A 121896-nucleotide genomic window follows, 5' to 3' on the forward strand; every position below is an offset into this window, starting at 1 on the left:
TCCAGGGCCAGCTGTGAGTCTGTAATGTCCCACTAACCCAATAACCAACACCTTCCCGATCAATAAGAGCACAACGTTTTGCATGTTTCCTGGGTTCTCCTCCAGCAGAAGCTTATAAATTTCTAATAGGGTTTAATATACCTTGACACCAAAGCCCATTAGACTTTGGTCAGTGAGAATGCGTCACATGGACTGTGAGCAGAGGGTATTTCCCGGACAATTAAAGAGGTTATATCTATGAGCTACAAATAATAAAGAGAGAAATTAGGCAGGACTAGTGGATAAATCTAGAGTTTTACCTTTGGAGTCACAACTTGATCCAGTCATGGTTATAAACTTAGCAAGGCTTCATAGTGGTCTCGCTGCCTATGACCATGGGTGTATATAACAAGCAAAACGTTCCCTTGTAAAAATTCCTCATCATAGGGCTTTTGGAACCATTGCAAAACACCTCGAGGCTTCTGGGTCAGGATATACCAAATGGTAGAGCTAGCAGGAGCTGCCAGGAAGGCTCACTTTTGACACAGAGTTAGCCATCAGCATATCAGATGTGGATTTGTGTAAACAAGGCAGGAGGCACTGCCTATGTCCTGGATTTCACTCTGTCATTGTTACAAATAAATCCTTAGAGTTGGCACATATTCCATCTCTCAAAGGGTAACATCTTAGAGACAGGGTGAAAGAAACAAACTTTTGAGTTAGACAGGACTCTTCTTCACCAACAGAAGTTGGACCAATAAAAGATATTAACTCACCCAACTTGTCTCTAATATCCTGGGATCAACATGATTACAACAACACTGCAAACAACATCTGAGACACTAATGGGGTCTTTCCAAGTCACTCTAGGGACTGAAATTATAACAATCCACTAGCATCATGTTCTGCTGTAATATAATGAAACCTCATCATAACTTTATATCTCCAGTAGCTGCAAAATGAGAATAGATCTGGAAGCAATGGGGTTGGCAAAGAGCTGTCTAAGGCTCTTTAGTGGAAGATATTCATTTTCAGTAACTTAATAGACAGTGCCAACAACATAGTTATACGGCACCACTGGCAAGATCTTCACCTGTGAGCCAGAATCCCATAATATACCCAATGCAGAGGTTGCAGTGCAAAATAAGGGAAAGCACTGCCTATTAGGGGTCCCTTTCTTCAGCAGCCTGGTAGATGCAGACTTTTGCAAGACTAGTTATGACTTATCCCCATTTTACTGATAGGAAAACAGAGGCACAGAGATTGAATGGGTCAAAGTCATACAATAAATCAGCAGTGGAAGCAGCACTGGAATCTGGGACCCTGGCATGCCTTCTGTGTTCTAACCAGGCTGCATAGAGTTGAGGTGGGTGAATAATGTGTAAGTAATACTTTATCTCATTTATTTCCCCTCTCTTTGCCTGGGAGCAAAGCATAATTTGCTCATATTTATTCTTCATTCAAAATTAATCACCAAATTCTGGGAATGATAGTCTGTAGCTAGCTTACAGCAAGTAATTGGCTGTCAAAATCTGAACTCTTTTAATTGAACACATACATCATCACACAATGGGTGAAATCCTGGCTCTATTGAAAGCAATGGTAAAACTCCCATTGGCTTCAGCAGAGTCAAGATTTCATCCAGTATGTTTCTGTCCCCTGACTGGATTAACACAATGTTTAGAATCAGGTTTTGGGAGTAAATACTCCTGCTCACAAATGCACTTTCCACAAACTCTCCCTAACATTTGCTTAAATTTCCTATTTCCCTAAATGTCCCTGCCAGTAAATGCATTTGTTAAGAGGGTCATGGTGAGTGAACACAACAGGGGCACAGACAGAACCCAGATGCATTTATTTAAATATCTGAACTAATATTTGCAGAATGGTTGTTACCAAGGAGACCAAACATACTGGACACAATGTGGGCTGTTAGTAAGAAGAGCAGCTCTCTTTTCACTTGGCTTATACGGTGCTGGCTGAGCAGAATTTTCTAATAAAATATATATATCAGGATTTTTCCCAAAGGAATATAGCATCCAGTTTCCCACCGGTACATCATCTCGGTGGTGTGTTGAAAACAGTTACAAAGATTCCTGAGCAAAAAATCAAACCCATGAAGATGCAATAACAAAGCAGCAAACAGGAAGATGATTAATGCCTACAGATTCTAGTTTTTTCAGCCTTCTATGCCCCAGGCTGAATTTGGTTGTGTAGCCAAGCATCCCTGTATTCACTCCTACATCCTATTGTAATACCGTTTTTGACTCTGGCTGGATTAGGAGGGCCCATGAGGTGTATTCAGGAGCTCTGATTACTTCCTTCTACACCAATCTCGCGTTGGGGGTGTCACGCTGGCTAGATTCGGGGAGGGCATTTATTATGTTATTTAACATCAGTACATCAGAATCATAATAATTCATGTGAGCTATGCCATGTCAGGTACTGTTAGAAAGGCTATAATGTGCTAAGTAAGATGATGATGTTTATGTTCATGTGTTATATGTGTAATGGAAGTTATGGATATGTTTGATATATCTGTATTTCAAATTGTGCTGTGTCTGGGCGAAACCCCAGACAGGATGACTGCAGCAATAGCCTGCTTAATGGGCCCATTAAGAAATTCACCAGGGGCCCAGGTGGAGAAGCCAGGGATATACCTGATGAGTCACCAGGACTTACTCATGAGACTCTGGACTCCATTTTATTCCTGTAAAATTCCACAAGCAGCATGGCAAAGTCCAAAGGACATAAAAGACAGCTGCACAACATCCATTTTGTCTTTAGTCTGTCTTTCAGTCATCACCTACCTCTGGATCAATTCATCTACTGAAGCTGTGAAACAAAGGACTGAGATCCATCCAGGTACTGGATGTATACCAGAGAGACTATACAAGCCTGCAAACTCCACAATTCTTCTAGAAACCTGCTATATATGGACTTTCAAATCATTTGTATGTATCTGATTGCTTTAATCATTTAACATTTATCTTATAGTTTGTTTCTCTCTTTTTATAATAAACCTTTAGTTTTAGTTACTAAAGAACTGGCTGGCAGCGTGGTATTTTGAGTAAGATGTAAACTTATATTGATCTGGTACTATGGCTGACCCTTTGGGGTCAGGAGAAACCTTTTTGGTAAAGAGCATAGAGTTTAAATAACTGGTCCCTTTACTGGACTTAATGGCTGACTGGGAGCCGGAGACTGAAATACAGTAAAGGGGGCTGTGTATATCTTTATTTTGGCTTCTTGATAACTAGTGTGGGGAATCAGAAGCACTGTTTGTGGCTGGTTCGGAAGTCTGACTTCAGTGTCACCCACCAGTGCTGGGAGAATCTGCTCTCCTTTTGCAGCCTGCCCTGACCTTGGTATTTTCAGGTGGCTACCCTAGGCACGGACGGGTCACACCGTTGTACAAAATATGCCTTGTGAGGTGTCATTTGAAAACTAATAATTCACTGATCATTAATATTCTTTAGTGATGTTATGTACATGGGGGATTTTAAGGGTTATGGATATATGCTAGAATTATGACTTAAGTGTGTTTAAATCAGGCATGTCAGGGGGTTGGTAAACAGGTCTGCACTAGACAAAAGGCTTGTCTACAATAAAACACTACAGCAGCACACTGGGTTCTCCCATCAGCATAGGTAATCCACCTCTCCAAGAGACAGTAGCTAGGTCGACGAAAGATTCCATTGGAGTTAACTGACATAGTTAAACCAACCTAATTTTTTTAGTGTAGCCTAGACCAAAGGAACATGTTTCCTCTACCTGGGAATTACTTGGCAAGACCATGAAAACATATTTACATATGGTGTAAACGGACCCATCAAGCTAACAAGGGGTGGAGGCAAACCTCACACTAATAAATAGGAGAGGAGACAGCACGGCAGCTACATCCACCAGGAGAGAGAAGCTTGGTCTGGGTTTTACTTTTCAAAGAATACATAGCAAATGTTTACTGGTCTACAAAGCCAGGGAGTTGAACATAAAGTGATAAGCAATTGAATCAACTGATTGTACACAATATTACTTCTTATAAGAATATATAGAGTGAGGTCTTTTCTGAAAACTAATGACATACTGGTGATTAATATCATTGTGAAATGTCTGTATTAACACTACATAAGGAATTATGGATACTCATTGATATTAAAACAGGCTGCCCAGACAGGAGGGAATGTCACAGCTGTCTATCTGTCTCCTATGTAAATTAAGCATGGTGCGACCAGAAACAATGGATGCTCCACTTACACAGAAATCATCAAAGGGATTGGAAACCCACAGGGTGGGAAAAGCACAATGAGGTCGTCTTGCCTCTTGAAACAAGTTCATTGAACTTTGGAAGATATAAGCAAAGACAGAAGCCATCTATTACTAAACAGACACAAGAGAACAGAGCTCTAGCAAATTAGAAAGATGGGTCCTTCAACCAACGTGGTGGTGGGGGTTGAAGTCTCTGGAACTGAATATAGGTGAGAAACCTGCTTAGGCAAAGATCTTTCACCTAAGACGACGAAGAAAGCCAGCACCTTGAACTGTTGTGGAAGGTCCTTCCTCAGGGAAAGTCAGCCATGGCTAGGAAGAAGAATGACTGGTGAAAGAAATCATCTTGAACAACCCCGGTATCTTACTAGATTACGTGTTAGGCTTTTAGATGAGTGTTTTCACTTTTCTTTGTTTGTAACTCTTTCTAATTTTATTCCTTTTACTCGGCATCACTTAATCTAAATTCTATTGTTAATACATATGTTTTATTTTTACTATAAACTACCTCTGTGCTGTATTTAAAGGGAAGGATGTATTTACCCCAGTTCAGTTAATAAGTTGTGATGGGGTTTTGTCTCTTTACAGGAGCAACAAACTTTATATTATTTATCTGAACCCTCCAGCTGGACACTTCCGGGCACATGGTTTGGGGGAAATTCAGGACTGGGGGTGTGTTGGGGACACCTTGCAGGTTGTCACCAAGGCTGGAAGCCAGAGTGGGGTTATAGACAGGTTGCTGGGATCAGAGATGCTGAACCAAGGCTGTCTAGTGCACAGACATGCAGGGTGTGACCGACATGTTTATAGGCTGGCTGTGAGCTGGCCAGGTTGGGAGGTACAGCAGCAAAGCATTGTGAGTCACCAAGGCTTACAGGACAAGTGGTGACATAACCTCTCACTGTTCTGGACTGCACACCCGAACCCTGCCCAGGCCATCACAATGGGACTGTGTTTTATTAAAGAAAACTGGTAACATTTGCCACATTTTGTACTTTCTGGCAAGTGCTGCATATAGAACCTTGTGCTTGAAATGGCCATATTACTAGATTCACCACCCTGTTTACTGAATTCTTCCAGCCAACTACCACACGGGAAGAATACAGGACAGCACAGTGTCTAGGGCTCATCCTCTTACTATGTTCAGTGTTCGGGTATTACAGTGACAAATAGATACACCAAGAGAGATGCACTTCCCACTTCATTCACCCCATCTGCTTCCTAAAGCAGACAATGTCTCTAAGACTCAGTCCACATTGCAGAGAGGTTCCTAACATCCCCATTACTAGTCAATCAGGAGGGAGGATAAAGTCCAGACAAGATTAAAGCCCCTGGGTTGATAAGTGCTTTATTGACTGTCTGTGCAGCTAATGGCTAAAAGGTAACCAACAATGAACCGCAAGAATGCAAGTGCACTAAGGAATAAGCCATATTTTAAATCACTTAATAAGGCTTCTTCATTTTTAATGAGTTGTAAAAACAGGGATGAGCCTGCTCTGATTTCATTGGCAGAGGCCTGCTGCTAGGCACTGCATTAAAAATGCTCTCTCATTCCTCTAGGAGAGCATCTCCAGGCTCTGTATTAGGGTGACCAGACGCCCCAATATTAGGGCTTTGTCTTAGATATGCAACTGTACTCCACTCTCCCCACCCCGAAAAAAGCGTCCCCATTTTTCACACTTGCTATCTGGTCACCCAACTCTATACTAGGGACCACACCGAGTCAAACTTCACCATCAGCAATTTGTCTCTGTAGCCTGACCTGAGCTTGATCCAGAGAGACATCTCTCCTTAGCCTTTCTGCCTGCTTCTAAATGGCACACTGAAAGGGACATTCTCCAGCTCAGATTTAATTTGCGAAGAGCCTCATTAGGCCTTTGCCAGTGACCCACGCATCAAAAACACTACTTTCCAATTGCACCAGGTCCCTGCAGAAGTGCACAGAGCTGGTGCTAAGGATACAGAGGGAGGAGGAGAAAGGCACCCGGGCATGGATCCTCCATACGTATACTGGGGGCATGCACGATCATTAATGAACTTCAGGGGTGCATACATATCAGAATTATTCTCATTCTTCAGATATCTTTTCCAGATAAACCTTGCCTCTTTGCACAGCTATTCCTAAATCACTCAACGTCACAGATTTGGGAGAAAGCTCCGTAGCCTATGAGCTTCCAAGAAAGTGAGTTTCTATGGCCAAGAAAAACAAGGTTACTTACCAGAAACAGATGTTCTTCGAGATGTGTTGCTCATGTCCATTCCACTATAGGTGAGTGCAAGCCTCCGTGCATGGTTACCCAGAACATTTTTCCCCTTAGTAGATCCTGTAGGGCCGGCTCCGGCACCCCCTGGAGCCCCGCGCACATGCCGGGGTATATGAGGCACTGCTGGCCCTACACCCCCTCACAGTCCCTTCTTTCTGCCAACTTCAGCAGTGGGGACGGGAGGTGGATTGTGGAATGGACATGAGCAACACATCTCAAAGAACATCAGTTACTGGTAAGTAACTTTGTTTTCTTCTTCGAGTGCTTGCTCATGTCCATTCCACTATAGGTGACGAACAAGCAATATCTTCGGAGGTGGGTCAAAGTTACTGGTGAGCTGCCCTCAGCACCGCTCTGCCGAATCCAGTGTCCTCTCTTGCCTGCTGGACAATGGTGTAGTGGGACATGAAGGTATGCACCAATGACCGGGTGGCGACTTTGCAGATGTCCTGCAGGGGCACTTTCTCCAGGAAGGCTGTAGATGAGGCTGAAGCTCTGATTGAGTGCGCTGTGATGGTTCCCGGAAGCAGTACCTTCGCCTGCTGGTAGCAGAACTTGATACATGATGTAATCCACGAGGAGATACGCTGGGTGGAGACAGGTGAGCCTTTCTTCCGGTCAGCCACTGCGACGAAGAGCTGTAGCGATTTCCGGAACAGCTTTGTATGGTTGATGTAGAAGGCCAGGGCTCCTCACGTCCAGCGAATGCCATCTCCTCTCCTCCTCCGTACCGTGCAGTTTGGGAAAAAACATGGGGAGAAAAATATCTTGATTACAATGAAATTGGGAAACCACTTTGGGCAGGAAGGCTGGATGCGGCCTGAACTGCACCTTATCCTTGTAGAATACTGTATAAGGTGGCTCCGAGGTCAAGGCCCTAATCTCGGAGACCCTCCTGGCTGAGGTAATGGCCACCAGGAAGGCTTCCTTCCATGAAAGCATGAGCAGAGGGCATGAAGCCATGGATTCAAAGGGGGGCCCCGTGAGTCTCGAGAGGACCAAGTTGAGATCCCAGGGAGGTACCGGGTCATTGACCTGTGGATAAAGCCTCTCCATCCTCTTGAGGAACCTGATCAACGTGGGATGGGAGAACAGCAATCTCCCCTCTAGCGGCTGATGGAAGGCCAAAATGGCTGCCAGGTGAACCTTCAACGAGGCCAGCGCCAGACCCCGGAGCTTTAGCTGGAGCAGGTACTCCAGGATCACCTGTATAGGCGAGAGGCTGGGCGGGATACCTGGGACTCCACCCAACAGGTAAACCATCTCCACTTAGCCCAATACACGACCTGTGTAGAAGGCTTCCTGCTGCCAAGCAGGACTTGCTGGACCTGCACCAAGCAGGCTCTCTCTCCCTCCATCACCCACAGAGCCTCCAGCCCATGAGGTGCAGGGAGTCCAGGTCCGGGTGCAACAGGCGACCATGGTCCTTGGATAGAAGATCATGCCACCTCGAGAGCTCCAGGGGTGGGGCGATCAAAAGGTCCAGCAGCATGTTGAACCAGTGCTGCCTCAGTGAGGCTGGAGCGATGAATATAATGTCCGCCCTGTCCCTCTTGATTTTCAGCAGGACCTTGGGCAGGAGCGGAATGGGCGGAAACGCGTATATGAGGGTCCCCGTCCAGTCCATGAGGAATGCGTTGGAAATGGACCCAGTCTCGTGACCCCGGAGCGAGCAGAACCTCAGACCCTTGGTGTTCCAGGCCAGCGGAAATAGGTCCAGTTGGGGAATTCCCCAGTTCTGGAAGATCAGGGCCACCACCTCGGGGTGTAACAACCAGTCGTGGCGGGGTAGAAACGACCCGCTGAGGCGATCCACCTTGTCGTTCCTCACTCCCGGGAAGCGAGAGGCCGTCAGGTGGAAATCGTGCCTCACGGCAAAGTCCCACAGATGGATAGCTTCCTCGCAAAGGGCTGAGGAGCACGCTCCCCCCTGCCTGTTTATGTAAAACATGGCTGCAGTGTTGTCTGTTAGCACCTGCACCACCCTGCCTGTCAGGAATCGGAGGAACACCTTGCACGCTAGTGAATGGCCCTCAGCTCCTTCACGTTGATGTGCAGGCGCGTCTCCTCCCCTGACCAGAGCCCCTGAGTGCCTAGGTTGGCGCAGATGTGGGCTCCCCAACCTACATCCAAAGCGTTGGAAATTAGGGTGACTGACAGGACCAGTTCCTTGAACGGAACGCCCTTCATCACTGCCCGGGGAGTCCACCACCAGTTTAGGGAGGCTAGGACGTGTGGGGGAACTGTGACCACCCAGTCCAGTAGGTGTCTGCTCGGTACATATACCGAGACCAACCATTCCTGAAGCGGTCTGAACCTCAGGCGAGCTAGTCTCACCACATACGTGCAGGTCGCCATGTTACCTAACAGCTGTAGGCAGCACCTGGCTGTTGTCGTGGGGCATCGGTGCAGCTGGGAGATGATAGAGACCATTGCCTCAAAACGTGGCTGAGGCAGGCAGGCTCTGGCCTGGGAAGTGTCCAGAGTGGCCCCAATTAATTCTATGCGTTGCACTGGGGTCAATGTGGACTTCTGTTCATTTACAAGTAGCCCCAACCTGTGGCACAGAGAGCAAGTGAGGGTCACACTGTCCTGCACTTGGGACCTGGACCTGTCTCTGATCAGCCAATCGTTCAGGTAAGGAAAAATTTGCACACCTTTTCGTCTCAGGTGGGCAGCCACTACCGCCATGCACTTCGTAAACACCCTGGGAGCTGAAGATAGACCAAAGGGCAGGGCTGTAAACTGGTAGTGAGAGCCAGCCACCGTGAAGCGAATAAAGCGCCTCTGGCTAAGGAGGATAGACATATGAAAGTATGCGTCCTTCAGGTCGAGGGTGGCATACCAGTCTCCTGGATCCAGGGAAGGAATTATGGAGGCTAAGGAGATCATGCGAAATCTGAGCCATTTGACATATTTGTTTAGATGACACAGGTCTAATATGGGTCTTCCTTGGGGATGAGGAAGTACCTCAAATAGAATCCCTTCCCCCTTCTGCCTTGAGGGACCATTTCCACCGCTCCCAGACTGAGGAGGGTGTCCACCTCCTGTAAGAGGAATTACTCGTGAGAGGGGTCCCTGAAGAGGGACGGAGAGGGAGGGTTGTTGGGGGGGGGGGGTAGATGTAAACTGCAGGGCATAGCCCCCCCAGACTATCCCAAGGACCCAACGGTCCGAAGTGATTTTTGCCCATTCGGGGTAAAAGGGCCTTAACTTGTTTAGGAAGGGGCAGGATGAATCCAGGAGAGTGGTTGGGGCGCCACCCTCGGGCGCACCATCAAAATTGTCTCCTTGGATTGCCTGACCTCCGGGGGGGCCCCTGCTGGGGAGCTGAGGATGAGCTAGGGGGCTAGCTTCTTTTCTGTGGGCTTCCTCCAGGCACTTAAGGCATGGTCGTGGGGGTCACTGAGCGGGAAGGCCTTCCCACAGGAGGAACATGGCCAGAAGCCCGGCAACCGGGGCATGGCCTGGCCACGCGAAGTCCCAGCAGGGACTTGCCTTATCTCTGACTACACTTAACTGCACTTAACAATTACTTAACTAACTAAAACTAAACTCAGAATACAAACGAGTCCAACAAGGGGAATAGTACTAGTTCCAACAACCGTCACGGGCAGAAAGAAGGGACTGAGGGGGCGTAGGGCCGACAGTGCCTCATATACCGCGGCATGTGCGCAGGGCTCCAGGGGGTGCCGGAGCCGGCCCTACGGGATCTGCTAAGGGGAAAAAAGTTCCGGGTAACCGTGCACGGAGGCGTGCACACACCTGTAGTGGAATGGAAATGAGCAAGCACTTGAAGGAGAAGTGGAGTTGCAGCACTGGAAAGCAGGGGGCTTAAGTTACTGAGCTCCCAAAGCAGTAGTAGATGCCTTAGAAATACCTGTGCCAGAGAGAGAGAGACAAGCACGCTAGGGTCTCCAGAGGGTGGGTTGTAAAAGATTCAGCAACTTGGAGCTCTCTGAGAAAAATACAGGCTTAGACCACTGTGTATTTACCAGCATTATGTGACCACACCCTCTACCTTCTTAGGTTCAAGTGTTAATGGGCATTTTGAATGGGAACTTGATTTAAAAGAAAACCTCTATATTCCTAGGCCCACAGAGGCACACTCTACATTTACGCAGGTTGGGTTCCCTCAGGCCACCCTCTGGAAAAGAAGTGACTGACCAATTGAACTACAGAAACCTACATGCTCATGCTCGTGCCCCCTAGAGGATGTTCTGGAGGCAGAGGACTCCCTTGGCCAGTTAGCAAGCATGGGACCCCTTTCCCTTATCAGATGAGTGAGTTTCATTCAAATGAGAAGCTACTTCTGCAGAGCTCAGCCTGGGGACTCAAACACCTTGGGAGATATGAAATACTTTGATCTGTAAACCACTGGTGAGTCGTATGTTAAAGCAGTATGGTGACCTACGTGAAAAGAGTCTCATAGTCTAGTCTTTAATTGCCATGGACATGGGTTATAAAACCGGCCTTGGTAGCAGAGGGTCTGGGAATTAAAGGAGCGTGGCGGCTGGGCTAATGTGAGCTCAAGGAACCTGGCAGCATGTTGGTATATAGGCTTGCACTGCCCCCTCCCCAGGCTGACTCTGTCCTGTAAATAAACAAAGGCTTTCAGAGCTCTCCATCGGCATCTTTCCCTAATGCTAAATTCGCTGGAAGAAATGTTGAAAAAGGAAAAGCTCAAGCCAACTGCAGTGTGATCAGCCAAATTGCTAATTCCAGCACCCCAGGCAGCCCATCAAAACTCAGGGTAAACTGGCACTTTTCATCAGAAGCAAGATGCAAGTAGAGAAGGCGACTCCAGCAAAGTGGCGGCGAGCTGGCAACAAAATTGGAATGAGAAGAACAGAGCAGTTTCTTGTTACTGCCGAGCACACCCTGCTCACTTTGAATTCGCTGCCCCAGTCCCCAGCCATGTCTGCTAATCTGCAGTCTTCTTATCAAAGGTGACTAATGCCTGCTACCATTTTCTCCCATTAAAGCAGAACCACATCTTCCAGGAAACTGAAATATTCAGGTGACGGTCTGCTGGAGCTGGCTCCCTGCCATGCAGCTCTTTCAGAGAAACAAGGCTAATAATAGGTGAGTGTGAGAGCGTTAAAAACCACAGAACGTCAGGAAAGCATGCGATACCCGACTGATTAATGGAGCAATTGTCCTGCAGGTTAATTGTCCTAATCTGGGCATTAGAGCCGCTGATTCTTTGTCTGAATGCTCTCAGCACCAGACTGTTCTTCAAGATTGTGCTTCTGTCACTGATCCAGTGATAGCTGAGTTAGGTTTATCCAGGCCCCCTCGCTTTAACAAGCACAGCCTGATTACAATAGCCCCTCTGTCAACATCGTACCACTGGAGCACAGCATATGTTCATGTGATCCTGCAGGGGTGCAAGAAGACCTCTTCCCACTTGCACCCTGCACAGTTACCAGGTGCCATCCCAGCGATTCCAGTGCCAGAGGTAGTGACAAGGGTGGGTGCACAGCCCCGAGCCCTGCTCTTCATCCGTACCGTGGGCACAGGTGATTTAACCTCCATTTCAGCTCCCCTTGCCCACATCCACTCATTCCCAGTGCGCACAACCAGAACAGAAATCCATGGGCGCTGCAGGAGCTCGGCCCGTCTGAAAATCAGGCTCTAGATATTTCAAAGTGGGCACCCAAAATCAGTGTCCACGGCGGACAGTGTGACCATCAGTGCCTGCCATTGGAGCTGGGCAGCGCCCAGCAGCTCATCTCTGCTCAGAGCCTCCCCTCAGTGCTTACCATTGGGGAGATCACAGAGCACTTACGGTGATTTTCCTCCCATCTACTGGATCCCTCGAGGCCAACAAGTTTGTTCCCCTCGCGTGCCCATGAGTACCTATGAGGGGCACATCTGACACCACAGCACGTCCAGGTAAGGTACTGCTGTGTGCTGGGCTAGAAGCATTGTTTCTTCTCTTCTCTGCATGGTGGAACAGTCTCTGCAGGAGGGGACACATTTAAGATTTCTCCACCTGCCTGCGTTAGCGCCCCTTTGCTTCCATGATGCCATTTGTCTGCTAATGTTTTTGTGGCGCCCATTTCCTTTTAAACAAGAGCTCCACTTGTGATTAGCTCAACGCTCCCTCTTGTGGTCATCTTGGGGTAGTGTTTAGACTAAATACAATCAAAGGGCCAGACTCTGCTCTCATCAATTTCCCCCACACCTCCAACTTTAGACTTCCCCAGTGCTCAGAGGGTGAAGAGGGTTCAGGAACATTTTTTATTGCTGGACAAATAAAAAATGAAACCCAGCAGGGGAAAAAAGAAATTCTTTCAGGATGTTTTCAAGTGCTCAGGAATCACATGACAACAATCCTGGAAAGTCAACAGAGCAAAAAGACAAATAGACACAACATTTGCACCTAGGTAATTCAGACGCTCGGCATCCAACATATATAGAACTTCTCCCCATTCAAACTCAGCATGCTTTCAGCCACACTGCCATGCCAGAGCGCACACTGAGCGCAGACAGGCCTGAGTCGTAAAGTCTGGATCGAGTTTCCATCTTTAATCTGTTCTGTGTCGGCATTCCAAGTTCAAATGTCGGGTTCTCGGGGTGAGACTGAGTCATGCTATTTGGATTCACAGCTGCTGTTGGGTCTGCGTTTTCCCAAAGTTATGGAGAGCCCCAATCTGGTGTTCTACGTCTAGCCCCTTTTAATAGGGAGTGAACTATTCTTTTTCTTGCAGTTAGAATATAGGTGGCACCTGCTTGTGTCCAAACGCAGCACCTGACATTGAGAGTACACTTCCTCTTTGGGTTGTTTTTTTCCCCCTGAAGGTGGAGAGATGAATATATGTTTTCCTCAACTTCCCACCATCACACCGTGTAAAAGTTACTAAAAGTGGATGGAAGGAAATGTATTCTGTTGGAAAATAAAGACTCTCAAAATAAGGGACACACTAATCATATGAGGCCTGATTCCCCACTGCCCTGCATTTTGTGTAGTCACTCACAGGCCTGCGAAGCATCAGAATGGCTGAGTTTTATACCCACCGTACACCTGGAATGGTATAAATGACAACCCAAAGCACAGGGCAATGGTGTATGGCCCTCCTGGGGTGAATTCTTCCCTCCCATCCTGATGTCAGTCAGGAAGACTCCACTAAGTCAGTCCAAGTAAGAGGATTATTTCAACAGGCTTCCCAGCGATTTATAGAGTTTAAAAAAATAAGCAGCAGATCTGTGTGTAATGCTGCACAGCCCTCAACTGAAAGGAAAGCGTGCATGGGCTGCTTTTACTAGGCTAAGCCACTGGAGCACGTGTTCAGTGAAGGCCACCTGAATGCAAAGCCATAGGCGGCGCTTAAGCTTCACGTTAAGGATCCTGTCCATTGGGATGATTATTCCATCAGCTGGCTGGTTTGAGACCCACACTGTGTGTCTTCCAAAAAGGAGGGTGGGGCGAGGGGTATGGAAACAGGAAGGGGCAATTGCTCTCCCTTGGAAATGACAGGGCATGACGAGGGAGAACCAGGGCCTCTTCCTGTTGTAGAATCTCTGTGCTCTTACGTGGTTTTCCAAAAGTCCAGGTCAAAGTCGCACCCATCACTTGTGGCATTTCCATAGGTACCCCCTTTTGGTCATGTCAGTGCTGTCTGGGTAGAGCCAGTCAAGTGCTCGCTTCAAGAGCCTTGTTCAGCTGAGTCGGAGAAATTGAAAGTTTTGTTATTCTGCAGCCTTTGTCCTCAGAGCACAAAAAAACCACTTGCCAGTCCACACTGTTTCTGTCCCCCTGTCCCATCTCAATTTCTTCTAAAGGAGCTGAACTGGGTGCAAGATTACTGAGATGGAATCATCTCAATAATTTGCATTTATGGAGTCTCCTTCATCCCCATGGATCCCATGAGAGCTACAAACTGTATACATACAGCACACAGAAACGCAGTGACTTCTGGGTTGAAGAGTGGCAACTGGCTGGCATGTAGTATGCTGCATAATAGTATTGAGGGCTGGAGCAAACGTACATCACTGGGAAAGGGATAAGAGAAGAATGCCTTTTAGCTGTTAAATTCCACATCGTGATCTACTGCACAGATGTGACCCAAGACTGAAATATCTATTTAAAAGAAAACCAGTCCTGGCCACAGGAAGGTAAATGTGAAAATAGACAGGAAACATGTAAATAAAATATTTAAATGAAATAAAAATAGTTTATGTAGGACCTACAGTATTTTGGTCAACGGTTGGCAGAAGGAGCAAAAAAGTGAACTCCAATTATGAGGGCTATGACAACAACATTGATGGTGAAAAAACAGGGCCCTAAGCAGAAATGGCATGTCTCTTTTAGAGACAAGGTGGGTGAGGTAATAAGTTTTATTAGACCAACTTCCCTTGGTGAGAGAGAGAAACTTTTGAGCAGCTCGTCAAGCCTAGGAAAGGTACCTCTCACCAACAGAAGTTGGCCCAATAAAACATATTATCTCACCCACCTGGTCTCTAATAGCCAGGGACCAGTACAGGTTATTACAAACCACCCTACAAAACAACATTGATAACAAGATAACATGCTGCCAAGTGCTATTTGAGTCCATGGTGGAAATACACTGGAAGTTTAACTGGAAAGGCACATGGAGTTCAAAGTCTCAAATGAATTTCCCATCACAGCTGATTAGCGGAAACCTATAGCAGGGCACACATGAGCAGCTCATTCAGTGTTCTCTGTTAGGAAAATGTCTCTCTCTCCTACAGTTTCCTCCAGAGAACTACCAACCAGTGAGAGGTTTAACCACTACGTGCCACAAGACCCGTGGAACTGAGCTCCTGCAGACACAACCACCTACACCAAGGCTTCTCGCTGAAAGGAAGTCTTCAAAAGCAATGACCCCAGCTGTTGAAGCCCCATGTACCTGCTATCAATAGCAGTTAAAAGCAACAGGTCCCTGGTTCAAATGATAGATAATGGTGCTGTACGAACATTAAATAATAACTACAAGGATAGAATACTAACCTAAACCACACCCAACTTCGTCCTCCTCCGTGCTTTAAAAGAAGCTTTCAAGATGAAAAGCAGGAACGGTCATTTTCTGCATGTTTGTACAGCTCTTAGCACAGTGAGAACTTAACCTGCTTTAGACACTACTGCAATATAAATAATTTAATAATAATATATTTTTAAATACCCTCTCTTTTAAAATGCCCTTACCTGGGTCATCAATAAAATTGTAGAAAACTGAAAGTAGTTTTGTTTTGTTTGTATTTTGAATCAATTCCGCTGGGTTTTTTATTACTATTATTTATGAAACTCACACTTTAGGAAAATTGACCCAGTCAAATTCCAGTGTCAAAGCTTTCTGGTTCTCATGCACTAGTGCAGTCCTTTTGTGATTGGATTTCCAATGCCTCTTGGAAGTGTTTCAATCCTAAAACTTTCCTCTATTTTGTTACTTAACAATTACTCATAATAATTTACCATTACTTCCCTTCCACCCTTGTCTCTCTGGTCTGTTTTTAAATTGTAAACTTTTTGGAGCAGCAACCATCTATGGTTAAAGACACCTAGCTTACGGAGGTCCCAGTGTTGGCCGGGACCTCTAAGCTTTACTAGAATGCAATACATACTAGGTTTTGTGAAAACCCTTTTTGCGATACCTAAATGTTGGCCCTAAACAGCATAAAATCTAGTATCCTGTCTCTGACAGGGCCAGCTCAAGATGCAGCCCTGACTTCCTTTGCATCCAGCAGCACAACATTGTCTTGTGAAAGGGTATTTCTTCCTGAGCCTAGCTAATGATCAGCCCTGAAGCATGAGGACTGAGCTGTAATGATGTGAGCCTAATTAGTTTAACTGCAGATGTTGCTAATGACTGTGCACATAAATATTGACAACTTTCCCACAATGCTAAATGCCAATATTAGAAGCATGAGCCCTAAAACACCAGCACCAGGAGATTAACTGTTTACTGGCATGTAAGGGTCTGCATAGTAGCACTGGCTTTAGTTGGTGGCTTCTTTTTTCTCCCTATAGGTTTGTCAGCCTGTTGTGAATCTCCCTGGAAATGCTTGTTGCAAGACACTTTCATTTAGCTATTGACGTGCTTCCTCCTTGTCAAAGACACCCTGTCAGATAGCCCCCATTCTGGCATTAGATCAATCCCAGGCAGCATGGTTATTTACACTTCTGAAATCGTTAATATCTATTGTTTGTTTACATTTTAAAAATAAATATTTATAAGCCCACGAACATAGCTAAGCTATGTAACAACATATTCCGGTCGCTGTCATCTTCCTCCATCTCCTGCCTTCCCCTCACTCTATTGGTTTATTAAAGACACTTTCTGGAGTCCTGGCATAAATTGGACCCCAATCCTTCAATCTGATCAGTGAGCGCAGACCCCTTTTCCTGCTGCAAAGCCGCACTGAATATATCAAGTACAGCCAAGCTAGAGCTGGTCAGAAAATGAAATGTTGATCAAAAGGAAAAAAATTCATAGAAAATTTCAACTGTGCAACAACAAAAATCAAAACCAGAAAACTTTGACTTGGAAATGCCACTGTGGTGCATCATGGGAGACGTAGTCCAGCTAGGGAGCCCAGCCCATAGAGGAGAATGGGGGCATGACGCACCTGAACTATGACTCCCATGAGGAACTGCAGCCGCACGTCTGAATTGAAATGTTCTGATTTTAGCCATAAGTTTCCAGTTCTCCAATTAGAAGTCAACATTTCCCCCACCAAAAATTGCTTAGTCAAAAACTCAATTTTCCATTAAAAATCAGTTTTGATGGGACATTTTTGACCAGCCCCATCACTGCACTGCTCTGCAAAGGAGTCTGTGCTAGTGGATCTGACTTACAGCATAACATCCTCAGCGTGTGGCAGCATTGCCTACAGAGCCTAACAGCATGGGCCTCGGCTCACGATTTGAGCCTCAGGCACAATACAAATAAATAACTGTCATCCCCATCCTCCTGGTTTGCAGTTGGTCCATGTGACCTAATGGAATCCATAGGTCCCTCAGAACAGCCACAGCTCAGGCAGCGCCTTCTGGTTTGTTCCCAGGCTCGTGTTTACATGCTCTTTTTGCCCGGTTTCTAGCTGTAAACATCCTGTGATTTTCACTCGATTGTTTGCACAGCTGAGAGGGTCCAGAAAGAGCAAACACACTCCCCTCCTCCCTGCGACCAAAGAGCAGCTGCAGCGGGACTGTGCCAAGGCTGGAGGCTTCTCTCCTGTACAATACCAGGAGCGCTTTGGATCGCAGGCACCCTCCGGTGTTTGCAATGCTCTGGACTCATAGACTTTAAGGTCAGAAGGGACCATCGTGATCATCTCGTCTGACCTCCTGCACATTGCAGGCCACAGAAAGCTAGAAATCATAGAAACCTCTGGTTGAGTTACTGAAGTCCTCAAATCATGACTTAAAGGCACAGAGAATCCACCATTTATGTTAGTTTAAACCTGAAAATGACCCGTGCCCCATCCTGCAGAGGAAGGCGAAAAACTCCCTGGTCAGCCTAGCTGCACCATTCTCAGCCTTTGCGTAAAATGCCTTGAGATCCTGGGGGGACGGGCACTGTAGAAAGCCAATGAATTAATATCACTGCAGCTTAATAGGCAGGCACATGGGCACATGCCAGCGGAGCACTCTGCCTGAGGTGCCCAAGACTATAGACCAGTATACTACACTTGCTGCTGCGTCCAGACCGTGGCTGCATTCAGAATCCCTCCTTCTCCCATGTAAGGAAGAACCCGGCCTCGTCAACCCTATCATCCAACAGCCTCCCTGTCTCCAGAGTCATTGCAAGATCCAGTTCATTGCAAGTCTCTGCGATCCCATCTTTCTCATGGACACTGATTCTCTTCTCCCATCAGTTAGTACTGTCTTCCTCTCTGCTATTCACACAATCTGGCCAGCACTGAGTCTGCATGGAGACTAATTTAAAAAAACATCATAACAGAGGCTCAAACTAAATGTATACCCCCAAATTTAAAAAAAAAAAGGAGGAGGACCAAATAAATGCCACCATGGCTAACCAGCAGAGTAAAAGAGGCAGTTAGAGGCAAAAACGCATCCTTTAACAGCTGGAAATCAAATCCTAGCATGGAAAATAGAAATTAGGATAAACTCTGGCAAGTCAAGTGTAAAAGTATAGACTATGGCTACACTACAGCTTAAATTAACTCTGATAAAGGACAGAATTATCAGACACGTAGATAAACCAGAGATCTTGGGGGAAAGTCAACATGCCTTTTGTAAAGGGAAATCATGCCTCACAAATCTGTTAGAATTTTTTGAGGGTGTCAACAAACATGTGGACAAGTGTACTTAGACTTTCAGAAAGCTTTTGACAAAGTCCCTCACCAACGACTCTTAAGCAAATTAAGCAGTCACGGGTTAAGAGGGAAGATCCTCTCATGCATTAGTAATTAATTAAAAGATAGGAAACAAAGGGTAGGAATAAAGGGGCAGTTTTCACAAAGGAGAGAGATAAATAGCAGAATCCCCCAGAGTTTTGTACTGGGACCTGTGCTATTCAACATATTCATAAATGATTTGGAATAGGGGATGAACAATGAGATGGCAAAATTTACAGATGATACAAAATTACTCAAGATAGTTAAGTTCAAAACTGACTGTGAGGAGTTCCATAGGGATCTCACAAAACTGGGTGACTGGGCAGCAAAATGTCAGATGAAATTCAATGTTGATAAATGCAAAGTAATTCATTTGGGGAAAAAAATAATCGCAATTATACATACAAACTACTGGGATCTAAATTAGCTGTTATCCCACAAGAACGAGATCTTGGAGTCACTGCAGATAATTCTCTGAAAACATCTGCTCAGTGCCTAGTGGCAATCAAAAAAGTTAACAGAAAGTTAGGAACCATTAGGAAAGGGACAGATCATAAAACAGAAAATATCATACTGCCATTATATGAATCATGGTACGCCCACACCTGGAATATCACATGCAGTTCAGGTCACCTCACCTCAATAAAGACGTATTAGAATTGGAAAAGGTATAGAGAGGGACAACAAAAATGATTAGGGGTATGGGGCATCGTCCACAGAGAGAGATTTAAAAGATAGTCTATTCATCTTAGAAAAGAGATGACTAAGGAGGGGATAGAGGTCTATAAAATCATGAATGGTGTGGAGAAAGTGAATAAAGAATTGTTATTTACTCGTTCACATAACACAAGAACTAAGTGTCACCCAATTGAATTGATAGGCGGCAGATTTAAGACAAACAAAAGGAAGTACTTCTTCACACAATACCCAGTCAACCCATGGAACTCATTGCCAGAAGATGTTGTGAAGGCCAGAAGTATAACTGGGTTCAAAAAAGAATCAGATAAGTTCATGGAGGACAGATTCATCAATAGCTATTAGCCAAGATGGTCAGGGACGCATCCCCATGCTCCGGATGTCCCTAAACCTCCAACTTCTGGAAGCTGGGACTGGACAACAGGGGATGGATCCCTTGAAATTGCCCTGTTCTGTTCATTTCCTCTGAAGCCTTTGCTACTGGTCGCTGTCAGAAGACAGGATACTAGGCTAGATGGACCATTGGTCTGATCAGAATGACCATTCTTATACTCATTGGTGAGAGAACATTCTCTTTTGTATCTCTTGCCAGCTACAGCTCCTTTCCCTCCTCATTTCCTCTCCACCTTATTCACATCTGAGCGGTAAACATCTCTTTTCTCTCTTCTCTCTGCCCCTTAGTTTCTCTCTCCCTCTGCTACTATTGGTTATTTAGTGATGTGAAGTGCAGCATTTATCTCTATCTTGGCTATTAGGTTTGCTTTGTATGAAGGATGTTACTCAATAATGCAATGAAACGCAATGCAATGTTATCAGAAAGTAGTAACCAGGGCATGCTTTTTTGAGGGTGTGCTTGTTCGTTTTTCAAAGACCAGGCTTTGCATGCAACCTCCTTCATTTTGTTTAGTTTTCAACAAAACAAGGCATCAGTTATCTACAGGACACTTGGAACACACCACTATCCTTTGCATGAAAAGGTCATGTGCTTGGCGCTGTGCCTTCAACCCAAGTGAAATAAAGTAATCCTCAGGCTCCAGAGAGCCATGTCCTTCTCTTCCCATGGAGGAGAGGAGACCTTCTGTGGCCAAACTGAAGAATTTTAATGTCATAATCCTACCAATTCTCATTCTGTAACTAGCAGCAGCACCTGTAGTGGTGATCGCATCAATTCTCCCAAGTCCAGCAAAGTCAGGCCTGCTTGGTACTTAGATGAGTGACTACCAAGGAAAGCCTCAGTACTGCAAGAAATTATTATATTGATTCAGAAATGGACACTCTTTCCTGTCGGTACTGAACCGATGCTATAACATGATGCTGAGATGCTGTCTTTTGGTGCAGGCATACACTAGAGTGCTGACCCATGCTATTTTTTACTAGTGAAGTATTTTTAGCGCTGCTGTCCAGGCCAAATCCCAATCTGGGTAATTACATTCCACCTCCTTAAAATTCTCCTCTGAAGTGGCAGTTAGGGATGGTCGTCTTCTTCCTGTCCTAGACTGCTGTGTAGTGCTGTAGGGTGCCATAGACAACTGTTGTGTCCCGCCCTATATCCATTGAAGACGTTATATTCAGTGCTTCCCCAGGCCAGGAAGCTGAAGGTGGCCAAGTTGCTCTTTGTAGGTAGTTTAGTGCACACTTAGGGATGTAAAGATGGGCAAACAAAGATCAGAGACAACGACAAAGGAGACGAGGGGTAATGTCTAACTAGGAGAAGAGGTTCTGGCACAAAACAAATATAATAAAAAGTGGTTAAAATTCAGATCTGCCCTGAACACTGCCGCTAAAATGACATAATGATGGTCCATATTAATTGTGTCTCAATGATTTCATATCACATTTACTCAGAAGATCAAATAAGGTTCTATCCCACTCAGGCATTTACCTGTAACAAAGATACTGCAGGTCAGCTTCTGCCTTCAGTTACTCCCATGCAAACCCATTATCTTTGGATTCTGCCCTCAGCTAACCCAGGCAACTCCACTGCCTTCACCTATTACAACTGTTGTCTTCAAAGAGATTGCACAGGTATAAACAAAGGCACTTTTGATCCTGTGATTGGAATTTAGTTACCAAGGCTGCTGGCAATGCACAATCCAGATTGAATCTGACTTTGTCTCCTTGTTTGCTCTGCAGGACTGATAAGAATAAAGAGAAGTGTTGAACTTATTTTTGTCACTGCAGTAAAGAGATGCAACTCTGAGCACACAAAGGGAGGACGACTGTGGAGCAAGGAGGTGCCGTTTTTATATAGCCTCCTTTCAGACTAGAATCACACTTTAAAACTCATTTTTCATAAAAATCAGGGAAGGATCTGAAATCCACATGTACAAAATGAACCAGGAACCCGATCTTCCCAAGAGAGATTCTATAGCCTCTCTGCTCTCACATATGGGTCTTCTATGCAGCTGGAGGAAGTTTAGAGGTTGGTGGCAAATGCACAAACCACTGGAGTCAAAGCTGATTCCTAAATATGAGGCACGTTTGCCAGGGAAATCTTAAATCCTGGTGGGGTTTGATTCTCCCTGCAGTTAGAGGCTTGAGAATTTTACAACGGTAACTTAAGCTCTCTGGCGAAGCCAGGAGGAAGGAAAACCCACCATCATAAAAAAAAAAAAAATTCTCACTGGCTCCCAGGATATATAGATAAATATCTCCTTTAATCCCCATCTACAAAAAGGGGGGGGGAGGGCAGGACTCCAATTAAGCTCTGTAAATTGGTCAAACACATTGTTTGAAGCTTGTTTACTTTAAACGCAGTTGGATAAATATGGTGACCTATTACACACTTACACACACACAATGAAAAAGTGCCAGTGAAATGTTTAAAGTTAACTGAGAACAAAACTTTCCTGGAATCCATCCCTGACCTCTGAAAACATATGGTTTCATTTTTCCCCCTTAAAAAAAAAAAGGCAGATCATGTGTTTCCAATAGATTCCTTTGATATATTCCCAGGCAATCAAAAACAAGATGACTGCCAGGAGGTAAATCTAGTGAGTTTACTATGGAAGAATTTATCATTTTACACACAATCAATGAGCCATTTACAGCACTGTGTGTCACTATGTCAGAGCTGTAGCGCCAACAAGGTCACCTGTCACAAGCTGCCTGTGAATCTATTAGTTGCAGCTCCACCACCAAGGTCAGATGCTTGTAGCTGCCAGTGGTACTGGTTTGGGGACACCTCTGCACAGATTTCAGCCACTAGGGATGCTCACCTCATGCTATATATGTCAGGCGAATTTCAGATTTCAGCTACACTGGTGGGAATCCAAAGTAACTTCACTGAAGTCAATGCACAGAAAGCAGAATCTGGCCCACTGTTTCTTCATCGTTTTGGCCCCTAGGATATGCAGTGCCTCCATCCCATCAACCGGCAGTCTCTGTCAGGGAAAGCAGTGCCTATGCCAAAGATACTTCTGCAAGTCGTCTGTCAGAATGAACTATCAGAGGTTCATCTTCTAATCTGTGCACTGCTGAATCTGGGCTTAACAAGACCTAAATTCACTTAGATCTTGCTTAACTCAGCTCTCACGGACACCAGTGGGAGTTTGATATTAAAAGCAAATGCAAATGGTTGAGACTATCCAGACTTTTTCAAGGATACTATACTCCCACACAGCTGCATAACTGCCAACTGGCTCAGGTGTGTCCCTACCTGTTACTCTTGGGAGAAAGTATGTGTGCAGGGGAAACCATACTATAGCATTTATAACTGAACTAATAGTAGCTGGCCTACATCTGGGAAGCCTCTGTACGTATGACCTCAATGGGAGTTCTGCACACAGACCCCCTGGAGGAATGGACCTCATGATCAGCATTTGGGAAGATATTCAGAGGGAGATGTAAATTAATAGCCTACAAGGAAAATGTCTTTTTTTTATACCCATAGGATTTTACTCTGACTGGGTTGACCATTTGCTTTACAGTTTCCATACCCATAGTTTTTATACCCACAGTATTTTACATACCCATTGTTTTTATACGCATAGGATTTCACTCTGACTGGGCTCACCATTTGCTTTACAGTTTCTCTCTGCAGGGCATTGTCAAGTTCTTTAAAATACTCGGCATTTCTCTTGTGGCACCTTTTGCCAAGGATCTTGAAACATTTTCCTAACACTAATTAAAGCTATGCAACTCTCCTGAGAGGTAGTGATGAATATATGTTTGGGACACAATCAGTCTAGAGTGACGGGCAGAAAACTGTGTGTGAAGATATAAATAAATCTAACACCAAGTGAATATCTTTCAGAATAATCTGTTTTCCCACAGGGCTTTGAATGAAACTGGCTGGTTTGAGGAGGGTCTCTGTTTGTCTGAATGCTCACTCAGTCTAACCTATTCCTCACACTGCCCTTCTCCCCAACTGTAACCATGTTGTTTGCCGTAAAGAGTATCATGATAATATATTCCATAGCTCAGTCACATATACTTCATGGCAGTTAGTGGGGACAGAACATCAGACCTTGCCCCTTGAGCTGACAGAGGATCTCTGTTTCCTGCAACTTATGTCTTCTGTGGGCCAGCCACAATCAGGCAACAGGGCCACCACACAGTGCAGCCTGACACTCACAGACAGTGGTCCTTTTCCTAACACTAATTAAGTGACGGGCACATGTCTATTATATTTGCCTCCTTCTGTGGAACGCCTCTTGTTTTGCATAGGGGGAGTTTCTATATTTATGGCACAATGTGCATGGTTCCCTGTTACTGAAATATTATATTAAAAGTGTAACCCTTTTCTTTTTTGACTTGCCTAAGAGAAAGAGAGTGACATTTCAGGGTAGATGGGAAACACATGGACTATCCAAGACATCTTCTCCATCAAGTCCTTGTCTCTCACAATTCCCTTTCCCCGACCAAATGAGATGATCTTCTCAGTCAAATCTTGGTCTTGGAGCAAAATCAGGATGGCTTCAGATCTGCACGGGGGTTGAAATGCTGGTTTCGCTTTTAAAGATAATACTTCTGTTATGTACCAGCTCATTTTCTTCCTTTAAAATGTCCATTTTAGTCCCAGGCTGTTAATAGACATCTGACCCTCAGTTCATCTTGCTAAGTATTTGCTTTTATTTCTGCCTTTTGATAACATTTTAAAATTCCTTAAAAGATAAACAAGAGGATTAACTAAGTGATAAAAAAAATGAAAACCTGTGATAAGGCATGAGAGGAGCAGTAACTCAAGTTAGGGAATGTAAACAGTTATATTGAATCTGGGCAATTGCTCAATGTTTGTAAAACCTGTTCTCAACTAGAGCGAGTAACAAGAAAGACTCAGCACGATGGAGAACACAGTGCTATCTACAGAAAACATGTAGCTGGGCTAGAGCTAGGGTGCCCACCATTCATGATAGCAAAGAGACAGGCATGAGGATAGTTCAAGCAAGTCCCTCAAAGCCATTTGACACTCCCCTGTCGTCCCCCGCCCTCCCCCAAACACACACAGAGGCCCAACATTTAATATATGCCTGAACAGAAAATGCAACTTCTCTTATATAAGGAGTTCCTCCTCTTCCTCACGGCTCCTATCGCTTTAAGGTTGTTTTCGGTGTATACAACTGCCACAATTAAACGCTGTGAAAAACCGCTTGACTGCTTCATGCTGGATGTCTGATAACACTGAGTATTTCGGAATAAATAGAACTGAAACTGGAATAGCTTCTTCAGTGAGCTTAAGCTTGATCTACATTTAAAAGTCTTGCTGGCATAGTTAACAGTGGTTGGGTGTGATTTTTTGCCAATGTAGCTATGCTGTTAAAAGCCCTAGTGTAGATGCAGTTATACCGTAGCTTCTTTCACCTGGGGAACTGGTGTAAGTTATAGTGGCAAAAGGACTTTTATCCCAGTATAATCTGTCTATATAGCTGGCAAGGTTTGCTGATAAAGATCTACCAGCAAACCTTTCAAGGGTAGATGAGGCCTTACTACTAAACCAGAACTTTTAACTTCTTGGGCAACTCCAAAACATGGGTTATGTGTCTTTGCTCCTTTCTTCATGGAGCAGGCACAGCACAGCATCTCCAGTCACATCATCTATGTAGTTATACTGGAGACCAATATAGTCTGAAATATTTTATTAAGAGGTTCTCATGCTTATTAGCAGGACACTAAAGCAGCATGGAGTCCACTGGAAAGCACCTTTCTGACCATGGGCAAGTCACTTAACCTCTCTATGCCTCAGTTTCCTCTGTAAATGGGAGACAAAAACTTACCCACCTTTGTAAAGTACTTTGAGTTCTATGAACGAAAGTTCTATTTATGTATGAAATATTAAGATGTCACTTCTCCTCCCTTTTCGGTCCTTTCTCACTGACATAGCTGAATTCCAGTGACCAAATCTTGCTCATTTTACTCAGGCAAGTAGTCCCACTGGATACAATGAGATTAGCCATGTAAAATGAACTATATTTGACTCACGTCTTTTCTCCTTATATGCTTTGTATGGGCAATCTTTGTTACCAACACATAAGTGAAAAGTCTAATCCCTTGGAGCCTGGCAGGGCAGATGTCTCAGTTTCTCCAACAATTCATTAACACGTGCCTGTTTTGAGCAGACAAGCTTTTTCCGAAGATACTATCCATCCACTCTCACACTTGTAGATAATGCCACAAGTCATCTCTGCTCAATCCTCATTTTTGGTTGAAGTTGCAAAATGTTTCTTACCCCACTCAAAGTCTGACATCTTTATAATTCCTTTCTGCATCCACTGGTCCAAAATAATTAGCTACCCATTCATCTTTACTGATGGTCCACCCACACACCCACACCCACGTCCATGAACTTTCTCCTATAGTGCAGTTTGGTTTTACAACGTACTTCATACATTTTTCACGTAGAGCTGATAACAGGATTAGAGTGTAAAGCTTTATATAATTTAAATAAACAATCTATGAAAGTGGATATCATTAGTAACGGTTTTTACAGTACATTTCCCCAGGGAATTAATGTTCTAGCTTTTAATTTTAAAGAATATATCTGTGTCATATTCAGAGTCTTTTGATGTACATTTTACATTTGTTGTTTCAAGCCTCATTTGTATAGTCATTATGTAATCCGGTCAGTTTTAATCTGGAATTTTTATTTGGTTTCTTTTTCAGACAATCTATTTGCAGCATTTGAGTACAGTAATTAAACTGTGATGCTGCTACAATCTTTATAATATTAACCCAGCACCATTAATTTAACATTTAGTGGGGTTCCTACCTATTTAATTCTTCAGTTTGTTTTTAAAGAGGTATCTTAGTCTCTAGTGGTCTTTGTCTTTTGTTATCATACTTTGTTTATTCTGATTCCAAACTATTTCATTTCTTTTCATACCCAGCAAAATGTCATTCTTTAATGTCTGACGGCAGACAAACAGTAAGTAGTGGTAGGACCTTCTAACTCAGTCCTGTTCACCTTATACTCTGATATATTCCTAAACTGCTATTACAGCTAGCGTTTTTGGTATCAAACAGCAGGATCTTGAATTAGGAACAAACTGTTATTCACATACAGTACTATATTTATATTCCTGCACTCCCAAGGGTTTTAAAAATCTCCTTATTCCTATTGATAGTGATTTTAAAGCTAAAGAAAACAGAATCAGAGCTAAAGTGCATGCCTGCTTAGTACCTTCCACAAAGAGCAGGATTTCAGATGTGAATTTCCTGGACGGGAGTTAAATTAGCCCCAGTACAGAGAAGCAAGAACAAGATTTTTGCATCATTTTAAGTGCCACTTAGGACCTTAAAATTAAAGCTGAAGTAAGATATAAGCGATGCACAAGCCTTGTGCAAACTCTCTGCCCAGGCGTTAATTTCAGCCAGAGGCTTAACTAATGTAATTTATTTATTAGGTAGCACTCTAGTTTTGTACACACTTAACAGTGGCAAACACCAACATTTCCCTATGATGAAAGCAAGAGCAACACTATGAGATTATTTAACATAGTCTTTTGCCATGGCGTTGCTGGGACCTAGGGAAGTGAGGAAAAGTGTTGGGGAGGGTGCCAGAGTAGTGAAAACACAGTATTTTTCACCGTTAGGATGTTGCTTTAAATTCAACTGAGGTAGGCAGTGACTAAGTGGTTCTAGGAGCTTTGGGTGAAGTTTTATGCCTTTCCTAGTGCCCACCATGCAATGTGTACTGCACTACAGCTCAGTTAAGAGGCTCCCTGTGACCCAATTCTTGGCTGCTCTTGTGACATACAGGGGCAAGGCTCCGAAAATGAGCTGATCCCCTAGCAGGAACTTCCCTATCCCACAGTCCCTGACACAGGAATTTGCCAAAAGTATAGCCAGAGTGCAGAGTGCCCTGGCCTATCTGGGCTGAAAACCACCCCACAAATGACTGTGGAAAGCTTAGGTTAGAGCAACTCTTAGAGCTATTGTTAACTTACCACCACCGGCCATGCCAGCCCCTACTCCAGAAAGCCACTTTTGCCTCCTGCTTCTCCTGGGCTTTTCCTCCTGATCCCTCATTTCATGATTTCACCAGATCAGGGCTAGGTAACATTGATAGGGTGGGCCGTGGAAGCAAGCACGGCCACTCTACTTCCTGTGAGGGTGAACCGAGATCTTCAGACTCCAGGAGAATCAAACTGGCCCCTTTGATCAACATTGAATTCACATAGAGAAAAAAATTAAAGAAAAAAAGTGATGTTAAGCTAACATCACGAGCTGGATGAAACCTTGTTGTAGGTTGAGTTAACACCTCATTATGAATGAGATGAATAGGTGAGGTCATCCTTCAGTTAAAGTAACTGTAATGATAAGCCCTTACCTAAGACCAAAAAAGAGCCTATGAACCCACCCAGCTTTGACTGGGCACTATTTTGGGGTAGGGGCTGTGCGTGGGAAGGCAGAACAGCGTAAAACTGGGAAAGACACGAAAGAGAGTGTGCCTGAAGCAGCAGCTGAAGGCATGCATGGTGGCTGACCCTAGAAGAGAGTGTGCCTGAAGCAGCAGCTGAAGGCATGCATGGTGGCTGACCCTAGAAGAAACCTGGGGAGAGGTTTTGGGTCAGGAGTGCAAGCTGAAAAAAGTGCACTTGGTGCTGGAAGCAAAAGAAGCTGTTTCCTGTATTTGATTCCTTCTACATTTAGAGACAAAAGACTTTCGATAGTCTTTGTAGATAAACAAAACAGCATCAAAGAAATATCTCACAGTCAACAATTTTTCCTTCCAACTGGAACAACCTACTAGTGACCCCAATATTTTGGCTAACTGCTTGGGACAAAGGGGTGACAAGGACAGTAATAGCCCACAGCACTGTAGGTGACTGAATGGTTCATATATTTATTTTACAGCACTGTGGTTTAAAAGAAATAAGTGATCACAAATAATTTAAAAATATGAAAAGCCAGCTAGGAAATCTGGCTGCAAATGTTGGAAAATAAATTTGGAGTGAAAATTACTCACTTGGTTTTGCTCTCATGAAGAGTTAGGACAGAGAAGGGTTAAAAGTATCCTGGGACTCAGGAATGCAGACCAGGCATTCCCATTTAACCTGAGACAAGCACTTGAGGGTTTACACACTGAACTAAAAATAGGAAAGATTTAAGATATCATTTGTCTTCAAGGAAGGGGAAACTTCTGAACACAAGAGGAAACAGGCCCCTGGCACACAGTTGGAGACCTGTTCTTTACAAGCAACAAATTAATTCTTGTTATGGATGAGAGGTCAGGAAGGATGTAAGAATTAGATCTTCCGTTTACAGCCTAGATGGTCTTCCCTGCACTGCTATGGCAACACACGATTAGACAGAAGTACACTGCCGCATCGTTAACCCTGCTCTGTGGCCTGATCCTGGGAGGTGCTGAACCTTCCCCATTCACAGAGACAGCAGTGAGAGTAGAGAATATTCGGGGCTAGGATTACAAATGTATCTGGGTGCCTAAAGATGAAGCCAGGTATTTAGTGGGACTTTTCAAAATGCCTAAGCAGTTCAGGCACCTAAATCCCATTGAAAAATCAAGCACTTGGTATCTCGCAGGATTAAATCCCTAATAATTAGACCATGCCAAGGAACTAGGCCCTGTCATATTTAGTAAGGGGTATTTAAGATAAAGAAAATTAAGATTTCATTTTGGACCAACTCATATTTCAGGGGTGCTGTTAGCTTATTTTCACAGCTTTCGACATTTGAAGCAAACTAGATGCCTTTAGTTTTGTGCTGTATATTAAAGAGCAGGCCAAATTTGGATCTCAATTAGACTGATGTAACTCAGAGTTACTCTGGATTTATGCCCGCATAAGTGAGATCAGAAACTAGCCCGATGTGTATATAAAAAAGCAAAAGATGTCTCCTTCTGTGAGATTTTTCCAAAGCTCTCTAAAACAATTTCTACTCTCTAGCCTTTTCTGGAGTTAGCTCTAATTTTTATTCCCTGTTTAGGTTCCATAGTTGTTGCATGTCTCTGTTTGCTCTTATTGCTTTAATTTATATAGTCAGCTTTATTCTCTGAATTTTCCACTGGTGTGTAATCTGCATTTGACAGTAATGCAATTTCCTTTCAATTATTTAAAAATATGTTTGGACCCAACCATTTTAATGAGTCCCAAATTTCCATGCATGCAGTTGCAAATGCTCTGGCATCTCTGTCAAGAACTCGACCCAAGGAGACAATCCAGACAAAGGCAGATGCTTCTGTAAATGCAGAGAAGTTCCACCCAGAACCTCTCCCTGAGAAATCCACAAGGAAACAGATAAACACAATTACATCACTCAGCACGTTTCCCCACGTTTGGCACAACAGGGAATAAACTGTGCTATTCTCAGTCACATCATATAGGCCAGGCCAACTTCTTTTCAACAACAGAAAGACTCCAGTTTACTTCAGTGCAAGTATGACCAGGTCCTAAAGACGTGTGATGGAGCAATCTGCCCCACCAAGAGTCCATCTGTTAAGGTGCTAATTCACAAATTGTCTCAACTCCCTTACTGACTTATATGCAAAGTATCAAGGCAATTAAAAAAGAAAACAACTGCACACTGCAAAGTTGCTTCTTACCTCATCCTATTGCTCTTATCTCAAGAAGTAGGAAGTTGGACATTCCTACCTTAAGACTATGATTTTGGCAGAACTTTCTCTAGAACCAGGAGACCAGCACTTGCTCATGGATTCCATTTTGGGTCAGGTGATAGTACGGAGGCTACCTGTGGTGTTTGTACCTTCATACAGCACCACCAGGTGTTAAGGATGCAGCATTGCAAAGAAGGAAGCAGTGCAGCTTCCTGCTGAAGGGTGGGATTAGTGCTAAGAGTTGGTTAATTTGCTCTAATTCTGGTTTGTTTGCATGTGACTTGTTAGTGACAGCCCCTTATTATCTCCTGGGCAGAGGAATTAGGGTGGGAAGATGTTTTAATGGGAGAAAAGGTCATTAATAAAAAGAGGAGGAGAGAGGGAATGAAACCTGCCTGGAGAGGTGGAAAGGGCTGATTGGCTAAAACTACTAAGGGGTGGAGCCAAAGGATTATAAAACTGATCTCTAGCTCCAGAAACTCAATCCAGGTCAGGAGGATTTGGAGTCAGAAATTGACTCAAAGGTTTCAACCGGATGCCTTTTTGCCCTGAAAAGCAGGTTTTATGAAGGGAAGACTATTTCATGTGACTGCGTCACTGGGCCATTGTCAGTCAAACTCAGATACCTTTATGGGATCTTAAATTTGAGTCCATTTTCTTTTGAGATCTACAATAGATTCCTGACTCCTTTCTGCCCTCTGTCTCTTCACTGTTTCAGTGAAGCTATAAACCCTCCCTCCACACAAAACAACTGCAGAGTGACAGCCCTCTAGGCTGCATTCACTTGTGCATGTTCTTTAACTTTAAGCATGCCACATTGCCAGGAGAGGGGGCCAGCTCTGGAATAGGCAGGATTTCTTCTCCACCTGGGATTCCTCCTTAGTCTTTCTCACTCTCATATGTTGGTCCCTGAATCAAAACCCCAACAAGCTTTCTGCTCACAAACAATCACTGGGCCTGGCCCTACCCAGGGTGCAGAAAGTTGAAATGAGCATCAGCTCAGTTGTATTAGCAAGAGATGGCAGGGCCAGTCCTATCCTGTCTCAAATATGCATATTTGATATCAATAGACAGTACATGTCACTGTGAAGCCCAGACAGACCCTCCTTCTTTAAATTCGTTGGATACCTGAACAGATCAAAGCTAAGTTTAAACAGACTTGCCAACATTCACCTATTCTTTTCCTTAATACGTGAGGGTGCCACAAATATATTTTTACTGTGCGTTCTTGCTCACTGAGCCGACTTTTTTCTTAAATATAAAGCTATGACAATGTAAATGAAGAGCAACAGTTATGGACCCAAATATTTGCCACAAACACATTGCAGTGTAAAAAAAGGGGATGATCATGTAAAAAAATAGAAATTTCACCTACTGGCTCAGTTTGGATAGGTCTGGCACAGAAGCCAAGGGAGGACACTAGAATGAGCTTGATGATACGTAATAGAAGGGGCTTGTCTAGAGGAAGAGTAGAATAAAAATCATGCACTTCTGAGTTCTAATCCCAGATCTGCTATTGATGCATCTTGGCCAATTCACTTCAACTCTGTCTCAGCTTCCTAGCTGCATAAAGATAATCAAATTTACCTAGAACACAGAGGTAGTGGGAGGCTTAATTTGCAAAATGCTAATACTGTTACAGGGCATGGCCCATTTACTCTGCTCCTTACTGATTTCCCCAAAGAGCTAAAACCCATAATAAATACAAACTAATTTTAGAAAGTTAACAGAGGGTTGTGTTTATTATGTAACTCCCAAACCTTCTGCTAGATTTTTCATCTGCTGGTGCTGCATGGCACTATATCTGTACTTGTGCTAGATTGTAAAAGTGAAGAGAAGCTGAAGAGAGAGAGACCACACGCGCACACAGGATGGGACACCTACTTTCCACTCAGCTACTTTTGCCAAGAAGTGACATTGCTGGAGCATCTAGCCAAAAATGACTGGGCTAACCGTAATCATGTGATCTTTAAATAACTCCTGACAGATTTTTTTTTTAAAATAAGAAATCTTCCACATCTAATTAAACTATACTGCAAAGGGGGACTCATAACCTTTCCAGTTTCTTGGCCTCAGTCAGGGCTGTGTTGCAGTTACCAAAACACTGCAGTGCAATTTGTACGCTAAAAGAAACATGTGTTTCAAACTCCAATTCCCTTTGCACTCACTCAGTCTCTTTCCATGGTTTCATGATTTCATCATGGAGCTCAATCAAACTGGTAAAGTAAATATTTCCATCTAAAAAAGCTCTTCGTGGAAACTGCAGAAGGTTCAGTTCTGTTCTCATTTGTACGTTGGCAAGGTAGAGGTAGAATTAATTGAATTGAAATTGAATATAAGTAATAAAGGCAGACACAGGAAGTACTGGTAACTTGTTCCAATCTACCCGGCACTGGCGAGGCCTCAGATGGAGTACTGTATTAGGTCCAGTTTTGGTCACCGCATTTTAAGAAAGGAAGATATGTTAGCATGTGGTGTGACAGAGAATAATGCATTGAACAGAGCACTTTGGCAGGAGCAGACACGCAGAGCAGACCCCATTTGATCAGATTAATGCAAGGAAGAAGAAAAATCTTAAGAAAGATGTGAACAAGCTGGAAAGAATGCAGAGGAGAGCAACAAAAGTGCGAAGAGGTTTAGAACACATGACATTTCAGGAAAGATTGAAGGAACTGAGCATATTTAGTTTAAAGAAGAGAAGGCTGGGGTGGGGGAAGGGGCACACGAAAACAGTCCTCAAACATGTTAAGGACTGTTATACAGAGCACAGTGATCAGCTGTCCTTCCCTTGGTAGACATGGAGAACAAGAAACAATTGGCTAAGTTTGCAGCAAGAAAGATTTAGGAAAGATCTTAGAAAAGCTTTCTGCCTCTAAGGATAGTTCAGCACTGGAATGGGTTACCAAGGGAGGTTGTGAACTCTCCATCATCAATGGGTTAAGAACAGCTTAGACAAACATCTGTCAGGAATGATCTAGGTACACTTAATCTTCCCTTTGTGTGTGGGGGTGAGGGGGGGAGGGGAGGGAAGGAGATGGACTAGATGACCTCTCAAGGTCCCTAACAGGCCTACCTTTCTGTAATACTAAGTAGTGTGTGTCATGCACCTGCCCATGCAGGAACAGCCCTAGGCATTTTGCCAGCCAGGATGGAAAACGTTTTTGGTGTCCTCCCGAAGCAGCCAAGCAAACAAAAAAGCCCAGAAATGGACAAGCAAGACAGCCACACGGCACCCCCTGGAAGCTGGCTCCCAGGGCACTAGACCCACTCACCCACACCTAGAACTGGTCCTGTGTGTGTGGTAACTATGGCCATTCAAAGATCTCACAGCATTTCAAACTAATCATTAGACTTCAGCACACCCCTGGTGCAATAGATTATCACCTACATTTTACTAATGGAGAAACTGAGGCACAAGGTGGTTAATTGACTCACCCAAGGTCAAAGAGTGAGTTAGTGTAAAACCCATGATGAGAACACAGGACTCCTGAGTCCCAGGCCTATGCACTAACCACTAGGTAACACTGCCTTAAGCTTGGCCAAGTTTGACATTTGCTTCAGAGGAAAACAAACTACAGCCTCGGGTTTCTTCTTCCTACTGCCAGTCCCAAGCCTGGATAAAGTGAGAGAAGTAGGCACTGACCCGGCAAGCCACCCCCATGAAACATCTTTAGCTTTGACGCACAAAAGAAAAAGGACATAAAACTTAGGCGGTTTCATTTGCTACTCACAACAGAACCAAGTTTCAGGATTCATCTGAATTTTCTACTACATGCAGAGGAGTTGGACCATGAGATGATGGTTCTCCAGAGTTGGGGGGAAAGTGCCTTATACAGAGACCACTTCTTCAGCAATGTCAGTATCTGAGGATGGGATCATTGAACATTCATTCATTACCAGTTGTTGGGAAAGACAGAGATTGCTGGAGAACAACTGGGACTAAGGAGAATGAAAAAGCATTTGGATTACCGATGATACTATCAAACTTTGGGAGAAAAAAAGAGGCATGATGCAGAACAGATGCACTGGAAGGATGCTCTGTGCACTGGATGCATAGAGTCAAGCCAGTTAAGACAAGAGGAAATGGGCAATAGAGGGAAAAAAGGCTTTAACAATCAGGCAAGAGAGCTTGTTGGAATGATCATAATCAACAGTTGAATTGTGTGGCACGGCGTATTGAGAATGCCTCTGAAAGACATGACCAGAAATCTGTACTTGAGACTTTGAAGTTCCTAACTGGATGTCCATTCTCACAGCTTCCACCAGCTAAGGACAGAAAATGGAAAATACTGCCAGGATACTGATGCACGACGACTTAAGTGCTGTCATGAGTGTTTTTGTGAATTAATGGTCCCCGCCAAAATGTAAACTACAACTTAATCCAAAAATGAACCCGGCAGAAAACAGGCAAGTGACATTAGCAGAACTGATGCTTGAGGTCAAACAGTGACAAAATGATAAAGCACTTGGTCTTGACATTTCTTTAGAACTGCCAAGGAGCAGCCCAGATTTAATTCGTGGATTTCACAGAGTTGTCTTAGAAGTTTGGGAAACAGGTCACATTGCAGAAAATTGGAAGAGGTGCTTTATCATCCCTTTTTTCAAAAAAAGGGAGACTGATCAGTTTCTCAAATTATAGGAGAATAACACAGCTGTCAGTCCCAGGGAAGGTGTTTATGATCATACTACTGAACTGAGTGCAATACTGTCTCAACCCAAAAATTAGAGACAACCAGTATGGTACAGGTTGATCTAAAAACCCAACTATAGATGCTGTGCAGAATGTTCCTGAAAAGCAACTAGAGCAACAGAAGGAAGTTAACATATTTATAGACTTTGCAGCTGAATTTGACTCCGCACACTGTAAATATTGCTACACCATCCATGCAAACTTCCTATAAAACAGAAATGAATGACCTGCCTATGCTACATGTAGATGACAAGGACACTGAATGTGTGAATAGTTTTCTCTCTCTAGGTAGTCGATTGACAGCAGGAGGTTCTATAACCAAGGAAATCACATGTATCAATCCTGTATCAATGGCATTTCAATGTCTTCAAAGGCCTCTGAACAGCAGGATGTCTGTGTGGCAACAAAGACACGAGTGTTCAACATGATACTAATAACAACCCTGTTAGATGAAGCAGAAACATGGCTATTAAAAGCAGCTGAGGAGAGGAAATAAAAAGTTTTCAGTGTCAAAAGTTACAGCAAATATTCTTATTCTTATCCTAACAAACATTTGTTGGTTTGATTCTGCCATGAACAAGGAAATACTTAGACAATCCCAGCAAGCTGCAGTCTTGCACCAGTTGAGGACAAGATTATTGTTATGGAGGGGTCATGTCCAACGTGCAGAAGGTAAGTACGCTTTTACAGAACATTTATAAGGCTGAGGTTGAAAGAAGCAGAGCCCAAGGTCGACCATAAATGAGGTTGGAAGATGCAATTTTGAGGGATTTAAGATGCCTAAATCCTCCCATACTGACTCTGGCTGAAGGAAGACTTGCAAAGGACTGTTCAAGATGGAAGTCCATTCTACGTGCCACCATGGCTACATCATTGCAATGTGACTTTGCTGCTGCTGTGCTAGAAAGGAACAAGCGTTATCCATGAAAGTCCAAAGCTTTGGGAAGTAGGTGGAGGGAGGGGTACTCATGTTGTAGTTAATTAATGCATTTGCAGAAGGTGCACTCTTGTTGGTATGAGCACCCTAGGGCTATCCGACCAGATGAAATGTCCAGCATTGTTAATTATCTTATTTCTAGCCAAACTGGCAGAAATGTCCAGTTCATCCACGGTTATGCGTTGAGTTTGAGTGCCAGGTGTGCAAACTGATTGAGCGAAACCAAGCTGAGCTTCACACAAATCTTCTTCCTCTTCATGGAAGCCAAGGAGGGAATTTTTGGTTTAGACTCCCAGCTATATAGGACTTGCAAACCTAGGAGAGGGCTTTATGTTGAGAGCATTACACAGTGTGTGTAGAGAGGGTTTTCTTTCCCTGAAGCAGATATAAGAGTGTAAGACTTTAGGCAGCTCAAAATGAAAAAAGGAACTGGTCCTCTACATAACATTTGAAGGGGAAGGAGGACATGCAGTCCATTCAAATTTGTCCCCTATCTGCCTATGGTTTGTCCTTGCATAATTCCAGTAGTTGTCTGCAGGATTCTGACTGAGCACAGGGTAATATCACATCCTCACTCTTTTCCAGTGGGCCTGTCTATTTCTTAAAAAATTAAGCTTTAATTTAATAAAAATCAAATGTCAGATTCCTAAGATTAAGAGCAAAAACTTCCAAGGTGAGAAGCCAACTGACATAGTGCTGCCCTACTAAGTCTGTGCTTAGATTCCCTGGTAATGGATACACAAGAACCTAAGAACAGGCCAACTAGCCAGAACAAAATCTCTCATAGGACAGGACTATTCCAATGGGATGTTAATACTGAAGCCTAATTATTAGAAGTGAAATGTCCAGCATTGTTAATTATCTTATTTCTAGCCAAACTGGCAGAAATATCCAGTTCATCCATGGTTATGCGTTGAGTTTGAAAAGGGAACCAGTACTACCCTTCCCCCACAAGCTTCTTTAACAGCAAATAATATTTCCTGCTTAGCCAAATCCCTGCCCCATATCCTTGTTGTGATCCTTCAGACATGCATAGGAGAAAGGAATAAAAATTCACCCTGAAGAATTAAAAGATACAATGGGGGAAAAAAATACTGCAGACTGTGTTTCATTTTGCAGCTCCCAAGCATGGCGACAGAAAGAGAGAATAGTGCAAAAATAATTCTTGTGTTATAAAACAACTCACTGTAAAAGTTACTGGGGAAAGAAAGAAGTTACTTTGCTTAAGATATGTTCCTTATACCATTCGGATCTCATAAACTATCACTGATGAACCCTTCAGCTTTTTACAAAAATAAATACATATATAAATAAATAAATGTAGCTTTACTTTTTTCTTTATATTTTTAAAAGGGGAACAAATTATTATAGATTGACAGAAACACTATTCCTCGCTCTAGATACAGGTGCTCGGTTTTTTCCAAAACTACAAAAGATTATGTCATTCACCCCTCCTCCCCCCCAAACACACACACACACAAACACACATGTCCCTTTTAAGGGGTCTTTAGCCCCTGTAGAGCAAATAGGGCCACTTGCTGCTATCCTGTTTTACATGAAGTCAATTTCATTGTTACAGGATATATTTTTACATGAAAGATGCTCAGATTCTGTTACATAGGGGATGGGAGGCATTCATGTGCCTATTTAAGTGATCCAAACTACACTGGCATTCTGCGTATTTTAACCATTGCTTTAAAGCATCTGTTCAAATACAATAAAACAGGTAGTATAATACAAGTATGCTTGAAGTTGCTATAATCCAGTTAAATCCAGGCCAGGTATGAAAAGCTCAGTGGAAAGCAATAACATCCCTTTAAGAGTACTGTCACGTGTACACCAGCCAAAGAATTGTATGGGGCCATATGCTTGCCTTCCATTGGTGTACTGTATTCAATTATAGCGGCTTTTACTGTTAATGGGAGTTACATACATGCCAAGGAAACAATAGAACCCTAAATTTTTCCAGTTTCATTCTGCAATGACATGAATCTATTTTTCCATTGAAGGATCCAGCCATTTAAAAATGGAGTAATAAATGAAATTATAATTTGTTTTTAATTTTAATCCAAACACTTGGCACACCAAGCATCAAAGAGCAAGGAGAGAGAAAATTCACACCAAACACTTGCCCCAAAAGCACTTCTTTAAGCAATAATTCTGACTACTATGGTTGTGCATCAGGAAGACCAGAATACATTGGGACAGCCATATTGTAAGGCTTGCCACATATGGATGTGCTAAAGCAGATGAAACACACCTCCTATGCGGATACAAACCAGTGCAAGGACAAGAGAGAACCAGACTCATCTCTGCAAATGCCCTGATCCAACACCCATTGTAGCCAGTAGGAGTCTTTCTACGCTGTCATCAGTGGGGGCTGGATAAGGCTTCTGGACTTTAATGAAACTTGGCCAAAAAATGGCATGAAGTGGGTTTTGCACCATGCTAAAATGTGTGTTTAAAAGGCAAGTTGAGGATGCACTACAGTTGCTCTGCAGAACAGCCAAATATGCAGAAAGCCTCTGCAATTGTCCATGGATTACACAGCTAAATAAGACAAATGAGTTTGCAAAGCAAGGGAGACAGACTCGCCCTCCCCCCATTAAAATTTTTATAGGGCTGTTGCCAATTGTTTTAATTTAACTCTGCCTCCCAGGTTTGCTAACCCAGTATTATTTCAGAAACTATTGGCAGCTCATGAAAATTAGAAATATCAAGTTCCTCTTTAAAGATTAACAATGAAAACATATCGACTCCCTGAGTCCTACTCCCCTCCAGGTGATCAGCATTCCTTCCCTTCAAATGCAAGACAAGAAAAAAAATAAATGAAGGACTGAACTCATACCAAAAGTAAATGAACAAACTTTACATAAGTAGATTAAAGACGAAGGACAAGCTTTTCAAAAGTCACTTGTGATTTTGGGTCCCTAACTTCAAGCACCCAAAAATGGCTAGATTTTCACACACCAGGTACCCAGCACTTTTTGAAAATCAGGCCCTTCTCAAATTGGGCAACCAAAAATTGAAGCCCCCTCAATTGTGAGTGCTTGTCAAAATGTTCCAAATTTAAAATTTTCAATTGGGGTGGGGGGAAAAGGATACATTTTTTACCAAACATTTTCTACAAAAATTGGATCCTTTTTTTTTTTTTTTTTTTGACTTGGTTGGAAAAATTTACATTTTTTTTTTTAAACCAAAAAAATTTTCAACTAAAAAAGGGACACATTTTCCCCAAAAATTGAGGGGGAAAAAAAGTTTTCCCATGTTTCAACTACATTTTTAAAAATCTGAGCCAGATAATTGGATTCTCTTCTCACACTGGTTTCACAGTGGTGCAAACTCCACTTATGTCAGCGAAGTGACTTCTGAGCTACACCTGTGTAAGATAGATCAGAATCAGGTCCCAAAGTGGCAGTGTGGTTTAGAAGGAGTGTTAATATCCTTTCTTGGCAGACAGAAAATGTTTGTGGTAATTAAAAAACAAAAAACAAAAAAGCAAACCTATGATAAAAATAAATTTCAAAACAAAGGATCTACATTTTAAAACACATTTAAGATATTTTTATGGCTAACTACAGACATGATAATACAGACATCTACAAAAAGGTGTAGTGCATATTTATACCTTTTTCTATTTTTTTAAAAAGAATGAAAGCTGCCACATTCTTCAAAGATTTAGGGCCATTTCAACTATTGAGTTACAAAACAGCTCATTCCCCAGTTATGAAATTATTGACATTTTAAATGAAAAGGAAAAAAAAATAATCCACACAATTTGTTTTTAATATTGATTTATATAGAAAAGACCATTCTCTTGATACATTTTCTAAGGTTGTTAAATAGCAAAACTTATCATATTTCCACTCATGGTTTGATATTTTGGACCCTAAAAGTAAGCAGCACATTGGTCACTTTCTTCTGGCTCTTCCCTGTAGGTCAAAACTCCAGGGAAGGGAAAACCAAGAGAGTATAAAATGGTAATCCACCTAACAATTACTATTCTATAAATGCAGCACTAGAGGACTGGACTCCTGGAGAATACCTCTCAGAACCACTGAAGTCAATGGGAGTTTTACCACTGACATCAATGGGAGCAGGAACAGGCCTCTATGGAGTGGCAAGCCTCTAATGGTTCTGATCAGCACCAAGTTGACGTGCGGATGTTGAGCTGAACCTCACAGGGCAAGTCGCCCCAGAACACTCTAGATTTATTTCAACACTTCTGCTTCTGGTCCCAGCCAGAAAGCAGATGTGACAGAAAACTTATTCAAACATTTTAGAACTAAAAAACCCCCAAAAGCTCTGCTTGAGTTAGGATAAGAAAGGGCCGGTTATTTTACACTGAACTCCTTAGCTCAGCACTTGTTTTACATTTACACAACAGTGCAAACACAACAGGTTTCAATGCTTTCCTGAAAGCCTACAAGACATTACTGGAAATCAAAAACTAAAACCATCCTAGAGTAAGATCTTTTTGAGGGGAAAAAACAGCATTTTCTTCATAAATACAGTAGTACAATTATATTTACTATGTCTTTTACTTTCTAGACATAAAATCGCTAGCTTTTTAAAAGTTCCTATATGAATATACGAAAAGAGAACCCCAGGTACAGAGCAAACACATTTGACATGGTGTGGAGAAGTACAGTAAATCCTGTGCTAGTATTCACCAGTCCTAATGGGTGTTAAAATCCAAAGGCCCAAAAAAGTCTGTCCACACTAAATGCGCTGTGTTACATTGTTGTTTATCTGGCCATTACAATGGTGGCAGTCTCTTTGGTGGCTGCTAGGAATAGGATTCACTGGACAGATGTCTAGAGAAAATACTGCAATGCATAATTTAAGCTCCTGGAGCATGCAGAGTTCTTGGTAACTTTTTGGCCAGTCCTGGAAACCAGCCACGTGGACAGCTCTTAGGAAAACCCACTAACTCATTTAATCAAAAAACAGCTGTCAGATGGGATCCATTTAAAGTCACTAGTGACATGGGGCCAGAATTGAACAAATCATCTAGCGATGAAAGGCTCCATCTCCGATTAATCAGTAACCTGGGCCGTGAAATCTCAAGGAATCCCCCATGGAAAGCACTTGTGGGATTGGACACTGTGAGCATTTAGAGGAGATAGAGACAGATGAAAACGTAGCATTGTTTTGCCCTACAAAGAGGAATATGTGGTTTTCCTTATAAAAGCTGCAACTCTGCATCTAATATCCGAGTTTAAGACAAACTCTTAGTCTAAAGTTTGGTTTGAGAATTAAGGTCACTGCAATTATTTTGAATTACAATCTTACTTCTAACAGAAAATAGTCTACAGAAGGAAAAGGACTGGGTGTGCAGTTTGACTTCTTTAAGTAGGTTCTGTTCAAAAAGAACACTGAAAAATCTGTACAGAGAAAGACTGAAAACTATATTACACATCTCCCCCAAAGACATCAGCTTGTTTAGATTCACAGCAGGATCACTCAGGGAAGGTTTAGGGGAAAGCATGTATCCCTGATGGCTCCTACTTTGTCAGCCGAGCAAGAGGACCCCAAACCCCTAGCTCACACAAGAATAATACACTTTTTGTTGTTGTTTTTGTTTCCAAATGGCTGACTGTAATAAAAACTTAACTCATGACATCAGTCCCAGAAAACAGGGAAGCAGAAAAATTCAACAAAGCAATATGAAATTTGTGGGAAATGTTTCCTTCCAAACACATTCACATTTGCACAGAACTGCCAAAGCCACCATGTAATACTGAAGTTTCGTATTACTGGAGACCTCTAGCCTGCATTTTCAGAAGGAGACCATTGCTGTGCAATTTCTTTGTTTCATTCATAAAGCTTAAGCCTCTATTTCTTTTCTTCATTAGATTAATTACAATGGAATTTTGTTATAAGGAATGAGTTGGGGGAGGACAAACAATTTATGTTGATGGTCCATCCTAATGATCAGCACACACGGACTGAAAAAAATTGGAGTTTACCCAATCAGACATGTGTGCCTAATTGATCCATGCATTTCAGTACCAATGCATGTCAATCGAGTTAGAATGGACTAATGGGCACAGGATGTAATATTCCTTACCTGCCTCTAACTAGCACTCAAGAAGGTATAGTTTTTTTTCCAGACTTTGAAAAACTAAGAAAAGACTTGCACTTCTCACACTGAATCTCTCTCACAACTATACTCTCAGTCTCCCTAGCTGTTCACGGTATTAAACCCACCCCACAAAATGTACAATAGGGAGCAATCCTGAAATGGCAGGAAGATGGACACGGTCACATAATGTTTCCAATGACTACAAAAGAGGGAGAGGAATCATTTAAAATCATCCAGGGTAGGCATTACTTGATGTAATGGGATGAAATTAAGGAACATTAGCTATTTTCAGCAGTGAAAGGTATGAGACTGTAACAAGTATCCTCATGGGAAGGGGTAGAACATTTGCCTGGACAAAATACAACAGAAGGAACAATCCTGCACTGGACTAGAGAAAAGACTATGACCTATACGGTAGAGATGGGCCAAGTTTTAAAGTACAGCTCTGAATTATCCCACACAATGTGGATGTCCAGTCTAGAGGGTTGATTCAAGCTGTTCGAGATCAAGGTCAGTGGCAAACTGAGGTTATTTGCACTGTGGCCATTTCTTACCAACGTATTTTGACATCTCTAACTTTTATGGTTCTATGACTTCTCAATGATTAAAATTAGCAAATGGCAAACCCACCTGAACCAAGAGGAGCTGCCTTTCAAGAGTACAGCATGATCCGTTCAGCTGAGTGATTGCTTCAAGTAAAATATAATCCCACTCTGATCTGACTTTCCAGTATTACAGTATTAATTTTGGAACAGGAGGAAAATCAAGAAAGGTATCTGACGCCTACTAATGGGGGACACCTTTCTGGGTTTTCTTTTCCCCTATAAAATCCAGGCTGCTTCCATTGATCTGTTAAGGTCATTTACTTTAGTCCTTTAAAAAGCCAATTAGCCAGAGGCTGGAAGACATAGTACCAAGAGGTGATAGCGCTGCCGCCTTCGTAGGCCCTAAATTACAGTGGGTGTAATGCACTAAAGTGCCAAGTACTCTCTACTCAGTGGGAGTTAAGGGTGCTCAGCCCATTGCAGGATAAGGTGCTTTAACATGAGGCTACTTCACTCGTTGACAAAATTGGGCTACTACAATGCTGTAGTGGAACTTTGGGATCAGCTGGGATGCTTTAACAGCACTGTCAGGGAAAGATATAAAATTTTAAGTAAACCAAGTGTTTTTAAAACAAACTAATATTAACAGAAGTGTTTTCATAAAATGTAAAACCTCAAAACAAAACCTTTTTTTAAATGTGGCTGAATATCCCCTCACAGTGTTTGCAACTCAAGCACTGCAGAATTTGTTCTAGTTCCTAAGAACCTGAAAGTGAAGCGGATTATGAACAAATGTGCAACTCACTCCCTTAAATACTTTAAAACACAGAAATGCTGCTCTCTCCAGTCAGAAGGGGGAAATATTTTGGAAGCACATGGAATTTGCCACTTGAAACTTTTGATGATAATGAACTGTACCCTTTGCCTTGTGTAAGGTACTAACTCTGACACTTTGCTATATGAAAGAGAATCCATTTTCTCATGGAATGAGGGACATACAAACTAGAAAGAGATTTGGAATAGAGAGAAACATGCCAAAAAATAATTCTCCATCAAGATCTAATGCAGCAGATTAAGTTGCTAATATTCAAATACTACAGGGCTCAACACCTACACTGGTGGAAATTCAGAGAAATTCCACAGAAGACAGTGGAGTTACAATGGTGAAAAACCGATGTTATCGAGATCAGGATTAGGCCCACAGATTCTTCATATTTTATTAACTTAAAACCTGAATGCAATATATTATTTATTATTTACTGTATAAATTACTCAAAATTATATATGTATAAAAGTACTGGGGATTCTCTGACATGGTAGAAAATGACAAACATGACATTAATCTCTGGAGCTATTTAAAACAATGTGATCGGGAGAATAAAAAAAAAAAAAAAAAAGAAATCCCAAAAAAGTGTGTGAGAATATTGTGAAAATTGAAATCCTTCCAGGCCTGAAATACGCGATATCCATGTTGACTTCTTACTACTGAGGGCAATAGAGAAAAAAGCTCTCTTGATCATCTCTAAGTTTTACAAAGCTACTCAGAATACCTGTACTCTGGAGCCTTAAGTGACGCTCACAACAAAGTGTCAGAATCTAGTTCTGATATTACGTGGTCATTGTGTAACCTGGTGCTAAATAAATTTGCACAGTCATTACACCCATCTTGGCAGTGTTCACACTAAATTAACCAACCGCTGTGAAAGTAAGTACTATTTTTTTTAAATACAAGGTTTTAAAAATACTGAAATTAAAAATAGAATTTAGTGCATTTAAGACCTTTGTTTTATCCAGACATTGCCAGATCCAGTATTTAAAAAGAAGATTGGGGAGGAAGTGGGGGAGGGAACGATTTTCAAAGAACAAGTATTTTATAATTTAGAACAAATTATAACTTAACCTGTTCACATTTTTGAGACATAATATACAAGAGCAAAGAGCTGAGTGTTCCTTTATTACTCAGGTACTACATTTTCCCCCCCGATAAAAATGTCTTTTTTTTTTTTTTTTTTTTTAAATCTTGCTATTGTGTCCCAGCTTTGATACACGTTCACCCTTTCAGATGAGGTATTCCACCATTTCTGCATCAGTGAGGTCCTGCCCCAAGCTGTGAATAGGGGGTTTTCTTTCAAGAGTGCTGGAGTGGAAAACTGGCCCATCTATAAAAGAGGAAACAAAACAGAAAGAAACAAGCTATAACTCCAATTGCTGACTACAGCGAAAGTGGGGATATGACTGGGACAAGGGAGTTTCCTGCTTATTCATAAAGGCAGTTTGGCCAAAAGACAGATAGCAGCTCTTTACATTTAAGAACTCCGATTTTCTCTCTCTTTCCTCACTTTCTCTGTCTCTCCCTCACAGTTGTGCAATGGTGTATAAATCTGGAGTGACTGCATTAAAACTAGCATAGTCACTCTGGCTTTACACCAAGGTGATGGAGATCAGAATCTGTCCCTTTGGCATTAACCTTTCACCAAAGGGTCCTCCAAAACCCAGCCTTTATTGTGATTATCATCTAACCTCATATCACCCTACCAACAACTAAACCCATAGACTTGGCAACCCCAATAGGCTCTGCATGACAAGCACCCTGGAAGAGAAATTACACTGACTTTATACCAATGCCCCACTGGAGACCAGTTGGGTCTTGTTACCTGTTTTGTCTGAATTGTAGGGCACACTGGTAGTGGGGAGTCGCCCTGGTACAAGGGCCACAGCAGAGGAAGCAGCTTTATTTTGTTCACTTCCCCTGTCTGTCTGAGTGCTGCAGTCTCGGCTGCCTGTTTTCGAGTGTGCAGAGAGCAGCGGGGTGGAGGGAAGGACCGGCGAGGGAGTTGAAGGAATGGATTCCGAGCGATACTCTGGTCCCAGAAGAACACCTTTGCGGAAAGAAAGGGAAGCAGATTTAAAGCACCTATGTATAAGGAGCATGGCAGCAGTAGTTCTGCCCAGTTCACAAAAAGGATACTGTTGTTTTGCACCTTTCAACCGCCAAATCTCAAAGCACTTTACGAAGAACTGCATTATCCCCATTGTACAGCCAGGGAAAATGAGGCACAGAGGTTGGGCCATTCAAGGTAATGTTGGAACATGTTTCATCTCCCAGCCCCTATCTCTAATCACTAGATGACAACGCAAAGTACTATCTACTTTTGTGTGGTCCTGCTCACCCTGAAGTCAATTGCAAAAAATTCCCATTTGCAGCAATGGGAGTAGGTTGGGCCCAAAGTCATCTACAGAAAAAATTATAACTTGGACTAATTACAAGTAACCCATTTCTCCCCAAAAAGCGCTCTGAGCCCTTCAGGCCAGTGGCCATATCTCTGTGTCTGTTTGCAGTGCACCTAGCAAGTTGAGTCAGTACATCATCCTTCCATTGCTTGTACTCCTCCAAGTGCTTTGCACATATGCCATTTTAGAGCGCACTCCCTTTACATAGCTAGCAGTGCTTTTGCAATGATTACAATGTTACCTAAACTGCCTTTCCAGCTTTTGTCCTCCCTCTTCTCTTCCAATATGGGAGTGCTGCTCAGTGTTGAAGAGTGGGACAGCAAGCCTGATCCAGCATTAGAAATTGACATCAGGGACTTAGCTGGTCTCATTGAAGATAGCTGATCTGTCTTACTGGTCTCTTTCCGGGAGCGCTGCTGGAGGACTTTAATCATAGCATCCTTTTCAATGATCTGAGCATGGAGAGTCTTTATCCTGAAAGGATAACAAAAAGTACAGGATCTTCAGACTGACACTTCAAAGTCCACTGTGCTCTTAGAATTATTCCTTACTTTCTAGGCATTCAGGGAATTAGTGCAGATCTTAATTAAAGAGAATGCAACTGAGCTAACTGACTTGAGTAATGGATGCTCACTGCCTCATTGGGACATAGGGCCAGATCATGCATAAGACTTTCTACACTTGAAAGATCTTCACTGAGATGCCCATCTCAGCTACTGGACACAGCACCTGCAGAGGCAGTTTAAGAGGGGATAAGGAAAAGGAGGGATTAATGCTCTTTTGCGAATTTGCACACGAACACGAAGAAAAATACCCGCCTGGAACAGCACTGGTGAGACGCGATTTATCTGAGCTCGGTGTTAGAGGAACGCGTTCCTCTGTGAAGATGGTGAAGAGGAACAAGAAGAGCAGACAAATATGGACAGAAAATTTAAAAAATAAATAGATTCAAGCGTTTGAGGGGAGCATTTTACTGATGAATCCAAACCATATCAATAGTGAAAGAAAATGCAATTGTTTTGTTCAACCGAGTGAGCACAACCTGGTATCAATCATATTTCATTGCTATAACTGAGGATACCAATACCCCAATGGGATGATTCCCAGTTGCCTGCCCCAGCTACCAACTTAAAATTACAATTCCAAAGAAGCTGTCTGAGAACGAACTGCATTTTACCTGCCCTCCATGTCAAGACACCTCCTATTGGCCAGCAGGATCTCCTCTTCTTCCTTCTGAATGCGAGCTTCCAAGGAAGTGTCATAGCTAGCATTAGGCGAGTGGCTGATCACAGTTGTGTCCCTGAGAATGAGCAGAATAGCAGATAAAGGATCATACGAATTCACTGTCCTCATCCTGCCAGCACATAATGATCTCTGAAAACCATTTAACAAAGATACCCACTTCTTTGAGTAAAGGCTGCTACAAGGTCTCCATTTCTGCTATGGGCCTCAAACTAGGAAAATCCATCTCCAAGCAGTAAAGAAATAATAAGGGCTAAGGAGAGGCGTTAAGTCACTAAAAACAAGGGCCTACTCTACACAAAATCCTGCACCAGTTCATCTAATGGTGTGTTTTTAAACGGATTTCGTTAAATCCAGGCAAGTTTGTGCATAGTCAAGGACGAGGATGTAGGGAAAATGGCACCCCAGGCTAGACACATATGTTGCCTTTTAAGATAGAATATAGTAATTTGCCTCTAATGATTTTAGATATATGGTCCTCTCTCCTAAAGGCTGATATTCAAATGTACTGGGCACTGCTAGTTATGGAGCATAAAATGCACTCTTTCACGTTAATTTCTATGCAGCATACTTAGAGTTCCCTGTGGCAATCTTTACATAGTCTTCTAAACACACACCAACCATTTAATGCTGCTCTACAATTACATTTCAGAGAGATTTTTTTTAACACGTCCTAGGAAGACCATCCTGGCATTTTAGTTAAAGAACATCACACAACACTCAGGCTGAGATTTTCAAAATCATCTAGGAGACAGGGACACCAAATAGGAACTGGGCATCCAAACCCCTTAGGATTTGAACGGCTCAGTCCAAGTGTTAAAGTAGAATGAGAAGAGAGTTTACGTTGGCAGTATATAGCATCCCATATTTTAAACAACGCAATACAGGCTAATAAAAGCAATACGGTAATACTGCATCCATTTTTCACTTAGATACCAGTCATCATGCTATGCTATTATACTACAATGTGGGTTCCAACAATTAAAAAGCCCTCTGCAAGATAAATGCACATTCAAATAATGTTAAGAATGCAACAGCCTGAGACTGCATGAGAGCTACCGAATCATTATAACTTGCCCATTTTACTTCCCACCTTGGGCAGGGCTAAGAGTGGAGTGGCCAGCATACCTCTGACTCTGCCAAGACACAAACAGGGGATGCAGTGAATGGCAAAGCCCCAAAATAAGGAACACAAAGGGACTATTCAGACAGGAAACTTAAAAATGGTGTCCCTGGAAACGAGGGACACTTGGGAGGAAAGGTGGCCAATCTTAACTTGGAATTAACTCTCTGACCCTAGTGCAGTAATAGATCTGTCTCTTTAAGGACCAGCAGTTGGAAGGAAACAGGAAACTTGAATCTGGGAGATGGGAGCTTTCCTGGCTCTGGAAACCTTTCTTGCTTGTTCACTTAAATAACTAGCTTAATGTGTCCTTTCCCCATATGTGACAACCAACAGACCACACTCCTGCTTATCAGCGTGTGCTGAAAATACAACACGTCCCCTTGGGACACATGTTAAAGAAGCCATTTAGAGAATCTCAGGGAAGCTGGAAAACAGTGCACAAGAAGCATCAATACCTTGAAGTAACAGGCTGCTTCAGGTGTGAGATAAGATAACCATTTAAAGGGTTAACACACCAGATGCTGCAACTCTCCTCCCTGACTTTTACTACGATCCTGTAATGAGTTACAAACCTAGGCAAAAGTACCAAAGTACCAACAACATCTCCACTTGAATCTGGCTTATGAAATGGATTAAAATAAAGCCTTCTGGCAGATGCCAAGCACTGGGAAGCAATAAAATAACATGTAAGCATTACCCAATTACACTCCACTAGCAGCTCTTGCTCACCAACTAACTGGAGCCTATTTACAGCAAGTATTTCTAGACAGTTGTCTTGGAATCTGAGCTGGATACCACATTTCAGACACCGTTCCCTCCCCGCCCCCACAAACAATGCCATCTCTACGCAGCCGAATGCTTTAAGCGGAATTTCTGTGTACATGTCTCTGGTTAGCAGCCATGTTGTGGACAATACCACAAAGTAATTTGCAAAAACAGTCTGGAGAACAAGTGTGCCATTCAGGCCGAACTAAGTGAATCATCAAACTTACCCAATCTCACATGACTACAGCAAGGACAGATTCTTGTAAATCTTTTTTTCTGCTCTACCATCTATTTTTGAGTCAGCAGCTTCCAGGAGCCGCTCAGACGAATACTTGTAAGAAAACACAGTTCTTTCGTTTGGGGGAACAGTCACTTCAAAGTTTCTAAATGTTGGCAACTAAGCAGGAACGCCAGCAAAAGCAGCCAAGCTCCACTTCCATTCCAGTTTTAGCTGATGATGTGTGGAAGTCAAGGGGAGGAGTCATGGAAAAGCGAGACTCAGGGTAACGTTCACTGGGAGGAAATATGACATTCTAATGGAAAAATACCCAACTATGAATAGTCTCATTTACCTCTGAGCAGCCACAGTAGCTGCCGCATCCAAAGCAAACTGTCTCATCACGCTCTCCTCTAGGTACTTCTGTTCCCATTTAGTCATGTCAGCTTCCAGGGCAAGAATTCTCTCCTCCTTCTCCCGCAGGAGTTCCATAAGTGCTGTGGCGTTATACTCTGGGGTGCTGGCAGTCTGAGATGTACCTTGACGCTGATTTTCAAAAGAAAAAAAATGCATCAGAATAGATTTAGAAGAGCCTGTTTTCACATGAGGGATGAGGAGGAAAGAGTAGGCCAGATTAGTTATCGACTTGATGGAGTACTGCCTGGGTAGAATTCTATGGCCTGTGTTATGCAGGAGGTTAAACTAGATAATCAGAATGGTCCCTTCAAGCTTTAAAATCTATAAATCATTAGCTGGTGCAAATCAGCTTAGCTCTACTGAAGCCATAGAAGATATGCTGATTTACCCCAGTTGAGAATCTGGTCCGTGAATAATTCTATTTCATGAACACTGTGGCCCAATTAAAATATTGTATAAAACACACCCACACCCCTATATTAAATATATATTTTCTGTATCGTGTTACTCAGATGTGATGCCTAAAGCCCACCTACACAGCCAAAATAAAACGGGTCCCAATTCCAATATCACTCCAGATTTACACTAATGTAAGAAATGCCACAACCTTGAATGGAGTTACACAAGAGTAAGCAAGATCTGAAGCAGGCTACAGAGTTTAACAATGATTGTTAACATTGTTGTGCTCAAACTGGGTCTTCAACAAACAATGTACATAAGGCCAACATCACAACCAGGTTAAACAAAATGCTTTTGCCTGTATTGAGCAGAATTCCAGCACAGCTCCAATCACAAAATGCAGCATGTGATCATTTACTTATTAAGAGAAGAATATAATAGTTAGAAAAAGCAAGCGCGGTTTATAATGCAAGGATGGAAATTGTCTGGCTCAATGGCAAAAGCCACTAGAGGTAAGAGAACTAGAACTAGCAGGAGACCTGTTGTAATTTTTGCAAAATTAATCCAGGATATTAGAAAAGGGGCTGAGATTAGACACTGTCACATATAAAGTGGGATCACATGTGGTACTCTGGAACTGAGGGGAAGTAGTAATTAAATTCTAAGAGGAGGTTTGGAACATAGATACATTTATTCCATTTGGAGCCAATAAACCAAACAGAAGCATACTGAAAAATACAAAAAGCTGCTTGAGATTTTCTATGCTAAAAGCTCAAAGAATAATATTAACAGGAAAGTATTATATGAAGATTTTTTCTGGGAGTGCAAGACCTCGTGCCCAGAGCTAGCTATGAAAAGCTCATTTATAAGACAAGGAATCCAGCAGACAATCTAATATGTGTGGCTCAGGATTCAGATTATTATATATAAACAGTTTTTACATTTTCTTTTTTCGTAAGAGGATCAATGGTTTAAAGCAGAAATCTTGTTACATCCACTTAGAAGTTATTGGTTTTCAATAACCTTGTAATTTATATATTTCAAATAATTCTCAAATTATGTCAATTCAATATATCTTCTGTGTTAGGCAGAAAGAATTTTTAAACAACATTTACATCTAGACTATACAGAATGGGTTAAATCTGGTCTTTTTTCAGGACAGTTTCATTAATATAACATTTCTTCCTTTTGTTTTTGTTTAAACTTTTTTTAAATTAATCCTATCAATAAAGAAGAATCAGTATATACCATTTCAATTCTAATAAAAAATGGAAGTAGTTTACCATTTAATTTACTGTCTACTGTATAGTAGCATGTGTTTCAGTCAACTGGATTTTAACTATAATCTAAGACAGCCAGCTCCCCCCCCAAAAAAGTTAACTGCAAACTAGCATATTATAGTAATTCTTCTCCCTCACTTATGGCATGTCTGCATTTGCATTGTTAGTCCCGTTTTATCTTGTGTTAATTAAAACAATTGTAAATTCTAGATCTGATAGTGCCCAAATGTTTGTTCTAGAGCTTAAACATTTGTCCTTAGCCACATTTAACCCTATGTTGCAGCTTTGGGCTAAACACAACTAGGAACAAATGTCTGCATCCTACACCAGAATTTATCATTACACTGGTTAACGTGTGTTAACACAGGTTCAAACAGGACTAAAAATTCAAATTCAATTCATACTACCCCCCAAAAAGAATGTTTTCCCTTCTTCCCATTGTAAAAATGTGTGAGATACAAATTGTTAAAGCATATTCTACATGACTGGTTACAAGTTTCCATCAACAGCATTTATGTTATAAGGCTTCAAACATTCCAAAGGGCTTTCTGTCTTCAGGCCAATGTTTGAGGCTGTGTGCACAGATGTGATCGTCCACCAAATCTGGGAGATGTGGGGGATGGGGGGGGTGTGTCTTAAAAACTTAGATGCAAAGCAGGAGTCACTAAGAGCCGAGAGAACAATTTCTAAACATACGCCTGCAGCCTCTCATATGGGTAATCAGCTATTTTTCATTTTAAAACTTTGGGATACAATTTAAAGGTTTGCTCAATTGAATGAAACCAAAACCAACCCAGCAAGATAATGGCAACATTTTGCAAAATAATTTTTTTGCTATAGTTATATACGAAAGAGGGAAAAGATCATGCTCTGCTGCGTATGTTCTGCATGGTTAGATGGGAAAACCTTACAAGAAATAAGAAAACATGCTCAGCGCACAAATAATCCTAGTTACCTGCTGCATCCGCAGAGACTCCAGTTCTCTCTCCAGGCGGGTTCGGAGTCGGTGCTCCAACTGTTCTCGCTTCTCGCAGGCTGCCTGCAGCTGAACCAATGCCTGCTGCATCTTCTCCACCTTCTCAACATAAACCTGCTTTTTTTTCAGCTGAAACAAGAGAGGACAATGATCACAACTTTAGTTATGCACTGGAAAAGGGTGAACCACTTGCAGAGCACAAGGGCAGCCAGCAAGAGCATTACAGATTGCTCCTTCAGCTGTGACCATTAAAAATCCAGCCTAAATTACTGATGAGTTCAAAATACAATTGCAAATTTTTCCTACCTGCTGGAGGCACAGAGAGGTTAAGTGACTTGCCCAAAGTCATATAGGCAGCATGTGTTAAAGCCAGGAATTACAGAAATTTTACAAAAAATGCAGAAAACGTTTCACTGAAATTATGAAAACGTGAATGCTTTTGACCGGCTCTAAAAGGAATTACACCCTGAACTCCCACATCCCCATCTGACGTCATAAGTCCATGAACAGAACCAAATCACAATCTAACCATGTTAAGGACTTATGTTCTCTCCATACTGCAGCCAGAACAGTGGTAGCAGCAATAATGTATGGTTCCAGGCATTGTTCCTGAGGCCAGAGTGACCTAGGAAGTTCCACTCTATCCTTTTTTCTAGCCGCCCCCAAAGAAATATGCTAGCCAAACCACAGTAACCTGATCTATCAAAACTACCCGCACTGGCCGATCCAGTTACGACACATCAGGGCTTAAAATACAGTTCAGACTGGTATGATTTGATAACATTTGTTATAAACTCAATTTGGTGCCATCTACACAGGCAAGTCCAATCTGTTTTATATGGATCACAGCATAACCAGATCATAGCAGATTCCCCCAGCATGATAGTGTTCACAGTAATGAGATGTTAAAGACTGCTTTGGGAAATCACACTATAGACCCATCCACAGTCTGAAATCTACCACATATAAATACCATACTAGAATACACCCAAGAGCCATGCAATAATATGCTTTGGTCTTACTCATATGAAGAGGCCCAAACCATGTGTTATCCATGTTAAGGAACCATAGCCCAATCTTGTTTGAAGTGTTTAAACACAGTGGATACTGCCGTCCAAATAAAGCCTACAAGACAGCTATAGAGATGGTTGCCAGAAGGAAAAAATACAAACACAACTATTGTTACCTGGATTTGGGCTACAAGTACCGGGCAATGTTAAACCCACACACACAATCATGGTTGAAAAAAGCAGTACTCCCCAGGAGAGTCAGAGCCCAATTTGCAGGCAACAGTGTGTTGCAAAATTTAGATTCTCCTGAATTCCCCAGATCATCCCTCAAAAAATGCTCATCATACGCTCCTCAGTCCCTAGTCTGCATCAAGCCACTACAGAGAACCCAGTGTGAGTAATACAGTAAGTAGGTAAGCTCCAGACAGCAACATCTTATTTTCCATTAGTCCCAAATCTGGTATTCCTTATTCTCAAACTCAGCAGATGCCTAATCTGCATAATGCAGTGTTGCTGCCCTAGAGTGTTTTCCAGAGACAGGTATTTTATTATAAAGGCATAATAACGGTGAGTAATCCAACCAAAGATTTCCCAAACAGGGCAGGTAGGTATTTTTAACTCTCGATTGCTCAATTATTTGGATCAGGAGATGCAAGAACACTTTAATGCAATTTTACATTAAACTGTTGCTACCCAAGACATTGATAAAAAAAAACGATGATAGGAAGATACAGTTGTTCATCCAAGGATCTCAGACAAACATTAAACTAACCCTTTTAATTCCCCAGTAAGGTGGATATTACTGTGTCTCTTTTACAGCTGAGTTAATGGAGGCTCACAGCAGTTAAGTGACTGCCAGAGCTCATATGAAGTAAGTCAGCAAAACAGCAAAAAATAGAACCTAGGAGTTTCTGGTTCGTAGTTTCTTGTTTTTGCACAGGGGTCACATTTCCCGTACAAATGCATACTTCCTATACAAAAATTTTTAAAAAGACAGTAATTCAGGCATCAAGCTCCCAGTAAAATTAGTAATGATCAAGACCTCTCTAACTCTCTTATGTGGGGAATGAACCAAGGATCTTGGGGTTCTCAGTGCTATCCAATGAGTTATTATATTTCCAAAGTTTTGAAAAGCACAATTAAAAACAAAGCAAAACAACCAATCACCTGCTAAAAAGAAAAAGTTTACTAGTTTCATAATTAATAAATGCGAAAATGTGTGTGGATTAAGTTTCTGGCCTACTGTCAACAAATACCAAGAGCTCAGCAAAAAAAAAAAAAAAAAAAAAGAATTAGGGCGCAGGAATTCAACTGAAGTGTTCACTTTGAAAACGCTCCCAACAGCTGAACCTGCAGGTGAAATGTTGCAACACAGGTGATTGCCCAACATAGTAGCACTGCCCACACATGTTTAACTGATGTACCAAACCTAAAGTACAAGCATGGCTTGTTCAGCGGCTTTTCATAAAGTCAGCTTTCTTTTCCTTTTAAAAAAACCGAGTTACCTTTCCACGTCAAGCAGCATTAAGTATATAAAAAATAAGCTTTAAAAGAGCTTTAGTACAGACTGAAGCCAGAAAAACCTTAAATCATCTTTGTTCAGCTAATTTAAAGATGTTGGGTAAATTTTAACATCACTTTGGGTACAGCTGCACTGTAAGTGAAGGTGTAATTGCAGCATGGGCAGGCAGACCCATCTCAGCTGTCACCTAATATAACACAGGTAACAATCATACAAAACTGTGGCAGCAGCGGCTAACTGACTACAGAATCATCCAAATATAGGGCTGGAAGGGACCTCAAGAAGTCCTCAGGTCCAGTCCCCAGCGCTGAAGCAGGACTAAGTAAACCTAGGCCATCTCCGACAGGTGTTGTCCAACCTGTTTTTAAGAACCTCCAACAACAGGGATTCACCCACTTTCCAGGGAAGCCTATTCCAGAGCTTAAATAACCTTATGGTTAGAAACTCTTTCATAATATCTAACCTAACTGTCCCTTGCTGCAGATTAAGCCCATTACTTCTTGTCCTACCTTCAGTGAACATGGAGAATAACTGATCACTGTCCTCTTTATAAAAGTCCTTAACATTTTTGAAAACTATTATTACCCCTCTCCCCCATCACCAGTTTTTTTTAAGCCTTTCCTCACAAGTCAGGTTCTCTAAAACTTTTGTCGTTTTTCTGGCTCTCCTCTGGATTCTCTACAATTTTTCCACATACTTCCTGAAGAATGGCACTCAAAATTGGACACAAAATACACTAGCTGGGTCCTCAGGGCAATTACCTCCCGTGTCTTACACACACCACTCCTATTAATGCACCCCAGAACGTTATTAGTCTTTTTCGCAACTACATCAGTCTTGACACTCATTCAATTTATGATCCACTATAACCCCCAGATCCTTTTCAGCAGTACTACTACCTATCCACTTATTCCCTATTCTGTAGCTGGGCATTTGATTTTTCCTTCCTCAGTGAATTACTATGCACTTGTCTTAATTCAACAAGATGAAATTCAATACAGACCAATTCTCCAATTGGCCGAGGTTGTTCTGAATTCTAATTCTGTTTTCCAAAGGGCTTGTACCCAGGATTCCTGGAGGGCTTGTACTCTGGTTGCTAGCCCATGCCACTATGTCGCTAGCTAGATTAAAGCTAGCATGGCTATCCCTACCTGTACTACAATCACACCTTCATTTGCAGGATAGACATACCGATATGTGCTTTTGAAAATTTGATTTCCCTAAAATATTTGCATATCTTATGCACAAGATACCATGCCACCTCTTACAATTATTGTACTCAGTCAACACACAGTATATGTTATATGGCAAAGATATACAATGAAGAGGCATTTTTCCATCTCTGACTTCTTCACTACTATGATGATCAGCTTGGAGCAATAAACTGTGAACCTAGATTCCTCAGCAGAAGTCTTATTGCTGAAGTTTAGTTCTATTTTATCTTTTGGAAGGATTTGTCTTCAGTATAAAAAGGCCCAGGAATACTGCAGTCAAGCACAGAGGGATTTTATTAACATAAATCAAGAATACGAGTATGATTTCCTAAGACTGGAATGGGAAACAGCGTTTCTTGAACGCTGCCAACATGCTGCAGGTGAAAGAGAAGAGAAAAAAAGAAAGCAGCAAGCTGAGGCTTGTTCTTTGTTAAGTGTCATGGTTCCCCCCAACAAGAAAACAAAATGGGCTGCTGCATGCCGATGGCCATAACAACATTTGCCAACTGGAGAGTTGGCAGCAGTGGATGCTGGAGTCCTTCTGTAACTGGCCTCTCAGTCAACAGGTGCTCCACTTAACAGCTCTCTTTTATGAAGATGTAGAGAGCAATATCTGCCTCTCGTTCCCTCCCTTTCAGCAAGATCTGGAAACTCCTGCAACTAAACAGCCGTAACTTTGGATCAGTAACACCTACAAGTCAAGAACAGCCTGCAGGTAAGCACTGTACATTCAATATGCCCTTTTCCACCCTCAACAGCCTGAGGGTTCGATTTCTGTTCCACAAACTCCAGGCTTCTATCCCACTTCTTAAAATTTTCCCCACAACCACTGAACGATTTAACTCATAGAGGCCAACCAATTTGGATGCTTTGGTTGCTTGCTTCACTCCATATCTTTGCATTATACTAGGAATTTACCCAACATAAACCCTTTTGTTAATCTTTTCACTTAGCATGTGATCACTGTGATTTATTTGTAAAAATAGATTGACAACTTTTTTTTTTTTAAAACACAAACGACAAAATGGCAGATTTTTAAATGATACTGAATTTAACTGGGTAATAAACTAATGTTCACATTAGTTATAGTAACTCATCTTTGGGGTGCTTTAAAGTTGCAAAGTACTCTATTATACTAATATTCTTATATTAATATAGCACCTTTTAAAAATCAAAAGATCCCAGAACACTTCAACTATGCCTACCCCAGAACAACCATGTTGGGGAGACAACATTTTCTACACTACCTGGTACAATTCTAGCAGCACAGGGCTACTACATACATACAAATCCTTTTGATTTCACTGTCTGGCTACTTGACAAAATTCATCTCCAGATAGCTAGGGTCTCGTTTTAATTCCGTCAGCTGTACCGGCGATGTCGAATTTAAACATTTAAATTTTTCCAGGAAGAATTCCAAAACAACCCTCTCCATGCTAAAATATTCCTACTGAAGTCCTGCCACACAATTTTACACAGATGTGTAAGTGCAACATACTGGTTAATGGGAATACACTGCACAAAATTAAAATCAGTCAATGAAGTGCCCCTAACAGATTCCTTGGTCTCTTGATCAAGTAGTTTGTTCATTCTTCTTTTACTGTGAAGACTGTTTCTGCAGTCAAGAGATTTCTGGTAGGTTTCAAGGCAATAAAGAGCAGCAAGACATGCTAGGACTACATTGTTCATGAGAATTCTGGCTGACCTGAGCAGCTCTTTGTTTCCAAGTTAGTCAGAAAGATTTTATTGCTTAAAAACGATTGCACATTGAAATCCATGAACTAGAAACCAGCAAAGGGAAATGAATCCCTCTCTCTAAATACACAGGAATGAAATAATTAAACAAATACATTCACTGAACTGTGGAAAGCAGGAACTAGCCTTCGAAGCTCTTCACAGGGGAACATACTTAAAACACCCACTTCCCAGAACAATGCAGAAAAACCTTAACAATTTCTACCATCAGGCTACCTGAGGTATTTTTTGCCATAGAGAGCATTTGATCAGATGTGCAAAACTACTGGTCCAAAAATCAGTTAGAGCAAAGAACAATGTGTTCCCATCTAGGTACAGGCAGTTGAATATTATTAGAATTGCTCTCCGAAAGAGACTGATTGGTAAAACTCCAAGAGCCAAACAAATACAGTTCATCCATTTTATTAAGCTCTTTAGAGACAAACCCTGCAATATCCTCCAGGGCTCCCGAGTCCTTATAGTTAAACCAGTGGTTCTCAAACTTTTTCAATGGAGCCCCCTCTCTGAAAGGAGCGGGCCCTTTAAGAAAAAAAAACAGGGGGCGCTTCCCACGCTGTAGGCCCTAACAATTGCGCCCCTCCTTCCCCTGAAGCCCCCCCTTTCAGGAAAAAACAGGGTCTACAGCGCGAGAAGCGGGGAGTGCAGCAGCAGCAACACGGGGAGCAGCGGCAGCGGGGCGCACCGGCAGCAGTGCAGGAAGCAGGGACAACAGCTGCAGCAGCAGTGCGGGGAGCATGCCTGGCTGCAGCAGGGGGCGGGCAGCGGCAGCTGTTTCTGTCTCTGGGGAGTGTGGAGCTGGACCGGTTCTGTCCCCTGCTCCGGGCCCCCTCCACGATCCATCTGGCGCCCCGAGTTAAACTAGTGCCATTCTGAGGGCAAGGAAGTGGGATGGGGAAAGACAGGATTTGAAGAGGTCACAGAGGTCACACGCATCCAGTGAGGTGCCCAGCTCTGCCGGGGGGGTTCAGGTGCAGGGAACAAAGACAGTCAGGGCACAAGACCCTTCCCTATGCAGGTCCTTAGCTGCAAGGGGAACGCTATGGACACAGAGGCTGCTGCATCCTTTAGGCCGGAATAGCCTCCACAGAGCAAATTCAGCCCAGAAAGCAATGGCAGGAGAAAGGGGGGGAAGAGTCCTCCCCTGCAAAAGAGATGCATTGCTCCAGATGAGTTACTCGGTGAGGATTTTGGGAGAGGACATCCTGCGTAACCATCATGATTCAGAAACCCTCCCAGCCATCTGACACTCCAGCCATTACCCTCTTTGTTTTGGATAGCATTATTGCTGCAAATTGGTAACACTCCTTCCTCAGCATCTGCTTGCCTCCCACCCACCATTTTTGAGATCATCAGCGTATTTTTTTAAATATATCCAGTGTGTTTTGATTCTATAATGGGTTTATCCTAAAGCTGAATCAGTTCGGATGCAGCTGAAAAACGTGTTTCCCCACAGGAATTTGCTCACTATTGCCGAAACATAGTAAGAAAAAGAGAGCAAGCGTGTTTAACTCACCCTTCTCTCTCTCTCTGCACTTGGAATATATTCCTGTCGGATTCAGTCTGATTGAATTCAGTTCCAGTAAGACTCCACTGGCCTCAGCAATGCTCATGCTGAAGCAATTTAGTAATGCTATCCTCTTACTAGGGAGCAGGGTTTACTGCATGGGAATGTCATAATATTGTCTCTCCATTTGTTTGTGTGAAAGCCTCAAAGCCACCTCTGGAAAATTACTAATAGGCAGAAACTGAGAGTTAGAAATGCAGCAGTAAAAACGCTATTTCTGCATCATTACAGAAGGACAGGTCACTAATGACATGCACACACTACTCAGGGAAAAAAATGTAAAAGCACCTTTCTCTCCTTCCCATTGCCATACACACATGCATGAACAATATTTGCAAATAAAGTATTTCCTTTAAAAGTGATTGTTATGAAAGACCTCTCGGATACAGCATATAAAATACAGCAGATACCATTAAGAAGTCAACATTTCAACATTTGCCCACAATGTAATCAGAAATAGCACATTATTCCCCTACTCTGTAGATAAACCGGGAAAAACTGTGCTACCTTAGCTGTGGTACTTGATTTATGTTCACATTTGATGGCTGTAACATCCTATGTCTTCTTCTAGAAGCTTTTCCTTTGCCAAGAACATTTCCTTCAAATTTTGTTTCCATGGTTCTTCCCAAAGTACTTTATAAATTTGGGAGGAGGTGGTTTTCCTTTATACTGTAAATTGAGCGTGTTATCTAATCATCTGTACTTTTAATGGCAATTGCTTTACTTTGGGACTGTTTTCTCGAGACATTTGTAATGCTATGGGTCTGTTCAGTGGTGGAGCCAAGGGGATGAAAGTTATACTCAAATAAAGTTACATTTTGGGGGAAAATGTGGCAGACTGCTTGAAGTGTGGCCCTTCATCAAGAGAATGTTACGAGTCGACTGGCTTACAGAGAAACTGAAAACCACAAGTTTAAAATCGTCTTTTTAAAATAAGACTTATAAAAGCAGTGCTGATGACCCCTTCCCTCTATTATCACCAGCTGTGGCTGGGCACAGCACTAGCCAGCTAAGACCAATTCCTCTTGCAATATTGCCAGCCTGGTACGCAGAGATACTCTGGACAGTATGGCCAGTCCTGCAGCCTCTGCAACTCTGTTAATTTTAACTCAGCCAGATTAGTATGTCCTACAAGCACAGTGTCTTGCCCAGAGTAGACTCTTAAAGCCTGATAAATTAGTATGTTGCCCAACACATGCTAATACCGCAACTTGAAATCTTAGTCCAGAAAAGACCTATATTGGAACAAATTCTAGACCACCTCGCACCTTCCTGCATACTGTGCACCAAGACCACTCAAACCTCCACAATGAAATTGAGGGCAGGATGGGAATCTATGCTCCCAAACAACCGACTCCTACAATGGGAGCTGATGAAAAGTCTTCTTTAGTTGCTAGTCGTATTAAGCCCGTAGTACAAAATTAACCAGCTGGGATTGCAAGATATTTTACAGCCAGCCTGTATTTTAGTTCAGGTACATAGAATTCATGTAAAAGATGTTTTAGTTTTATGAACCATCTGAACAGTGCCCTAGAAATGGATTTGGTATGACACTGTAATCACTCAACCCTTACTGTGAACCTCTGGCACTTAGCAATGAGGCCTAAAAAAAGAAGGAAGAGGGAAACTGACTGGAAATATATCACCTACTGTATATAAAAATGTTGCCACTACACTTGCAACGTACACACGAAGCCAACTCAGGCTCAATGCTATAATACTCACACTTCAATAGCACGTTTTCACTCAAAGAGCTTTAAACCCCTCAGTCCCACAACACTCCTAGGAGAGAGGCAAGTACTGCACCCTGATATGCTCAGATGAGAAATAGATGCAGTAAAGGAAATGCAAGTGCTTTGCTCATGATCACACAGAATGTCAGTGGCAAAAGCCAGCAGCAGAACCCAGGAGTCCAGGTGCCTGCTCCAACTGCTAGAGCAAACTGTCTCCCAGTCTGACCTCCACTGTTCATTCCTGACATGCCGGAAAAAAATAATGATAACCCTATACAGCATAGCAAGGGTTAACAGTTCGCTCAGCCATCTCGCAGACATTCATTCAAGCAAAGGAAAGAACTAGGCTAACTGGCATATGCCAGCTGTTCCACAGCCAGCCCATTCTTCTTTAAATTCAACATCTCAAAAAAGCCAGCAATTCTTTCCCATGATCCCCGTGGCAGCCACCAAAATAACTGTGCTCTTGATCATCCTGAGACAACAGTGAGGAAGAAGGTTCATTCACTAGTGCCAGCCATTTCCTTAACTACACTACGTAAATTTTCTCCTTAATGAGACTGCCAGAGCCACAGGAAAACACAGAGGTTCTTTGATCAGGAGTTTAACAAGGTTTTACTAATTTGCACCTAAAGCCTAAACAAGACACATTTTGCATGAAATACTGCTGCAAACTATAAGCCAGGTTTCCAAAGAGCTCAGCACCTGCTTAGGCACCGCAATGAACAGGACAGAATTTCAAGCGTTCAGCACCCAGCAGCTCCCACCCCAAGAACCCAGTGGGAACTGAACTCCTTTCAAAACCTGTCCTGGTGAGTCAATTGGTCTTCTCAGACCACTGATTACTAAGCAGGAGTCCCCACTGAAATCAGTGTGACAGAAGGTACCAACGGCATGATGCAGTCCTAATACAACAAGAAGATTTCTCCCAGATACGTTGAGTAGTAACATTTTATTTTAAATGCACATTATATAAATAAAAGCACAATCCTTAACTATCAAAGAGATGAGGGCCTTATAAACACCTAAGATAAACACACAGGTTCATAGCACAGAAAGATGGGGTTCTCTTTTTTCTCCATGGGTTACCTATCTTGTTATATATATGCCCCTGGCCTACCGCATACTGAGGAACCTAAGTGCCGGGCTGAGTCAGGCCTGCGTCTCATACACAGCAGTGCAGAGCTACCACGGGCTCCGCTGTAGGTGGACATCAGGAGGAGGGAAAGCCACAGTTGACATTACAAGCTGCTACTCAGGTCCTCCCTGGAGATCTTACTGAGGCCCTCTTGCAAAGGGAGGACAATGAAAACCCGATTATTTCTGACGTGAAAAAAATATGGATGATAAACACCACCTAAAATAATTTTTAAATCACAGAGAAGCAGTGAAGGGCAAACAGCACATGATACACGCAGACATACACTGGGTACTTGTAGACATATTTGCTTGGAGTTCCCTTTAAATATCCGATAATACCTCTACTATGTCACAGAAATAAACCCACACCATCTAAATTTTAATTTCAATTGCAGCATATTTTAAACTTTTATTTAAAGAAACACAAGCTACAATTAACAGTGCAGGAAAATACTCTGTGAGCGTCCCCTTCTGCTGCTCTAGCAGCCTCCACAATGTGTTTGGAGAACTCCAAGGGGGCTGCTTTCTCAGTATTAACAGTACTTAGCATTTATATAACCCCTTCTCCCTGATCTTAGAACAATATAGAAATATCAATTAAGATTCACAGCATTCCCATGTGGTAGGCAAGTAGTTTTATTCCCATGTTATAGATGAGGAATATATAGGCACAGAAAGTTAGGTGACTTGCCCATGTCACTGAGTCAGTAACAGAGCTTAGAAAAGAATCCCTTAGTTTTGATTGCAAGTCAAAAATTAAGTTCAGTGGCACAGAGTTTCTAGTGCCGACCTAAACTAGAATGAATTCTATTTTTTTAAAAGGATCTGATAGATATTAGGCAGGATGAGAATCTGCTGAGTAGGAAGCCAAAAAGGAAGAGCCCCCCCCCCCCCCCCCCACACTACAGGATGCAACAACTGAAATACACACATATACACACAACATCCCTCAGGCTTTGAACCAGGGCCACTGCCAAGCGTTAGCATAACTAACTCCACCCTTTTTTGCAGCACTAATTTGGAAATTCCTGACAGTTATGGGGGCTGCCTATTCAGATAAAGCACACAGGAATAAAATAAATCATTGACAAATTGTTCAGATATCCTGGTCACTGGATGCCACATAGCCTGACATTTAGAGTCCTTTTCAAATGGTTACTCTGAGCACAGAATGGTTTCCTGTGCCTTCTTTCAGAAAGTTACTGAAAGAGCAGATCAAGGATCTGAGGAGCCCTCACAGTTTAGTGCCCATGAGGCAACAAATGCTTCATGATCCTAAAGTATTTTAATGAAAAGTGATTTGGGAGACTTACAAAGAGTGGTCATTTTTTCTCCATTCCCCCCACACCTCTATTAAAGAAAGCAATTCTCACAGTTAATTCCTGCTCACTCGCTGAGAAGCTTCCATATTTATCTACAACAGGAAAGGTGGCATTTCCTGTAGACCCTAGATTGAAGCAACAGCTGGATAAAAACCATCACAAACCTTCATACAGACTACTAGACAATAGTGCATTTTACCTAAAAACAGGAATCATTAAATATATCCCATGTATTATTTTTTTTAAAAATCAATTGGCAGAATATTTATAAAACAGCAGCATATCACAAATCTCTTACTAAGACAGGATGGCTTTTTAGAAATACAACACGTGGACGTTTATATATTACTCATCTGCAGGCACTAAGATGCCACAATGACGGAAGCAGTGTCAGAATCTAAATAGGGGTTCAAACCTGCAAGAATTATTCATGTGCTTAAAGTTAAGCATGTGCTGAAGTGCTTTGCTGGATCAGAGCCAGAGTACTCAGCACCTGAGGCTATGTACACGCTGACAGCAGCAAATTCGCCACCAACAGATGGATTTTTCCAGATCGATTGAGTGACAGTGAAGACCCGCTCAATTGATCCAGAAATCAATCTACTAAAACCACCTCCAAAAAACATGTAGCATTTCCCGTCAGCGCAGCACAGTGGAGATGGCACGCTAAAGGGAAGTAATGAAGTCTACAGGAGTTACGCAAGCTACTCTGAATAGCTTGCATAACTCCCGTCGACTGCCGCCGAATTTTGCCGGCAGCGTAGCACTGCCCTTATAGGATCAAGTCCTAGATTAATCTGCATCTCTCATTTTAAATTAGCCTACACTGGACAACTCTTTACTCTCCTGAGCATACACAAGGCCTAATTCAGCGTTGGTGTGAAGTTAGTGCTGGTGAAAGAAGCTAGATCAACAGCCCCTAAGTCTGAATTCCTCTGCTTATCTACAGAACAGACAGCAGCACCAGCTTTCCCCACACTGTCCCACGCGAGTACTTCAATCCCAGAGTGCAAGAAGCCTCTTTTGTGTTCATAGGGGAGTTCATAATCCACATCCATTCAATCCTTAATCTCTCTAATTCTGTGTAAAATTGAAGCTCCTTTTCTCCAAGTGACTCCTCGCCCACCTATCTCTCTGCTCTCCTCTCCTCCCACAACCCCTAGAGTTTGTTAAAGCCTTTCCCTAAACATCCCCCTTTGATTCCTTCAACTCCCTGCATCTTCATACCTTCTGTCTCAGAAATGTCAATCCCCTCCTTTAAGAAGAATTTAAAAACCCTCCTATTCCACGAAGCATGCCAGCTGCAGTGACCACACAGCACTTGCATGGCTCCTGTTTATATAGTGCTGTTCTTGTAGGTACCTGTACTCTGTAATTCCTCAGCACAGAGGTTCTTTCGGCTGGCACACTCAAAACAACAAGATAGTGCACACCGACCAAACAGCGCTGTATAAATGGAATCGTAACAGTCTGCAAAGATTGCCATTTGCCAACCATAATGAGGGTTTTTTATGACACAGGCATGTTTCCACTGGGAAACAGAATGTCGAGGTTTGTTTATTAAAAAAAAATCGTTAAAATAAATTATGTCTTTAAAATTGTTTTCTTTTATTAACCCCACCCAGTTCACTATGAATAAGGAATACACAGTGATTAGTATAGCTCTGTACCAGAACACCACCACAGCATTAGTGGAACGCTCAACAACGGATTTATTCTCTATTAGTTAAAAGCCCATCCTGACCTCAGTTCCCCCCTAATTTTGGGGGTGTTCGGATTTCAGTTCAATCCCATCTTTATCATCAATTAAAACAAGAGGAAAATAAAACATTGCTGCTCAAAGGTTGAAAGCCCTTAAGGAAATCCAGGCTTATGGTTTATATACACTCAGTTTTTGAACCAAGTTAACTAACCAACACAAGTTGAATTGATACAGCTTTAAAGATAGCAGATTTCCTACCCAGTTTGTAAAAGTCAAATCACTGCCATGCTCACTTTCATTAACATGTACCTTGAGCTACCCCAATTTCTCTGTACCAGTGACCTTACCTCTTCCTCCAGTTTCACCACCTTGGCTTGAGCATTGTTTAAGGCCTGATCACGGATCTCAATGTGCCTGCGCTGATCCTCATTGGTGGAGCGTGCAGCAGTTAGTTCTATCTCCAGTTTCTCCTTCTCCCTCTGTGTTTCTTTATCTATAGAAATAAAGTGGGAAATGTAACATGGATGGAGCTTTCCTTCACAGACTACTAGGCGTGGGGCATTCCCCTAAATTCTACCAGTGATTAAGGAGGATGGGGTCTTTGCTGACAGCTGCTTGACCTCCAAAGACGGGAAATGGCAGACCCCTCTCTACATACGGAGGGACAGAAAGATGGATTGCTGGTAATCTATCCTATCTTGATTAGATAGATGGCTAAGGGGATGCAACACCTTTTGATCTCTAGCTCACTGGTTTAAAATCAGAAAACAAGCTAGCCAGGTAACATCACTGCTTGGTGGCTGGCTGATAGCAGGGGTGCAAAGGGAGCTGTTGTGACTCCCTATTCTGTGAGAAGAACACTTTTAAATTAATCCATAAATACAGAAATATAAATAAATACTGTGAGTGCTCACTGATTTCAGTTCAGTTCCTCAGGGGCAAGCGTTTTCATTACTGAAGCACCACCCCCACTGGCCCCCTTTTGCTGGCATTTTCAGATGGATCAGGAAACGATTGAGCAATGAAGCTCATCTCTCCTCTGTCGCCCTTAAAAGGGAAGCCCCAGGTCAGGACCGAGGCACCTTGGCCTGCACTGTCACTGGTCCAGTTGTGCCCATGCTTTGGTTACATAAGGAATTCACCTTCTGAGGCTTCACCTAGCACCATTCATCAGCACTGAATGGACTTGCCAGTTATTTACATTTGATACAAAACTGATGCTTGATGCAGAAATTACTGGGTGAGGTTCTAAAGCCTGTGTTGCACAGGTGGTCAGACTACAACAGTAGTTCTTAACCAGGGGTACATGTACCTCTGGGGATACACAGAGGTCTTCCGGGGGTACATCAACTCATCTAGATATCTGCCTAGTTTTACAACAGGCTACATGAAAAGCACTAGCAAAGTCAGCACAAACTAAAATCTCATACAGCCAATGACTTGTTTATATACTATACACGGAAATGTAAGTACAATATTTATATTCCAGTAGATTTATTTTATAAGTATATGGTGAAAAGTAAGCAATTTTTCAGTAATAGTGTGCTGTGACATTTTTGTATGTCTGATTTTGTAAGCAAGTACTGTAGTTTTAAGTGAGATGAAACTTGGGGTATGCAAGACAAATCAGACTCCTGAAAGGGGTACAGCAGTCTGGAAAGGTTGAGAGCTACTGGATTAGACCAGTGTTTCTCAACCTTTTAAGTAGCAAGTACCCCCTAACTTCTGAAAATTTTAATAAGTACCCCAACACTCAATTTTCCACTCTGAGAAAAACAATCTTTTCCCCCTTTACTGCTGGACGACTGTATTTCTCGTAAAGCAGGAGAGTTCTGCGTTCTGCAGTGTTGTGTGGCTGTGGCAGATCACAAAACTCCCTGCTGTTTCTCCCCTGTTTCCTCCTCCCCTTCCTCCATATAGGAGCAAAGATCAATGCCAGCCAATCACTATGGCCTGATGGCGGGGTCACCTGGTGTTCTCCTCACACAGATGGGAACTTGTGAGGTATGAGTAGGCACTAGCGGCCCACCAGAGTGGATAGCAGCACTCCACATGGCCATCCCTAGGGGGATGTGGGCCTGGGGCAAATCACACTGTGTGGGCCCCTCTTAACATTTTTATACTGGTAAAATCTGGGGCTATCATAGTTGTCAATTTCACTGCTCAACTAGAGCGGTGAAATTGACAAGTAAGCCTGCCGGTAAAGCCGGGCTCCAGGCCTGGGCAAACTGTTGGGCTCTCCACCTGGCTTTCTGGGCACCGGGCTTTGAGCTGAGGAGGGGAGCTGCCACCTGGGTAAGTTGCAGTCAGCTGCCATCTGGCTGCCAGCCCGGGAGGTGGGTGACTGCCACCTGTTCAAAGCTGGGGTGAGGAGGCTTCCATGCAGGCTGGGATCCGGGGATGTGGGCAAGCAGCAGGCAGCTGCTGCCCGTCTTCAAACTGGGGCACAAGAGGCTGTCTCTCGGCTTAAAGGCGGGGTGCAGGTGGCAGCCACCTCACAAGCTCGCAAGGTGCAGGAGGCTGCCACTGCGCTCCCACCTGGGAGCTGGGACTGGGCAGGACCGGGCGGCTGCCACCCAGCTTCTCAAAAAGCCAACGGCTGCTGCTCAGCTTCCCAGGACTGGGGCAGCTGCCGTCTACCTCTCAGCTGGGAGCTGGGACTAGGCGGGAAGTAGGCAGGTGCAACCTGGCTTTCCCAGAAGTCGGCGGCTGCCACTCACCTCCCTTCACCGGATTTTTCACCACGTACCCCCTGCCTATGGACTAGATGATCATAATGGTCCTTTCTGGCCTTAAAAATCTATTAAATTGTTTGGGTTTATTTATATTATTTATATATTTAACATTGCTATTTGATGGTTTCTCATCTCTTGATGCAGGGATTAGTTGGCTCAGTTCATGCTGCTAGCAATGAGGCACATGGACTGCAAGTTTGGCCGTCAGGTTTTTAAATCTTTTTCAGAAACACTTGGGCTATTGGTTCAATTTTGCACCTCTGCATCCTCTGTCGTCTAAAGTATTTATTTCAGTATTAAATTCAGTTCTGACTGTATCTCCCTTTGCCGTCAATTGTAGTCTTAGCAGGTCCAATTCATACTCTGAGAATCTAAGCCATGCTACTGGTGTCCGAGCAGGGCAACGGGTGATGTCCAGATTTACACACCACCACAAATGCCAGAAGCAAATGCACACGCTGTCACCCCACCATGGGAACAACCAAATCAAAAGAAGATGGACTGGAATCGACTCCATGCTCATTGGATGCTCCAATTCGTTTGCCATCCATCAAGAGCTGGACTTTGCGAATGCCTTAGAATCTGTGCAGTTACACTGCATGTTCATTCACAGGGCAATTGCCTTCAGAAGAAGTAAACAGGATAAAATCAGGGCTGGGGAAATATGCAAATATTTATGTAAAGCAAACCCATACATGAGCAAAGCAAGAGTGCTGAGCTGACGCGTTTTCTGCAGAGTCACTGCTGTCCTCAGCAGAAGCCAATCACCTGCACTAGTAACATTAACTCAGTTTCAGAATACATAGATACAGAATGCACCCCGGGAGCAATCCACATCCGGCACCGACGACACCAGAGAAACTGCATTCCAAAAACTAACATCCCAGGCAAAGGAATGAGGACAAGCAGCGGAAGTCTTTGAAAAACAGATACCAGACTTCAGCTGTTAGTGTAGACTGTGTATGGTGTGTACCAGTGTATAAATAGATCGACTGGCTCAGAGTGGTTCCCATTCTTCCAAGTGCGGAGTCCTAGTTGCATAGAGCAGCTACAAATTCCCTTCTGTGAGGGGATCAGAGCAGTCCAAAACACAGGGAGGGAGCATGGCCAGGGCAGCCCAGAAGACGCGTGCCAATGCAGCACATTCCCAGGGCAGCCTCTGCCAGTACAGCTGTTATGGAGCCCTGACTGCAACCTCGAGCTGACCTGCTGACAGAAACACCATGGGACAATAGGGAGCAGCAACACCACCTGCCCTTCCCTAGGTGATTCTTTCCTATCCCCCAAGGATATCATCAGCTCCTACTGCAGGTTTAAATCACAGCCTGGAGGATCGTAACCTACAGATTCACACATACAAGGCCCAATTCTGCTCCCAAAAATCAATGGCAGTTTTGCTACGGACTTCAGTGAGAACAGGGTCCAGTCTATATAATTTATGCAGACAGACATCTCACATGAGCGGTGGTACACCTCTAGTTATCAAGCAATAAAACACAGCATTTCTCCCTCTTTTACTTTTATCTCAACGTCTATTAACCCAGTTTAAAAACCAAACTAAACTAATCTCACAACTAAGCAGACCTCCAAATGCCACCTTCAGGGATTTACACGGACAGTTTAACCTGTGACTTCAAAGCCACATACTCACAACATGAACAAGCTAAGTGAACGGGGGTAGGCTGGGGACAGCACAAGGGTGTGATTTCAACACTGCAAAGGAGAAGTGCAGTGTATTACACCACAGCAATTCCTCTCTATTTTGCAATTTTTTTCCCTTCAGATTATATAACACAACTGGAGAGAAGCAAGCATTGCAGAAGGGTGGAGTGCATCACGGAATAAGGAGGAAGGCTGACTCACTGCCATAAACCTCAAGATATTTCAGTACAGGGGAAAGGCAAAATTTCACACCTGTAATTTTGGTTTGCCCTATGATGCAGCCACTGCTCTGGACATAAGTCATGACCCTTGGGTATCTCTGCCCAGGCTAGCAGAATAGCAGAATTTTCAAATGGAAAGTTCTCCCTGCCAGCATGTTTGCTAAATTGACTATGTCAACTGGCAACTGTGAGGGAAATAAATGGGGGATCCATAATCATGATTCCAACTCAGCTCCTCCTCGTGTGCCCTGGCTCCCGTCCAAGCCCTTGCTCATGTAAGGGATCAGGCCCAAACACATCTTCAGGGCACAAAATGCATCCAGAACGTCATCCTTCCTATGGAAGCGCTCTGATGTTAAGGACCCTCACCATCCAGTGATAGAATTTATCCTGTAAGCAGATTGTTTTGGGTTTGTTCCAGCATCCCTGGAGATATTATCTCACCACTTCATATACATCAGCAGATGAATTTTATGTGCTGACAGAAGGAGAAACCTGAATTCAACTTCTTCTTCCCCTGGTAGTTTCAGAGACTCTCTAATGTGCCCTACATCACAGAAATATTCTCAGTGCATGACAAGACAGGCTGATATGGAGTACATAACACCACTTGACTGGCACATGCTTCCCAGTCTAAGTGGCACGTTTTTCCTAGACCACAACGAACTTCTGACTCACTTTGTGCAAAGAGCTGAGAGATGGTTTTCCGATTGTCCTCCGATCCCTCAAATTCTCTCTCAGCAAGCTGCTTGTTGGCCGTCTCCATACGCTCTGCAGGATTTTTTTTAAGAGGAGAAACAACAAGAGAATGAAAAACTTTCAGAAATGCTCTTAGAACTCACTAAGTAAGTTGCATGTACTCTGAACATGTATAAAAACAAGTTCTATAAAAGGACTCATGGTTTTAAACAATCTGAAACAAAGAGTTGGATCAGAAACTGAAGGGGCAGTTACTTTCGCTACACTTACAGATGCTATTTAACTATTTCTGGAAACTATTTATCTATTGTGAAAATATTTGAGAGAATTCAAAGAAGGATGAAGCTAATAGAATTCTACAGAAATTTCTCTAAAAATCTATATATGTAGTGTTGTTGTAGCTGTGTTGGTACTGGATATTAGAGAGACTAGGTGAGTGAGATAATATATTTTACTGGACCAACTTCTGTTGGAGAGAGAGACTAGTTTTGAGCTTACACTGAGTTCTTCTTCAGGTCTCACTCACCAACAGAAGTAGGTCCAATAAAAGAGATTACCTCACCCACCTTGTCTCTACAAAGTTCTATAACATGTAAGAGTTTAGAAAACTTTTTTTTTTTTAAATCACAAGAGTGTTGAACCATCCTATGGAATTTTATACTAGGGATATAATTTTCTTTTAAATAATATAGGATGGCTCCAAAAACCTACAGAAAGGATACTATTTTTTTAAATCAACTTCCACAAGGATATGTAATTCTCTCACATCCCTCCAATAAATCTTCAGGGCAGAAGTTGGAAAACTAAAAGCATCTCTGATCTCTGATTACCTGACTTTTCAGAAAAATGAATAGCCCTAATGCAGTGGTCCCCAAACGTTTTAGGTCACCCCCCATCACTGTTCTCCCCCCTTCCGCCCATCCATATCCCCCACACACCCCCAGAGGGGGCGGGGAGCAGGGCCACGGTTGCGGCCAGGGGGCTGTGGTTGGGAGTAGGGCAGCGGCGGCTGAGTCTGGGCTGCGGTGGGTAGGAGCTGAGTCGGGAACAGCGGCTGGGAGCCAGGCGCCAAGGCCATGGGCTGAGGCCATGGCCCCAGCCAGGCCAGGGACCAAGGCTGGGAGTGGGGCCGCAGTGGCCAAGTTGGGAACAGCAGCTAAGAACCTGGGGCCAAGGTGGCAGCAGCCCGGGGGCCAAGACTGGGAGCGGGGCTGCGGCCAGGAGCAGGGCCCCGGTGGCCGAGGCTGGGAGTGGGGCCAGAGGCTGAGCTGGAAACTGTGGCTGGCAGCTGGGGCTAGCAGGCAAGGCCGGAGCCATGGCTGGGAGGCGGGGCCAAAGCAGAGCTCGGGGCAGAGTGGCACTACCTCCCCGCCCAGGCCCTGCCGCGCAACCCCAACGTTTCTCCTTGGCCCCCCAGTTTGGGGACTTCTGCCCTAATAGTAAGTACATCAACATTTGGGTCTTGAAACAGCAGAGCTCACAAAGGCTAGCTCAGTCTTTGGACATGTATATTAACTGCATAGGATATATTTGATTTGCTAGGAAAAGAGTTTATTTCTTACAAGCTTCTGTATGGCACCCCCTCCCCCCCACGGTAATGCTGCGCTCTATGGGGTAAGTCTATGCTGCGTTGTAAAACACACGCCGGTGAGTCTCACAGCGTAGGCTGTCAGACGCAGGCTCACACTACAGTGCTAAAAACAGCTGTGCAGAGGTTTGGTCTCTGGCTGGGGCTCAGGTTCAGAAGCCTAGGGATGGGGGAAGATTTCAGAACCCAAGCTCCAGCTGGAGATGCAGTCCAGGCTGTGAGAATGGCTGCTAGTGTGATTTTAAAACACAGTGTAGACATAACACATATGGCTTTAGACTGAGGCATAAAATATTTCCCCAAGTCACGTAGCTTTCAACAGTTAGAGACTATGAGGACAGTGACAGCAGATAACACATGGGGGGACCAGAAGGCATTTATAGAAAAGACTGAACAACTAGTTTAAATTATTCTGAGTTTATGTTTCTAAAACTACAGCCCGTGTTCTCCCTTTGAAAATTAAATGCTTAACCATTGCCAATCTAGGCATGAACACCATTCACTAACAGTCTCAACTCCCAGCCGCTGTACTGCTGTGACTTCTTACTAAGAGCCAGACACTACTAAGAAAATACAGACAGCGTCTTGCCCTGGAAGAGAAAGGGGAGTCTGAAGGAAGAGCTGCCTGGATTGATAAGGAATGTTGAGAACCTTCAGGAAAAGCAGATAGTTTGCCGTGTGTCCATCAGTGCAAGAGGCTCACTGGACAGGACATGAGTGTCAACATTTATAGGTTCACGTTGGCACTTGAATAAAATGTTTTTAGAATACAGCATGACAAATAGGCCCAGGATTATACCCTGGGATAAAGTTTTGGCTTTTTGGCTTTCTGTTTCCTTAATGATTAACAGGCTGGAAGTTAGATACTGCAGTAATCAACTGAATCTCACTTTTCTACACTCCCAGCACTTTGCTGACAACACCAGACAGTTGAGAATACCTGGAGTATCATGTCATGCTCTGTAAGCGCATCAGCCATAACAAGTGAATCACAAAAGAAAACACTCACCAGTAAGTACAAAAGCATTTTTTTTAATAGAAATTTTTAATTTTTTACCTCTCAAATCCCTGTTGAAATCATGAAGCCTGCGAATTTCTCCTTCCAGCTTGTTCCTCATAGCCTTTTCCAGGGCATCCCGCTTAGAGGAGGACTTCTCCAGGTTTTTATATGCTTCCGAAACTTGCTGAATTTCTGTTTCCAGCTGCAGAGTAAATTAAAGCATCCATTTTCTTTAGCATTAACAATACTTGGCACTTAAGTTGCAACTTTCTTCTGAGGTTCGCAAAGCGCTTTATTGAACAAAGATTTATTAAGCCTCAAGTGAGGTAAAGCATTATTATTACAGCCATAGTACAGGTGGGTAAAACTACAACACAAAGTGGTTGGTATGTAGCACAGGTCACACAAGGAATCAGTAGCACAGCTAGAAATAAAGAGCTGGAGTCCTGTCTCCCAGGTCCTTGCTCTTCATTAGAACAGTCAGTGCGTGGAAACTGTTACTTGAAAGGACAAAGGCCTTTTTGCAGGTGTTGATACTGGGGCCTGGGAGCAGGGGTACAACTAAACAGCAAAACTACCAAGAGCTTGGTCAAAAAGGAATTTAATGGAAGGACTTTGATGGACAGATGTAAAAAAAATAAAACCAAAGAACAAGCAAAGCAGAAAAATCAAATTATATTTAAAAACTTTAATACCAAACTGTAAATTACTGATGTGCTTTGCAGATTTGTATTTATTTATGGGATAACAATCCACCGCAGGCACTAAGCTCTTCTATTTTATATGTTGTACTTACAAATCTTCAATCTAATTAATGCATAACAATAATACCCAACTCATAGATGGAGATCTATTGATGAAAACACTAAGAGCTTTACAATGAAGGTCAGTATCATTATCCACATTTTACAGATGGGGAAACTGACACACAGAGAAGTGATGTGACTTGCTCAAGATCCACCAGCAAGCCAGTGGCAGAGCAGAAAATACAGCCCACGTCTCCTGAATCCCAGTTCAGTGTCCTATCCACTAAGCCACACAGCTGTGAAAAGAAACCAGTCTATTTGGTCAGTCGGTCATTTAACTTCAATTTAGAGAATCTTCAAGCTACAGTTGTTTAAACAGTAAAATGCAGCTTTCTCTATCTCCTCTCCCTCTCATTGCACAGCCTCTTGGTTTGATTTCTAAGCAGGGAATTGATCAACAGAGACAGCAGCCAATTCACTTCCAGTTCTCCAAAGCAAATGGGATCTCATGTCACTTTGGCATTAACAATCCACCAAGCAGCAGACCTCACCAGACCTCTTTTGGAAAGTAGTTGATTAGACAGGTGCGGGAAGGGAAGGGAGTTCCTTTATCCTTGTTATCAGGAAGCTGTCAAACCCTTTACTAAAACACTTCCCTCACTGGAACCTCCCTAAAAAGCGAACAAATCAATCTGGGCAGAAGTCAAGTTGGGAATAATCGGATGTGGAAAGAAATAGCGAACACAGGAACTCAGACACGGAATGAGAAACAAGAACAACTAGGTGAAAGTTGTAACAGCGAGGCACTTCAATGGTCTTGCAGGCTGTTCAGGGGTCAAAGTGCAGTTCAAAGCCCAAAAAGAGGTCTGCAGAGTCCTGAACTGCAGCCAGGCCTCCCCTTCTCTCTAAATCTGCAGGGTAAAGGGAAAGCTGACCAGCTGCAGGTTCAAACTGCTGGTGAATTCAGTAACCAACAAGCAATGTATAGGTGTTTGTTTATGAGAGGAGCACAACTGCAAACGCCTATTACTGACCATTCTTTTAAGAATGATAAACATACATGCCAGTTGGATGGCAAGGGCTGTCTCTCTTGCTTCGTACAGCAGGGACTGTCAAAGTAAGCAACCGTGAGGCTACTAGAATCACACAGAACTTGTGTTACGCTGGGGATTTAAGTGAATTTACAGCACCAGAGAGAAGTGCTGGTTTGACGGCCCTGTAAGGTCCAAACATCTATTTATCCAAAGAATGGAGCATACACAGCATGGGCAGCAGCTCTGCAAGCTTCTCTCACAACGCCCTGCCAGTCAGTTTTGGAGCGACCATTTGTGGGGCAAAAAGGTAGGTCAGTCCCCATGACCAACATAGTCTCTGGCCTATCTAATCTCAGGTATTTCTAGAAAACCCACAATCATCATATCTAAGCCTCCTCCAGACCTAATGGGAAGATCAAGCCTGCAGCAGCCTCAGCATTATTAGCACGGGCTTTAAGTAACTGAGCTAACCAGTCCAACAACCTGCCTCTCTGAGGCTGCCAAAACAAGGGTGCCAACTGGAAGTGGAACAGGCACAAATCGTCTATTAAGAAGAGAAGCGAGGCCCAGCTCATCACACACAGATCAACAAACGGCCAGCAGACGATAAAAGCTTAAGCACTACCAATGTGGGCAGGTTCTGAACTGGGCATGGAGAGGAAAGGCTCCAGAACAGAGAACCAATCCCTTGAACCATCCAGCCCACATTTGTTTTGTCGTCATTTTAACTACAGAGAATATTATACAAAGGACATGCTCAGTTCCATTCAAACACCCACCTTCTGTAACCTTGCCACTTTTTCATAGCACCCATCCAGCTCCTGCCGTAAGGATCGGTTCTCCTCGGACAGGATCTCGACCATCTGCTGGGCCCTGGAAACAATGGCAAAAGGATCTACTTGCATCTGCTGATAAGGAGAAGGTATCTGCTGAGCCCTTGGCATTAATGTGTAGGAATCTCCTTGCTGCTGCTGCTGCTGACCGATAATGGGCTGGCATAGTCGGTAGAGATCTCCCTGATGAACCTGGTTTGACAGGAACAACTGCTGGGTCCGTGGTAGAAAGCATGGATCTCCCTGATTTGGAGTTAGGGGTTGCTGATGCTGGGAAGGAGACAGTCTGGATGGTGGTGGAGACTGCAGTAAGGTCAAAGATCCCAGGGATGTTAAGGAGGAAGTTGGGCTGTGATGGTGAGGGGGTCTCTGCTGTAACTGCAGGTGTAGATCAGGGTTTTGCCTGCAAAACAGTAAGAGCAGGTTCAGCTGAAGCTCTGCAGAGCATCACACATCAACCAAACCATATGGCAAGGCACCGAACGCAAGTACATGGACAGCTGCTAATGTCAGGGCACAAGAGTTTAAATGCATTTTTCATACTTAACATATTTGCATTAAAGAAGCACTTCAAAACCAGCTGTGGGGAAAAAAATCCCAAACATAATGACTGTCCTAAGCTCGTGAGTACATTTTGTACAGAGATGGCATAAGAATTTACCTTGAGATCCACTCCGTCAACCACTCCATAATGACATTATTGTAATTCAGAATACATTGGCAATATATTTATTGTTATTAAAAACCAAATTTGCACTGTTGGAAAAAGAGGAATATTTTTATACGTGTTTACTTTTCTTCACTTTACATGGATAAAATATTAAACAGAGGGCAGTTGAACCAGTCCGGTACTGAACTATATAGACTCCATTACAAAGGTCCTGCCAACAAAGAATAGCCTTCTGCAATTCAAGATACAGATTTAAAAGGAGCAGGCTCTAGCCTCGTTTCTGACTGTGCCAGCTGCTCTTGGCTCAAGTACACTGAAATACCCACTGATGATCCACAGCACTGTCAGTGGAGAGATTCAGAAGGAGGTGAAAGGCAGCCTGACAGCTGGGATCAGAATTTGGGTCCAGAAGCTTCCTCAGTCCCTGCACAGCAAGTATTTTACAGCCCACCTCTGTGCCTCTATGACACGCTGTACCCCAGGTACACCCTTATGGTATGATTTGTAAATCATTCATGTTCGCCCTTACAGTGTAACTGGGTAGAGTCTGATGCAAAGCATGCCATGTAAGGTGGTTTTGGAATGCTCGTGCCATATTGAACATTATTGTTATGGTAGCATGTTCCCTGCAACGTCATACATATGTACAGATATGAAACTCTGCTGTGTCATATCCCCACGTGTGTCTCACATGGTTTGAACAGATGCAGACAGAACACAAGGCTGTGTTCCTCCCCCCACCCCGCCCCAGAGGCATGCATACAGGAACAATAGACTGGCCTAAGCACCTGACAGAACTTTGGCTCCAGGGGGAGATATCATGCCCAGGGCCGGATAGGGCCGATCACCTGACCACTGGGGAAACTTGTTAAAAGCTGAGGCCTCTTTGTCTCTTGGCTTTCCCCTGGAATCCATCTTGTAAGCAACACCAAAGACTGAGAATCTACCCACAGGGAGGAGGAGCCTGGTTGCGAGAGGCATTGCAACCAGCCTGTGTGGTAAACTGAATACAGACTAGCATATTAATCTTAGGTTAAGATGCGAGTTATCTTTTAGTTAATTGTGATTAACTCCTTGACTTATTAATAATCTGACTTAGAGTCACTTAAAATCTTACTGTAATCAATAAACTTATTTGTCTGTTTTATCTAAACCAGTGCATGTGGGTTGAGTGTGTGCAGGACCTCACTTAGAGTGACAGAGCTGGTGCATTATCAATTTCTTTGATAAACTGGCAAACAAGTGTAAATGAGCTTGCAGGGTGCAGTGTACAGCACTGGGGATCTATCCCATGAGAGGCTGGCTAAAGCACTCCTTCACTAGGCGAGGGACCAATTACATGCAGGAGGCTGGGCGTGGGCCGACCCACTCCTGGGTGGTTGACACAGCAAAGCAGGGTAAGTCGGGGCCCAGGAGTGAAGAATTGGGGTGACATGGCTACACACCAGCCCAGACTGCAGGGGGGAAGTCACAGCCTGATAAGCAGATGATGAGAGTCTGTTCCAGACCCATCTAAACAACTTTACCTCAAGCTGTAGCAGCTCATGCATTCAGCTCTGGAGGTCACCAGCTCACATCCTGGTGTGTTGGTCAAGATGGCTGTGGTCACCTAAGCACTTCACATGTCTAATAGGCTGCTCAGCCTTAGGGGAAGGCATTCCAGATCGCTTCCCTCCAGAGACTCCTGCTGGTTGCTGTATGGAAACAGCACTGCCAGCTTGCACCGACAGCCACGCCCAGCTCCGCAGGAAATACCCTCCTACTGTTGTGGGAAGGAACAAAGAACGAGGAAACTGGAGGATCCCTCTCTCCTCGCCACACCAGAAAAATGTCCCACATGCACACCTACCTCCTTTAAAAAGAAATTCAATTTGCGTTAGTTCTGAGGACACTTTTTATGTAGGAGTTTGGTTCTCTAAACAGTGTCCAATCACTTACTAAGAGTGATCCTCGTGTGGGTCCAGTTCGGCAATTTCCCATTCTGTTAAACTTTCCTGTTCTTCTACTGTAACTTCTTAACCCTTTGGCTGCTGCTCAAACTTACAAGTGGAATGCACTCGCAACCCTACAACAGGTGTGGCCAGGAAGAACATACCTGTTGTGCTGTTCTGCATTGCTGAATGTACCAAATATATCCAGTGGAATGCACCTAGTGGGCTGCTCTACTGAACGCGGCTGGGACGTTAGGCACTGCAGAGTTCCCCACGTACATCCTCACATTCCATCCAGCAAAATATGAATGGTTGCAAGAACTTAGGTGGATTAGAAGCTAAAGGGTTACATGAAATATTTGTCAGAGGATGCTAGAGCACTTAGAATGGGCCTTCCTGTACCGTACAAAGCTAATGCATCAACTTTTCATCCACATCCCAAAGAGGAAACATCTGCATTAATCACAATTAAGTGGCAAGATATTTTAGAGGTCATATATTCTGAACCTTTGCATGGGATATACCACCTCGGGATACATGTCCTGTGCCTTATTTAACATAAATACATGCCACTGTATCCAGCATGTGGCCCTTACTTTTTACTGGCCATCTTCTGGTCAAATCCACCCATTTACACGGGACAGGTTACATCTGTTTTTTCTCATTACTAGGACCATAGGTTAGAAATCCCTAATCTGGCTCTCGAATTCCCTAGCAGGCCAGCAAACTCAGCCAGAAAGGCAACTCACTGTCACTTCAGAAATACTAAGTACTGGTCTGGTTATTGTCCATTTCATTACTACCTTCTAATGAGGGTGGTATTTACTGCTTGGATAACAACATTATTTCAATGAATGCATTTCCCCAGAATTTCCCCAGGATACAGCATGTGGTTGTCAGGGGTAAGGGAAAGAAAGAGAAGATGTGCAATTAATTTCCTCAGGAATGTTCAGCTCAGATGCAGCATCTGGTTGTTTCTCTCCTGGGAGGTCACTATTTTCTACTTTTTTTTTTTTTTTTTTTAAACCCAGTAGTGGAGACAGGGGCAAAAAGGTCAAGTGACTTGCTCAAGGTCATTGCTTCAGTCAGGAGAGGAATCCTGAGTCTTCCTGACACCCAACCCTTTCCTCTAACCATAAAACCAAAAAGACGACATGGCCCCTAGCATTCCACCTTAAATGGCCACAAATGCCTCACAGAAACCTCTGAAAAAATATTCCAATTAGAGAAAATTCTGCAGATGAAGCTAATCTTGATTATTTTAATATATCACCAAGGAGAGTTACATGAAAAGCTAGAACTGTGCTTCTTCAGAATTCACTGGCTCCTGGAGTTTATACCCATGTGACATCATAATCCACTGTGATGTCATGATCACTGCCATAATAACCTTACTGTGATGCCAAACACAGCACTGTGTTAACCAACAGTGGTCCCATCAGTTTCTGCATGAATTTTCATTTAAAACCTTCCAGATGTGAACTGACAGAGTACTCATCTGTCCAAGTATGCAGTCAGACTGCCTGAAGCAATAACCAACACACACACACACAGGGTCAGCTATCTCCATTAATCTCAATGGTTTGTTAAATGTCACCATTATTTACTATTTCAATGCAGATCATTTTAGTGGAAGTATCTTGTTACTCTGCAATGGTGAGTAAAGTTTGGGAAGAGCATTATTCTCTCCACCGCTCATCGCCTGAAGCCTGAGGGCAGGTGAAGAAAAAGCAGCAGGAGATGTCAGTTCTGAAGGGACAAACCATTTTTGTGCATGTGTTCCTGAAAACAGCAATAATAAATATATTTCCAAGATTGCCAGTAGGCTGAGGGTCTCAGAGCTCACCAATGCTGCATCTCGCCTTTTAAAATTAGTCTGTTCTTGTGGTTCCAGCACTGACATAGGAGTCAGGATTCCTTAGTTCTCCTATCAGTTCTGACACTGGCTAGATGTATGATCTTGGGCAAGCCACGAATTCTAAATGGCTTTAGTGTCCCCGTTTGTAACATGGGAATAATACTAAAATGTTTGGAAATATATTGAACTTTCCACTTGAGGATAAGTTCAAACGGTTATTCAGTGCGGTCAACTCCTGCAATTTTCTCTTGTACGATTTGGTGTTTTTCACAAAGCCCCAGCTCCTGGATTCCTCTGATTATGTGAGAATTACAACTTTCACCTTATTTTAATATATGTTTCTAACCTCACAGTTATGGGGAAAAGCTTGAGAATATGACCTGAGTGGACCCTAGAGGCTAAGAAACAAGAAGAAAAATAAAATGAACTCAAAACATTTTGTGATTTCTTTTTGTGTTTGTTTTTAATTTCAGGATTTTTAAGCCAATCTCATTATGCTTGAGGTCCAACTCATTTTTTAAGCAGATGGGGCTGACAAGTTATTAATCAACTTAACAGGTATGTCACTCTGTGAAAGACTATGGCTATCTAGGTAACTTGCAGTTTTAAGAATAGCTTAAAATATAAATTTTTATTTACAGTTCTGCTCACTGCATGCTAGACATTATCAATACACAAGAAAAAGCTCACAATCTATGTACAATAATATATATATATATATTACACAGACATACACACACACATATACATATTAAATTTGCCCCAGTGTACAACTGAAAGACAAACTGTACTGGATGGAAACATCAGAAACACCAAGTGCAGAAGAAATCAGAGCAATAATTTTATCAAGTGTTTCCCAAATTGGGAAGACCAACTCCTAAGGTGCCTCTTCACTTTCAAGAATGAGAATTCCTGCTTCCTTTCCACTCCCTGGTGAATCTGTGCAGCCTACGACATGGATTGGTGCAGATTACATACTTGCATTTGTGGTTTTGCCACTAAAACGGTAAAGTAGGTATTTTAGCTGTGGGGGCTGAGAGGTCTGAAAATACAACATGGTAATAAGAACACCAAGCAAAACAATCTAGATTTCTGCATCAGAAGCCCTGAATGTTGCACGCACTGTACCACCAAAAATCATGCACAAGATCGCAAGGAGGAAATAAAGAGACCAGAAAAGGTGCCTGGCTCATTAAAAACTCTCCTTCTTCCCTTCCTCTCCCACATGTGTCATGCTCAAGCAGTTACACTTCCCCTTTCTCCCACAGCTCTCCCATCCCAAACTGGGAAACTCTAACCAGAAAGGAGCAGCCTTCACATGAAGTATTTTTGTTCTGCTTCCTATTCATACCTGAGTATCATCTTCTTTGATGCTGCTCAGGCAGCAGAGGGTAAAACAGCATGCCGAAATAATACTAATTATGGGCCTAATTCTGCAGTACTCGTTCATAAGTGCAGCCCCATTGAGGGCAACAGAAGTAGTCCTCCAAGCAAGAGCTCATGGATCAGGCCCTAAATGGAGCTGAAACTTGAATTATTCATCATAATGAACACTGAAGTGCAACAGGCAGATACTAGGGAGAGAATCAGGCCTGTGGAGCGTCACATTCATCTTACTTGTACTAAATTACTTTTAAAATTTCCAAAGGTGGCAAGTAATAACGTGGATATGTCAGCCCTAATCCCTGGCTAGCCCAATAGTGCCATGAAACCAACATCATTATGAACATATGCATGTTCCCAAACTACCACCACCCAGAAGCAGGTGAGGCAAACAGTTTGCCAACTGGGCTAAAATTACCACACCACCAACCATTCTTTTCCCAGACTCAAAAGGGTGAATCATGAGAATGCGCTGAATTCCCTAGAGTTTATCTTGCTCAACCAGTTTTAATTTAACTGGGTTGTTAGGTCACCCTCAAATTCCACTGAAAAATGAGGGGAAAACCCTCAGAACTGGGTGTGGTTTCAACAACAGAAAGAAAAGGTCTTTGTTTCCTTTATGTACAGTTTAAAAAAAATTTTTTTTTTTTAATCCCAACTGATCCTGACAAATAAATAGCCCCAGTTTATGGACAAGAGAGAATTTAGAAGATTTGCATCATTCCACCCTAAGCTGCAAAGCCATTCATTGCCTTCCTTAGCTCTCAGAACGTGTACCCCTTTTAAAGGTTATGTGCTTTTAAAATGCCCAATCCATTACACAGCTGCACCTTTAGAAGCACAGAACGTTTATTGTTTTAATGACAGTATGTTTGGGGGTGGGGGGAGGATTCTGCTATGCTGCTCTGTAATTTATGGATTAGGAGCTAAAAGTTTAGTCTTCTAATTGTTTCACCATTTCAGCAGTTGCTTCCAAAGGAAACCTCTGCCCTGTACAGCTATTCAGGTTAAAATGTAACCTCATTGGGTTCACAGTGCTTTGAAGACAAATTTAAGTTGCTTCCCTGCACTGGAAAACTTGCCAACTGAATAGCCTTCCCTCTGCATCCATCCTATTGGCCAGGATCCATCCAATACAGACAAACAGGCTGTTGATGTGGTTTCAAATACCTCTTTGTACCCAGAAAATAGGCTAAATCTCAGATACATATGATATTCACAGTGAGGGATCATCACTAAGGGTCTCTTGCCCGTTTCATCTTGCACAGAAATTTGTGGTCTTGCCTATGGATTTTGTGAGCCATTTGCAACCAACTTCTGCAGTTATTAGCCATATTTAAAAACAAAAAAAAACCCTCCTCCTTTCCTGGCCTTTTTATTATTTATTTAGACAGATCAAAGGGCTTTCTCACCAGGCCTGTATGCTGTAGAAAAGCATTTCAGATCACGAACAATGGTGAACGAAGCCTGAAAATAGCTTCCGATAGGGCTGGAAAGGTGCCAGACAGATTCAGAGTGTCCAAAGCTCTGAATCTATTCCAGAAATATTGGCTCTTCTCTTCCTCCCACCCCACTCTTTATACAGAAATACATACAGCCTCCCCCGCCTACTTTTGTAATACTTCACTGTCCTCATGTTGCTGCTTTAGAGCATTTTCCAGCCACAGAACAAGGCAAAAATCATTACACTGATGTCCACTAGCTTGAAACATTTTCAGAGGGTTTCTACTTGGTCTAAGAGAGAAATTTGATCCGCCATTGGCTGGGTCTTAAAGTTGGGCAGAACAAAAGAAAAGGTTGGATGGAGCCAGGTTGTATTCCAGTGTAATAAACTTGATCTGCTCCACCCACCAGGACATCAGTATTTGGCACAGATAGGATCCAGCTCCTGAACTAAAACAAACTAGAGCAGGTCAAGATCTCAATTAATCCAGGGAAAAATAATGGCTACTAAACAAACACGTCTGGGGTGATGCGCTTTCCCCTTTCCTAAGTGAACTGATATAAAAACATTAAGGTGTGGTCTATACCCTAAAAATCTGTTGTCCTAGCAGATCCAGTTAAAGCATGGCTTAGTCTTGCATGTTCATGCTACAGCTTTGCCTTTTTAGCAGAGCTGTTGCATGGCTCAGGAACCTGGTTAAAACTCCATGTGGACCCATCTATGCTGCAAGATCAAACTGTATTTTAAACAGCGTTTGGCCACTAGAGCAAGGCAACTAGGCCTCTAACACCATGGCCTATGGTCCTACCATGTCATATTTATAGCCTAATACAACAGAGATGGGATCTTCATTTGAACACAACCTGCATTGAGGGACTGAGTTTGGCCCAAACTTTGTGTCTGACAAAGTTAAAAACCACAAAGTTGGGCAGGTGACCAAGCAGTTAAGGGCTGCTTACCTGACTGATCCATATTCAGGAGGATGCTGATATCTCATCATAGGCCCATCAGATCTATTCTGCTGACTCATACGATGATCATTATAGAAATGTCCAGAGTCCTGTGGTTTGCAGTTCATGGGTGGTGCAGACATGTTTCTGTAAGGGTACTCTGGCGGTGGGCCTCTGTGCTCTATTGCTTTCATATTCGGCTGGGGAGGCGTGGGCCCTGAGTTTTTATAGAACTCATTGGAACCAGAGTTTTTGTACAGGTCGTTTGGCTGCTGGGGGGAAAGTGGAGCACTCGTGACAGGCGCATGGGCCTTGACACCGCTGGTGGCCAATGACAGCTGCATCAGCCTCTCACTAAGAGAACGAACGTGTCCTTGCTTGAGGTCCTTAAGTCCTTCGTCCTGATGGACTTTCCCAGGGTTCACGCGCTGAACCGTAGGCCGCCCTTCAGTCCTCATCTTTTGATTGGTTACCCCCGTTACATAAAACGCTGCCCCAACGCTAGCGTGCGGCTGGCCCCTGAAATACTGCGACTGGACTTTGGCTTCTTCGTACGTTGGGAGGTCTTCACTGTTCTGAAGTCTTGGAGAGAGCTGCTTCTCCATGATGCTATTGTCCACTTGAATCTCCTGGCCCTGGGGCTCTTGGCGGGCAGCATGAGTCACAAGCTGATGGTCCTGGGGGCTCAGCCCTTCGTTCTGAGACCCTGGGCTCCCACTGCTGTTGAAAGGGGGTGCATTTCCTGTGGCTTGGTGATGCAAGGCAAGGAGGTTGCGGTTGTCATTTGGGTTTCCGTATCTGAGCTGCTCCTGCAGCAGACGCTGTAAAACTGTCGTAGCTGTTTGCTCTTCTGAATTCCTCATCTCAAATTGTGGTGCCTTTGGGGGGGAATGCAAAAGCTGCCTTTGCCCTAAGGAGAGGAGACATGGTTAGCAGCTCTTGATTAGATCAAGGAAGGGATTATTTAGGAGCAATGGCTTGAAACTGAGGGAAAATATAAGTTAGATTAAAAGGGTTTTCATAACAATGAAGGTCATTAAGACCATTAGATACTGGAAGGGCCAGCCTGAGAAGGTGGCAAAGCCTCCACTGAGTGCAGGTGGCAGGGCTATGGACTAAATGCCCCCAACAGTCAGGCTGCTCACTGGCAAGAAGGAGACCTATAATTCACAATATGGTGGTAAAAATGCCGGAGCCCTGTCTACACTATACCCATTCCTGTCAATGGTGAATTACAGTTCCCATTTTTGCCATGTATACAAGGACCAAGAAGAGAAGCGGGAACTCAACATGTAACCTGCTCAATTTAAGAAGTAAACAAGAGGGACATCAAATACGTTATATGTTTAGAGGGAAGTAGGAGAATACTTTAAATGACCCAAGAGATGGGCAAACTAATGAACATCTGACTAGATATACAATATATATAGAAAGATGTATAATTTTTAGAGTAGCTGTAGGTTCGGGGGCAGATTTTAAAAGACAAGTCTCCCTTTTGCACCCACTACTATATACTGGTTTAAGTGATGTCATTTAGACATCTAACTTCCTGAAATGCAGCCACAGTAAAGTAGTTAGATATCTAAATCAGTGATTCCCAACCTGGCGTCCGCAACCTCCTTCGGGGCGGGAGAGGGGGTCTGTGAGGCTCCTGTAATACTGAGGTCCAGTCGAGCCGCTCTGAGCTCTGTGCCGGCCTGGGGCAGCAGTTCACACGAGCCCCATGCCTGCCGGGCACCAGCTGCAGCAGAGAAGCAGCCCCCCCTCCAGGCAGCCACAGCTCTGAGCTCCACACCGCTGGAGCAGAGGCGCAGCCCTGTCCCCCTCCCTCCCCCACGAGGGAGCAGCAGCCCAAGCCCTGCTGCCAGAGCGCCCCCGAAACCCCACACCTCCTGAATGTGGCAGTTCCTCCGAACCCTGCATCCGCGGGAGAGAAGCAGCCCCCCGAGCTGCAAGCCTGCTGGGCACAGCAGCCCCCTCCCCCCCACAAAACTCCACGCCAGCTGGAGCTGAGGCGCAGCCCCCCAGAGAGCAGCAGCCACAAGATTCGTGCCGGCCAGATTGGAGTAATTTAGTGTTTGAGCAAAAGCAACTTGCCCCAAGTGACACAGTGTGTGGCAGAGCCAGGGACAGAATCCAGGTTTCCTGACTCCTATGAAGTCTTCATTGTGTGTCTTAACTTTTGCCTATCCAGCCTTGTCTACTCTGTCATGACACTTTACAGTGTAGATATATCAGCCGCAAACTGCTGCCAACGATGTACTCTCAAGAGAAGGCTCTTCTCCAGCGTCTACTAGAGAGAAAATTAGAACACACCCTATTGTAGTGGTTCCCAACCTTTATGGCTTGAGGGCCACAGATATCATTTTTACAATCCTGAAGGGCCATTAGTCTCCGCCAGCAGGCACTGCCACTGCAGCCAGATGGAAGGAGTTGAGCAAGGAAGCAGCCTCCTCACTGATCTCCCGTCCACCTGGCTGCAGCAGGGAATCCACATGCATCCTGTAGCCCCGTGTGCTCCACCTGGGTCCCTAGGCAGTGGTTCCCTTCTGCAGCCAGGAAGACAGGAGATCAGTGCTTCCCTCCCTCTGGCTTCAGCAGGAACCCCAGCACCTATGGACCCAGGCGGAGCGCTTTGCCGTGTTTCCTGCTACAGCCAGGGGGAAGGGAGAGCTGATCTCCCATCCCCTTGTCTGCAGCAAGGAGCCTGCACCGGTCTTTTAGCCCCGCGGAAACGCGCTCCACCTGGGTTCTTAGGCAGTAGCTCCCTTCTGCAGCCAGCAGGAGGGGAGCAGTTGGCCACTTTGAAAGACCCACAGGCCACTTTTGGCCCCCAAGCCACAGGCTGGGAACCACTGCTCTATTGCATAAAAACTTCTCATCAATCTGGGAATTCAGATACTGACACATGCACCGTTTTACTCCTCTGAAATCATTTCTACTGTGGCACATACCTTATTTCCGTCACTTTGACGTCCTCAGTCAGGAGAAGCAGTTCTGATACATGAGGGGACACCTGGCCTTCCTCCTGCAGTCCAAAATCTCCACTCAGAAATGGTTTCAGTCACTTCAGTAATTGGGATCACTTGATACTCTCTTCATGCCCCAAAAAATTCTGAAAAAGAGAGACCATTTTAACCAGCAGTTAGGACACCAGGAGTTACAAAACTTGGTCAATATTTCATGCTCCCCAACCCTTCACCCACTCCCCATTTTTCCTGAACCTAAGAATTTTGATTTCTTTGAGATGAACAAATCCTACTACCCAACATCCACTAACTCCAGGCCATTCTTAATCATTACAATTTTCTGCCTTGAGAATAACTCTCATCAAATCATGCTTTGTCCTAATTGCGCCTCCAAGAGAACAGTGATAAAAACTACCTAATTCTTTAAATCCATTGGGTTCCTTTTTGGTAGGAATGAAAGCTGCACTGCTGAAGACGACACCATGCCCTGATGGCTGCCATTCAAGGCACTGTGTATACATGTCAGTAATAAGTATAGCACCTTTCATCAGAAGATCTCAAAGCACTTTACAAACATTAATGAAGTAGGCCTCATAACATCCCTGTGCAGCAAGTAGGTAAGAATTATCCCAATTTTTAGATGGGAGAAATGAGGAACAGCTGCCAGAGGTCTCCCGGAAGTATGTGGCAGAGCCCAGATCTACCTCCCAAACCCTTCTCTTTAGCATCATCCTTTTCTCTTTAGGATGAAAAGCACTACAGCAATTTAAAAAATATTGTAATGTCTTTGACAAAAATCATATCAAACATCTACCTCTAGATCTATATAACCCACCTCCCATATATGACTCTGAACACAAATTCCTAGGTGTGTTCTTGACTCTCTCAAATACAGATGTTAAATCTACTACTAAACGAGGTTCTCTGAATAGGGGATCAATGTAAAGGAAGTGGAACATACTTGTATATAAGCACATATGTATTTTGAGAACAGATAATTCTAACAAAACAAATTAAAGCAAGCAAAAAAAAAATTATTCACTGAGGTGTGTAATTTAACATGATTTCCTGGAATGTTGCAAAAATAAAGTCAACAGATGCAGTGAAGGAATGCAGACGTGAATGCTTCTGTCTCAATCTTATTATGGCGCACATCCACACCCAAAGAAATGATCTCAGATCTGCAAGTTAACTACTTAGGGTGTCAGCAGCAATTTCAATACACATGAACAATATCTAACTATGCAACAAGCCTGTGTTGTGTGGTGTGCTACATGCAAGATAGTGGCTAAGAACTAACACCTAATGTCAAATTCTTAACTAGTGACTTAACTTGAGAGGGATATATTGAAAACAGCTGCCAAAAAATATGCAAGAGATCCTTTAAACCCAGGCATTAAGATAGCAGATAACCAGTCATTTCTAGCCTCTTTTCCCAGTATTGCACAACTTAAGTTCAAGGATCCTTAGTCCCTCTCATACCAATATCATCATTTAATCACTTTTTACAAAAGTTGCCCTAAGAAACCTTTTTTATGAGAGCACAAAAAGGCTTTTTATCATGTAATATGATACGGTCTTTCCACCAAGCTACTTCTTTGGTGTCAAGAGGGCAAATATACTTTGTTTGTTTTTTAACAGGAAGATACAATCCAGTTTGAGGGAGAATTCCACAAATCCTGCTTCTCAGTTTGAAAGATTTCTCAACAGAGCAATTAAATATTTGTGTCTAACGCCCTCTAATATTCATAAAGCAGTAAAGAAGCGCTAAGTATCATCACAGTTGTTTCACATACACCCTTTTACATCAACACAGCTCTAACTTCTTGCATTGATCCAACAGAACAAGCAAGACCACATCCCATTTCAAAAAACCACCAGCTGTAATTAAGGAACACTAAATAATCCACCTGTACTTTGAGTCCAAATTAGGAGCCATCTCTGGAAAACCAGGGCAAGAGGCGAATCCAGTTATACTATGGGAATGCTCTAGCCAATGAATCCTGCTTTCTTTAAACTCAGTTGTTAGCAATGTTATTGCTAACCCAACTTGATTAGCTCCACCTTATTTAATTAGCACTCACAAAGAGGACCTTGTGCAACTTACTTCTGTGGCAAGCAAGATTCCCTGGATTCTGCGGTTCTCTTGGGCAGCAGGTTGGAAATTCTATGGCAGATCCATTTAAATGAAGGTTTTTATGTAATTAAACATGAAAATGATTGGTACAATCAGTACTGCAGCCGACATGTTATTTATTTCGAGACTAAATTCTATTTATGCTCTCCCAATACTTTAGGTTTTCAACATGCCCAAGATCTCTGCATTGAAAACACAGAAGTGCACTGCAAGTTGTCAAGGGGACGCTGGAGGTTCTGGCACTTGAGAAGGCATGGGACGCTGGAGCTTGGGCATAATCACATTGTATGGTGGTTATGCCAAAATGATCGGCAGGGAAATAGTTCATGTTGCCATTTAAACGGTCACCTTTAGGTTTCAGGCTTAACCATTAAGATAAATGGGGCAGTCCACACCACTTAGCGCTATTGTTTCAGACAGCCTGCAAAGTCATTTTCTTCCCAACCATAAAGGTTAGAAACACTTTTTAGAAAGAAAGATTCAGTTCTAGAGTACAATTCTGCTGCAAGGGGCCAAGGAGAGGTGAACTCCACAGGCTGCATGTAGGCTGACAATTTTTAGTATTTCTCGCACCAGAGTCCAGCACCAGTGAAAGTTCTAGTGTAAGAATTTAAACACTATGGTGGCATCTAACCGTGCTCAGACATGCACTCGTGATAAAGCAACAATGGGAGAAATATTAAAAATTCTCAAAGAAGACAAGGTCCATGTGTGCCTGGCACTTAGACACACAAAAACAAAGATCCATGCCTCAAAGACCAGAACAATTATACCCTTATCAATCACTCATTTAACCTGGAGATGTAATGAAGAATTTAAAATGATCACATGGCTTGGCTGTCAGGAAACAAAGCAGTACATTTCTGTGCATCACACACATTTGCATGCGTTATGAAAATAAACTGACAAGTGAAATACTCACCACTCTCGAGCAGTGGCTACAATGGGATAGCGACTTATTACTCTGCGTGGAGAGACTGCAGCAGCAAGAACACAGGTGAATGGAAGCATCTCTCTTCTGCTCGCAAAAGTAAATGGAATGTAAGATTCCCTGTGAATGCAGCCTGTACACACTTGCCCTGAATCACTGCTTAGCCAAGAAGCTAATTAGCTAACACATCAGGTGGGATCAGAACAGGTTCACCTCCTCCTCAGAAGGGCTGAAGTACAGTTAAGCACATTCAGTTTTAACAGTCAATCCTGTACCATCCATACACATAAAATATAATCCAATGGCTTTATGGACTCTCACGCTCCGTATTTCCAGCCACTTCAAAGTGGAGAATAACAGCATTCCCAAGTGGCCTAATGGCTTTGCTGGCTGGTGCCATGGTCTGTTTCTTTAGAGATGTAGATATGATCCAGACGTTCCCCCAGGCTGGCTGCAGCAGATACAGTTTAGCTCTCTGTCAATACACTTGAATAGGCAGCTGAAAAGTTCCCTGGCATCAGAGGTCTCTGCCTGCCCTTGTTGGCGCCAGGAGAATGGTAAGGAGATGCTTAGTGTGACAGTGAAGGTCTTGGATGGTGTCAGAAATTAAAAGGCACCTCTAGAAGGGCTTAGATAAAGCCATGAAGCACAATAAATACCTTAGACAGGACTGGGTAAAAGCACAGAGACCAGCTTACATTCTGAGTCATCTGTAGGGAAGAAAGCAAGCTTCCCCTTATCACACAGCCTAGACATGCCCCGATCCTGCCATCTCTTATTCACGAGTGGCCCTTACAACCATCAGATCACCTGGAAGTGAAGTTATTGCACACACATGCGCGCGCGCGCGCGCCCACACACACACACACACACACACACACACTTTGAAGTGGCTGGAAATGTTGGGTTCATGAGGATGAGGACATACAGCCATTTAATGAATGGTGCAGGTTATATAACTAAACATTCTTACCCGTACTCTGACCCTTTTCAAGGAGGTGAGAGGAGGACTGCTCTTGTGAATAAAGGTTTATAGGTGGGCATGCCCTCTGGTTCCAACACCCCAAACCCCAGGGGCATGCACACACAAATCCACAGAGTTCTGATAATATTTCAGCCTCTGCCTCTGAAGCACAACTGCTCCCAGTTAAATTTCAAAAGTACAGAGCCCAGAGGTAAACTCCATCAAAGCAAACTTATTGCCTAACGTGCTTCCCTAGCTTAGAGTCAATTATCCCTTTCTCAGTTGCTTGTGTTTGCTGACTGTGTCTCAGGTGATTTTGCAGGTGTGGCACCCAGCAGGTGCATGTATCAGTGCCAGCATTACACATCTTCATACCAAAGGGGCAGAGTCACCACACAAAAGAGGAAAACTTCCTCCTTTTAGCTAAAACAAGAAGTAATGTCACCCTGGAATCATGCAAATTGCACACAAGCTTGTAGCATTAGATCATCAGGCATTCTAATACCACAGGCAGGGGTTCTGGGGAACCTAGGTAGCTCTATCACAGTTCTAATGACTGATATACAACGCTCAAATCCAATCTTGGCCAGGATCGTATCACCGAGATGAAAATGGCTAGACACCCTCACCCTCTCCTGCTCACCACATTGGGAGCGGGTCAGAGGGAAATAAAAGAACACTTGACAAGCCTGAACAGAAAGCATCCAGTGAAAACCCTACTTGCACTGACCTAATAAAGCTGAGTCATATCATCAATAAGGGTAAGAGGCTCCTCAGGGGTGGTGAAAAGACCTCACCCATAGTCTCAATTCCTGTTCTTCCATCACAAAGAAAGCATCCGTTTCCTTACAAGGATCCTATCAAGTAATTTTAACCCAATATAATTTAGGTTTTTTTAGTTGAAAAAAGAAGCAGGAAATGCTTTACAAAACCCAGTACATCTGGAAATGTTTCATGGGCTTGTTTATAAATATTTCAGTAAAAAGAAGGTGTTAAGGGATTTAAAGGTTCTCCAGCACTACTGGAAACCCAAACTCAACAGTATTGCTCAAAAGGGGACAGGACATTATTCTGGATATCTTGGTCAAATTGCAAGACCTATGGACTTAAGATTTATCCAGCTGTTTCTGGTGGATGTAATAGTCTTCACTTCTTGTCCTAAACTGTTACGCAGTGTTGGTGTGAGCTCTTAAACACTGTACTCCAGAGGAGACTTCTGTTTAGCAAAAGACATAGTAATTCCTGCATATGTAGGGTGAAATCTTGACTCCACTGAAGTCAATGGGAGTTCTACTTGCACAGGGCCAGGATTTCACCATAGATGTTTGCATGGTATAACTAGATCAATTTTGAATGGGTTTAATTACACCAGTGCAAGTTTTCTAATGCAGATCAGGCCTTACACCACATTAAGGTCATTGGTGAATGTTGCCAGTATATACTGGGCCAGATTCATCCTTGTTGAACTTCACTGATTTCAACAACTCTTCAGAGCAGGCTTGTGAACAAACAAACATCCTTTTGAATTCAACATTTAGTTTTGTTTTTTAGAGACACTTGACCCCTCACTGCTGCTAGTACTCAGGCAGCACTGATCTTCTGTCGTCAGCAGCCCCATCCCACAAATATCCCAAGTATGCATCAGCGTCATTTTCATTTCATTGTGTGGTTTCTCCATTCCTTTGCTGATTTAGTCCAGGCCTCTCTTTTGGGTTCTCAGATAATGAAAACCATGTGAGGTTAAAATATAATCTTCAAACATATAAATCAGTTTCCTCTACATTATCAAGACTGAGCAAAACGTTTACGGTGGTTCATTTGTCTCTATAAATAGGATCAAAATGTTAAGTTGTGCATTAGATAAAAAGGTTAGAATCAACTTCTACATTTTAAAAAGCAGAATTCATTCCTACAACATAAGACACGGTGACCATGGAAATGCATTACCTAATCAGACGCTTATGTTACGTTATTCTAAGGTAGTTTTTCCTGATATGTCAGTTATGACGTGTCAAAAAATTCAGTTACTGTAAATCTCTAATATTAATAAAAACTGGCAGGGAATAAGAGGAAAAACATTACTATGGCCTGATTTTAGCATAGAATGCCCTGAATTTTGCCCATATATCAAAGATTTAACCTTGTTTACGGCCAGATTCTAAAAGCCCTAGTTCATGCTGAGAAGCACTTTATTCCACAGTCATACTGAAGCGAAACGACAACTGGCAGAGTGAGGGCATCAGAATCCGGCCCTTATTTTTTTCAGGTTTCTATCTGTAGAAAGAAGCCAAGTAAATATATATTTTGCTATCCACTGTATAAATACTGACAACTTTTAAAGTCCTAACAGACTATAAATACCTCCTGAGCAACTCTGACCCGGTCCTCCTCCTGAGGGACTATAACCACGCTCTACTGTGGTAGTACTGAGACAACCCTAGGTCACAGACAGGCCTGTTATGCGATACCAATGGGTATGAGGTGAACTGCAAAGATTTTTTTTTTTAAATGAAAGTTTGCTCAAGGTCCTGCTTAGTTTATGTTCAAAAAGTTAGAGCACTATAAAACTGTTAAGAATTGTTCTTTCATCAATACTATGAGTGATTTGCATTTTTAAGTACTTTATGAACATTAATTAAGTCTCAATACCACCTGAGGAGGGGAATATTATTGCACCCATCTTACAGAGGGGTAAACTGCAGTACTGAGTGGTTACGGCCTGGTCTACACTTAAATGTTTTGCCAGCATAGCTATGCTAGTTCGCAGAGTGATTTTTTGACAATATAGCTATGCTGGTAAAAGCCCTAGAGCGGATGCAGTTATATCAGCAAAAAAACTTGCTTTTGCTTGTGTACTTATTTTGCTCTGGGAACTGGTATAAGCTATGTTGACAAAAGGATTTTTTTGCCAGTATACGTTGCATCTACACTAGGAGGTTTTGCCAGTATAGCTATACCAGCAAACCTTTTCAACAGAGATCTGGTCTAAGTGACTTTGCTCAAGGACACAGGAAATCAGAAACCTTGTTTACACACAAAACTTGCACCAGTTTAACTAGAATTGGTTGCTGAAGTCAATTCGGTTTAACCAGTGCAAATGCTGATGTAGAGACTGTTACATCATTTTACACCTGGCTTATATCTATTTACTTTAGGTCCGTAATTTACCAACACAACTTAAACGAGTCTTCAGGGTTTTTAAGACTTGCAACAGTTTGATTAGATAGATTACGTTCTAGCCATTACAGATATAAGCATTCACAGTAGTTATAGGGAGAACAACCAAAAAATAAACTAAGCTCCCCATGATTTTCACATATTTTGTTTTAAAATATAATGGTAAATTAAGCTTATATGCACATGTCGTTAATGATTCAGAATCTCAAACCATATTAAACAGCTTCTTTCATTTTTTAACCAGAAGCTTGCTATTCAGAGGTAACTTGGACAAGGGTCATCCTGGGAACTAAAAGTTTAAAAAAAAAAAAAAAGAAAAAGAAAAAAAAAGCTATAGAGGTCTGAATGGTAGTATTATAAACAGGGAGAGGGCACATTTTCATCACCAAACTAGCAATACATGACTTGTTCACCACAACAACATGACATGTTAGATTTTATTACGGGTGACTGAAATAAAACTAGCCATCCCATTAGCACTGACGTCCTCAACTAGATCACTGTGCAAGACTCCAGCACACAGGCCTCATTCACTTAATGTCACCACACCAAACACCACTTTTAATACATGATTTTAAAAACAAACTTCAGGCAGTCTATATTTCTCCACTGTTTAGGTAAGGGATTGGTTGTTTATTTATTTATTTATATTTAAATAAATCATTCATTAACTCTACCAGATCAGAGCCACCCATTCATTCCTCATTCATTGATCTCTCACATAAGTCAACCATTTGGTTCACACTTAATGGCCATCAATATACACAACACATTTATAATGGCAAGATTTGAATAAGTTATTATTTAGAAAATATGTCCGGGTGACGAAGTAAAGAAAAATTACAACAGAACTCCACTCACTTGGAGGAGTTTAACAAGCAAGAAATGTAAATATTATATTGTAGATTTAAACATTAGTTGGTTTTAGGATTATTTTGCTTTATTGTTTCCTGTCATTCAACTCGGGGGGAGGGAGGGAAAGAGTTGGGGAGATCTTTGCCTGAGCTGCTAAAGTTTCATAACAGTTTTGCAAGGCTGAGTTATATGCAAAATTACAGAAATATTACGGTTTTATGGTGTCATCTAATACACTTAACTGCAACATTTTCATAAGGACAAATTGTCAATCTAAGCAGTAAATCGAGACTAGAGATACTTGAAGCACAAACCAAATATTTTTACAAAAACTGAAGCTATCTCCATGGCACTGGGCCTGCAGTAGATTCACTTTACGTGGCTGGCACTGCATTCCAAAGCAGTGCTGAGACTCTTTTTTTTTTCTGAACTAAAAGAACTTAACAAGCTAGTGGATCATGCCACCAATATGGACTGATAAGAAAGCCATATTCTCAAAGCAAAATGTCTGACCAAGTATTATTAACTTATCAACTACAATTAGTTAATAACATAGTAAATGCATCTTGTTTGGTTAATAATTAAATCACAGTGTTTTAATGTCATGTGCTGAAAAGAGCCGCAGGAGACACATTGAAGAGTCCCTTGCAGCTCCCAAGCCCCAGCCTGAGTATCACTGATCTAAAGACATTTTTCAGCTGATTAAATGAATGTGGGGGGAGGGGATTTCAGTAACTTATGGAGAAGTTAAATAGATAATGCCCTATGTGGGGAGAGCAAGTAAGAGAGATGAAAGTCCACCAAGAAAACCACCACAAGTTGGACCAAATAAGACAAACGAAAAATTCTTGGTAACAGGAAACTTGCCAGTTTACAGAAAACATCATGGCTCAGATTCAACACAACGAATTGAATAGTTTTGGCAAATCCTCTACTGCTCAATGGCACCTCATACCTACAGCAATATGCAGTTTGGAACAATTAACTGAACAGCCAACAGAGCCAGTATTTCAACTGGCTATAAGAAGAGAAAGAGCTTTCTACCTTATTGCCAGTCACCGAGCATGGCTGTTCTCATAATATTGCAAACACTTGGTCTCCATGGAAGGGGCATACCTAGCAGCAAACACTAGCAACAGAGAACATTCCACTACCCCCACATCATCCACAACCAGAGAAAAAAAATGTGTAAGGTTATTACCCTTAGAAAATCTTCCAAGGTACTTCCCCAACCAATGAACATCTATCTACCTTTAGCACCAAAACCCCATGAAAACAGGGATGTGCCATTAACATTTGGGATTGGTGGGGGAGTCGAAAGAGGGTCTCCTGCTTATTTTAAAATTATCATTTAAAAAAGGAACATAATCAAAGAGTGGGAATGTCTAACAAACCTAGAACCTTAGCCAAGAACAAGGATATGCTTCTCCTTTATAAATTTAAGCATGGCCCAAAGCCATACAGCATTCCACTCCAGATCCAAAATCCCTACTTTTATGGGTGTTCAGACTCAGGTTTTTTGAGTTAGACCAAATTCTAATGCAAAATCTTACCATTTAGGAACTGTTGTACTTTTACTGGGGTAAAATCAACAGCCCCTTTAAAAGCCATTAACATAACTGAAGGAAGAAATGAGAGCCAGCAGTGTGCCCTAAAAGGTATCCACAAGTAGGTTCACCGTCTCATAGCTAAACAATATTTTTACATTAGTGGAGAAAAGGTAATTTCCCATTTGGACAGTCAACTTCAGTTGATTACTGGGAGTAAAACCGCATCTTTTTTCTTTTTTTTTTAAAAAGGCATCAGCGTCCTGAATCAATGTCAAATATTTTCTGATGTTAAAAAAAATTGAAGCCTCATTGAAGAATGGAAGTTTTACATATTTATGGTTATTATTTTGTGAAAGCTGTGAAATGCAAATGTCTACTTTATTATTTATTTTGCGCTAGGCACTGTACAAATACAGAGCACATTGACCCATCAAGACACCTCCATTAAGAAACTCATTTCCAGACCTGCTTAGCAGGGGGAAAAAACGGGATGTGAAAATTTGCAATCCAAAATAGCATCCAAAAATCAACAATTTCACTAGCATTGTAAGGAATGTTTGGCAGTGAAACACTACAGCCCTACCATTAAATGCCAAATGAAAACCGTTAGTCAGCTTATATGGAAGGTGGGGATGGGGAAGAGGAAAAAAACATTTAATTCTCTGTACTCCCACTCTGAGAGTCTTAATATTCTTTTACAATGCAAATGGCTTGTGTTAGTCAGGGTACATCTTAAAGTACATAACTCAAGCCTTCATTTACAATCATAAATCTTTATCCTGGAAAGCTCCCTACCAGGTGGCAATGAGTGCATAAACTGTTAAACCCAACTTTAAGTGCCTGTGCATTGTAAGTCATTTTGCATTTGAAAACATTAGCGCCCTGGATTATTAATGTGATGGCATATACACCGCCATGAGAAAGCCACAGAAATTCACCAATAATGTACCATAGAAGTGTTGCCACATAACCCACTTCAGCATAAAGAAGCTGTACAAAGACAATTCTCCAAAGGCACTTCCACTACATAGTAGCTTTGGGAGGTTGATGCAGCTGAGAAAAAAGTCCTTACCAACTCTTTCCATATGGATCAAATATTTATGCTATAGCCTCTTCAGGCACTCCAGTCTAGTAACCTATGGAATGTGATCCTCTGACCTTAACCCTTAAGTACCTCCATCAGCTTCCCTTTCACATTATATACTTGTGAGATACTATACATTCAAATTAAAAGTAAGAGGATGGCCTGGTGGCCCAGATTCTACACTACATGCGGACCACAGGTTCAATTCACAGTCACTAGATTGCCAGGGTGGCAGAGGGCAATATTCTTTGCTCCATTTCCACGACAATGTCACTTCCCACTTTGGAAATGCAAAAGCAGCACCACCTCTGTAGCATGCTTCCTGTGCTCTGGAACCTGACTCATGGCTCTTGGAGGGAGGGGAGGGGGGAAGAGCCTTGGTCTCCAGATAAATATGAGAGTGGTAGAGGTGGAGCAAAGCAGCAGTCACATTCTGCACTGTGATCTGCTCTGCACCCCACAGCTCTGCAACTGAATTTCCAGTCAGGCGTGGATGCAGCTTCCTGGAAAAGCCAGGTCTGCCAGCATGAAGGGACAGCAAGGTCGCTAAGCAGGGACACAAGGCCGTCTCTGCAGATGCCAGGAGATCCACTGATTTAGAGGACACTGACAATAGTCCATTCTATGGGGGTGGAATAGGAGGCCTTTTCACTCCCCTTCCACGCCCCATCCCTCCAGAAAGAAAGGGACATTGAGAAGGAAATGTTGCAAGCCAAAACTTGGAATTTCCTGCATTATCCTCAGGGAAAACCCACAGAGTGGGGAAGAATGCCACAGAGACAGCCAGAGCTGTCCTAGAGAGAGGCTTCACATTTCAACATGGAACAAGAGCCCTCCATGGATAGGAGCAATCCTGGCATAGTCCAGATGGAATCCCACAGACCCTTCTGTGGCCATGACACAGTTTTGGGGGAAGCGAAGGTGGGTGCAGAAGAGAGCGAGAAGAAAAATTAGAAGCATGTGACCCAGTTCTCATACCTGAACCATAGTGCACGTACACTGTGGGTTAACACTACCCTAAATAAAGAAAACAGCATGCCACAAAAAGTATGTTGCCCTGCTATGAGACTGGGCCTAGCCAGTCATTCTCTGTACGTGCCCATACAAAACAGTTAGTTTTACTTAGAACAAAATCTCCAAGAGGCACAGCTCACAGGGTCAGTACAGCGCCAAGCTCATCAACCATGCTCAATAAATAACACATTGTTACACACACACACACACACACACACACACACACACACACACACACACAGCTTTGGGCACTGGTGAACAACATTTGTATATTTGATAAGCACAAAAGAGAATAAAACAAACACTTAATATATAACAAGCTTCAAGTCAGCAACAAGAAATCTTAATCAAGTATGGAAGCAAAGATTGCACACACCCACCCCGCCGGGTCTGCACACGCCGAGCCCTGTGTATTTCTCTGTAAAACTGGAAAAGCAGAAAATCCTGAAAACGTAGATTCAGATTTAAAATTTTTCTTTTTTGCAGAAGTATAAGAAATCGAGAAACACCACTGCCGTTAACCAGAGCACTCTGCAAACTCACTCAAGCCAGTCTTGCAGAATTCTACTTGTCTGGTCACACAGGGCATGCAAAATATCATTGGTGCACTTTCAGGTCAATTTTGCAAGGCTAAGCTTAAATATTTGCAGGAAGGTGAAGGTTCATAATGACGCAAGGTTCCCAGACCCCACGGTGATGGGCCAAGAACCTAAACAGAAGAGGAGAGCAAATCTAACTCCTAGGTTTATGGTAAAGTAATGCAGGCTCCCCTGTGCCACAAACACTTCTCTTACCTACTGATGAGCTGGAGACAAATGGATTTTCTTCTCTCTTTCAAACTGACTGGACACCTGTAGCTCTTTTGGTCAGCTACACAAAGGAGGTCTTGCGGCCAACAGTATATTTCTCTTTGTGCTCTTTTTACCCCCGGGAGTAAACGGCAGAAGACAGGATTCAGAAGGGATAGTGGCTGCAATACACGACTCAACAGGCTGACCTCACAGGGTCTCCCAAAGATGTAGCACTTCAGGGAGCTTTCATTTAGGTTGCAAATCCTTCCTTCATCCTCTGTGGCGAGAAAGCAGGCGGGAGTGGGGTAGACTTTTTTAAATGGCAAAAATAAGAGTTTGATTTTTTTGGGGGGGAAGGGGGGGGTGTTAATGTGGATTGAATTTTGTAGCTCGACTTTTTTTTTTTTTTTTTTTTTTTTTAAATACAAACAAGATCGATGTATAAAAATCCAACTGCAAATGGATCAGCCGTGCTTGGTTTCCCCGGAGGAAAGGACGTGGCTGATTTAAGAATGGCAACCCACAAACAGAAGCAGGAGAAAAGGAATGTAAAAGTTTCGGTCCCAGTGCAATTTGCTAAGTACAAACTCGGCTTGTCAGCCGCAGAACTGCACAGCCAACTCCAGTCCCCCTCTGGCCAGAGAGGGTCAAGCGGCAATCCAACCCCTGCATCCCGGCCTCGGAGGAAAGTTACTGATCTCAATGATCTGTTCTCACGCACCAAGAGTTTCTTTTTAAAAAGTTACCTTGTGCAGAGGAAGGCGAGACGTGCCACCAGAATCCGAAGGTTCCGCAGCTCCCGAGATCTCGGGCTGATTTCCCATTAACGGGAAAACATGGCTGGGGAGGAGAATATCCCGCAAAAAGAGAGATCAAGTCCAACAAGCAAAGCAGCTTCTCTCTTCTCTTTTCCTTCTTCCGACTCCCTCTGCCCGCCGCCTGGATTCCAGCTGGGATTGTGAGAGTGTGTTATGAGAAGAATGCAGGAAGCACACCTCCCCCTAGCAAGAGCCTTCCAAAGCCACACTGCAGCCCTGCTGCTGGAGCCTCACCATCACTGACACCCAGAACGAAAACCCCTCCGAAAGTTCGGCTGAACGGAGTTCACTCTCGAAGGAGAAGCTTCAGCATGTTGTAGAACCAAAGAGAGGAGCCAGCCAGGAACAGGAGGGAAGGAAAGCCTTCCCCCAGCCACTCTTTTTATGTCTATTGGACGGCTCCATCTTCGGTGTACTTTTCTGTTGGCTGACTGGCTTGTCATTCATGCCCCACACATTTAAAAAAAACAGAAACCCAAGACAAGCTCCTATTGTGTTCTTGCTGGAACAGCAGGGAGACTTAACTCTGAACCTCTAGTCCCAGGCGAGGTGTAACCAGGACCCAGTGCCCCTGAAGGAAATACTGTAAGGAAAATGACATCTAGTGAAGTATTGCAGCCCCCCGCAGAAGCTAAAACCCCTTTCTTTGTTTTAATCTTGAGCAGGAAGGAAAAAAAATAGAACCAAGCATCTCTCTTGAATTCCTTTAAATACCTTTCAACACCCAGTGTGGTGAGCAGTAGCTTGGGAGTTGTAGCACCCGAGATGAGACACACAGGATAAGTGCTTGCAATGCTACTCAAGAAAATACAGTTAAATCTGTGCACAAACTTTATAGTGTAATACTTGGCACTTTGTCTGTATTGGCTAGTGGGTTCAGGTCTATAAAGGGCTTTGAAGGTGAAAAGCATTGTGAGCACCTTAACTGTGTATCATTGTGCATGAGGTGTGCACAATCTGGCCCTACAATTTCTATATAAATAGGAGTATATATACAAACATATTTAGATGCTAGGATATACATTTTAAGATGTAAAATATTTTGACAACTCAATATTTGTAAAAGCACTTTGAGACCATTGGATGAAAAACACTTATTATTATAAAGCATTTTTCAGCTTGAAGCATATATAAACGATTTTTATATAAATATGACTATACTCATAAAAGTTAATATATTTTATTAGATATACTTGTTTACATACTTATAAAAAACATGGCATGTAAAATTATATAATAAATAAAATCTTTAATTGCGATTTTCATCCAATGATCTCAAAGTGGTTTTAGACATATTACTTTAAGCTTCAACAACATTCATGTGTGGTAGGGAAGTAATTGTGATGTTGTAAAAACAAGGGATGTTCTTGCATATGTATATTTGTGCAGTTTTTACTCACTGATATTTAATGAATAATGAAATAATAATAATAATAAATATATATGTATAATGATCTGGGTTCATTAGGCCTAATCTATCCCTACGTCAGTGCAGAAGGAAAAACATCATGAATTCACTGGGACAAGTCACTTAAGTGAAGTCAGTCATATGCTTCAGTGTTTGCAGGATTAGGCCCCACAGTTTTAAAACACCACGCCAATTCAGCATAGCTAAATGGGATAACTCCAATTTACACCAAATGCAGAAAATAATTGAAAGTGTGGCAAAAATAGACAACTAAATACACGAAAATCAGGTACATGCATTTAAGCAGGACACTAACGGAGGAGTCCCCTGTATTAAACGTTTTACTCAAAAATAAAAATTGTTAAATATATTCTTCCAAAGCCCAAACCTGCAAGTGCTGGGCGGCTACAATCCTCATTGCCCTCACAGAATTGCCCCGAATGATAGATTTGAGATGAAAGTATACCTCATGCCTTCTCTAGACTTGAATATTATTTATGCCAAATACAATCACAATGTTGTCAAGTCTCTCAATTTTATAACGTCTCACAATATTTGTTTTTTTCTTAAAATCTCAGATCCTAGAATCATGCAATTAACTTAGAATTTCAGCTTTCCCATTTTTTATTTATTTATTTATTTTTTAATAAAGGAAGCTTAATCTAGCCCACCTGGTTGCAGAGAAAAGCTTGAAAACATGACCCTGAATGTGCCTTCCAAAAACAGAAGACAAAGAAAAAGAACCCAAAATGTAATATTTCCAGATCTCATGATTTTAAATCCAATCTTATTATTTTGAGGAACCTGCCTCATGGTTTTTGAACACTTGGGATTGGCAACACCACAACCATCGGTGTAGCTGTAATTGTGCAAACCTCTAGCATAGACAAAGCTGCTATTGGCAACAGGGCTGGAGCTTAAAATGGGTCTGTCTACACTAGAGGTACACTGCACCCCTGCCCTTAATCAGGGCAAATCCCCAATCTAAATAAGGTCTGAGATAATAATATGGCCCCTCCTCACAAAGGGACCGTAGCAGAATATTTATATACAAATTATTTCCTTGCCTCTCTCTCAAGTCACCTCCTCCTTTCTTTACCTACAATAAACTAATCCTTTGTTTGCCAAATCACCTCTCTGTGAGGTCATTTCATTGTCTGGAAAAACAGGATGGAGATTACTGGAGTGACAGAGTTTATTTGTTTTGTGACTCTCTCTTTCAGTAACTTGTAATTTCAAGAAAGACTAAGATGGAAAATAAAGCAGGGAAGAGGTCTATCTACAATGGCAATTCATGTCCCTGATTTTATACGTTAAGGCCAGCAAATATTTGCACCATTGAGTAGCTCCATTTACTTTGTGGGATTAGGCCCTAAAGTAACACCAATTTCCAGAAGTGTTCAGCAAACAGCAGTTTCCACCGGCTACAGGTCAAACCCTGCAGCTTGCATTATGAGACTTGTCCAATGAAAGCTATTACCTCACCCACCTTGTCTTGTCCTACTCAAGTCAGTTCAGTGGGACTATTGGTGTGAGGAAGGACAGCCTGATGTGGCCATTCACTTTTTAATTGCTTTACCCACAAGACTATAAATCTACTATAAAAATAATCTAGAAACAATTTCAGGAAAACAAAGCAACCCCCAGAAATTCCAAAAGCCTACACATATAAATACAGTCTATTTTGTCTGCAGCTGATCCTCATTCATTAGAAAATTTTAGCAAAATCAAATATGCAAACACGTAAACAATTCATTAACATTCCCACAACATTACAGCTAGAGCAGGTAAACAGAACCCAGTATATGCCAGAAGCTGTGATGAGGTGTGCATTGGAAATATATAGCTATAGCTGGATTAAAGATTTATAAATAACCCTGAAATATAGGATCCCACCACATAAACTGCCTCCCTCCTGCATCCCAAAAGAAAACTTGTGGCGTAGAAAATGAAGGTTCATCAGCAAAACAAAATATTTTTCATTCACAGTGAAAAATGGCTTGCATTGCCCAAGGTATATTAACCTCAAGTGGTCTTCCTCTGTTTCTTCTAAAGCATAGTTTCTCAACCTGTGGTACGGGTACGAGAGACATAGGCAGGGGGTACACAGCAAAAAAAAACCAGTGAAGGGAGGCAGGCGGCAGCCGCCGACTTCTGGGGAAGCCGTTCCCAGCTGGGAGGCAGGCAGCAGCCACCGGCTTCCCACCCGGTCCCACCTCCTAGCTGGGAGGTAGATGGTAGCCGCCTGTCATGGGATGCGGGGCAGCAGCTGCCGGCTTTCTGGGAAGCTGGGTGGCAGCTGCCCGTGTCCCACCCAGTCCCAGCTCGGAGCCCGGCGGCAGCCCCCTGTGCCCTGCAAGGCGGGCTCGCATCTGGGTGGCTGCCACTCATCCCCCAGCTCGGAGCCAAGAGACAGCCTCCCACGTCCTGGTTTGAAGACGGGCAGCAACTGCCTGCCACCTGCCCACATCCCCGGGTCCCAGCCTTCGCGGAAGCCTCCTCCGCCCCAGGTTGGAGCAGGTGGCAATCGCCCACCTCCTGGACTGGCAGCCAGGTGGCAGGCACCTGCAACTTGCCCTGGTGGCAGCTCCCCTCCCCAGCTCAAAGCCCGGTGCCCAGAAAGCCAGATGGAGAGCCCAGCGGCTTGCCCAGGCCTAGAACACAGCTTTACCTGCAGGCTTACTTGTCAATTTCCCCGCTCTAGCTGAGCAGTGAAATTGACAACTATGACAGCCCCAGATTTTAACAGTATAAAAATCTTAAGGGGGGCCCACACAGTGTGATTTGCTCCAGGCCCGCATCCTCTAGGGATGGCCATGGGGAGCGCTGCTATCCATTCTGGTGGGCCACTAGAACCTGCTCATACCTCTCAAGTTCCCATCTGTGTGAGGAGAACACCACGTGACCCCGCCATCAGGCCATAGTGATTGGCTGGCGTTGACCTTTGCTCCTATATGGAGGAAGGGGAGGAGGAAACGGGAGAAACAGCAGGGAGTTTTGTGATCTGCCACAGCCAATACAACTGCAGAACGCAGAACTCTCCTGCTTTACAAGAAATACAGTCGTCCAGCGGTAAAGGGGAAAAAGATTGTATTTCTCAGAGTGGAAAACTGAGTGTTGGGGTACTTTCTAAAATTTTCCAAAGTTACGGGGTACTTGCTACATAAAAGGTTGAGAAACACTGTCCTAAAGAACATTAGGTTCAGGGCGATTTTAAACCAATCGGAGATAACAGCTTTATCTGAAAAGGAAAAGAGCAGAGAGAGATGCATGAAATCCAAATTCTCCTCAGAAAATGTTCTTCCTTTGCATCCTCACTCCCCAATGCCTCCACCCAGCGCAGTAGTCATCAGCTATGGCACACACTGACTCCAGCACTGCCAGATGAAGGAAGCTAGCAGTTTTCCACACAGAGATCACACTATAATGTGGGAATTCAGGAAACAGCACAAGAAAGGGGTTCCTAATAACCACATCAGCATTCCAGGCCAAGTTATGCAATCATGCAAAGGTTACATTAGGGGCATTCAAAAGCAGAGAAGATAAATATCACTGTAGAAACAATTTGGAAGTAAAAAATAAATCTTGAGTCCATCCTACTCCTAGAACAGTGTTTGCTCCCCTGTGATCTCCCAACCTTTGCGTTTTAAGGGATACTGCCCTTTGCATTCTTTAAAATGACTCCATTTAAAACGTCTTGCTTCAGTAACCACGGCAGCTTTGTTATCTTTTCTCCTCAGGAGCTGGAGTTTAGGAAGCTGCTCATATCACCCTCACTAAATGAGACAGATTCCCAGTTAAGCCTAACGTCCACTAAATACAGCTGAGGTGGTGTAAATGAACTGCTTGCAGACCCCTGATGCTGGGGCCGGTTCAATATCAGCTCCGCCCCTAGCCCTGGCATAGAACTTGTACTGCTGGTTATAGGTCCTGGGGCCATTATGCCAGCTGAGAATACACAGATCACAGCAGCACTCTCGCCATTTCCCTTATTGCCCCAGCCTATCCCCTCCACTGAAAGCTCCAGGAGTGGCCGTTATGCTACTGCCCTTCCCCTCCCCCCCCCCCCCCCCCATGCCTGTACAAAGTTGCCAGAGAGAACAGGAGAATATGGCCCTACATATTCATTTCACTCGGAGATTTATGAAATTTCAAGAAACAGATTAAAGCTGAAGACTGAGTTAAATGATGGCGTAATAGTAAAAGATCATGCCATCAATAGAGAATTATAGTATGGAGCAAGAAAGAGAGATGTGGCTCGGAAGTTTACTGAATGTAGAGGAGCCAGGGAACAGGTAAAAACGAGAGTTCTGTAGCACTTTAAAGACTAACAAATTTAATTTCTGTAGGCATAAGCTTTCGTGGGCTGTAACCCACTTCACCAGAACAGGTAGTTATGAGAGAGGATATTTCCTTATCTTGCTCTCCCCATATAAATAAGATCATTAACATGAGGAGCTTTATTCTGGGTGAGTGCAATGGTTAAAAAGGAATTATAATAATATTCTGTTTCGATTTTCATCTGGAGATCCCAAAGATACCAGGTTAGATAAGGATAATTATTGCTACTTTATAGCAAAGGAATTTGAGGTGCAGAGGGGATAAGTGATTTGCCCAAGGTCAATCAGTGAATCACTGGGTGAGCCAGGAATAGAATCCAGGAGACTCGTGATGCCTGGGACCCATATTGTATCCAATGGATAACACTACCTGCAAGAAAAGACCCCTTAAATCTTCCCTTCAAGTGATAATGGGGTAAACTGCACCTTGTGAAAAGAGAAAGATCAATCCACCTGTCCCAGCAGAAGTGGCATAAATTCAACGTGAAACATGTCGTCATTCACCATGAGGTGGTAATGATGGTTATTTGCATACCATTGATATTAAAAATTACTACTGTAAAAGCTAGCATGTTTGGGGTTATTAGGAAAATTTGGCCTTCCAGAATACAGACATTTGAACAGTGATGGGCCACGTCTGATGAAGAGCTCCGTGTAGCTCGAAAGCTTGTCTCTCTCACCAACAGAAGTTGGTTCAATAAAAGATATTACCTCACCCACCTTGTCTCTCTAATGGGCCACAGGGTCTAGTTTCCCCCTCCCAATGCTCACAATGTCTTTTACAGCAGTTTATTAACCTGCTAATTCTACACAATAAAATTTTAATGACCATGTAATTTAGCAAACTGCTGTGGGGAAAGTAATTACTGTAGAAACCTTTTACATAGGCCTGGTCTACATTACAAAATTAGGTCGACATAAGCCATTTGTCTCCCACCGATGTAAGTGCCCCATTATGGCAACGCTCCCCCCTTTTCTATACTGAACCCCTGGCTATAGGCCAAATGGCTTGAATCCCCAGAGGTTTGTTATAGCAAGGGTGTACTGTACTTCCTCATATCATGTGTTTAACGTGCCCCTCCAAAAGCGCTCAAATTTAGATTTCTGCACATGCCCCTGCTCGCACTAGAAGAGGTAGCGGTACAACAAAGAGAGGTAGCATTGTTATCTGCTTTTCATTCCCTTGTAGAGCTGGGGGGGCGGAGTGTGCCATGTGGAGCAGTTTGTTTCTGTACACAGAGATGTGCCCTTGAAGCTTCCTGAGCCATCTTGATGAAACTTTCATGGAGATACTCTTCAACCCTCTGCCAAAGGTTTCTACGGATAGCAGCCATTTCTTCCTCCGCAGTAGGACACTTTCCCATGCCAGTCAGCGATAACTTTGGCAGGCACCTTTCCTGTAAACAGGCTAGCAGCATATGGCCCTGGACGGCTTCGGGATGTCAGCAGCAGCTGTGCTCTCTCTGCCTGTGTTATGCTCAAGAGAGAGATATCAGCTAAAATCACCACTGCCTGGGGAAAATGGTGCCAGCACTCAGAGCCATTGCTCTATACTCATAGTTTTGTGCAATTGAGCAATTCCCTCCTCATTTCCCTCACCCTTGGCAGGCCGAACTCACCATGGCTGGAGCTGTGAGTGGCACCAGGCACAAGCACACTGAAGCAGAAGTACCAATAAACATGTCTTGTTTAAAACTTTCACTTTCCATTGTGACTATACTGACAATAGTGCTTCTGGGTGTATTATCTGGGGAAGGCTGCACACCCGCTCCCCAACTGGCCAGGCTGGGCCCGGCCCCGATGGCTGCAGGAGGCTTCGAGCCTGACCTCGGGGCCGGAGACGGGGCAGCTGGTATTATCCATAGCTGCTGCTGTTGCGGCCTTGGGGGTTCCCCCTCCACACCTGCGGAACACCTGAGCCGTATAAGGAGGAGAAAGAAAAGGACTCAGGGTGACATGTTCACAGAGATCCTGAAAGCCGGTGTTGCATCTGACCATGAGCAGAGGGCCTGGAGTGTGAATAACACAGAAGAAAAGAAGAAGGAGAAAAGAAAAGGAGAAGAAAAGAGCAGACAGGAGAAAGGCCCAGGAGTCCCAGCAGAAGGAGGAGATGCACCAGGACACAAGGGGGCTTCTCTGGCAGCAAACACAGATGGTGCAGACTCTGGTGGACCTACAGATTAAACAGTCACAGGCTCACCTCTCCTTATATCCCATAGAAAACTCCATTACAGCCTCTCCCTACACAGCCCTCAACATTCCACGTGTCATCCCTACCCTACCACTCCACCCCAGGGAACAGTAAGGACTACCTGTCCAAGACCATGGATCTTGAACCCTGGTCCACAGGGCTCTTTGGCACTATTAAGTTCCAACCTGCAATTCTGTGACCTTCTAAACTGGCGGCTGCTGTTCTCCTGGTAACCTGAGTCTCCCTGCCTCCTGATGTCTGACTCTCAGTTTGCCTTCTGGCTTGCCTTGGACTCTGACCTCTTGGTATATAACCAGGCCTGACTCCCAAACCCTGCTCCGACCACTAGGTCAGACCACCCACATCCCAGTTGTGACACAGCCACAGTTTCACATACACTGATCTGTGAAAGCCACAGTTGCTAAAACTGACATAAATGTTCTTTCCCTGGTTAAGTTCTGTTCTGTTAATTTATTAAGTTTTTAATACATTTGCTTTTAATTTGCATTGATTTTGTTACTGAATAAATCTTTAATATTTGGGAAAGAATTCATCTTTATTAGATCACCGCGTATACTGCAGAGTGCCCAGCAGTTCTGAAAGCACCCACTTACTGGTTAACGTAAGGGCAGGGCCACACTGACTGATTCATGGCACCGCTGCATGCCACCGAACAGCTGGTTCATGTGGCACTGCACGAATCAGCTGTTTGGCAGCAAGAGATGCCGTCCGAATCAGCTGTTCAGTGGCATGTGAATCAGTTGTTCGGTGGCACCTCAACAGCTGATTCGCAGGGGCCAGCCCCAGGGGGTGCTGAGCACCCCCTATTTTTTTCCCCATGGGTGCCTGAGCCCCAGAACACCCACAGAGTCTGTCTATGAATCGCTATTGGCATCTCAGCATCACCAATGGCAATCCGCCAGGCGGGAAAGGAAGTCCCTGCTTCTAAGTTTCTGAACAGTCCTGTGTTTTTAAAGATGCAAGCGTCATGCACCTGCTCTGAGTAGCCAACACTGATGTTGGTGAAGTGACCCCAGTGATCTACCAACGCTTGCACAACCGTAGAAAAGTAGCCCTTTCTGTTCTGAGGCAAGGTGGTCTGGTACCAAAATAATGTGTGCTGTCTATTGCTCCACACAGTTTGGGAAACCCATTTCTGCAAATCCATCCCCTACATCCTGCACATTGCCAATAGTCACAGTCCTCCATAGCAGGAGACAATTAATGGCCCTGCACACTTGCATGACAACAGCCCCCACCGTGTCTTTTCCAATCCCAAAATGACCAGAAGAAATCCAATGCTGCAAGTTTCCACAGTGAGATTGCCACTCGCTTCTCCACTTTCAGTGCAGCTCTCATTTTGGTGTCCCTGCATTGGAGGGCTGGGGTGAGGTTGGCACACAGATCCAGGAATGTGGCTGCACTGCCAAAACTTCCCAAAAGACAGCAATGACGAGTTGTAGACTGGGATACCTATCACACTGCCCATTGACACAAGCACTCCTGGGGAGTGTGTGCAGCGCCAATGGAAGAAGCCGAGCACATACACACACAAGGGCTATACTAACTGCAGTAGCTTTATGCCAACGTAACTTGTGTCGACTAAAATGTGTGGTGCAGACATGGCCATAGCTAGCCTCAGACACTGTCTATCACAGGTTTTTCACAGAATTAAGGAACATGGCTCCAGCTAATACTAGATTTGGCAGTTTAAACACGGTTCCTTAACCCAGTTCCCAGCCCCAGAGTAGTTGGGACTTTAGTGTGCAATGGAACAAAAGGGGCAGCCTCACCCACGGAAAATGGAAAATAAAATTAGCGACAATACTTCAACCATGAATCCCCTTCAGTGACAGCCTGCAAGGGAAGTGCTATAATTAGTAAGCACAGGTCCCCTTTTACAGACCAATTCTGAAGAAATAGTTAGAAGGCTGATAAGCAATCACTAAGGATAAGGCTTTGTCCCGGAAGTCACGGATTCCATAACTTCCAGACACCTCTGAAATTATCCTTTTCAGCTTCCGCCCCGTGACCTGGGGTCAGCTTCTGAGTGCTGCGGAGTTCTCAGGCGGTCCCAGAGCTCTCAGTGGCTGTGGGGACCCCACCTCTGAGCCGCTGCTGGGGGCCTGGTTGCTGTCAGCTTGGGCTGGTGGCAAGGATCCCGTGGCTCTGAGCCCCTGGTGGCAGCAGTGACCCCACAGCTCCAACCCACTGGCCATGCTGTGGTCAATCAGGGCAGGTGGCAGGGGCCCCCAGCTCCGAGCCACCACCAGTGGCAGGAACTCCATGGCTTGGAGCCGCAGGGGTCCCATGGTTGTGAGCTGGGGTGGGTGGCCGGGGCCCTGCGGGTTGGAGCCGCTGTAGGGGGAACCCAGAGCTCTGAGCTGGGACCCCGCAGCTCCCAGCCACCATGGGCAGTAGGGGGATCCCGGGACTCCAATCCCCCACAGGTGGTGGGGGGACCCCAGGGCTCCAAGATGCACAGCTCCCTGCCACCATGGTCGGCAGGGGGAGCCCGGAGTTCAGCCAGTCCCCACAGATCCCAGGTGGGAACCCCCCCCAGCTCCGAGCTGCCACAAAGGGCAGGTAACCCCTGTGGAGGAGCTCTGAGCCTCCAGCACAGGGGTGCTGGACATCATCCACCTCTACTCTTGTCCTGCAGGAGGGTTTGGATTCTCATCCCTTTCAGCCCCATTTGGTCATGGTTATTTTTAGTAAAAGAAAGGGACATTCATGGTTCCGTAAATTTTTGTTTTCTGCCCATGACCTGTCCCTGACTTTTACTAAAAATAACCATAACAAAATCTTAACCTTAGCAATCACCGACTACAGAAAATTAAATTAAATGTATTGGCTTTGCTCTGTCTAAATACATGCCCAAGTCCCATGGACTTCAATGGGAGTTTTGACTGACTAAGGCCTTCAGGATCAGATTCTTAAGAAGGGATCTGATTTGCTCATCTCTAAAACAAGTGTGTTAATACCTATTTCACAGGGGAAATGTGAGCATGCTGAGATCTTTGGGTGTAAAAGGCTATTCCTGAAGTGTCTTGGGATTTAAAAATTCACTGTTTGTCTCTCTACAGGATCTGATCTAAAGCCCACTGAAGTCAATAGAAAGATTTCCATTTGCTCACGTGGGCTTTGGGTCAGAGCCACAGTGGATTGTGTGTTATACAGCAGTGTATAAAAAGCCACTGCAGTGCAGAGGCCACTTTCCATGCACTTCAACACAATGATCATTTGATCAAATTAATTCGTATTCATCAATGAATATTGAAATGTGGGAATGTCAATTACAAACTTCATTACCACTGATCAGTAATTACTTGAATTATTACTAATATTACTTACTACTACTGATTTCCTTTTTTCTAACACCAACATGTTACTAAGGAAAGATGCCACACTAAAAACTGATAGAGAACTTGGGATTCTAGTGTAATAAAAACTTCACCACAATGAAAATTATACATGGGCTTCTTTACTCTCCACAACCAAAATTAATGCCTCTGTTCTGGACTGCAATTTTCTTGTCTTAAAGGTCACTTACAAAGAAAAGTATTAGACTTGTGCCTCTCTTTTTTTCTCTTTGTGTGGTATAAAGAAAGCCCAATATATATATTACATTTTTTCTGCCTCCCCCCCCCCCCTTTTTTGGGGGGGCATTCAAAATTAGAATTTGCCCTGTAAAACTCTTATGATGATTGGAGAACTAACGACATGACGACATCACAGAATAATGAAAGCATAGCAAGTGAGAGGAAAAATTGAGAGGAAGTTTAGTCAGATAGTGTATTGTTTGTGTTTGCTAACAGCTATTTAACTGCAGCAATTAATGAACATTTCGAGGAAAGGAAGTGTTTGCTAAAATTTCAATACTAAATTCTGAGAACTACAACAGAACATATTCTGAGACATTCAACAGATCCTCCAGAAAAAGCAGACTTGATATTCTTCCTATGTCTAAGGGTATAAAAAAGCAGATTTTCTTTTCTGAAAAAAATATCTTTCAGGCCTTCTTTATACACCATAAAGAAGCAAAACAAAACAGCATAAGCCCATTTGTATTTAAGTCTTTTGTAGCTCACTTTTAATATTAGGGTCACAGAACTGAGAGATGAAAGAGACCTAATCAGATCTTTTAATACATCCCCTGCAAGAATAAGAATATAGCCTTGATCCTACAATGAGCTCCACACAGACAGACACTTTCTCCTCCCCCTGCATCTGAGTGGAGCTAATTACAGGATCAGGGCTATATCCTCCCAATAAAAGCTATATTAAATATTACTTCTATCCAAAAAAATTAAAAGAAGCAGTGAAATGAGAATATATTATCTAAAAAGGAACATAGTCCCTGCTGAGGACAAAACATGAAATTCTATTCAAAGGTTACACAGAGTGAGAGAGAGAGAGAGAGAGCAAAAAAGACAACCAGCATCAATTTTTTAAAGCAAATGGATAATTTTTAGAAGAATTACATTTCTCCTTTGATGGAATTAAAAAATAGACCAATAACAATCAGAGACAGCAAGACAATGAGTATCAGAAAATTGATTCAAATTTTATTTTCCTAAAATCAAAAAGTACAGATTTGATCACAGAACAAGGTCTGATCAGATTTTTGCAATCAGTTTGAGAGGCTGATTCTGAGTTCTGACAGAGCACCAGCACACTCTGCTGGTGATGCCAAGTTGAATAGCCCACTTAGAGGAAAAATGAACAAAGAAAACAACCCATTTCAACTTAAACAGCAGCTAAACAGCTAGCTAAACTTTGGTAGATAGAACGGTCACTTTTAAGAGGGCAAATCACCAGATCACCATAGCTGATCATTATGTTTGGGATCTTTGCCAGCTCAGAAACCATTGTTCATAGTTTGGGCCACATTGGAATAAATTTAACTGAGACAAATAGAGTAAACATCCAGTTTTTACTGCCACTCACTGCTGAAAACACCTGTTCTGCACTATTGAATATTCCAGATACAATTTGGTAGAACAGGCCTTCCATAACATCCATTGCATCAATTTCATCGCTGCCATGACAAGTAACAGCAGCACATGAAGTGTGTGTCTACATTGCACTGTTTTTCCTTAAAATTTCCTACTGTAGCATTAGAATGGGTGCAGCTATGCCAGGGGTAGCAACAGCAGAATGGCTTGTGTACACTGGCCACAGGCTTTTTAACTAAAGTGCAGTCCAGACCTGCTCTGAGCCCTGTCTACACTACAGCTTCCACCATGCAGCTGCAACAGTGGTGTTTCACAGTCCTAATTTTCTTGGTGTGCACAGAAGCCTGGTCTGCACACAGAAGTTATATAGTTAAATTATAGTATAGTTAAAGTGGTACAACCCCCCGAGCATAGACACACTTATATTGGTATTTATACAGGTATCATTAGGTCCATGCTAGGGGTTACACCGGTATAAATGTATCAGTAAAAAAATAAAAATCACACTCCTCACCAACACAGTTATACTAGTACAAAAACTGTATGTAGGCCAGGCCTTAGTCAGAAGGGTTAAGACTGGCAAACTGAATCTGTGTGCAACTCATGAGAGTGTGGGAAACAAAAGAGACAATGTGAGTTAAGGACAGAGTATTCATTAGCCTTGGGATTGAGTTTCCTGGCTTTTGCCAGTTTGTTTCCCACTGAACAAAAGTAGCTTTTTGTTCTTCGGTTTTCCTTTTTAACATGCAGTAATGGAAAGACATGATACTCAAATTATTTAATGGAGACTCGTCTCTTCAATAAATACATATTAAACTGCTTTAAATGGTTTGGTTTGGTTTATAAATGTCTTGAAAACAGGAATGGGAATCTTTTGATGGATTGTAATGGTCTTTGGATCAGACCTTTACATAATATACTTGATTCAAAGATCTCAAAGGGCTTTACAAATATTAGTCTAATTTATTAAACACATACATAAAGAAATTAGAAATCATAAAGAAATAAAAAATACATGGGGCTTTGGCATACATCTCCATCAATTCTAGCAACAGTGTGAGCAGTGCTACAGACCTGCTGCTGGAGTTTTTACTGCCATGTCATCTAACCTTTGTCTCTGCCTCAAGAGCTCCCTCTTGCTGGGATCTAAACTGTCACCTCTCCTCCTCAACATGGATGTGAGGCCACTGGGAACATTTAATGAGGAGACATGGGCTTCAATTTATTCAACAGGCTGAGGACACCCAGCTTCATGTCTTCACCACAGCTGATCTGGCCAGAGCAGTGGAACAAATTACCCAGTTCTTCTGGATGGAATTTTCAGGAGTTCATCAGCACCCAATACACTGGTCTTTTAAAAGTGGCCATAAGTATCACAATGGGAGCTGCCAAGCACTTCTGAAGATATGACCCCTAATTAGGTGCCTAAATGGGAACTGAGCTCTTTTGAAAATCAAGCCCTCGTTTCGGATGCTTGAACACTCAAAAATCTGGCCATAGGCTCTTTTAGACATGACCCTATATAACATGGGCTAGGTGAGGGCTAACTGGTTGCTACTTAATCCAGATAAAACTAAGAAAATGATAGTGGTTTAGAAGAAGCAGCCAGAACAGTTGGTAGAAGTTGGGGAAGGGATGGACTGAGGGTTGCAGGGGCTTGGATCCGTTTTCCCATCCTCAGCTGGTAAGGTGTGATGAGTAGTTTAGGTATTTATTTGCATGTCAAGATGTGGAAAGTAATCCTTTATAGTGTGTTTTGCATTGGGTATTTTAATTTATGGGATAGCCATAAAGACAATAGGATAGACACTTATAGAGAGTTTTATAAACCTAATATAAATAAAATTGTGAGGGCTACCAAGAATAAAGAAATAATAATGATGATAATCAATAGTATAACAAAAATAGATAAGATTCACATATAGCAAAGTCAGTTCCAAAAACAATTGGTCCAATGCATTCTGATTCTGGAGGATTTCATCCTAATAACACTTTGCACTTACATAGAATCTCCAATCACCCTCTGGTGCTGTTAACTCTGGGGTGGAGGGTGACAGACAAATGACACACAGCATGTTGCACAAACCGTGTGGGAAACAAAGGCTCTTGAGAAGGCAACCGACACAAACTCCTACTCTTACTCAAAGTATCATCTGGTTTCAAACCTGAGGCTCCATGCTTTTCAAGACACTGATACTCAGGACCATAGCAGGTATACAAGAAGCGATCACTGCACTATAAAAGCAGGAACCCTAAGAATCTGAGAGGAATTGAGATACCAGAATACCACAGAAAATTCAGATACTTCTCCCTTTTATTAGTTGTGTGGTACATGCTGGCCTGCTCTGACACCCCTCTCCCCACACTCACACTAACTCTCACCTTAGTGAGAAATAGGACTTCAGTAGGACTCTGCTTTGGCCCTTGGTCATGAATGCAGACTCCTAGCTTCAGACATCAAAAGCAAACACACTTGAGTTACTGTAACAGGACTGAAGCAGCACAACAGCCACAACAATAAAGGAACCTGGATCTTCTATCTGATCACATTGTACAAATATCTAGTTCTATCAAGACTAGGAAATTCAGTGATTTATGGAGTTAATAAGAGAACCCAACAGTGCCCCACCTACTTCCGCTCTCCAAACACTGGCAAATTAAAGGAAATGGAAGTGTCTCCTGGGGTCAGGGGGAAGCAATGAGTTCTCTACAGACATGCAGAGGAAGAAACTGAAGACTTCTTTGTGTGAACATGTATTTCACCAGGCAACATCTTCCCTCCTCCTCCGTTCTCCCTTAGATGACATTTTAGAGTGTGCTGGAGGATGCACAAGGGTGCTTGGTGTGACATACAGCAACAGTCACCCTCATAATGTCACCAAGCAATTCAGCACTCTGCTTTTCCCCCCAATCTCCTTCCAGCCCGTCTCTTACCCTCCCATTTCTCTACAATTCATACAGTCCCATACTCGCAGCCCTGGTCTTCACTTAAAATTTAAATTGACCTAGCTACGTCGCTCAGGTGTGTGAAAACCTGATCTAACCCCCAGCGTAGAAGCAGCTAGGTCACTGGAAGAATTGTTCCATCAATCTAGCTATCACCACACAGAGAAGTGGATTACCTACAATCGACAGAAAAATTGCTTCCATCAATGTAGGAAACATCTATACTTCAGCACTACAACGCCCATGGTTTAAACATGCCCTGAGTTTCTCTGTTACCATTTCACTTCCTGTGTCTCCTCCTCACTGCTTTCTCTTCCTCCATTCTCTACCTCCCTGTTTCTCTAACTCAGAACCTCTACATTTCCTCTCTTCACTCCAGAGGTTAACCCTCTCAGGCATTTAGAATGCATTCAATATTACAGTATGTATGTAGGTGCCAATAATACTTGAAACTTTAACCAGGCCTTACATTCAAGGATCACAACAGCTTTGCAGATTTAAATCAAGGTTCCTTGCTTGCTGATTTAAGTCATAATTAAAATTGTTGATTTAAATTGCTTTGAAACAATCCAACCTGCAGCAAGCACGTGCAAAGCTGCTTAAGTCCTGACACCCACCTAGCTCATGTATAAAAGCCCCAGCAGCATCCTCAAACTAGGGGTTTCCCCACAAATTTCACCTGTCCAGTAAGTGTTCTCAAAGGCCACCTCTTGGACCGGGCCCTGCACAAAACACAGCTGTGGGGGTGACGGCATCACCCCCGGCCCATATGTCCAATAGCCCAGAGGACAGAGCACGCACCCAAAAAGTGGAAGTTCTGGGTCCCCAGTTGGCCTCCTGTGGAACAGGGACTTTGAACCTAGGTCTCTCATGCCCCCGGCAAATACTCTGACCACTGGATTCCAGGGTTTTCTGAGAGAGGCTACTCTCAATCTCTCCTGTTGTAGTTATTCCAGTTCGTAAAATTAAACACTCATTGGAACAGCAACTTGAACTTGGGCCTGTCACATCCCTGGTGAGAGCCCTAACCACTGGCCAATAAAATTCTCACTCATTCTCTCTAGCCCAACAAACATTTAAGCCTTTCCTGGAAAATGGAACAGCTCCACCAGAATACCTAGCCCAGTGGATGCAACGTTTACATGGGAAACCTGGGTTCAACTCCCTGTTCCACATCAGGCAAAGTGGGAATTTGAACCCAGGTCTCTCACATCCTCCATCACTTTTATGTGAGAAAGGGCTGACCTGGCTTAGGCATCTACCTTCAGGAAAGGAGTCCTGGCTTGTATCCTGAGTGGAGGGAAGCACCTCCCTCTGGTCCAGAGTTAGATGCCCACCTCCTCTTGAGGGGCAAGACTTAGGCCCTACCTTTCTCCTCAGCATTTCCACTGGCAGGCACAGGTGGCTCCCTGCTCAGCTTGTTGGCTTGGTGGATCTCATTCTTAGGTGCCTAACTCTCCCATGCACTGTACAGGGAACCTGGTCACCTAATTCAGGGCTATGGATTCCATTAGGAGGCACAATAACTAAAAATTAGGTGCTGCTATGCTGAGTCTAAGTCCGCTTTGCATATCTAGCCCTAATGTTGCAGTAGCACCAGGAATGGCACCTAGGCCATTGTTTCTTTCTCTTTAGCTCCATCTAATATTTGAGGTTCCTCCTACATTGGCAATTTTCAGGAAATGTCCCACCACTGGTGCAATTCCATGGTGGTAGCAATGGTGAGAAAGCTAGCATAGACCTGGCACAGTCATTTTTACCTCCCTCGTTTACACCTGCTCAGAGCAGGGTTAGACAAAACAGCTCTAGACAAGGCCTTTAGATGCATTAACCAGCGTTATAACATCTCATTAAATAATGCAGTGAAGTGACAGCACTGATGTTACATTGTATTATGAGGCAACGATCTCTTTAGTGAGCGGACAAACCATGAGGCCACAGTCAAGTACTTTTCCTATACAGTCAAAGTGCTGCAATTGGGTCATCATTGGGCATTATCATCACAATTCAGAGCAGACACAGTCCTAGAGAGTAACTATGACATGACAACAAACATTCAGACTGTAGAAAAGGATATTTTCTGTAGTACTCAGAGTGAATGATGTAGGGAAACATCCTGAGGTTTTCTATTTCCAATAGGCAGAGGAAGAGAAAAAGATATTTTGATCCGATTTAGCACTAGGATAGGATTCAGAGTTTGGGTTTGAGGCTGACACAGGAGAATTCAGATCCATTTATGAAAAAGTCTCACACACTGACCTTACAAGATTTTGGCCCAGCATTCTTCACACAGTTTCCCCTCATCTTAGGAGTCATATGAAGTGGATTCAGAATATAGACCTCTTTAGATTCTGAGTTCCAATTCTGGGCAATCTTCAATTTCAAATGACTCTTTCTTTTCTATGAATAGACTGAAGTAGATCCAGGGCCAACTATGATAGGCTGAGACTCCAGATTCTAAGATGCACCCTAACATTCAGATACTTATTCAAATTACAGAACTTGGATAAGGGACCAGCTGACAGAACATTTTCCATAAGGCCCCTCAACACTGGAATTCACTCCCCTGCTCCCTTTCTTTGGTCTGTAATAACCCAAATACACTGACCTACAAGACACACCACAAAGCCCATTGATTTGAGCAGGTGCTTGAGGAGAACTGAGATTTGGGAACTAATGGGGGGATGGAGTTTTATTTGAGGGGATTAGGATGGGGAAATTGTGGTTTTGTGGACTAGCTTCTTGTGTTTGGAAAAAGATCATTGGTTTGTCACTGCTGCTTTCATTAACTGGATTGCATTCTTAATTATCTGTAGAAGGTGCACAGAGTCTGCAGCAGGCATCCTTAATAAGGATAATGACACTTACCTCCTTTTTAAAGCTCTTTGAGATCTACTGATGAAAAGTACTAAGTAAAAGCTAGGTATTATTGGAATCAAAATAGAATTGAAACAGAAGCTCTCCTGCCCTGAACAAGTCGTATCTCCTGCATCTATCACACTGTCTTGGAACTGAATCTAGGGTCTTCGCCAGGATTAAGCCTATAATTTTATGAAGAGTGACACTGAAGAAGTTTAAACCTGAGAACTTCGTGCTAGTCGTTTGGTCCCTGTTCTGGCCCCTTTGAGACATGCTAACCAAGCAGCTGAGGATTCCTCCAGCACAGGAGGCAGCAGGAGGAAGGGACATTACTGAAGAGCCTTGTGCTGCAGGCATCCAGGGCTAGCAGAACAGCCCCTAGGAAGCCACTGCTGTGGGAACCTGGGGCTGCTCCAATGTGTACAGAGGGGTTTGTCAGCTCCTGGCTGCCCAAGACCAAGGGAGAACAAAGGTGGTTTAAAGCCACCTCGGGTCCAACTCATATGCTATGCTTTATCAGTACCCAAGATCTAGCTCTTAAGGCCCAAACTTGCAGCCCGTACACAGGTAAATAGCTCACTGAAACTCATGGGATTTTTTCCCCCTCTGCTTGAATTGCAGGGTCAGGCCCAGAGTGGATATTTAATAGGTTTAACAGAGAAAGACTCCCAACCTACATATTCTCCCAATTCATCACCACCTCTCTACCTGGCCTCAAAGATCACTAGGCCCACTGATTAGCAGGATCCCGGCGCTTGTTCAAGGACATAGAACTGAAATAAATGTATTGAGCTAAATGCTGTTTGCAAGAAATGGCACAACACTAAAGCTACTGACTCCGCTGGGATTATTGTAAACTGAGTGAAAAGCTTGTTCTCTCAACACATCCCAGCTGGTGGGTGTGGATTCATGTACCCTCTTTCAAATTTAAAGAGGACATAGGAAATGGATAAAGGGAGCAGAATCCTTATGCAAATGTTACAGGTTTGGGAGTGGGAGTGCAGACGGGGCAGGGCGGTCCCTCACTTTGGTGTTGGGGGAGAGACATCGTGCTCTTTCTGGCCTTAAAGGCAAACTAAAGAGAAGGAAGCCCCTTTCTCTGACTGTGTGATAAATACCCCCATCCCTCTTGTATCCAAGTACCTCAGAGTTACTAATGCATAGCCCTCCCAACCACCGTGGGAGGCAGGGAAGGAGAATGGAGGCACAAAAGAGGAAATGACTTGCCCAAGGTCACAAAAAGGAATCTGTGGCAGAGCCAGGAACTGAACACAGGTCGGCAGGGTCCCAGCCCAGTGTCCCAGCCACAAAACCATCCCCACAGCTCCCTTCTCTGGCCTCTGGAGTGGGTGTGTGAAGGGGGGGTGGCAAGACAACCCCTCCCTCTGAATCCTGGGGTGATACAGATTGGGCAGAGAGTGAGTAAAGTGAGATCTGCCCCTTTCTCAGGACTCTGGGGAGCGAGTAGAGGGGCAGGGCAGGGCAGCCCGGCTCTTGACTCGGGGAAGAGATGGGCGGGGCGGGGGTGGGAGGGAAGAAGCCTGTCCCTCTCTCTAGGCTCCGTGGGGAGGGGAGGAAGCCAGCAGGGCTCGTTTCTCCCCACTGCAGCGTGGAGGGCGGGAGAGCCCCGAATTCCTGCCTCAGCAAACGCTGCTCCGGAGATTAACGCCCCAGAACAAGGAGGCGGCAGCGGGAGGCGGATCAGCGCAGCCAGCCCTCCCCCCCCACGCCCTCTCTCTCCCCTTTGTTAGTGGTTACGGAGCAGTTCAAAGGGCAGCGGCGGAGAAGCGCGGCTGTGCATGGCAGCGCCTCCTTCCTTCCCCGGGCCAGCTGCCCAGCAGCCGAGCCGGCAGCGCACACACCCGCGCCGGGCAAGTCATCCCCGCAAGGAGCCGCAGCTCCCGGGGCGCAGCCCGCCTGCCCCCAGCCAGGCACCGAACCTCGCCCGCTCCCGTGCCGGGCAGAGCAGCCGCTGCTCCCCTCCACGCCCGGGGGGGCAGTGCCCCAGCGCCTTACCCCGTGGGCACCTGCGCCCGCCGCCCATTCATCCATCTTGCGCCTCCTCCTCCCCTGCAGGTGACAAAGCCGGCACGACCATGAGACACGCCGAGGAGCTCTGGGAAGTGCCTCCCGCCGCGCCAGCGATTAACTTTCCCCAGGCAGGCAGCTCCAACTACGACTCCCAGCATGCCCCAGGGCGGAAACCCGCTGCCAAGGCTGCTGGGAAGTGTAGTTCTCTCCTCCGTTCCACACACACACACGCGCACGGTTCCACCTCTGCGCTGAGGCGGGGGTCTGAGTCCAGAGACCAGCGCACCGACAGCCATGTTTAAAGCAACCACCGCTTTTCTGGACGCGAGCAGTGAGCTGCTGCTCGAACGGCTTGTGTTATGCTCAGGCAGAGGTTGCCCAAGTGGGGTCTGTAAAACGCTGGACTCTTGGTGAGCCGGCTGCTCATACACACGGTTGTTTTGTGCAGATTGTGCACTCTGTGCACTGTATGATTTTCAAAACAGCCCTTGTACCTTTGGGAGAATCGATGCATTATTCCCAGATGTACAGAAACCCTTTCCTTCAAACACTCTGTCTTTGACTATTTTATAAAATTAGCTTTAATACAATTTTTAAATTATATACATCCACAAACATACAGAGATAGAAGAGAGCATTCGCCATAAAAACATGTTCCCTTCCCCAGATTTTAGCCAGGAATAACATAAGGAAGGCTACAA

The 121896-nt window shown here is 43.3% G+C and overlaps 1 protein-coding gene across 3 annotated transcripts; it reads right to left on the reverse strand.

Annotated features, from left to right (window-relative positions):
- Positions 1-39947: 39947 nt before the first annotated feature.
- On the reverse strand, positions 39948-121422 carry AMOT (angiomotin). 3 transcript variants are annotated; one of them, XM_067548245.1, is made up of 14 exons: positions 100391-100740; positions 99648-99921; positions 87127-87287; positions 84182-85082; positions 75883-76339; positions 73381-73525; positions 70715-70807; positions 65766-65911; positions 52436-52585; positions 49740-49930; positions 47212-47334; positions 46276-46508; positions 45458-45682; positions 39948-44962 (listed from the first exon to the last, which is right to left on the reverse strand). In XM_067548245.1, exons 4-14 carry the CDS (start codon positions 85033-85035, stop codon positions 44862-44864), a joined length of 2718 nt encoding a protein of 905 aa, XP_067404346.1. In that variant the 5' UTR covers positions 85036-85082; positions 87127-87287; positions 99648-99921; positions 100391-100740; the 3' UTR covers positions 39948-44861. The 3 variants fall into 3 exon arrangements, with proteins under 3 accessions (XP_067404346.1, XP_067404345.1, XP_067404347.1); XM_067548244.1 differs by lacking the exons at positions 99648-99921; positions 100391-100740 and adding an exon at positions 121181-121422; XM_067548246.1 differs by lacking the exon at positions 99648-99921.
- Positions 121423-121896: the final 474 nt, after the last annotated feature.

The sequence above is a fragment of the Emydura macquarii genome, unplaced genomic scaffold (assembly GCF_026122565.2).
Source record: "Emydura macquarii macquarii isolate MOO-44397 ecotype Brisbane River unplaced genomic scaffold, CSIRO-AGI_Emac_v2 contig_1253, whole genome shotgun sequence".
NCBI lineage: Eukaryota > Metazoa > Chordata > Testudines > Chelidae > Emydura > Emydura macquarii.

Excerpts from the sequence above, each read along its gene's own strand:
- AMOT (XM_067548244.1), bottom strand. The coding sequence starts at position 85,035 with ATGAGGAATTCAGAAGAGCAAACAGCTACGACAGTTTTACAGCGTCTG. Across the intron at positions 73,526-75,882 it reads AAGTGGCAAGGTTACAGAAG|CTGGAAACAGAAATTCAGCA; the intron begins GTGGGTGTTTGA and ends TTTACTCTGCAG. Across the intron at positions 70,808-73,380 it reads TTTCAACAGGGATTTGAGAG|AGCGTATGGAGACGGCCAAC; the intron begins GTAAAAAATTAA and ends AAAATCCTGCAG.